Below are 144,179 nucleotides of genomic sequence, written 5' to 3'. Positions count from 1 at the left end.
TAATTTAGAGACTACATTTAATCCTCTAAGGTACATAGAGAATTTCAATCATACATTTCTTGACCAAATAGTTCTCTTGATACCTCAAATGATTAATGCAGTATACAAAACTAACTTAATTTAGAGGCAAAGATTATGCACTTGAATTTTGCTCAGCAATTATTAGTTCAATGCAATTTTCACTTAATTTAATTAGAATATTATACCATGTATATGAGATACATTAAGGAAAAGTTAGTATCTAGGAAATAATTATTAAAAAAAGAATAGTTTTACACCTTAGTATTAGCTAATCCAAAATAATGAGAACATTTACATGTACAAATTTAAAAGCATTAATCCAGAGATATTTTAAAGACTATAAAATAGCCCATCAGAATCTGTTTTTTTTTCAAATTCTGTTTTTTGACAAAAATTGAAATAAGAAATTTGATTTGATTAAAATTTTAAAAAATAATGATTTGATACTAATGAATATAGGAAACAACACAACTATTAGAACAATTAACAAGTTCTAATTGGGGCCAAGGAGAATAGAGTGTGTAGGGCTTTTGCCTTGCATTGGTCAAGCTAGATTCATCTATGGCAACCCATATGATCCCTAAACACCAAGAGTGTTTCCTTAACACTGAGCCTGGAGTGATCTCTGAGCATAGGGCAAGGAGTAAGCACAAAGAACTGCTGGCTGTGACCCCAAAGCAAAAAAAAAAAAAAAAAAAAACTAAAAAACAACACACACACACACTTGTTAATAATTTAATATATATTATATATTGCATAATATTTTACTGGTTGCGATTTTAAAAATTCAGTTGTTTTTGCACAAGACCAAAAAATGACCATGACTTTATAGATATTTTTCTACTCAGTGAATAAAAATAGCAATTTAGTGAATCATACAACGAAACAGATAAACCAAAATTTATCATGCTGAATATGTTGAGTGAAAATCAACTAGATAAAAATATGCTATACAGTTAAATTTAAATTAAGTTCTATGTCAAGAAAAATGAAGTCATGAAATTTTTATATACATGAATGAACATGGAAATTATGATGCTGAGTGAAATGAGTCTGAGGAAGAGAGATAGTCACAGAAAACCTCACTCCTCTGAGGAATTTAAGAAAAATAAAAGATAGTATGGTAATAATACCCAGAGACAATAAAGATGAGGACTGGAAGGACTGGCCCATAGTATGAAGCTTACTACGAAGATTGGTGAGTGCAGTTAGAGAAGTAACCACACCAATAACTATCATGACAATAGTAGTGAGTGAGAGAAATAGAATTCCTGTCTCAAATACAGGCAGAGGATGGAGGAAGAGGGAGATGGGCGGCATTAATGGTGGGAAGGTTGCAATGGTGAAGGGGGGGGGGCTGTACCTTTTTATGACTGAAAGTGGACTACTCTCTTTGATTCAAAGTTCCGAACTTTAAATCCTACCCAATGCTTAACCAACATGCAAATTAGATTCTCTAGTATTATACAGTAAGAGAAAAATTAATTGAAGATATAAACAAAATATGGTATTATTTTAAATGAATACAAACAAATGTATAATATATATTTGGAAGTATACTTATTTTTATTAAATTTATTTTTGATACCATAGTTTATAGACTTGTTTATAAAAGTTATTTCTGTCATTCAATATTCTAACACGAGTCCCACCACCAATGTAACATTCCCTACACCCTGATTCCATTTTGCCAAGATCCCTGAAGACTTCCTTTTGGCAAGTATGAAAAATTTACATAGTATTGCTTGCTGGTGAGAATGCCATATAGTCCAGCCTTTACGGAAAACAACAGGGAGATACCTCAAAAAACTGGAAATTGAGCTCCCATATGATCCAGCTATACCACTCCTAGGAATACACCCTAGGAACAGAAAAACACAATAAAAAATGCCTATGCACACTTATATTCATTGCAGTGCTATTTACAAAATGATTCACTAAAGACCTGATATAGGTTTTCATACTTTGAAATTATTTTTGATTTTTTAATATTTAATATTCTTGCCCTTAAAATATTTATTTGGCTTGACACTAAACATATTAAGTTCAGTGATTATTTTTACATATCAATGCTTAAAACAAGTCACTCTAAGGTTATTGAAAACATTCTTGCATACAATTATTTTATAAGACAAAGAGCAAATCCCTATTATAAAATTGAGTCAGAGATTACAGTTTTAACTTGCAACTTAAACAGATGCAAATTGGGATGGCTCCTTCTTTTCCAGATAGTGAGAGTCCAATGTTTGCTTGCTGTTTTTCTCTACCTTTATTTAACAAGCATTGTCACAGGAATTAGTATTCAGATTCATACATTCTCTGAAATATAGCACTAATCTGTATGCCGTTAACCTCTTTCATGTTGTGTAATTCTACTGAGTTGTCATTCTGATCTTTTCCTTTACCTACTCTGCAGGAAAGCGTATGTTAAAAAGAGACATGGAAAAAAACACTATTTGTAATTGTTGGGTGATCAAAGACAAAGTCTAAGCTTGCTTTCATCCAAGGGCTATCTTAGTCCAAGTATTCACCTCTGAAACCTAAATAGTGAATTGAATTAAAACAAACCAAGCAAACTGATGAGTCAATTATGAGAAGAAAGTATTCCTTTGAGAAGGTGTGATTAGCTCATGCCATTCAAAGATGTTTGTTACCTAGATAATCATTTAATTTACTTTGAGACAAAGTAAACAAGGAAATTTCCGCCACAGTTCATGAATGCCTGTGACATCAACAGCTATTATTTACATAAGTAGATACATCCTGTCAGCATTATCAAAGATTTATTGAGTGCCTGTTACCAGCCAGAAACTAAGGATATAAAATTCAAGATATAGCTCCAGCAGTTACAATTTGATTATTGTTTTTGTCTAACAGGGATACTGCCTTAAAACCAGAGTAAAGTCAAAATAACTATCCTTCTTAAAAAAAATATTTTAACATAACCGTTATGAAATTAAATTTATTCAGTTTTTTATGATTGGGTTTCAGAACTACAAAGTTTCTACTCCCTTCACCAGGATTCACTTCTCTTCACTAATGCCCTCATTTGCCTCTTGCCAGTCTGGTTCTACAAGAGACACTTTTTTAATATCTTAATTTTTGTACCGTGGTTTACATTATTGCTATTGTTAGGGTTTTATGCAACAACACTTTGCCAACTTTTTACATTCTCACCTCCTGCTGGTTCGATTGCTCTACTATAGTTGTTTCCCATTTGTACCTCAAGCTTCATTCTCCTGCCTCCTTGAGAGATTGGTTTTCTACTAAATATCCGTTCACATGTTCTTTTTTCCCATTGTGTTTGGGTATTCATTATTCTGTCCTTATGCTTTTTTATACTCCTTCTATGAGAGATCAAGATAGGTCATCTATCTCTCTGGCTAACTTCACTCAGCAAGATAGGCTTCAGATCACCCCATGTAGCAGCAAGTTGAGTGAAAAATCATCTCATACACCTAAATATAGTAGCTAAAAAAATATTTGGGAAAATATATGATGGGAAGCATTTTTTTCCCCAACTTTATACTGTACTACAAAGCAGTAGTAATTAAAACAGTACTGAAAATGGTACTGTGTTGCATGAAATAATTAACGATGGGGCTGGATGGCGGTGGATGGAGGCCTTTGTGCTTAGGCCCCAGCCACGTGGCTTCATTCCCCATCCAGCTGGCAAGTTCCAGGCCCAGGTAGTCGGCGTAATCAAGACTCACTCACACGCAGGCTTCAGGAAGAATCATCTTTATTCATGCCCTAGCCACCACAGGTGTGTGGCCTATGTCAACCTTTTAAGCATTCGCCCTGCATCTTATCTCCTGTTAGCCATCTTCCCTTTGGGCTCCATGCGGCCCAAAGATCCAAAAGCCAGGAAGCCAAGCCGGGCCAAGAGAGAAACGGCAAAAGGGGCAAAAAGGCAAAAGGGCCGAATCCCTTTCGTCCCAGGCTTATCTAACTTTTTCCCGACCCCTCCCAGGAATGGGAGGTCTTGCAGGTAGGGTCACACCTATTATCCGGTTAAGACCCCTCCCAGAAATGGGTGGGTCTTAGGGTACACCACATTTCCCCCTTTTTTAAATATTTTCATGCGCCAACGTAATAAAGTGAAAATTAATATACCAGCCCTTTTCAAAAACATATCATTTGCAAAATATACTTTACACCTGTAACCTAAAATTTTATTAATGCTTTTTTACCAAGCACTATTTCGGAACTTTCATGTTTCTATATTTTTAAACTATATTGGGGGAACTTCACTGTTCCTATATTTTTCCTATACACAAGTACTTTAGCATACATGCATAACATACATTTTAAAAACAGGCTAAGTACATTAAAATACACAGTAAAACATTTTGCAATTGAAATTATTAACTATGAAAGACAACAAAACACATTTAAATTATAAAGAAAATGACTTAAGACAAAGATGCAGGCGGTTAGAAATTAGATGTTTAAATGGGCTAAGCTGTATTACCTTCCTTATATTTTTATTTTTTAACCACTAACTAATTAAAACTTATTTCATCACCAACTATGAGTAAAATATTACTACCCACTAATTTTCTACACCTAAAACCATAGTTTAGATTAATTTGTCCCACGCTGATTTCACCACGTGGCTTTTGTAAACTTTTAAAGTTCAGATGTTGGTTTGTCCCACGTGGCTTTCTTCCGTAGTTCCAGGCTCCGCTGCCGGTTTGTGATCTGGAGCGTGGATTCCAGGTTTTTTGCTTTTCCGGGCAAAGCTGAGCCCAGCCAAGCCGATTCCAGCCGAGATCCCAGCCGAGCCGAGCTGCTTGGAGCTTGCCGCTTGGAGCTTTTTGCCGCAGGGGCTTCACCGCTGCCTTTTTTCCCCTCTGGGAGCACTTTGGATGTTCAGAGTTCCAAGTGATTTAAACTAAAAGTTCAGTTCGAAATTTCCAAAGTCGAAATCCAAATTCAAGCCAAAGGTCATTTTCAGAAAATCAGTCCACTTTAAATACAGTCTTTTTTCTCCTACGTTTCCAATTTAGACTTTTAATAAGTCTTTGAAGAGGCCCAGGTTTTTGTTTCTTGTAACAAAGTTTTAGTTTTGGGCCTGGGCCTGGGCTGGAGGTGATGCAAGCTTCCACCTCTTTTGTTTTAATTGCCCTTGTTTCCCTAGAAGGGGTCACGGCCATGTTTGAACATGGCTGCACGTGGCCCAGTGTTTTGGGCTCAGTGCACCTGAAAAGAGCCAAAATGAAACAGAAGAGCAGAAATATCACCATTTTTGCTGGTTTCTTGGGTTCAGGATTCAGGTCCCTGTTCGGGCGCCAGATGTTGCATGAAATAATTAACGATGGGGCTGGATGGCGGTGGATGGAGGCCTTTGTGCTTAGGCCCCAGCCACGTGGCTTCATTCCCCATCCAGCTGGCAAGTTCCAGGCCCAGGTAGTCGGCGTAATCAAGACTCACTCACACGCAGGCTTCAGGAAGAATCATCTTTATTCATGCCCTAGCCACCACAGGTGTGTGGCCTATGTCAACCTTTTAAGCATTCGCCCTGCATCTTATCTCCTGTTAGCCATCTTCCCTTTGGGCTCCATGCGGCCCAAAGATCCAAAAGCCAGGAAGCCAAGCCGGGCCAAGAGAGAAACGGCAAAAGGGGCAAAAAGGCAAAAGGGCCGAATCCCTTTCGTCCCAGGCTTATCTAACTTTTTCCCGACCCCTCCCAGGAATGGGAGGTCTTGCAGGTAGGGTCACACCTATTATCCGGTTAAGACCCCTCCCAGAAATGGGTGGGTCTTAGGGTACACCACAGTACTGAAATAAAGGCAGATGCTTAGATTAGTTGAATAAAGTAAAATATCCAGAAACAGATTCTCAGTTACATCATCAATTAATTTTTTTTATATTTGGGTCATACCCGGTGACTTTCAGGGATTAGTCCTGGCTCTGTGCTCAGAAAGCGCTCCCGGATCGGGAGACTATGTAGGATGTCAGAGGATCAAACCAGGGTCTGTCCTGGGTCAGCCACACGTGCAAGGCAAACACACTACCCCTGCGCCATCGCTCCAGCCCCAATGATCAATTAATTTTTAATAAAGGGACAAGAAATGTGAAATGGATCAAGGAAAGCCTCCAACAAGTGATGTTGGGAAAGTTGATCAGAAACCTGTAAGAAAACAAATTCAAACCACTTTCTAAAGTTATGCACAGAAATCAAACCAGAATAGATTAAAGATCTAAATGTCCATAAGGCACATAAAGAAAAATGTAAGAGACCTCTCTTAAAGCTAAAGGCATCTTCAAGGATAAAACACCACTGATCAAGCAAATGGAAGTAAAGTTTAACAAATGAGACTACGTTAAATTAAGAAGTGTTTGTATCTCAAAGAAAACAATGACAAGGATACAAAGATAGCCCACAGATTGGAAGAAATTATTTTCCTATCAACTACCTGATTAGTGATTAATATCAAAACTATATAAGGGACTGGTAAACTTTATATAAAAACAACAACCAACCCCATCAAAAAGTGTGGAGTAGAAATGAACAATCTTCCTCAAAGAAAAATGCCATGTCCAAAAAGCACATGAAATAATTCTCTGCCTCACTAGTTACTAGAAAGATGAAATCAAAACAACAGTGAGATTTTATCTCATACACAGAGACTGGCACATAACAAAACAAACAAACAAAATAAAAACCCAACAAGAACAATCAGTGCTGGCGTGGAGGCTAGAAGGAAGGAAATCTCATTCACTGCTGGTTTAAATGTCGACTAAACTAGCCTTTCCTTAAAAACAATATAGACTTTCCTCAAAAAACAAACAAAAAATCCAGAAACCTAGGAATAGAGCTTCTGTTTGACATAGCAATTGCACTTATGGAAATATGTCCTTAGGATCCAACAACAAATAGAAAAAATTGATATATGCACCCCTATGTTCCTTTAACACTATCCAGAGTTGCCAAAACATGGAAACTATCCTACTACCCAAGAATAGATAACTGGATAAATGAACTATGTCATATCTACACAGTGGAGTATTACTCAGTCATAACAATATTTCTCTTAATTTTTAATTTCTTGAATTTGAGTAATGGTACTCTCATAACCATGATATCCGAGCAGCTAAAATATGGAGAATTTCTACCATTTTTACTTTTTATTTTTGGGCTATTTTGCAGGAAAGGGTTTTGGCTATGACTGCTGGTTTTGTGGGAAGAAGAGACTGGAAGAGGAGGCAGAGAGAGGCCCAGTTATTACTTCTGTGCTCAGTGGATTATTCATAGTGTAGACTGAATTGAAGTTGGCTACATCTAAGACTAATGTCTTAAGTCCAGTATATCTATCTCTTTGTCACAGAGAATTTCTATCAATCTGTGGTGTTGTACCACCATGTTGTTCCAGGGTTCTCTTCATACAGAAAAGTCAATATTGGCAAAAAAATGTTTGATACTATTGACTGGCTTATCATATTTCTCTCACAACCTTTAAATTCTTCTGTAGTTTCTCTTTTTCTGAAAGGGTCCATCTTCCTCTGGGTGATGGTGTGTAGGTTTCTGTATCTGGTTGTTTTCTATATATGCATGCCAATGAGTTCAGCATTTGTATTTCAACACATATATTTCTCATGTATTTGTGCTCTTCAGGGATAAGTAATTATTTTTATTACTTCATAAAACTAATTTCCAGAGCTAATTTCCTACCTGTCTTCAGCATCTCCTCCAAGAACTGTTACTTACATAACTATATAAGGTGTATATAAGTACCACTTAACATGAGTAAATGCTATTTTTTTGTAATTGTTTAATGCTAAAAAAGATGTAGGCAGTGCCTAAATAGGGGTATAAAGTCTCTGGATACATTAGTATTAATGGTGCCCAGCTAATGGTTTATTGGGTTTCATAGTTGTCAGTCTGAAAGAGAAATGAGATGCATTGGACATTTTTTAAAACATTAAATCCCAGAGGAGAAAAACTTTCTTTGACCCAAGTATGTTTAAGGAAAGAACAAAATAATGGCCATAACTAAGGTTTTTTTTACCTTTCATTGCATTCTAATATCTATGTTATAAAATACATTTATTGGCCACTTTTAAAGGCATATTCAAAGTTGAGAGAGATACAATTTAATGTTGGATTTTATATTTATAAATTACTTATTAGGGGCCAGTGTGGTGGCGGAAGGGGTAAGGCGTTTGCCTTGTGCACGCTAGACTAAGACAGATAGTGGTTTGATTCCCCAGTGTCCAATATGGTCCCCCAAGCCAGGAGCAATTTCTGAGCACATAGCCAGGAGTAACCCCTGAGCATAACTGGGTGTGGCACAAAATACCAAAAAAGAATAAATAAATAAATTACTTTATTTAAAGACCATGTATCACATAATTGACAATTATATTACATTTGTTTCAGGTAAGTAAGAAAATAAAAAGATACAGTAAAAAAATATTACTGTTTGCTCCTAAAATAGTAGTATGTAAATTAATTGAAAATTACAAATAAATATCTCAAGAGATTACTTTAAAAATTAGCCCATGTTGTTTCCTCTAAAGAGAATTAGCTAAATTAATCACACACTAGATCAGTAAATAAATATATAGGCTATACTTAAAAATAACGTTCATTTATCTATTACTGAAATTATATCAGGATGTGTAGTTTTGCTTAAATAATGTTTGATAACTTATTTGGGAAAATAAATTTATAAAAATATAACTTTCATTCATTCCATTAATAATAGTTATTTTTAACTAAAATGAAGTTTCATATCCTTTGACTTTCTCAACAGTAAAAAAGTAGAATTTCAATTTAATAACTTTCTGTGAACTTGAGATACTTAAAAAAATAATACATAAATAGCAGGACTAAGAGCTTATATAAATGTTTTCATCGATTGATTGGATTTTATCTGTCACCTGGCACTATTCTCAGGGTGTTCTTGCTCAGGCTTTGCTACTACCAGTGTTTGGGAGACCATATGCTGAGACTGAATTGGGACCTTCTCAATGTAAAGCACAAACTCAAACCCTTTTTACCTATTTTTAATGGTATCTCTCTCTCTAAATATCTATATATAATAATTTCTTAAGCGACAGGTAAAATGATTTATGATCAGATCAGTAAATTGTGTGAAGCAGAAAATAAAGAAAAATACATGAAATAGAGGAAATATATATATGAGAAATGTGTGAAAGATAAAGGAAGATTTAGTAGTCATTTATGTACTGGTTTCTGTGACTATATTTGACAACTTTCTCCTATCCCTGCAAAAATTTAAATTCAATCATCTGAGAAGCAAAGATGAAGAAAGACGGTGGCATATAAACTAACTTGTACAAAGGGAATAGAACATAAAATCTTACATAATGGTATTCCTAAGGGAGAAAGATGAAACTCAGAAATACACTGTAGTATCATGTGGAAGGTAAGTATTGGTGAATATATGAAACATAATAAATGTATTCTGATATAATATATGTTCAAACTATTCTTTAACTGTGACTATTATAAATTATTCATGGGAATATTTCAATAAATGACATGTATTTATTTCTTCCAGAGATGATAAATGATAAAAATAATGAAATAGATGTTACAGATTTCTTAAGTAATCTTTTCCTAAAGTAATCTATTATTATACCAATCCAATATTATATTTTAATTATGAAGAGAGCACTTAACATAAAACCTATTACTCAATAGATTTCAAAGTGTGCAATATAGAGTTATCAAAAAACACAACGCCCTATTCCAGATGTCTATGTTTAGAAATTATTAACCATGCATAATCAAAATTTTATTTACATTGATTAGCAACTTTATGTTTACCCCTTCCCTTTATCTGTGGCACACACAATTTAGTTCTTTGCTTTAATGAAGTACATTATTGTAAATATATTATGAGTAGAGTATTTATCCTGTGAGTGATTAAGCATTATATTTTTCTATTAATTTGCTTTTCAAGTTAACATATTAAATATTATTTATAACATTGGTATTTGCTACAATTCATTATCCCTTGTTCTTTTCAATTGAACTTAAGTGGATTAGAGAGATATTAGTGCTTGTCTTTCATGTGCATGACCTGGGTTCTAGGCTTAAGCATGGACTGAAGACTTAAGAGCAGCTTTGGGAATAGTCGCCATTCAAAGTGCATTTGAAGTCGTGCGTCTAAATAAGAATTAATTTCTATTAAAGTTGTGTGTAGCCACATTGCTTAGTACTCTAGACACAAAAAACTATGCATATCCTAAAATGCTCCAGCCACTATCTAACTCTGAAACCTTCATTTAGCAAGGCCCACCCTCATCAGTGATGAAGTGCCTAGAAATTGGAAAACCTTCCAACTCCAACACAATGGCCAAACTTTTATTTTATTTTATCTTATTTCTACTATATTTGCTCATTTCTTATCTTCTCTTATCTTTTGTTCTCCCTTTCTTTCTCACCTAATCTATATCTAAACTATGTATCTGTACTTAAAATCCAGTTATTTCTTAAGAACTCAGACTCATTATATGAGGGTCAGGCCTCTAACAACTTAAGAATAGATCACTAATGTCTGTATATATGCAGGCATGAGCTTATAGACAGTAGACTTCTTTCTGTGTGCCAAGCCTAAATTGTAAACAATCCATGCCTAAAGTATATAGCCCTTCCGCCCCTTCAGAAATCTTTCTATCCTTTCACCCCCCAATCATGAACCAATATCCCTCCTTATGTAACTCTCTTCTCCCTCATTCTTTTTTTGTTTGTTAGTTTGTTTTGTTTTTTGTTTTTTGGGGTCACACTCTGCAGAGATCAGGGCTACTTCCTGGCTCTAAAATCAGAAATCGCTCCTGGAAGACTCGGGGGACCACAAGGGATGCTGGAATTCGAACCACCGTCCTTCTGCATGCAAGGAAATGCCTTACCTCCATGCTATCTCTCCAGCCCCTTCACCCTCATTCTTAACTCATTTGATATCAAGACTGTCTTCCTGCCCCAATAAGCCATCACCCAGCTCCCAAAGTGAAAGAACACCTCAGCCTCACATCTCATGCCCTAGCAAAAAAATACAACCACCATTCCTGCTGACTCATGCTGTGCAGCCCTCTTTCTCAATCCTCCAAATGTGGACTATTGCATGCTACCGGATTCAGCCCCGGAAGGCTCCCCAGCACAAGAACTCTCTACCTGATCCCCTTCTGCTGCAAATCATTTTATCAAACTCAACAACCAACAAGACCAAGGTGTGTGATGAAAATGTGCCCGGATTTCACCCCCCGATAAGAATATCTTTATCAAACTCAACAACCAACAAGACCAAGATGTGTGATGAAAATGTGCCTGGATTTCACCCCCCACAAGAATATCTGAAAAGACAATGGGGAAGCCTATATTTCCTTTATATGCTTAATACCTCTGTAATAATACCTCCAAGCCTGTTTATTCCCAAATGTAATGTAGTCTCTTACATCAGTGTATTTTTCTCCAATTACTTTTTTAAAATTTATTTTTATTTATTTTTTCTATTTTTTCTCTTTAACTTCACCTGTTTTGGCTCTGCTTAGAACGAAAACCAACAAGAAAAAGTCTTGCCTGGGATAAAAGCTCAGGTCAAAACCAGGTCACAAAGATTGTGTAGCCTGACGTTCTTACCCACAAATGCACCAGCAACATAACATGGCACCATTCCTTTTTGCAAAGGCATACTAAAAAGGGGGAAATCTTAAATACAGAAACAAGCTCTTATCTTCTAGGAATAAGAACCCATACATTTTATAATACAGGAACTCCTTTCAACCTGAACATGTGTCATGTGGACCCAACTTAGACTCCATGTGATCAAATCGCAAGTGTCTAATTCCAAGCCCTAGAGCCCAGGCATAGAAAGGACACAGTTCCCTGCAACAGCACCAGGAACCAAATTCCCCCTGGAAAATTCTTAATACCGTTCTAGCATCAACTTGCGCCAGTTTTGATATGACATCCTGACAATGAGGAAAAGGCAACAACTTGATCTAAGAGCAAGTTGTCCTATCTAATCACCTAACAGTAAGATGAAATCAGAAGACAAGTCATCCTTTGATCTATGCAAAAACCAAGATCACTAACTACAGAAGACTGACCTTGACAACCATGACTTGGCAGAACTTATCCTGGGACCAATATGAAAGATCCCAGCCTAGGCTTTGGCCTAGGATTTGTAAAAACAAAAACAAAAACAAAAACAAAACAAGATCTCTAATTTCAGAGGTCTGACTTTGACAACTGCGACAGAGCAGGTCTTCGGAAACATTGAAAGACTATCCTACTCTCGTCCTAGGTTTTATGCAAAAAGCAAGACCACCAATTACAGAAGACTAATTACAACAGTAATGGAACAGAACTGTTAGAACCATAAAGACGCTATGCTAGACTTCATCCTATGACTTGTGCAAATACCAAGATCTCTAGTTAGAGACTTAATTCTATCAACCAAAACTGAGCGGGAAGTTTCCTGGAACCAGAAAAAGTATTTGGAGTGTGAAAATGATCATGTAAAGAGCCTATAGTTATTCCCATGACAGTATGCTTCAAAAGGTGAGAAAGCCTGTATCTTTTAGGCCAAGGGAATTCCCTTTCTAATTTCCCCAAAATTACTGTGCCTATGCAAAACAACAACAACAACAAAAACAAAACAAAAACAAACACAAACACAGAAACCCCTCACAAAAACAAAACAAAAAAAAACAAAACAAAAAAAACCTTTCCACACCAGCCCTCCTTCCTTTTTTATTTTCTTTCTTTTTTTTTCTTTAGGTCTCATGGTTATTGTATGGTTGTGTATTTGTTACTGTGGTGTTATTTTGTAGTTGCTGGTTTTAGTCCTTTGTTTGATTTTTTTGTTTATTTGTTTTGTTTATTTTGTTATGGTTGGTTTTGTTTTATGTGGGGTTTTTGTTATGGTTTTCTTCTTTTTCCATTTTTTTCTCTTTAAATTGATGTTTATAGGCTCTAAACGGACTCCTCCTGGTTTTTATTTTTTGTTTAATTGTTTTGTTTTTCATTGTTTGTTTTTGAATTTTGGTTTTTGTTTTTCTCTCTCTCTTTTTTTTTTTTTTTTTTTTGGTTTTTGGGCCACACCCGGTGGTGCTCAGGGGTTACTCATGGCTGTCTGCTCAGAAATAGCTCCTGGCAGGCACAGGGGACCATATGGGACACCGGGATTCGAACCAACCACCTTTGGTCCTGGATCGGCTGCTTCCAAGGCAAACGCTGCTGTGCTATCTCTCCGGGCCTTGTTTTTCTCTTTTAATTTTCTTATTTTCTGTTTTTCAAACAGAACCACATAATTTGACTCATCTTGTTCTGCCTCATAAATTGAGGGGGAAAATGGATGGTACTAGAATCCAACAGTCATATGAACATTGAGTAGAAATAAAAAATGATCATGCAAGGAGTCTAGAGTTAATCCCATGACAGTATACTTCAAAGGTGGAGAAACCCTGTAACTCCTAGGCCAAGGGAATTCCCTCTACAATATCCCAGGAGTCTAGAATTAATCCCATGACAGTATACTTCAAGGGTGGAGAAACCCTGTACCTCCTAGGTCAAGGGAATTCCCTCTACAGTATCCCCAGTAGTTACTGTGCCTATGCAGGTGGATAAAGAAAAGGAGGGGGAAAAAAGCACAAATCAATCATTTTTCCACATGTTTATTTATCGATTGATCGATTTTTTTTTAATGTCTCAGTTTTGGTGTGGAGACTACGGTTGATGTCTCCAATATTATTTTATATTATTTTGTCTTGTCTTTCTCTTTCTTTTTGCACTCGAGCAAACTCGAGTTTGATTTTAGAACTGAGACTATTGTGTGGTGCCTGTCTTTATTGATGTAGTGCTCACCTGTTATTTAATTCGATATGTTTTTTCTGTATTGTTGTGGTATCTCAATTACCTTTTTCACGTCCTCTTTCAAACTGACGTTGGAAGCCTCTAGTGGGACTCTGCCCATTTTCAGTGTATTTGACTTTAGACCTTTTTTTCCTCTTATTTTGTACCCCAATCTATTGCTTTTCTTTTCTTCAAACAAAACCACATACCTCGATTTTTCTAGCTCTGCCTCTAAAATAGAGAGGGAAACAAGGGAGGGTTTCCAGGACCAAACAGATATGTGATCACTAATAGTAAGCCCATCAAAGAGGGGTCCACCTACTCTAGCAGCCTGGGGGGTCATGGAGGGGTATATGGCTTGTATAAAGGGAACTGGAATGGGGGGAGGACATAGTTGGTGATGGGTTTTCCCCTGATTCAATGTTAATATATACCTAAAATACTACAGTGAAAGATATGTAAGCCATTATGGAAAAAATTGTGTTTTTAATCAGAAACTTTCTTTGACTTACATGTATTATTATTATATCAATTATATTATCTGTTATGTTATGTCACTATATTATGTTATGTTAGTTTACCTCATTATGTTAATCAATTTTGTCTCTTGAATAAATTCTTACAATAAATTAAAAAGAATGATCAGACTTAAACACCAAACCCAAAGTCAACGACAACAGATTGATACCCAATCTTCAACAAGCTATAGACAGAGGGGGCCACTTATACTAGCAATCTGAGGGACAAAGGAAGGGTTGCTGGGAACAGAGTTAGAAGGAGAAAAACTCTGGTGATGGAATTTCAATGTCACTATGTGCCTTAAATATTACTGTGAAAGACTTTTAATTCACGTTGGTCACAGCAAAAATTATTAAAATAAATAAATTTGTGTATAGGGGTGCAGTATTGCTCCTTTGAACTTGTTCAGTATGGGGTGTATGTGTATTTATTTATTTGTATATCCTAGAAATGTTATATTTATATTTATATTTATAAATAAGACATGTATATAAGAAATATAAATCTATATTTATATTTAAGAAATTATAGAGATTCAGATCAACTGATATCATGAGGGACAGATACTACAACCTAGCCATAGTTTCCTATAGTGCTTTATGTCATTTTTTTTTTCCTTTTGACATAAACCCAGTAAAATGGGGGAAATCTTATGTAAGAGAGGAGTTCCTGTCTATTATAAGTAGAAACTCAATATATGTTTCACATGGGTTTTTAACCATGAATATTTGTCCTATTGACTTAAGCTTCAGTTGTTTTGAGATTGGCCATATACCCCCCCCAACTTTGGGTCCTATTACTGGAACCAAGGACAAGTTTTGCGTGATCCTAGCAACATCTGGCAAACCAGGACATGCTTTGACTGGCAACCCAGGGCATATTTTGTGACACCCTGGCGACAACATAGGACTTGTGAAAAACACAAGAATCTTAGTTACCGAGCCTGATCACAACAACCACCATGATAAGAACTTTTCCTGGGACCTAGAAGAAAGACTATCTAAAGGTAGACAGATTTAGACTGTCTGAAGCCTACAGTTAAAAATGTGATCAGATTGATGCTTCCTTGGAAAGGCCACTCTGCTATTAAGCTAAAAGATTTTATCTTTTAATTTCCCCAGATTTTATTTGCCTATACAAATATAAGCAATCCTTTAGGTCTTCTCTCATATTCCTACATGTTAGCAATCAGAGTAGAGGGAGATATTGAGTTAATCTTATCCTTCACCCTAAACTTGTTAATGGCATACCAGCTTCAAACTGGGCCAGAAGAACTTCTAGATAGCACTTTACCTTAACTTATTCTCCACCCTGGAGAATGGAGATGCTCCTACCTTCCCAATAAATTCCCAATAAATAAATCCTAGCAGCTCTTCCTCTCACATATATGGATGGAAAGGGCTCCAGACCCAAGTTTCATCTCTCCAACCTGGTTTGGATTATTTCCTGCTGTGACCCTTCTTTAGACCCACTCCATTTCACATGGGATTATGATGTGTAGAACAATTTATCAATATTTATTTATAAATAAACTATTTGATAACTATTTTGATAAATATTAGATACATAATTATAAATATGTATTGACATGTTCATCAATAATATATTACCGATATATTTTAGACAGTAGGAGCTTGTAATACAGAAATTCAGTCCGAGTTTTAAAGTATTGATGTAATTTCTTTTGAAGAGGGAATTAGCTATCAGTGTTCCAAATAATTATTTTCTATCCATGGTTTGAAAAATGTTTCTAAGGCATTCTTTCTGAAACATTGTGCTTTTAAAATGATATCTAATATCTTTAATATTTCAGTAGTGGTTTGCCTCAACATATATTTGCTTGAAAAGGCAAATATAAATTGTGTCATTTTGTAAATAGCTATCTTTTATTAAATATGGCCATAAAGTCCAGTTGAAAAGATTAATAAAATATGACATTGGTTATCTATTTATATTAATATTAGGACTCATGAAAATTTATAAAGAATACAATATTGTATTGATACAATGACATTCTGATCTCTACTTCATTCCAGGTAGCATATGAAATGACATAATTGGTAGAATTTGGGCATCTTAAATTATCTATATGAATAATAGATTAATGTATGAATAGTTCATTATTAAATATTTCCAAGCCAGGGGTGATTTCTGAGCATATAGCCAGAAGTAACCCCTGAGCGTCGCCGGGTGTGGCCCAACCCTCCATTTTTATTATATCTCATTACAAGTACATTTTTCTTTATGAATAATATATTTTTTCAATCTCTAGTGTTATTCACAAGACCTGGCAGCCCCGTCTGGTGATTCTAGGCCCTGAGGCCTGTAGCTCAGTGTAAAAATATAGGAAAGCAGATCTACTGAAGTCTGTTTTGGCAGGGATTGTCAGGGGATTTGCTCAGGGACTTCAATACTGGCAATACACTGCAATCATTGGGGGAAATACTCAGCAATAGCAATACTCAGGCAATGTTCAGGGGACCAGGTGTGCTGTGGATCAAACCAGGATCTACACACATGCAATGCATGTTCCCTAATCCCATACTATCACTTTGGCACAGAGAATATGAATTTACTATAAATGTTCATGCTTTAATTACATCAGAAATCCCAAGATATGTAAATATAAGCCCTGAGATGGAAAAGTGCAGTTAGTACAGTGGGTAACTGTCTCATTCATCAGTAAGCATACTCATTTATTTGAGGTCACTTTAACATTTTTCACACTTGTACAATGCTTATACACAGACAGAATCACTTTACCAACATGAATTACTGCTCTCTAAAAATCTTCACACAATTTATACCTTAAGAAAGTGGTGCAATTGAAATTCATAAAATAAACCACTGTAAAAGCATTACTAATGATTTAAAATAATGAAAAGAACTAAAAGGGTGAAAATAAAACTAAATTTTCTCCAAAAATCTCAACTGATGAAAGTGTGTATTACAGGGATAATTTATGGAGGCAATATTAATATTCTTATTTGTAACTTTTTAAAAAATGTATTTAAAGAAAATGTATCACCAAGCTGACATAGCTGATCATAATACATTTGTTTTCAGATACATAAAAGCAGTTGTTAAAATTGAGAGAAAAGTAAAAAATAAAAAGGAAGAATAGTTTCAAGAAGATAAATTAGAGAAAAATTTCAAATTATTATATCCCCAGTGAAGTCACATTAGTTTAGTAAACTCTTGTTGTTAGCTGTCCACCGTTAAATTGGTGTGTTCCTATAGGGAGGACAGCACCAAACAAAAGAAGTTCTCTAGAAATTCAAAGCACTATTACCAATATTAAGACATTTAGATGCATGTATTCAGCTGGCAGGTCTCATGGCAGAAGGAAGGTCTGGAGAAGGGTGCCCATACTCCCTCCATAAAGCTCTGGTAATAGCTCCCCAAATGGCAAACTTACTTTAGTCAGATCCATTCCCCTGAATGAATTGAAAAGGGTCAATGATGAGGCACAGTCATTGGGAAATGGTGATTGTGGGTGATGGAGGCAGCAAACATGGTTTTGGCAGGCAAAGGGTTTGGCCTGCCCTCTCCTCTCAAGATGCCAGCTTTCTGCTGCATGGGTCAGTGTACCCATGATCTTTCATGGCTTGGGTTACATTTCTTTTGAGAAAAGAGTCACGAATCTGACCTGGTTCAAACTTGGTGACTGTATTGGTGGGTGTAGTTCCATTGGTAGCTTTTGATTAAAAAGTGAAAGATGCTGGGGTCATAGGGCGTAGCACAGCGGTAGGGCGTTTGCCTTGCTTATGGCTGACCCATTACAGACTGAGGTTTGATCCGTGGCATCTCCATATGGTCTCTCAAGCTAGGAGCAATTTCTGAGCACATAGCCAGAAATAACTCCTGGGCGTCACCGGGTGTGGCCTAAAAACCAAGAAAACAAAAATCAAACAAACAAACAAAAAAAGAAACTCGCTATTATGAATAATTAAAAATTGAGAAAAGATTTAGTTTAGCTAAATTCTAAACTTTAAAGAGTATTTTGGAACTTTGAATCAAAACTACCCATGGGTATAGTTCAAATAAGCATTAATAGATTAAAAAGAGCTCTTGCTTTTCTTTAGATAAAATTTGCAAAACTATAAGTAGAAAAGAGATGTTTAGATTTAGCACTGTGATTACCTCGGGCTCAATAGGAACACACTTTTATCTATATCTGCTGTATGATAAAATAAAAATAATATTGGAGAATTGACAGTAGGGAAATAATAAACTTTACAAATATTAATGTCTTCAGATATTACTGGTGAGAAATAACTCAATATCTATATATACATTTAAAATTTTCAAGTCCTTTATAAAATGAAGAAGGAAGCAGATTTCTAACTGCATTAATCTATGAAATGCATATCCTAATTTTATATAAAATTAAATGTGCACTATCTTTAATTTGTATACATAATTATATTTATAAGGCACACATTTTCAGGCTTAGTATAGTCTTATTTGCAGTCACATATCTACATACACCAAACCTACTCAAATTATTACTGATAAATGGTTTGCAGTTTATTTTCATATTGACATTTGGATTATTTTGCTATAGAAAATTAGGAATCAGAATATATGCGGTAAGGCAATTGACTTGTACATGTTTGACCCCAGTTCAATCCTCAGCACTACCTATGATCCTCCAGTAACATCAAGAGTATATTTGATAACAATATTTGATAACTAGTATTATCATGATTCAGTTTTGTTGTCAATTAAGTCTTCAACAAAGTGGCAAAATGTCTACAGCCATTAGGGCACTTATATAGCATACATTTCACCCAGGCTCCATAACCCATATAACATGGCATTCAGAGGCATTGTTAGATTTTGCCCTGAAGGCCTACACGCACTGCGTCTAACACCCATCCTCAGGCCCTTGCATTGAACCCCTACTTGGCCAAGCAATATAGAAAATGGCTCCTGGGCTTCCGGAATATTTCTGAGGAGCTAAAAAAAGTTGCATGTGACATGAAAATATTATTGCATTTGCATGATTATAAATATATAGGACAAACCTTCAGTGTTAAGAAGTGACTAATGAGACTAATAATACAGTTTAATTACCATTGGGTTATTTACTGGTACAACTTTGAGTTTTGTCTTCTGATATAATTTTTATCATTTGTAATTTACTGCCATAATTCTATGTCTGGAATATTTTTAGATGTTATTCACTAATACAGTGGATCTTTACTTCAATTGAATATCACTTTTGTGATATCAAATGAATTACATAGAAGGCTATTGACGTATATGCTGTTCTGATCAACAATGTTTGAAATCAGAAAACATATACCTATATTTCCTTTAATTTACTATCATAATGCTTGAGTTCATGAAACTAAAGACTATGTGAATGAAGAAATAAAAAAAATCAGTGATACTACATAAACCTGGTAATTAGAAATAAGTTTTTTTACTAAAGGCTCAATTTATAATGTTTAATGTCCTAATACAATATGCTATTATTATTCAGGTAAAATATTTTATTCTACTTCATACAAAATTAAAAAGAAAACATCTATAATATTTATAAACTAGATGGAAACATAAACTAATTAATGTATTCAGAACAAGAAGTTAAAGCATAACATCTCTGAAGTTTAATATAATATTTTATTTGAAAGAACTTACTAATTTCAAATAACTCTACTGCACACAGATTTAAAATTGACATTTTTATATAGCTGTACTATCACTATGGCCCCTTATTTTAGATTTTTTATGCTGATATAATATTGCCCCATTGATGATGAAAGTAAGTTATTTGGGGAGAATTATGAAATCTCAAGAGTAGAATACTGTGTTGGATGACTATGGTTAGTTATACTAAATATTGGATCACTTCCTGATTCCATGTCATACTGCACAAATTTTATTCTACTCAGATATAGGAAAAGATAAAATCTTGCATTTTACTGCAATTTGAGTGTAACTAGAAGGTATTATAAGTGAGAAGGACAAACACATATCTTTCATATGTGTAGTGTAAAGAAATTAAACAAGGAATGGACAACAGCTAAAAAAAATTAACCCCGAGATTCTGCCTATAAAATTAAAAGTTAAAGAGTCCATTGGAGAGTGTATGGAATAGATAGTGGAGGCAGAGAGGAAAGAAAGGGGCCAGGGACAGTGATAAAGGAATCTTGAAATTTGGTTGTGGTGTAGTAATATTATATGCTAAAATATGTTATTACTGTTTATGCTACGAAACCTCAATTTAAAGAGTAATTCACATAGCCCAAATAACTTTCCCCATTTTAAATTATAATTCTTATTTTGTAAAGAAGTGACCTGTGAGGGCTTGAAATATTGAGATTAAATAAAAAGAAAAATATCTAGTTTTATTTTGTTGGATGATCTTAATTAAAATCTTTAAGCCTTTCTTAATGTTAAAAGAATCAAGTTGTGCACTAAAGATACAGAAAGTTCTAGCATTTATGTTGTATATTTAGGTGAGGACATAAGAACATTGAAGTACTAAAGTAATATCTATTTTTTTATTCACTTCAATAATCACAAGGAAATTACACATTACACAGTCCAGATGTTCATCTCTGTCTGAAAATAAAATGTCTCTAGTTTGAGATTATGAAATTATAAACTTACATAAAAAATAATCTAGCATTCTTAGATACCTCAAGTTATCAAATCATACCAAACACAAAATTTTTATTTCACATAATGGGTAAATATACTATTTCATGTAACAATAAGTATGATTCATAATCCATGTTCAACTTTCTTTTTGAAACAAGTATTTTTATCAGAAGATAACTAAACATTCCTAAAATATGTATGTTTAATATAGTTGCCAAAATATAGCTTCTATGCTTTGGATAATTGGATTCTTTTTATATTTTATATAATAATCTGTATTTCTATTCCTAAATTGAATTTTATTGGAGTGATATCTTTGAGTAGTTACAGAATTAAACCATCAATTAATCTACTCCATCAACACATCAATAAACTTTGTAAGATTGTCCCTGGTACTTTGTACGATTATGAAGAAGGTGAAAACAAAAATGTCAGAAAAAAATTTAAAGTAAATATATGTTTAATTTTTTTAAGTATGTTCATATTTCTTTGTTTTCATTTAAACATTAGTATTATGCCTCATAATTACTTATAAAGATTTTAGAATACACTATGCATGGAACTAATTATATAGATAAGGCTAAAATGAGAAATGTACTGTTATTTTCCTGATCATAACAAATAGAATGATAATTTTCCAATCACACACATTTATAATCAGCCTTATATTTCTATATGTAGATAATACTGATATTGAAATAAATAATAACGATAAGTGATGAGTAATAATCCAGAAATGTATAACTATATAATAGCAACTGGTATTTACTGTTGAATGTTTGAAAATTGGTCATTGATAATCTGTTTATTTGTAATGTCAAGAATTAGGATAATTTAACATTCAATCTCTATTGTCATACTTGGATACAGAATTTAAAAAATTGCTCAAGCAAAATCAATTTAATCATGCAATTTAATGTATAGACAGACTATCACAGATAGAATTAGTACTGACAGTGGGTAGAAAACTTTGAAAACACAATGTTTGTATTAGAACATTTAACAGCATATTTAAAATCAGAATTTAAAAGAAACCTTGATCCAGGGGCAAACTGCAGTGATTTCCAGAGAGTAATATATTTTAAATTGGCAAAAATAATTACAGTCTGTTTGGGAATGCAGAGAAAAATCTTGTTTTACTAAAAAGGTTAAGTGTAGGCATGGTAATTGTAGCTCCTATACATTTGACCTATATCTTTAATATACTTGACAAGTTTAGGAAGAAATTTAATTAATAGAACTTCCTAAGATATTTTATATTTGGAAAAGAAAAAAGACAATACTTCAACTTTTAATTACTGGTTGTCAGAAATTAGAGTCGGCAGTCAACTTGTCAAATATAAATTCTTTCATATTAACTGTTTAAAAAGCATTTTTATGTATATGTTGTGAAAAATTTTTTTTGAAAATTCATGAAATGCAATTAGAGCCTCAAAAGTTCTTCCACGTACTATTATATCTATTGAAAATACCATAAACAAGCAGATTTGCAAATCTAAGTGAAGGGTGGAAATGAATTAGTCTTAGATTCAATTAAAGTGTCCAAGTATTTACTTTGAAATACTTGAAAGATTTGAAAAGAGGAGCAACAAAGATTGAGAATCCATGGTATTAAACTAATCATCTAATAAATATCAGATAATTAAACTAATGTGAAAGACAGTGTATGATATATCTAACACTTTTTCTTATTTTCTTTTTTATGAAATTTCTATTTGTTTCAGAGTTACCTGAAGTGCTTACAATGAAATGTCTATGTTCTAAACACTAGAGAATGGATTTCAAAAAAGTCTTTAAAAAATAATAAAAAGATGGGAGGAAGAAAGCCTCAGCCAACAGTGTTAGAGGCTACTCCTAGCATTATTTCATCCAAGATTGACTACATTCAAATGCTCTGGTCCAGCTACACAATAAGCAGCCTAGAAGCTTTTAAAAATGTAAATGTATGCAAGCATACACTGAATTTGCAAAGAGTGGAAAAACTATTATATCAAATATGAATGAATTTTACCCACTGGTTCTATGTTTATACTTCTCTCTACTTTCTGTTATTCAGCTGAAAATAAGAATTTCAAACAAAGCTTGTGGGAAGTGAAAAAAGATACAGAAAATGGTTTAATAATGGTGATAAAGGTAAATTCAATAGAGTTGATATAGAAAGAATTGTTTTAGGATTATATCTGCATGCTTAAAATTACATTATAATTCAAGTTTTTAACTAGCTTAAGAATATCACCTTTTTATTTTCTAAACTGTGAAGTTTCACCTCAATAGAGTTAAAATTGAGAGGGAAGAGGATTGACTATGAATATTCTATAGTGAAGTGCACTATAATGAATTTTCTAAAAAATTATCATAACATTATATGGACAGGAGGTATGTATAAGACATATGATCTATAAAATACATACCTGGGGGTGAGGGAAGAGGACATGGGAGGTAGGACAAAAACGGACGTGTAGGGAGGACAATTTGGTGATGGGAACCCCCCCTGATTTTATGTAAATATGTACCTAAAATATTATTGTCAACAATATGTAAGCCACTATGATCAAAATAAAAAATTTAAAAAAATACATAGAAAGTAAGTAAAGCAATAAATTATCATTAATTTTTTACTTAATAAATTATATATCTGTTTTATTTTTCTGAATTTTGTAATTAATTTATAACACTGATAACTTTTGGAATAAAAAGAAAAATATTTCCTCTTTCACTTATTTAAGTTAAATAAATAAATAAGTGGTTATAAATGACCCAAAAATGATCTAAAGGGCAAAGGGCAAAATCTGCTCTTTTTTTAAATAAATCACTGGCACTCTGACATCAAAGTCCAGAATTTTCACAACCAATATTTTAGAAGAAAAATACTAGTTGTCTTGCATAACAATTTAACAAAAATAAAATAAAATATTCCTGGGAAGCTGATACCTGCCAGAAAATACAATTCAGATAAAAATTAAACAAATAAAAAATCTATTGGATTAGAGCCCAAAACATGTATTTTAGAATAGCAGCAACATAGTTTAATGGAGATTTTCCTAGTAAAATTAGAGTACATGTGTTTAGTTCTCATCTGATGTTTTTATAAATTTTCAACAATATTACAATGAACAAAATACTCTATGTATAATGAATAGTATAAACACTGGCAAAAACTCAACTGAAGAAGTTATTCTAACCTAGAAAGCACAGATTTTTTAACATTGCCTTTGTAAGGCATCCAAACTGCTCATTTAAAATGGAAATGGAAACGAATGATCATCCAAGTGTGGTTTAAAAGATGTACTGCTACCTTTTGAAAATGCTGCTACTTCTAGTCCTTGGCCAATTTGGGCAGACTTTATGGTTTGATTTGCATTTGGTGATAGGCAGGGAGTGTTATTACTGGTTAAGAGCTGAAACATTGATGTTGAGAATTTGTTACACAGATTTCATTTTTTACTGTACAAGCATTAGGAAAATATGGATAGAGATAGGCCATATTGGGGACAGTGAATTTAAAGTATAAATTGCTCTAAATTGCTCTAAATAATGAAAAGGAGAAAATATCTCTGTAAATAAAAACCAGCACGAATCAAAAAAAAAAAAAAAACCAGAAGAAAGCTTCTTAACATAAACAGATGAGGTATAATCTTCATAGCAAAGCTGCCTGGGCTACTGATTAGATGTCAGAATTGCCTTGTATATTTTTGGTATTTGGACTCAATGTTAAGTTTCAAAATTTAGCCTGAGGTAAGTGTTCCTAGAATATGTTCTATGGATTACACATGATGTGAGTATTTATACTAAACAATGAGAGAATGGGTTTTACAGTAATAACAATTGTAGAGAGAATAATGAAAGGAAAACACCATACCAGTAATTTACTATAATTTAGCCAATTCTTTTACTCCCTTATTTCCAGACTATACTTGAGAGTTTTCATGTAGAGATAAAATGGTTCATCTTTCAAAGCTATTGTAAAGTCTGTATACAATCAGAGTACATCTCTTACTGCCTCTTTCATCTGTTACTGCCTGACTTATTTTAATTATGTTTATCTGTTAAACAGAAACAATTTTGAATTAAAAGGACGAATTATCATGGGTCTGGAGAGATTGGTTGTGGTTGGAGAGATTATAGAGTTTATAGTACATGGACTGCATGTGATGAAGAGATTATAGGGCTTATAGTGTATGGATTGCATGTGATGGATCCAGGTTTGGTCCTGGGGAGCCACATTGTTCCCCACATTGTGAGGGAGTCCTGGAAAGCGTCATGGCAAAAGCTGATCAAAAGCAAGGTCAAAAGCTGTGTTGGTTAAGAATCTCCAGGGATAAACCCAGACAATTTGAACTCAATCAAGGATCACCAATTTTTTTTTAAAAAATATAATAATTGATGACTTGTATCAATGTACTTATAACATAAATCTTGAATATTTCTAATTTCTATATTTGGATTACTTTACAGAAAGGAGAATCACATGCTATTACAATCAGAAAACTCAGTGATACTATTGCTTCATCAATTTTATCTTTTTTGTTTTGTTTTGTTTTTTGGACCACACCCAGTTGATGCTCAGTGATTACTCCTGGCTAAGCACTCAGAAATCGCCCCTGGCTTAGGGGGACCATATGGGACACCGGGAGATGGAACCGCGGTCCTTCTTTGGCTAGCGCTTGCAAGGCGGACACCTTACCTCTAACTCCACCTCGCAGGCCCCTTTTTTTTTTTAGGTTTTTTTTTTTTTTTTTTTTTTCAAATCTTTTTCTTTAATGTAGGACAGGGACAACATTATAGACAAACATACCTCTTTTGGTTGCATACAGTCTACTTCTGAGTGTTTTTTTTTTTTTCAGTGATGTTCTTGACTATTGATTCTTCCTGGGGGTTTTCTTCCTGGGTCTTTATGACTCTACGTTTTTCAGTTGTTTGTTTTTGTTTTTTTTTTTTACATTTAGGGTTTTCTGATTTCTATTTTCATGCCCTCTTGATTCTTGTGGTCCGTTCACCTAGATCTTTCTTTGAGTTCTATGAACAGTTTCCATATTTCTTCTCTAAACTCCTTGTCTGAAAGTTTAAATAGGTGGCTGGCACTTTTCGGGTCATCAGAGCTGCCAGCTTCATTCTCTATGCATGGCATTGGCCTGCATTGTTTCCCCATTGTCGTGTCTTTAGTGTGCTGTTTCTGCATGTTGTGCAAGGGCTCTTTGACTAGGAGAGATATTCATGGCTGCAAAGTTGAGCGGCCAGGCTTCTCTGGCTCTACCCTTGAATACATAAATATATATGACTATATAATTGAACATTATATATAATTGTGTATTTTTATATAATGTATATTTTAATGTGTCAGTCATATTATTCATTATCTATATTCATACAAAAAGTATTATTAATACAATCAATACACAAATAAATTATTTTAATAATAATTATCATATTACTAACACAAATTTTGTGTTATCCAAACTATAATGTTATTATTAATTATAAATTAATTTGTATTATTAAAAACATTATTAATACTTTTAATCATTTCATAACGTCTTCCAAAATTAAATTTATACTATCCTCCAAAATCTTTTAGATTCATTACATATAAATTAATCTAAATTCATTGATGTATAATAAATACATATAAATGAAACGAAAATGAAATGTAGCTAAATTGTAATCTCTAAATCTTCACTCCCCACAACCTCTAATTAGTCTTATTATGATAACTTAATGCTTAATTTTATATCATTAGTCGTCATATTTGTATTGCTTAGTATATTATGCTAATTTTTATGTATAAAGAGATAATTTGAATCTATATACCAGAATGTGTGCCAAAGTGTATTAAATATTTTAGTATTTTATATCAATATTTATTTGATATATATTTAATATTTTAATATATAAAAACCAAGTAAACTTTTTTGTATAGCTCCAAGCATAAAATACATATTGAAATTTTTACAGTTAAAAGTAGTTTTACAACCGGAGGCTTCCCAGAGCACCATCATATAAACCCATCAGCTCAACTTCACAGATTCATGACTAATCTCCAAAGAGATGCAAGCCAGCAGTCAACCCACATTCAGAGACACTATCATGTAAACTCATTGGCCTTGTTTTAGAAAATCCTGAATGCTTGGAGCATATGTGACACTTACATATTCCACAATACAGACATCCCAGTAGGAGCAGGCCAAAATTAGATGGAAAAGAACATTGATGCCAACTAAGTTCAGTAAATAAAAGCAATAGCACAGAAGGTTCAACTAGTCAAAAACAGATTAAGTAAACCCTCAGACAGTGACTTAATGACCTCCTTGTGAAATTCAACGATTTTCACTATTTTTCTTTCACTGGATTACTGTTTAATAATCACACTAGTCATTTAGTCACAATCAATATAAAATAAATTATTTTTTTTCCTGCTATGGGGACAGACTTGGAGAGTAGGAAATTGGGGATAGTGGTGGTTAAGATTGGTGTTGGAACATTGAATCTGAAAACAAATATTTTATAAACAACTTTGTAAAACATGGTGTTTAAGTGAAATATTTTTTAAAGGTGGATTTACTTGGATAAAGAAAACCAGTTCATCCAGTGACTGTCATATTGCTACAGAAATAAATTTTATTATTAAAATGGACTGATGAAAAATATGAGTTCAACCTACTAAAATAATTAGTCAATAATTCCATTTTGTCTGTATATACACATCTACTTCGAAAATATGATTTTGTATGTATGAATATGTGTATATATTTAAAAGTACCATATTTTAACAATGCCAACCAAATAAATATTAATAATAAAAAAATTTTAAAGCATTTTAAAAACAGCATTAAGATAAAAAAATCAAGCTTTGATTTAGCTCTTATCTTAGAAAATAGTAGATACAGAATTATAATGCATGAGGAATTTTTGATCAGATTAATTTTGATTTTTTTGGGGGGGTCACACCCGGTGACACAAGGGTTACTCCTGGCTATGTGCTCAGAAATTGTTCCTGACCTGGGGAATAAATGGGAAGCCAGAGGATTGCTCTTGCAAAGCAAACACCCTACTGCTCACAACTGCTTCTGCCCCTGATCAGATTAATTTAAGTATAGTGTGAATTTTAGTAAATTAACTTTAAAATATTCAAGTTGCATAATACTAATATTTGTGTCTGCTATATTTTATTAGAAAATATGTACAATTAAGTCATTTTTTGTTTGTTTTTGTTTGGGGGCCACACCCAGTGATGCTTAGGGGTTACTCCTGGCTCCGGGCACAGAAATCTCTCCAAACTTGGGGGACCATATAGAACACCTAGGGATCGAACCAAAGTCTGTCCTGGGTCAGCCGCATGCAAGGCAAATGCCCTACTGCTCTGCTATCACTTCGGCCCTACAATGAAGCCATGTTAAGAATTAAATGAAATCATGTATTTTTAAAATTTTTAACACAATAAGCGAAAAAAACCCTGTTGTCCAATTAAGATTTCTCTCTTCTTCTAGTTTAGTATTAGTAGAATTCAAAACTGAGGCATGTTTGAACTACGTGAAGTGAAATGATGACACTGTGAACAGGTCAAATGCCCAAGAGTAGGGGAAGGAAAGTGTGGTAGATTAGAGCAACATTAGAATAGTGATGAATGGTCTCTGCATTTTGGGTGATGGTGATGGAGCTGAAGTGACTTCATAATCACAAAACTACAAATGTTAACATTAATATAACGATATTACCTCAGCTACAGTAAAACTAAACACACAAAAACTACAAGGAAAAACATGTTCTTACCCTTGATATACTCTAGTCTTCCTGGGAATATTTTTTTTTTATTCTACATTTGTTAGTCACTTAGTTCTCTAACTTTAAATTTTGTGTGCCATTACATAGTGTTTTCTCTTTAGACGTCTATGTCTTTTCCTCTAAGACCCAAGTCACATTGTATTATGGTCGATAACCTCATTTTGTCTGAATACTTATCTTCTTCAAAAAGTATTACTTTCAGAAAATAGCACATACACTTTAAGGACATGATTCTAAAAAAAACATGATATATGGATACAGGTAATTACACACATGCAAAAAAAAACTTTGCATTCTTAGATTTATTCAAGTCTTATAGTTTACACTTAGATTGTGAAAAAAGAACTTCCTAACCCACGCTCCTCTTTTTCTTCTGGGTTTCATAATTTTCTTGCTCAGTTAGTCCAGTGACACTTTTAATTTTCCTCATGCACATGGTTTCTATAACTTTGTCTTCTACTTCTTGATTTGGTGTAAAGCAGCTAAGAGAAATTTTAATTGGAGCTGTAACTGGGTAAGTCTATATGTGTCCTGAGATACTTATGATTATAAGTTGTGGAAAGAGGATAAAGGTAACATGTTTTCTTGTCCTACCTATAAGGTAATTATCTATAAAGTGAATGAACTTTTTTTTTCATTACTGCTGTTAAAATTCTTAATTAACCCTGATAATTTTTTATTTTCAGAATTTCCATCTCATTCTGTTTTATTAACATAGTTATGTGTGTGTGTAGTATGTGTGTGTGTGTGTGTGTGTTTAGGAGGGAGAAGTTGACTCCATATCCTAGGAAGAATGTAAAAAATACAATGAAAAAGAAACACTTTCTTATCACAGCATGGTGCAGATGTCACCAAGAACAAATTAACATGTTAGAAATTTAGTATAACAGTTATATGACATTTTTATATTTCTTAATGGCTGTCTTTAAAATAACTATATGAATTAGTAAGAAAATAACTTTGACAAGAAAATATGATTCAGTTTCATTAATTTTATATGATGACCAAAATATAGCTCTGTGATGTGTTCACATCTCTTTTAGCACACTAAAGAGTATTAATATTCAACACTACTACATATAATAGTATTATTCATCACAGGATAAAGAGATGCAATGTCATGGCCAAAGGTTGACAATTGTAATCTAACTCATAAAATTACATGTCTTTAACTAAATGGAAAAATGAAAATTTCAAAGCTCACTCAACTCTCCATGTGAACTTTTAAGCTATATTAGAGAAAAAAACACTGAGGATATATAAAGTCATTTTAAATAAATGCCTCTATATTCCCAGAAGCCCTAGCAATTAACACCTATGAACCACTGATGTCACCATATGAGAATAACAGCACAGATCCACAGGTCCTCAAAATTATGGACCAACCACTAAGCCACTTATGAGAAGTGTGACATCCCCACAATTTAAATACTTAATTCCTGGTAGGAATTATGTATGAAATTATCATAGAACCCACATAAATTGGACAAAGAAAACCAATAATAGAATACTCAACTATCAATATATAGCTTACTAGACCTTTAGGCAATGACATAATGTCCTGTTGCAAGATATAGCTTTTCACAAATTTTCGTTTAGTGAAGTTATTCTTTTTGATAATTCAATTACTGTTTAGTTACACCAAGCAATATTGAGTAAATTTTTCATATTTGCAAAGGAAAAGGTTTTGGGTATCTTGGGAAACTGGTAAATGTGTAGGCAACGTTACATTGGTGGTAGGACTGGAACATTGAATGCCAGAAATAACTATTATGAACAATTCTATGAACTATGGCATAAAATAATTTTATAAAAATGATTATGCTACCAAATATATAGTATGTTTATTTCTATTCATTTTAATTTATACTCATATTCTAATTTTTCAATTAATTATTCTCTTACTGTACAATATTAGAGAATCTAACTTGCTTCTTGGTTAAGTATTGGGCAGGATTTAAACCTTGGGAACTTGAATCAAAGAGTAGGCCACTTTTTCTCATACAGGTTAAATTAAATTCTGTATCTATCTTGCTGATAAAAAGTCACAAAAATAAAGTTGTTATATTTCCTACAAAATATGAATCAAGTAAGTGATAATGTTATTCAGCACATTCTTAAATATTAAGTGAGTATTCAATAAGCATCTGACTATCATTTGGTTTTCAACCTACCATTCTCATCTTAATAATTTCAAAAACAAATTGACTTATTTTTCTAATGCACTGGTCCCAAAATATCTCTCTATATGTACATATATATATATATATACATACATATATATTCCCCTTATAGGCATTTTAGTCATTTGTAAAACAGATTTCTTCCATGAAACAATTCTATATAATCATTATTGATTAACATAATTGGCTAAATGGTTAATTTTTTATGGATATTTCATACTTACCTCGAATTAAAGTTTTCTGCCTACTCTGAGTCCAGGGATCACTTCTGAAGTTCAGGAGATAGATGTAATTGCCAGGGATAGAACCAAAGTTGATATATGCAAAGTGAATGCCAGCTCACTGTATTGTGTCTCTGACACCAAATTTCTGAATTAAAGGCAGTGCCTGTATGGAATCAAAAATAGTGTCTTCTTAAAATAGTATACACGAATAAAATTAAGTACAAATACCTATTCAAAGTTTCTATGAATGTAGCTAATTATCTCTTCACCTCTATTTTCTTTTTCCATTATGACAATTCAATAGACATATAAAATTACCAGTTTAAAGTACATTTGTAAGTCTTTCTTAAAGTTAGACAAAGGCATTTAATTAAGTTCTTGATAATAGAAATGTAAATAGACTGGATATATATATTTTTAATAAAAGAAAGTCAATTAAACTGCTATTTTTTTCCTTTTCTTCTCTCAATTCATATAGATGTCAAGATATATTTATTTCACTTTATATTTTAATAATGTTATGAAAGTACCTTTATGCTAGTTAAAAGAATTGGGCCTCAAAGAGCTTTGCAGATTTCTACTCATTTCCTTCAAGTCTCACTAAGTCATTTCTCAAATAAACACTAGGCAGCTGAAAGATCAAAGGTTTTGTGAAGCAGAATATGAATTGTCTTAGTTGAAGTAACATTAAATCAATCAACTTTTATTTCATGTCCAAAGATAGTAAAACATGCACGAAAGAAACTGGAAAATAGTATAGCCAGTTGGGTGCTTGCTATGTAAAAGGTTGTTATGGGTTTCATTCTCAGCACCACATATATGCAAATCATCTTAATTTTTTTTATATCACAACATTTTGGGATTTTTCTAGAGCAAATGAATAATACAGAGCAAAGGTATTTCACATCTTAGACTCCATCTGATCTTGTCCACAGTAGAAAGTGACTCCATTTATAATCCAATTACTACACATAACCATGGGGTTATCTGGTTCAAATCTTTACCACATCTCATGTTCAATATATGCTTTAGATGAGTTTTCTTAGCAAGGGAATCATATACAAAACTATTAGGTGGTAATATTATTGCAGAGAAGAGGAGAAAAATAATGGCACAAATAAATAGGGAGAACCACTGTGGTTATTTTATTGACCAGAACAACACTAAATAGAACTATTTTCTAAATTATTCTAGACAGTTACCTGAGGAATTGAATATTAGAAGTGACTATTATGTGGCAAAAAGTGGTTACAGTAATTTCTGTATCTATTCCTTTTCAAACCATCTGCTTAGATTAGCTTAATGTTGTTTAATCATGAGTTGATAACAAGTACAAATGCTGTGTATCGTCTATCATATCACATTTTAGCTTTCACAAAGATAATCCAGAGGGTAAGTCAAAAGTTTAGTTGTACCCTGAGTGACAAATTGATGACTACCGGAAAGACAATTTAATAATCCTTTTCTACTGCAGATGCCTCAAGCTCTATCATTTATAATTTATCATTCAGATAATTTAACTCAAGATCATATTTAAGATTCTGGTATTTAAATTATTCACTAATATAACCATTTTCTAAATATTCAGGAAGTTAGCTTCCATTGTCTAATGCAAACATGGTCAGACTGGGCATTATTACTGAGGTTTCTGGGACTTTCCTATAGGACATATTAACAAACCTTTTAAATATTCTTTCAATATTGGGACATAATAGTCACCATCACAAATATAATTATTTACACAAATATAATATTGCATTTGATTGAAATTTGAAAGTAGCTAAAAAGGAGCTGTCTTATCACACATTCAAAATTATATGTAGAAAAGTGAGCTGACAAAGTGTAGCTGTGAACTAAATTTATTGTGGTAATAATCTTGCAACGCATACTTATAAAACATAATAGAGTAGAAAAAAATAATGTAAATATTAACTACCGGTATATATCAATAAAGCTGAAAAATATTTTAAGTAGATGATAAATATAACTTTATTATTATAGTAATAAATTAAGTACTATTTTCTTGATTTAATATCTAATTATTTAAAATACAGAATTTATAATGATATTGCCAAATGATACTCTAAATTTTGGTATCTTAATTGCCATACTTTAGTTTTCTAAAAGACACATTTTTATTTTTACATGTTTTTATTATAGAGTAATATGTCATTAGTAATACATTTGATTTTGTATATTTTTCAAATCTTTTAAACTTTAAAAATATTTTATAATTTGTACTCTCTTAAAAATAGGTACTGGTAATTATCTTTGGAAGCTTTTATTTTCAGTTCTGGCCATTGAAAAGTTTGTCAAGTTTCTTGAAGATTTTATAGCTTCTTTAGCAGTGTATCTTAAATACTTACAAAAGAAATGTCCCTTTAATATCTCCAAATTATAGGAAATTTTAGGCAATTGCTAGCAAGAATTTTGCTGGCAAGATTTCTGCCTTTAATTTTTAACAAATCTATCTCAAAAGATCAGAGTATTAATTCTGGTGATAATTGGAAAATAGTGAAGGTGTAATCACAAATTGGCTATAACCACATCAATACATTTTTCTTTATTTTCCAGTCATACACTTTCAATCCTTTCTTCCTACACTGACATATTCACAATACACATCTATCTATCTATCTATCTATCTATCTATCTATCTATCTATCTATCTATCTATCTATCTATCTATCTATCTAATCTATCCAACCATCATCTATATAAACATATCTATCCTCAATAACTATTCATATTAGGTAATTCTTATCCCTCCAAAATATATTTTATATTTGGCACTTTTTCTACATTTTATAAGTAACAAAAGGTATAAATATCTAAGAACTTCAAAAATTCCAAAATCATGCATAGTTCTTATTCAAATTTGTACAGTTGGAAGTATTCTGAACTAAAATATATTTTCATTCATATTGCTTTCTCCAACCTACTTATCAACTAAATAGAGCTTCTACTGTTGTAAATCCAGTGGTTCATCCAGCTCTAAATTACTATCCTAAGTGTCTACTTTCAATTATCTAAATAAAGAGTCATTAGAAATTACTGTCCATTTCAAAATATGATCTCATTTATTTTACAGTATGTTTTACACTGTGCTAATAAAAGTCAAAAGTCGAAAAGAAGGCAGAAGCAAAACAAAATATATCAAAGCTTATGTTAGCTATCACTGACTAATATATTGAAGACGAGGTAAAATGGAAAGAAAAGTTCTATGACTGCATCCTAGGTCAATTTTTTCATTAGGAGTAAGATTAAACCATTTATACATCAGACTTGATCACACAAGGAGAAATAACTAAACTACACATAGAGATTATTTGTCCTTGGGAATAAAGGAGGTTTTTAAATATTCCATGTTGTTTGTTTTGTTTTGTTTGGAGGCCACAGCTAGTGGTATTCAGGGTTCATTCCTGCTCTGTGCTCTAGGACCATTCCAAGTGGAGCTAAGGGGACCTTTTGCAGTGCCAGAGATCAAACCCAGGATGACCAAGAAAAGGCAAGCACCCTACCAGCTGTACCACCCCACATATTTTACATGATAACAATTACAGGAAACTCTAGATAAAAGACTAGAGAAACATGACTCCAAATTAATACATAAATATTCTCATGAGAGTTGTGACTGAAAGAAAATAAATGACATGGCATGGTTCTTAAGTGGCAGCTAAGCATAAATATATAATATAAGTTATAATATTACATATTATATTATATTATATACATAAATTCATAAAGAGATCAAGCTATCAACTTTGTCTTTAAACATATATTTAAAATATCATTTTAAACTTTTGATATATTTTCCAAAATGCATTACCAACAATAACAAATTCCTATTAGACTTCCACTTTCATCATTCCTTCCCATTTGATCACTAATTTTAAATACATTAATCACATTACATTAGCTTTCTTCTCAAAGAGTACTTATAAATGAGGACACATATAAATAAAAAATAAGTAGTAACAAGATAATGCAGGCTGCTTTTTATTGTTCATATGTGATTTTAAAAATTAATATTAGTTGATATATTAAAATGTCCTAGAATATAACTAACTTAATTTTAAGTAGAGAAACAAAAATAATTATTTCAATGAAGTATTTTATTATTAAAAGAAAATTTCAGTATAATCTGAAAATAAATTTTATTAAACTTATTCTTTTAATTAAAGTTCTCCCAAAATAAGTGTCATTTATTTCATTCTTTCCTATGAGACTACAGATAGATACTATCTATATCTTTTCTCCGATGCTCAGGTAGTAACACCAGACTGAATGGTGACACTAAAGAAATAAATTGACTTTTGAATTGATTCTCCTTTCTATTTTACATAAGTCTGTATAATGCTAAAATACTAGTTCATGCCACCATCAACAAGTTGTGCATTCTCAGTAACATTTGAAAAAATATCTAATAATCATGAGTACTGAAAGCATACCAAGACAAGTAAGTACTCTGAAACTTACTAGGTCAAGGAAAATAAAATATACATTTCCACAGTTACATGAATTTGTCACAATATAATTGTTCTTTCAAACCAACTGGTTTAAGGGAAATAGAGTAAAATTCCTTCTTGAAATTTGTTTTTTGAGACTCAAACAAGTTTCTTTTTTGAAAATTATAAATGGAAAATATTATAATTATTATTAGTTTCCTGACTAATCATTTGTTGAAGAAATGCAATTTGATTTTTAATAAACTAAACTTTAGGGAAATTTAAATTTTTAAATGGTTGATTCAGTTTACATTCCCACAAATAAGGAATGAAAATTCACAATCTTTGCTAGCACTTAGTATAGCAAGGGTTCTGAAATTACGTGAGTCCTATCAATTTTTTGGTATTTGAAACTGTGTTTCTTGAAGATATTTAATTGGCAACATAAACAGTTTTTAATTTTCTTTTTTCTTATTTCTATGTACTACGCTGCTACAAACATTTTTGTTAATAATTTTACCCGACAAATGCAAACACATCTATCAGAAATACATCTAGTTGTGGAATTGCCAGATTATTAAATTTAATAAACAATAGCTGAATATTTTGACAAAATGTTACAAAAATTTGTATGACCTACTAGGAAGTTTCAAGAATCCCATACTTTCACGAAAATATATTATATTTATATATGTTATATATTATATTATATTTATGTTCTCAATTTGTTCAAACTTCTGACAAATGTTCAATGGTTTTAACTGTGTTATTTTTACACATGCTCTTTTTTTTTACTAGAGTTAGTTTTAATATAATTAATAGGAAAATGACTATCTTACCTATTTGTAAGTAAATTGCCACTATGAATTGCCTTTTCCCTCAACAGTTTATTTTATGAAAAGATGTACTTGCTTTTAACATGTCCCTTTTAAAATGTCTTTTCAACCCTCTTTGTATTTTGCTCTTTAGATCAAATTAATTCCAGAAACTTTGTGTTTTACTGATTATATTTAAGTCTATATGCCTTTTTTTATTTGTTTTATGGTTTTGTTTTATGAGGTAGTTGTCCAAAGTGATTTTTTGAGATTGTAATCTACTTTTAGTGTGGGTCCACATCCATGTATATACCCAGTGAAAGCAGTGATTCTGTATTCAAGGATCACTTGTGTTAATGCACAAAGGTCATATGCGGAGTCCGTGATCAAATTAATGTCGACTTGTTAAAAAATAAAATTGAGGGTTTTCAAGAAGTGCTCAAAGAAACTGGGCTATTCTCAACAAAACTTGAGGAATGTTGCTGAGTGATTCAATTCTAAGGACCAGTGATTCAGATTGGGGCCAGAGAATAGAGGATGCTCAGAGGCTTCCAGAGCTACAAGCAATTAGGCTCTGGAAGGGCAGGGCAGTGTTAATGACATGTAATATAGGAGGAAGTTGAACTTAGGACCATGCATATTTTAAGCAAGCCTCCCTGATTCATGGCTCCTAGAACATCTTGATCTTATAATTTAGATATATATTGGTGAATTTCCATGAAATTAAGTATTTTCTAATTATATGCTAGTGTTGCTTTCTACTAAATAATAATCACTGTGCTTTGAATGACTCTTTGAAATTGATGTTATATATTCTATGAAATTTAATTTTTGTAAATGTCCTATGTGCACTCAACAAAGTCATCCAGTATATGTTGATTATTTATCTTTATATATCTATAATTCATCTGTATGAATATTATTGTCAAATTATCTTATAAGCTTCATAGTAGTGCTATACTAATATTTCCATCCTGTGATCATCTTAAAATTCTTAATTATTTTGAACAATAGAACTTGTTTTTTTTCTCATTTTTATATATAATTTTTATTTTAATCATAGTGGCTTATATATCTTTCATAGTAATATCTTAGGTACATATGAACTTGTATTTTAATCAGACCTTAGGCCCTAAAATTATATGCTAAATTATGTACTTAGTAATATTTGTTAATTGTGCTTTTCACTTTTTATAACACTGCTATATAAATTTTTGGGAGCTTCAGATTTCTTTAATTTTTCTCCAGTGGAGATTTGTCAGTTTCTACTGTACACAATGAGATCTTCTCACTTATTTTTCTAGGAACTGATGTCAGCTAAAACTGATTTGAATAATTTTTCTTGAAATTCTCTATTGTTTAGAGAAATAATGTCTTTCTAATCATTCTCACTCTTATAATAATCCTTTTTTGATTTTGTCTTATCGTTGGCTGGTGAGGAAGGATAACTTGCTCTTGGATCTAGTTGTTCCCATTTCCTTGTCAGGTTATCAATTTAGAACTGGCATATGTTGGCATCAGACCAGCATTATGAATGCTGTGGAGGGAATTTGGTTCCTGGAGCTGTTGTGGAGGACTCTGTCGTTTCTATGTCTGGGATCCAGGAGTCAAGGCTGGACAGTCGGTGGCTATTTCCCTGGAGTCTAGGTTGGTTCCACATGACATACATTCAGGGTAGGAGATGTCCCTGTGTTGTAAAAAAGTATAAGTTCTTATCCCTAGTAGATAAGAGCTTGTTTTTACACGTAAAATTTCCCCTATTTTTAATATGCCTTTGCAGGAAGAAGTGGTGCTACATTATATTGCTGGTGAATTTGGGGGTGGAGAGAGAAGAAAACAGACCCATGACAAAAATTAAAAATATATATGCTCAGACATATCTAAAGAAAACAAAGTTACTTAAAAGAAAAAAAAAAGATCAAATAGAAGACATAGTTAAAGAAATCAAGTGGGGCCGGAAGGGATAGCATGGAGGCAAGGCGTCTGTCCTTCCTGCAGAAGGACATGGCTCACATCCCAGCATCCCACATGGTCCCCCATGCCCACCAGGGGCAACCTCCGAGCACAGAGCTAGGAGTACCCTCTGAGCGCCGCCAGCTGTGACCCAAAAGAAGCAAAAAACAAATCAAATCAAAAAACAAAAACTAGAACAAAACAAATAAATAAAAAAGAAAAAGAAAAAGGGGAGAAAAAAAGAAAAAAAAACAAAGAAAAAGGGAGAAAGTGATACAGAAGATTACATTTGGGGAGAAACAGTATAAGAGGTAGTGTTATATAGGTCTATACTTATGATGATAGTATAGGCTTCCCCATTGTCTTTTGAGATTTCCTCGCGAGGTGTGGGCTCCAGGCCGGGAGGTCTTGGGTAGAGTTCTTGCAATGGGAGTCCTTTTGGAGCTAATCCGGTATTAAGCCACAGTCCACAATAGGGAGAGGTGATTAGGAGGGCCACACTGCATGAGTCAGTCAGGGTGTTGGTTGCATTTTCTTGCCGGGAATGAGCTGTGAGTTTGAGTGGGTGTCTCTTCACTTGGGTACTGGGTACTGGTTCGTTGGTGTAGGAGGTTGGTTTGATGCCTAATAGGTTAAGAACTGAGGGAGAAGAGTTATAACATGGTGGGGATATTGGGGATTGGATTAAAGGGTGAAGGGATAGTCAGGTTTCTGATGGGGGGAGAGGGGATAGTACATAGGAGGGGTTATATAGGGTATAGGTATGGGTTGTTTGTGGTTGAGGTTTGTCTCTTAAGGAGGATTCCTATCTCTGTGTGCTCCTGCCCCCATATAAACATATAGAAGTTAGCTTAGGTATATATTAATCTAGAGAGGTGGGGAGGGCAAGTACAAGCTTAGGTATATATTAATCTAGAGAGGTGGGGAGGGCTAAGTACAGAAAGATAGGTAGGTATAGTATTTGTAAGGAAAAGAAACTAATAGATCAACTTTTGGATATGTATAGGTTTCGTGTCTCGAGTACTAACCATTGTGTTAGTGAGGTCTATCTATATAAGTGTTTACCCTTTGCAGTATTGTCCACAGCACCCTATATATCAGCTTTTTTTCCTTTCTTATAGAGGAGGTAACCGTGTGGTTTTTATTTGACATGGATTGAATTGACGGTAATGAGGAGAAGGTGGAAGAAGAGGGAGACAAGAAGAAAGAAAAGGGAAAACAAAACAGAACAAAACCAACCAACAATTAAACAACAACAACAACAACAGCAAAAATATGAAGTAATGAGCAGAGAGGGTAAAAGAGCAAGGGCATGTTAGTTTGCTTGAACGTGTTCGATGCCCTGCAGTAAAAATCTGTAGGTCATGGTTGTTGCTTCGGTGGTCTGGCTGGTCATACACTTCAAGTCCTAAAAGAAGGCATAATCTAGACAGAAAGGGTATGTAAAAGAGTTTTATCCGGACATTTTCATGATGCAAGCTGAGTATGGTGCCTGGTGTGACTCAGCATCAAGGTACCATCGTAGGATGTTCACACTTTGTATCCAGGAACCCCTATGGGCAGAAAAATTGTCACCCTTTGATCTGTGCAAAAACCAAGATTGCTATATACAGATGACTGGTTGTTACAACCCAGACTAGACAGTACACATCCGGGACCAACAACAACAACAACAAAAAAGCTCTAACTTAGCTTTTGGTCTACAATCTGTTCAACAAACAAGGTCTCCAATTCCAGAGGTCTGACTGAGACAACCGCAAGTGAACGAGTCTTCCAGAAACATAACGAAAGACTCTATCCCAGATTCCAACCTAGGAGCAACATAATGACCAAGACCACATACTACAGATGATGAATTAAAAACGACACTGAAGAAGCAGAACTGCTAGAACCACAAAGAAAGCCTTCATACGCTCCATTCCTTGAGCTGCACAGTCACCAAGATCTCTAGATACAGAGGTCTGATTTTACCATCCAAGACAAAGCAGAAGTCTTCCACACAACACGAAAGCAGCAAGGGGAGAGTAAATGATCATGCAAGGAGTCTACAGTTAATCCCATGACAGTATACTTCAGGGATGGAGAAACCCTGTGTCTCCTAGGCCAAGGGAATTCCCTCTATAATATCCCCAATAGTTACTGTACCTATGCAGGGGGAAAAAGAAAAAAAAGGAAAAAAAAAGCACAAAATAATAATTTTTCCACATCTGTATTTATTGATTGATCGATTCTTTTTTTGATGTCCTTATTTTGGTGTAGATATTGAAATTGATGTCTCCCTTTTATTTTATATTATTTTATCTTATCTTTCTCTTTCTTTTTGTGCTCCAGCATGATTTGATTTCAGAACCGAGACTATTGTGTGGTGCTTCTTTTTATTGCTGTAGGGCTCACTGAATATTTAATTTGACATTTATTTCTGTATAGTTATGGTATTTCAATTACCTTTTTCATGTCCTCTCTAAAACTGAAGTTGATAGCCACTAAAAGGACTCTGCCCATTTTCAGCATATTTTAATTTTTTAATTTTTTTTCTTATTCTTTCCCCCATTATATTGCTTTTCTTTCCCTCAAACAAAAATCACATAACTCGATTTATCTAGCTTAGCCTCTCAAATAGAGGGAGAAACAAGGGAGGGCACCAGGACCAAACAGATGTATGATCACTGATAGTAAGCTAGCCAAAGAGGGGACCACCTACCTTAGCAGCCCGGGGGATGATGGTGGGGGATATGGTTTGCAGAAAGGGAATGGGGAAGGGGGGAGGACAAATTTGGTGGTGGGTATTCCCCTGATTCAATGTTAATATAAACCTATAATACTAATGTGAAAGATATGTAAGCCACTATGATCAAAATAAAAATTAAAAAAGGTACCATTTCAATGTCATGCAAGATTATATAAATGTTTTCTTCCTCATTTTTAATTTAATTTTATTAAAGTATTACAGTCCTTTTTTGTCTAGTACACTTTCATTTAAAAGGTACATGACTGAAATAATCCTTCATTTACTGATTTTTATAGTTTAGTGATTATATAAAACCTTTATAATTATGAATCAAAATATTCTCTATTTCTAGAAATCATAAGAAATTTGGAGGCTAGAGTAGAAAGGCAATGAATTCAGTGCATGATTGTACAGAGAAGGCTCTCTGAGCAACTCTAGGAATGACTCCTGAGCACAGAGTCAGGAGTAGTCCTGAATACCACTAGGTATGGGCAAAAAATTACATTGTAAAGGCCAGAGCGATAGCACAGTGGGTAGGGCATTTGCCTTGCATGCGGCAACTGAGGACAGACCTGGGTTGAATCCTCGGCATCCCATCTGGTCCCCTGAGCCCGCCAGGAGTGAGTACTGACTGCCAAGCCTGGAGTAACCACTAAGAGCTGCCAGGTGTGGCCCCAAATTAACTTCCACTTTACAATCTTCTTTTCAGGTTTTTCATTTATTCTTTTTGGAAATTTAGAGACAAATAGTAATACATACATTTTTTTATTTTGTTCTACCTAGTAACATTCTCTCTGAAATCAAATAACATCCTCTAAAAACAGCTCATTATGAGTTTTTCCTCATGTCTATGTCTTCCTTATGCTGTATCTTCTTCTTTATATCTATATCACCATTATGTAGAGATACAATATTTTAAAATTTTAACTTATTTTTAAATATATGTAAAGTATCCTCATCCATATGAGAATGCTCAGTGAAATAAGTGAATTTGAGAGAGAAGTATTTAGAAAAGGCATTCGTCATTAAAACTATAGAGGAACTATAAATCAGTATTTTTATCATGAAAGCAACAATTTAAATTAGTTTTGTTTGTTTAGTTTTATAAAACTTAGAACTCAAACAAAAAAGGGGGGGCTGGAATGGTAGCACAAGCCCTAAGGCAAGTTTCTGCCTTGCCCTTGCTAGCCTAGGATGGACCACAGTTCGATCCCCTGCATCCCATATGGTTCCCCAAGCCAGGAGAAATTTCTGAGCACAGAGCCAGGAGTAACCCCTGAGCGTCACCAGGTGTGGCCAAAAAACAAAACAAAACAAAACAAAACTTAGAACTGAGCACCTCTTGATTACTTGTCTGCATTAAAACATAGATCAGGATTTTATAAATATCATCATTTTAGTAATATATATTGATATATATGAAACTACTACTGACATGATCCATCAAGTATATCAAATGAAAACTATGAAAACTATGTGAACTGATAGTAGTAAAGTTTATTCATAAGCCTTCAAATTGTTGGTTCTCCCACCTTTTTCATAGAACCATGGATTACTTTATTTTACTACATATTTCCTCTTGTTTTATAAAACTAAGAGGAAAGGAATAAAGAAAGGCTGGGGGCCAGGGGCCAACTGGTTTCGAATGCATTGGCAAGGGAATAAATAAGGACAGAACTAAATATCCAAGCCAAAGTCAATGATAATAAAATCAAGGAATCTGAACTTTAACCATCTAAACTAAAAGGAGCCTGTTACACTGGCAGGCCAGGAGCAAAGGGTGATGGGATAGGATGCACTCTGGGGCCATTGGTGGAGGAAGGGTTGACATTGGTGGTGGGAAGAGCCTTGACTCATTCTATATCTAAAATTCAACTATGAAGAACTCTGTATATCACAATTGTTTCAATGAAATAAAATAATAAAAAAGCTACAAATTAAAGCCAACTCCAGTACTAAAGAAATCCCTAGGGGCTATTTGTCACCTACGGACTTTGAAATTCATATTTCTTGAAGTTAATTAAGTATATTTTCTTGTAAATTAATAAACTACTAGTATAATCTAGACTTATGAAATCAGACAAAGGCGCATTCACTTAGCGAGAAATGAACATTAATGCCAATGTTAATCCGCAGCAAATGTGTTTCAGCTAAGCACTCAGTGCTTTTTGTTAAGAGCAAGAACTAGTTTATATTCATGAATAAGTGGTGCAATGCCCTGTAGACATGATTTTCTTTTTGAGGAGTCTCTCCCATGACAAAACAGATCAAAATAACTAGCACTTCAGAAGAGCTCCAATAGTATCAGTTATAAAAAGTCAGAACAAAGAGGAAAATAACATCTCTTTATCCTTGATTAGGTTAGCAAACAAGAGCTTCCTCTCAATAAGGTATGAAGTTTATAAATTGACTTAGATTGCTTAGGAATAGGCTATTTCATATTTCATCAGGAATTTTATCATGTATTCTGTGGTTTATCTTTTTAACAAAATTGAAAGGTTGCTCCACCATTAAAAGCTTTGTGATAGCAGTTTACTTTACCAACATAGTCTTTATGTTTTTTAGCAGGCAAAGAAAACATGTATCAAGGAAAATACTGATAGAAATTTCTGTTATTTTTGAGTCTCACCCAATGGAGCTCAGGAGTTACTCCTCTCTGTGCTCAGAAATCACTCCTGGCAGGCTCAGGTGACCATATGAGATTTAGGGGACTTGGACCTAGATTAAATGTATGCAAGGCAAACACCCTACCCACTTTGCTATGGGCTTCAGGCTCCATGATAGTACTTTTTTCTCTTTAAATATTTTATCACAACAAAATATATATCCTTTAAATAAACATACATTTGGGACACACAAGTAATATTATTTTTATTAATTAAATATTTAGCAATGATCGGACTTTTTCTCTGGTTTTTATATATCTTAAAATATCCCCACATTTATAAAACTAACAAGAAAATCCTCAACATAAGAAAATTCTAATTATGGGACTAGTGGGCGAACTGTTTGGAAATAGATCATTTATAGGCTTTAGAAAAATGTTGTAGCAGATCTTGTAGTTTTTAATCTATTTTTCTATTTCTATACTCCAATTATTCTCTTTAAAGTGTGCCTTTTTGCATAATTGCATTGTAGAATATGAAAACTAATAATGTTAAGCTTCATATTAAAGCTAAATTCTTTAGCTAAAGTTCTCCTGAGAAAATTTTATTACTACATATAGGATGTACCTTTGTACAAACTTAAAAACTACCCATTTCTTTAAAACAAACTCGTGCTAAAGTTCAATTAAAACTAAGTGGATCCTTCTATAATATTTTCACAGGATAAAAAACCATTTCTGAGTGGTGAGGAGCTAAGTCAGTGTTTTTTATGGCCCATTCAGAGGAAAAAGTTGAGACCTAGTCCAGAAGAATACCCAAAGGCTCCTAGCTAGATTTTATCAAGAATGCAATCTTCATTTAAAATATAGAATGTTATATGACAAACTCAAAAATAATGAAGAAAATAAATTCATATAAACTATGAAGGATTCTATTTGTTCAGCTGTCATCATCATGTATATTATTAGTTTTGAGTAGTTTCACAAAAGCACAGTATAAAATCTTGCAAAATTAAGAAAGGTCAAGGAACATCTAATGTAAATATATGTAAAAAATAATTTTTATTTCTTGGATAATACCTAATGATGCTCAGAATCTACTGCTGGCTCTGACACTCTTGGAGTGGTTCAGGGGACTATATAGGACACCTAGAGATCAAAATTGCGTGACTGCTTCAAAGCAAGAGCCCTGTCCTATCCACTCTAATATAAATGTGCTTAGTATTCCAAAGAAAAGTATATATTCATATTAGCCAATACTATTTCTATAAAATATTAATATATGGAAAATATATTTTTAAAATAATTTTTCCATCATATTTACTTATACAATTTTACTCAAATGATATTTTTGCTCTATAGGAATACAGATTTGTAATTTAAATATGTTTAAGTTACTATTTAATGCATTCCTGAGAGACATAGAATTACTAACGTTTATTTAAATTGCCATACATTATGGTACTCCCAAGAAGTATAACATTTTTAAAAATTGACAAATCATGCCATTAGAGAATATGTATCTTTCAATAACTGAAATATAACATATAAAATTAAGAATAACAACTTTGGGGGCTAGAGCGGTGATGCTAGAGGGTAAGGTGTCTGCCTAGCACACGACTGACCTAGTACTGACTGAGGTTCGATCCCCCAGCGTCCCATATGGTCCCCGAAGCCAGGAGTGATTTCTGAGTGGCATAGCCAGGAGTAACCCCTGAGTGTCACTGGGTGTGGTCCCCCCCCCAAAATATTAATTTTCTTTTTTCATATTTTTTGTTTTCGTTTTTGGGTCACACTTGACAGTGCTCAGGGGTACTCCTGGTTCTACTCTCAGAAATCGCTCTTGCAGACTAGGGAGACCATATGGGATTCGAACTATGGTCCTTCTGCATGGCAGGGCAAACACCCTATCTCTATACTATCTCTCTGGCCCCTTAACTTTTATTTTTATCTATCTTTTCCAAAAGATAATTCTACAGGTAAAGATGGTCTAACCATCTTTATGTCTAACCATAAAAGTTAGATTCCCACTTCAACCTAAATTAACCTGTAGGACAAATAAAGTCAGAGTTAAATGGACTTATTTTCCCTATTGCTTATAAATAAGAAATATTATATCATATATATTTGCTATGACTTTCTTGGTAAATTACTTCAACATAGAAAGATAAGAATTGTAGCAAACTGAATAAAAATTATAGAGGTTTTCCTGGACAATTACATAATTTTAAAAATTAGTGTTATAAACTAAGTATTCAAATACATAAAATAAAGAAGGCTACCTAAAGTCACCCAATTATTTATTTAAAATATTACAAAGATATTAATGCAAACATATAGTCTGATAATAAGCCTATAATGATGATTGACTTGCTATTTAATAAATATACTGTCATTTTTGTTAGGTCACTTGTAATAATTTTTGTCCATTTGTTGACGAAAAACTAGGATTCAAATAAAAAGAACTAGGATACAGATATGCTCCATTCATTTTTTTATACATAAATTACATTTTATTAAAGATCACATATTGTATATTTGATTAGTTTTCAGCTAAGTGGGAGGGACATCTTTAAAAAATGAAAAAATAGTACAGCAACAATAGTATAGAATTTTTGAAAATTACTTAATGAGGTCATTAAGTAATGATTAAGATTTACTAACTCTTGTTGCTAGTCGATTTTTCTGATTTCTTTAGTTTCTGAACATGAGGTAGTTTTAAATACATGTTGGCATCTAATCTGGTCTGTTCCTATTGGAATGACAACATTAAAAAATAATTAGGGTTGTGCAGGGATTACAAAAACACTGTGGCTGATACTGTGGATTTGGATGATACTCTGGATGGGGAGTGGGACATGGCTTCAATCCTTTGGAAAGGGTGAGAAGATGGGAGGAGGGTGCTTGAGCTAACTTAAAAAGAAAAACGAAAAGCCTGTGTGATCTCAATTCAGATACCAGCATTATCTGGAGTTTTGGGTCAGTTTGGTGTCTCTGCAGGGAGTCATAGTTGAGTGGTGAGGCTGGGCCATTGAAGAAATGAATGGACTCAGCTGCCATCTCTTCAGCAAGGTAGGAACTTATCTCTCCCTCTTGAAACTACAAGCTTTCTGCTGGTTTTCACAGCTTGATTTATATCTTCTTAGAGGAACAGAGTGAGTCTAGAGAGCAACAATGGATATATGTCAACAGCATTAAGCTAAAATTGACTGAAGTTAATAGCCAGAGATAATTTATCTTATTCTTTTTTTACCCCTACTTTGGTTTAATATGGCCAAAAATGAGAATTTCCCCATGTAAAATGTATTTGAACAATTGTAAATGCAGTGTCCAGTTAAAATCACAATTTTATATTTTTTTTCTTCTTTTTTTTTCTTGCCACACTTGGCTATGCTCAAGGCTTACTCCTGATACTACACTCAGAAATCACTCCTGGGGCCGGAGCCAACAGTGTAAGCCGAAGGGCATTTGCCTTGCACGTGGCCTGACCTAGGACAGGAAAGTGGTTCGAATCCCCGACTTCTCATATGGTCCCCCCCAGCCGAGGAGCGATTTCTGAGCACATAGCCAGGACTGAAAACCCTGAGCGTCATGTTTGTGACCCAAAAATAAAAATAAATAAAAAAATCACTCCTATCAGGCTTCAGACCATATGGAGGATGCTAGGGATCGGAAGCGAACACCCAGTTTGCATATAAGGGAAATGCCCTACTGGCTTTGCTCTGTACCCAAAAATAACTTTTTTTTTTTTTTTTAGTTTTTGGGCCACACCCGGCAGTGGCTCAGGGTTACTCCTGGCTGTCTGCTCAGAAATAGCTCCTGGGCAGGCACGGGGGGGAACCACATGGGACACCGGGATTCAAACCAACCACCTTTGGTCCTGGATCGGCTGCTTTCAAGGCAAACACCGCTGTGCTATATCTCCGGGCCCAAAAATCACAATTTTTTTAAAGATAATAGTCACTCAGTTTAAATTCAGCCAGCATTGCTTTATGGCACAAAGACCTTGAAGAAATCTTCTGAGTTCTGAAATAGGTTCTTCCTTCAATAAATATGTGCTACACAGACTTAGCAGTGCTGGTACTGGACCAGGGAGATCACTCAAATGGGTAGAACAAGGCTGAGAGTTTAGTTTCTGTCACTATGTATAGTGACTCAAACTACATGTAGACTTTATGGCTGCAGGCACCACTGCCTATCATCTTCCAATATCACCAGGCCATTCTATCACGTCATTTAAGCACTGAGCAATCAGGTAGGCATGCCAGACCAAAGTTATTATTCCTTTTTAAAATATCTAATAGCGTCAATAGTTCATATACTTTTTATTATATTTGGTGTCATAGGAAGAAAGCCTGAGTAATGAAGTAGCTTACACACATGCACACAGACACCAGTTCAAAATTCTGGAAAACTTAAATGAATACAATTTGAATGACTATACATTTTTAATATCACACTAAGTTTCTTAAAGGCAAGAAATCAGTTCCCCTAATCTACAAATCTCTGTAATTTGAGATTACTATGAATTAGAAATTTGCATAATGTTATTGGGATATGTTTTTAGGGGTAATACAAAAAGTGTAAAAGTAAGAATAAACAGGGAACTTGCCATATTTGGGAGGTATTGGGTATTGGAGGCATGATGGGCATAGCCAACAGTGCTCAGAGTTAACTCCTGGGTCTCAGAGAGAGTATAATAGATGGCCATTATCCAACCCGGGTCAGTTTCCCCACCATACTTTCTATCTATCTCTGTGGCCCCTAGGCAGAGGAAGAATTTGAATTACGATGCTATTGTAGCAAACACATAAATTGATTCCATTGGAACTATGGAAACTAAAATGACCGTTCAAATTTAGAACAAATTATCTATAAAATAATTAAGATTCTGACATGCAAAAAAAAGGCCATCATTGGTTTTTCTCAAATATATAGTTGTAGAATAAAAAGTAACCTTAGGGGAGATAACATAAATTTGGGAGAGACATTTATATTGAGAAATATTCTGGGTAAAAGAATCTCTGTTGTATATCAACGTGTCTAACACCTGGAATTTTATTATTTGGCCTTTCGAAGATTTGGGGGACACATGGCATGTCACTGTCATCTAGGAAAGTCTTGATATCTATAAAAGGTGCTTGAGTGTAGGTAAATGTTGAGGTGAATATAGGAAGATATTTGGCCATAATATCAGATTACTGGTCTTATTTTTTTAGATAAAATAAAACTAAATAGTTTTATTTATGATTTTTTTTGTTTTTGGGGTCACACCTGGTGATGCTCAGGGTTCTGGTCATGTGTTTATAAATTGCTTCTGGCTTGGGGAACCCACCTGGGATACTGGGATTGAACCCAGGTCTGTCCTAGGTCAGCCACTTGCAAAGAAACTGGCCCTACCCGCTGTGCCATCGCTCTGGCTCCTAAAAATAGTATTTTTGAAAGTATTTAATCATTCTATTTTTTTTATTCTGAATCTATTTTTATATTATCATATACAGTTTTTCTTCAGTATAGAAGAATACTGAGTGAGTCCTAAAAATTTTAATACTATTTTGATCTACATACTTATTTTTTTCTTATCTATAAAAAAGGATTCAAATAATGACATACACAGTCACTGCTAAGTCATAAGGGTAGACATTTTAATATTAAGTATTAACACAGACGTAGAATAATTATAGGCCACTTTTTAAAAATATATGACAATATATCATTTGGCTTAATAAATCAAACTTTTTACCCAAATTTTTTGAAAGTTTTTTTTTTATATTTTAATAATTTTTATTTTGACCAAAATGGATTACAAATCATTCACAGTAGTATTTTAGGTACGTAGTGGCATTGAATCAAGGGACATTACCCACTTCCAATGGTTGTCCTCCCTCTACCCCCTGTTCCCAGCAAGCATCCCATATCACTCCTGCTTTGCCCCCTGGGCTGCTAGTATAAAGTGGTTTCTTCTTTTTTACCCCAAACCAAATTTTAGCCAACACTTCTAATATTCATAGCATGCTAAAATTGATTTTACAAAAGGAGTCTAGAGACAAGAAATCACTGGCATCATAGAAAGAGAAAGTACAGTTACCCAATAGTTTTGTGCTCTCTAAAGTGATGAAAGACTAAGAATTATACTCTCTTAACTACAAGTGTGTCCATTGTTTAAAAAATGAATATACTTGAAAGTTATTTAGGGCCAACTGAACAAGTAGAAACATATGGTTTTTTAGTATTTACTACTATGAATTTTGGCAGAAATCATGTTTTACAATATGTAAACTAGGAAACAAATGCTATCATTACCCTTATTTTTAAATGAAGAAAGTAAAAGTAAAAGAATTTAAGTCTTCTATAAATGATTTCATAGGACACGAATCCAGAATACAACTTTTGTGTCTCATATTCTGACTATAAGCTATAAAAATAAACTCTATTCTACAATAGTACTTTTTTCTTATTTCCTATTTCATAGTGCCAAAAAAGAATTGAGGAATATACTTGAATTGGTTTAATAGTAATAACTTATTTTGTAACTTTATGAGTTCTTAAATGACAGGAAAATAGCATATTAAACCAAGGCCAGCCAAATAAACTATTTGGATATATAACTTGTATTCCCATTTCCCTTCTTAACTTTTTACTTTCCATTTTTGTAATAAACATTTTAGATCATTTCTAAATTTTGAATTAAAACTACATTGCCTGCACAAATGTCACATTTAAATAGACTTCTATTTATAGCTATTTCTTGACAGCTAATTGGACTTAAAGGGTCTAAAGGATATTTTGCATGTGATGTTTTTTTAAGGTATTACCATTCTAATTGAAGTTAACAGTTTTTGGAAATATCAAAGGAAGCTACACTCATGAAATTGGCAGACAAGGTTAATTTCTCAATGTTTGAGAAAACTGTTGGCTTCAAATTAAAGTGATAAATTTATTATCTTTAAAAAATTTTGAAGTTAGTAGGATATTTGATGGCTTCAAATTTAAAGATAATAAATTTCTCACTTCAAATGATTTACTACTATGCTCCTGAGGTTCTTTTTGTATACATCATTAAGAAGTTGCAGTTGAAAGTGAAAGTTTGCAAGAGAAAATAAGAATATTCATGTTTATTGGAACTGATTTAATCATACAGAGGAATATCAAAATGACATTCGAACACTTTATTGACTTTGACTCTACTACCCATGTCAATATGGTTCAAAGATTTAGAAAAAAAATTTGAAATTGATATATCAATTAGGAAAATACTTGATATTTTATTTTGTGCCTTTGTTTGATTTTTTTGGTTTTTTGCTTATTTGTGGGCCATGCCTTGAGGAACTCTGGGTTACTCCTGGCTCTGCACCCTCAAGCTGGCTGGGATGCTGACAATAAAACTCAGGTTGATTGTGTGAATGGCAATCCATATTTGATTTTTGTTGTTTTCTGGCCACACCCGGCAGCACTCAGGGGGTTAGTTACTCCTGGCACTTTGCTCAGATATTGTCCCTGGCAGGCTAAGGGAACTATATGGGATGATGGAGATATAACTTGGGTTGATCAAGGTTCAGCTGCATGCAAGCCAAACGCCCTACAGCTATGCTATCATTCCAGCCTCATATTTGATATTTTAGATGGGAAAATATTTTAACTATTATTTTCTCAGTACATATTTTAAATATCAATAAAAGGAATTTCATAATTAATTTCTCTATTTTATGTAGTTATGTACTTTATTACCATATAGAACAGAGGTTTATAAACTGTATATTTGAATTATCAAAGTTGGCCTTACTTTTAGCAATTAATCTGGACTAGCTCTATCACCATGATATAAATTATGAAGATAAGTGTTACCTATTTTACTAAATTTGTCAGTTATATTTGTCTTCTTTTTTCCTTGTGTTGTTCACAGTCAGGCATTTAAATATATGTCATTTACATACTGCATGTATTTAAATATTTGGCACTTAGATACTATAAGCATTCAACTATATCATTTTAATTTGTTCGGTTATATTAATCTAATGAAGTATTTTTCTTTTCAACTTCATGGAAACTTATTCCATTGATTTTCAGAATCATAATCATATTTTATTCTTAAACTATCCTTCACCAGGTCTGTCTCTTACCTTATGTTACTTTTCTCAGGAGTAAAGCATCCCTTTTCAAGACACACAATGCAACCAGAATGTATTATTTATGTTCACAAGATGACCTGGGCTTTCAGTCATCATAAACCTTTTCAATCTTTGGAATATTAATCTTAGAGTTGACTTTTACTATTAAAATAGCTACCTAGCCTGGCTTTGAATATGCACCTTTGCACTTTCACGACCCTGTGAAGGAGAAATACATCAAAGAAGGACGCTCTTAGTGACATTCTGTCTCAGTGCATCATCAGTACAATGGGACTTTAATAATATATTGTCAGAATGTCACATAGCAGTGAGCACCGGGGCGAGAAGTCGCTTTAATTCAATTATTAGTGCTATGTATCATCATAGCGTCACCAGCCAGTAGTCAAGAATGCAAACCTATATAAGGGAGACTAATAACACTGCTATTTCATTGGAAGAACTTCTTGACTGCAAGGTGAATAAAGATTTTTAAAATGGTTAAGAAACTGCTAACACACTAAAACGTGATTTCATAGGTTATGAATAAGAGACTGCTAAAAAATAAATGTTATTCAATATTATGGAAACATTGAATGACGTCAAATATAAAATTGAAATGCCATCCTAAAATTTACTTTAGAATTTTAACAGTTTAAAACATTCTAAACATGAATTGTAGCTAACTTTCTCTTGAGTACTGTTCACTGTAGATCATAAACATTTAAAAATTATTTGAATAGTGTTTAGATGCATATGAATGCACTAAGAGATGTCCGCTTTTCTTTAAGGCTTATTTGTATTTTTAAATGTATATACATATTTGTAGAGCGTTATCTAACAGATTCATACGTAAATAAGTATAGCATTTTAATGAAGGATTGAAGAGCTAGGTTAGTGAAATAGAGGGCACTTGCCCTTTCATGAGGAAAACCCAAGTTTGACACTCAGTACCCCATTGGGTATAGGAGAGACTTTTTAAAATATGTCACGATATTTTTAATAATAAGGTGATGGCAGAGGTATTAGTAAGTCTATCAGGAACATTAGAGAGTAAGTAGAAGTTAGGAAAAATATATTTCACACTTTCAGATACCACATGTTCATGAACTAGAGAGATAAAATAAGACCAAAGATGTGGTCGCCTGAGCATAGTGAGAAGTGATTTCTTTAGCACAAAGCCAGAAGTAAATCCTGAGCAGCATTGGATGTTGTCTCCAACCAAAACAAAAGAAAACAGACATGTTTCAGTTGTTGTTCTGAGAACAGCCCCAGCCTAATTTGAACTGAATTTGCAATCTTGCGAATGAAATGAAGTTCAAACTTAAATTAAAGTTAAACTTTAATACAGAAAACAACATTTCTAGAAATTAAGCACCTTTCTAGCTTTAATGTTTAAAAATAGATTAGTTGAAACACTGTACCTCAAAATGGCCAATCTGTTAAGTTTTGTATGGTTTTCTCAGCCGAGGGTGACAAATACAAGCCAATATTTACCTTTAATTTCTGCATTAAATTTTTTTTTTAGAGATGATGGCAACAATCCATACTACAATTCTAACATAAAAGAATGAAAGGTGACATATATAATCAAAAATATGTATGACTTCTATTACAGATGGGATTGTTTTTTTTTTTTTTAAAAACTAGTCATTTATTTTTTGGCTGAAAGTGATTTGAATGGGATTTCTAGGTCCTCAGACCCAGTCTTGAATTTAGAATTTTAATCAATATGTCCCCAACTCTTTCAGAAGTTTCGCAGTGGCCTTCACTTTTCCAAAATAATACAGAGTGATCTTTAGTAACTTTCATTTCTCTTTATTAAGATGTAAAAAATATCATAAATTAATAATATTGATAACAGTATTGAGAATTCATCTCAGGACTAAGACCAGTGCCTAAATAAGATTCTGAGCCACTTTAGCTTCTGCAGTCTGACAGCAATCTGGATACCTACCCTATCTTCCTGCATCAGCCATTTTTCTGTCTTGAGTACAGTTTCCTTCTATTGTAGAGGCAAAACTTTGATCTACTAAAAAGCTTCAGCTCTCTCAGGAGATTAGATAGAATGTCAGTCAGAATGTAGCACTTGCCAGAAAACTCTTTTCTCTTGTAACACATAAAAATGATTATAAATAAGGTTCAGTATATCCTCTCGCTGAGAATTCTCTATTTTTAGAGTCATGTCTTGTCACTTCCTATTTGCAGCCACGGTCATATGTAGTCAATCAAAGCTACATATGTAAGTAATCATTTAATTGAGTGTTCTGCGGAAGTGGCCAAATCAGTTTGACTAATGACTTATTGGTGAGTACCAATCATCTCACCTCCGCTAGGATGATCTCATGATAGCAATCATGTCTGCTTATATTTTGTACTTATATAATCATGAAATCTACATAATTGGAATTTCTGCTATCATTTAGTTTTTAAAACATTGCATTTTGACATCATAAAATTTTAAATGTCTGATTCTTTTTCTGCGTTAAATTATTTATACTCCAAACTTTTAAGTCCTTGGCCATTCTATTACCCTTTAACGCTAAAATGCTTGTAGAAAATAAGACGTTTAACAAAATGGTTTTAATTTTGACTCAATTCTTCTATTTAGATTCTTAAATGTTAACAAAAAACTATTCTAATTTTTATTCTTCAGTTATCTATTAAAAATTCATTTGGGGGACAGAAAGATGGTAGAAGATAAGCCACTTTATTTTACATGATGGACACTGTTCAGTCTTCAGCTCTACCAGAAGTGATCCCTAAATAGAGTGCTCAGAGAAAGCCCTGGGCATCACTATGTGTAGACCAAAACTAAAAAAGAAACGTTTAAGCAAAAAGTTTCTTAACTTTTTATAGTTTATATTTTAATAAGTAGAGGCGCAGTGATAGTAAAGTGATTTTTAAAAATTCAGTGCTATTATTGTGACATAATGAAATAAAAAAAATAACAATGGGAGAGGAAAGTTCCCTGACACCACCAAAAAAAACCCAAAACACTGGGATATGGTAATGAGCATGTATAGAGCCAGTGGTTGTTCCCATGACAGTATGCTTCAGTGGAGAAACCCTGAATCTCTTAGGCCACAGGAATTTCCTTCCTTCCCCAATACTTACTGTGCCTATGCAAAAAAAAAAAAAAAAAAAAAGTGGGAGGAACACCAAACCCTGCTACTCCAGCATTCCTTTTTCTTGTTTTATTTTGTTTGTTTTTGATATTATTTTCCTTCTCTTTTTTCTTCCACTTTTTTCTTTCTTTTTCATTCTTGTGGATACTATTTGGTGATTTTTTTTGGTAGTTGATACCAAATTTTTCTTCTCTTTTCCTTAACCTTTTTATCTCCAACAGAATCGCATAACTTGAATCATTCAGCCTCATAAATTGAGGGGGAAATTGATAATACCAGGACCAGTCATATGAACATGTAGTGCGAATAAAAAGTGACCAGACTGGAACACCAAACCCAAAGTCAATGACAGAATGGATACCCAATCTACAACAAGCTGTAAAGTGGAAACCAGTTACACTAGTATTCTGGGGGGTAAAGGAGGGAGATATGGGAGACATGCTGGGAACAGGAGTGGAGGGAGGACAGCATTGGTGGTGGGAATGCCCTTCATTCATTGTTACTATGTACCGTAAATAATTCTGTGTAATGCGCTTCAGTCACAATAAAAATTAAAATAAAAAATTACAAAGTGCTTAAAAGATCAAAGCATCAAAAACAGATCAAAACAGCAGGACTGAATATTGTAAATATTGATGTATATCAACATATAAACCTCAAATTGCAAATAAAATATGTAAAACATAAAAACAACAATGGGGCACTGTTTAAAAATTGAATGCAGATGCATAATATGCATAATCTTCATACACATAGTGTAGCTCTATTGATCTAAACTAGTATAATAATCTAAATGCATTGTTTGTACTATGTTTGTAATATTGTTTAAAATTCTCAAAACCAAAAAATTTGAACTCAGTGAAGTTATAAAGGAGGGCAATGTCTTGTACATAAGGAACAGTTGAATTATTACCATTTCTAGTCCTAAAGAGATAAATAGAAGGGTCTTTTAAAAAATCACAAAGTAAACTAGTGTGAATTTACCTAAATTACCCATTTAGTAAAAAATTCCCCTGGCAGGCTGGGGAACCATATGAGAGCCCAGTGATCTTATATTAAGCCTGCCAGGGGTGATTTCTGGTGTAGAGTTAGGGGTAACCCCTGAGCACCACTGGGTGTGGCCCAACAACCAATTAAGCAATTAATACATAAAAATGAATAAGATCACTTATTTTAAAAACACAACTACACACAGGTAACTTCACAGAATGAAAGTAGAATTATAAATGTCCTGAGTTTATTTTCATCTATCATTCTCACTTCCTAGCATAAGTCTCACAAGCCAATCAAAACCCAAAGGATATAAGAAACCTACCGGGTCCCCAAGAGGCCAAGGTCGAGGAAAATGAATTTAGTTAGCAGAACAAATGGAAGGACTTTATAAAATAATGTGGCTGACCAAAGAATTGGGTTAGGGCAAATGATGCCAGGGGAAGGTTAGAGAGACTGTGAGGAAAGGTATTTAAGAATCAATGCAGAAGAATATAATTTGCCAAGCTACTAAATTAAGGGAGAGAGGAGGTTGGTATGTTGAAAAAATATAAAGAAACTGGAATAACTAGAACAAAGTCAGCAATCAAAGAACAAATCAGATGAGAACAAATATAAGAAGAGACAGGATATTCTAGAGTTGTGCCAGGATATAACTGTACATCCTGCTATATAACTTGGAAAACTGCTGTAGTGTACAAGATAAATCAGATGTGGTTAACTCAGTCTTCTTCTAATGTAGATTTCAAATGATAGCTTATAGTGACTTGGGCTTTTCCATTGACAAGGAGATAGAGAAGAATGGACAAGTATGTGTTACACTTTAAAATTAAAAGAATAGGTTTGTTCATTGGATGAGACATGGGAGATGAAAGAAAGATTTTGTTTTTGCGTTAGGATATTATGTGGTTAATAATTTATGGATTGCAAAAGATTAGAGGAAAATAGATTGATCTAAAAACAGGATAGAAATTCTTCTTGGAATTCTGGAGAGATAGTAAAGGGTAAAGTCAGTTACCTCACTCATGCATGGCCAGCCCTGTTTCAAATTCCTAGAACCAAATATCCCCTAGTATTTAAGTACTCCCTGGGATTAGAGCCAGGGTTAAAACCTGAGCACAGATGGATGTGACTGTTGTGTTAAATAAATAACGATGGGGCTGGATGGCGATGGATGGAGGCCTTTGTGCTTAGGCCCCAGCCATGTGACCAAAAATAAAATAAATTAAATTAAATAAATAAAGCAAAAATTGTTTTCAGGAAGTATAAAATGGCTAAGCAATACCAAGGTGGACTCCAGTTATTAAGTGTCTATGTTTAATTCAGAATAGATATCACAGCTAAAAAAAATATTTAGAAATGAAATAAGAAATTTGGACTTCAGATATCAATAAATTTACCTATGGAAATTATGCACAATGAAAAAAGAGATCTCTGGGCTTACCTTAGATGTTATAAAAAAAGGTTTTTTAAAGAGAAATATTAAAAAATCAAATATTATCAGAGACATTTCATATAGCCTCCCATTTAATACCTAAAAAGTTCTCTGACTTCTTCATCATTCAGTTCCTAATAGGTATTAAAATGCATTATTATATGTGTCTAATTAATTCGTTTAATTAATTATGTTAATAAATGTGGATATATAATTTTGCATTCATCTATAACTGGAAAAAATATCAAATCAATTTATCCTTTGGCATAAATGATAGTATATTTTTTAGTAAAAAAGTTTAACCATAAAGATAAACATGCTCACAACTCAATGCTATTTGTAAGACTTTACATGCCACTATAGTTTACAAATGTATTCCTGAATATGTTAATGAAAATGTTTGATTTATAGTATGTGGCTGCTTACATTACCAAGGAGAAACTTTGAAGTTAAAGTGTATACCTTTTGCTTCACTGGGGTACAATAATAGTGAATGAGTATAATTTTATAGAAATTTAAAGTACATCAAGAAACATTTTCTTGATGAAATAAATTTTTTAAATTTGGGAAAGATTTTTTAAGCAGAGTCATAATTTGTGACAGTATGTCTGTATTAGAAATATAGATATATTTATATACAATAAAATATAGATCTCTGCAATTGAAAGCATATTTTATAGTCAAAGCCTAATATATTAGTGATAAAAGATGGTAACAAAAAATTAATTCATTAAATGAATTCTATTATTTCTAGACTAATGACTGTCCTTGATCTGAATTAACATATTTGTTTCATTTTTGTGTCCTCAACTTCTTTTGCTGAGATGAATGCAAGATTCTTTATCTTTATTCTCTAAGAATTTCATACCTTGTTTATCCTTGTACCTTGTACCTTGTACCTATACCTATGTCAACCCTTCACAATCATTTACTAAAGGAACAACTTAAAGGACTGTTTTACAAAATGAAGTGTTCATTTGAGAGGCTATTAGAAGAAACTGGAGTGTAAATGTTTCTAATACTTAATTTAAATGTCTAAATTCTATTTTAAAATTTATAAACAAGTAATCTTTAAAGTTTTCTTAGAAATGTTCTAGGTCACTCCAAACTGAGGTCCCTGTACTCTAAATACATAATCTCTGAATTGCTTAAACTCTCCTGGGATTATTCATAGTCTTTTTTAAGATATGAATTTCCTTTCCTTTTTGTCTTGAATTTTTCAAGACAATAATGACATTACACTTAAAAATCATATCCTCCCTTATTAGATAGCTAATTTTATTTTTTCATGTAAAAAACTATTGGCCATGTAGTTTAGAAAAAGTGCTTAATATTAAGAAAACTAAAAATTATGCCTTCAAATTTTGAGTACAATAGAGGTGAGTATAAGAAGCAACCCTTCATCAAAATTAAAAAAATAAATGTGATGTACAAGCTAATAAGAACTCTTCCAACCATCTATACAAAAATGCACATACTTTTCTTTCATCAGTATAAAAGAGTGAGACAGCTAAGTACCTTTTTCCTTGCTTTCAACGTCCTTTTCTCCAAATTGAAATGATCACTGCTCTAAACATAAGTGTGTGTATGTCATATATATAACTGTAGCTTCATTAACCATAGATTGAAAGGAAAAGTTATGTCTATCATTCTCTCTCTTCCTCTTTCTCTCTCCCTCTTTCCCTCTCCCTCTCCCTCTCTCCCTCCCCTTCTCCCGCTCCCCCTTCTCCCTCTCTCCCTCTCTCTCCCCCTCCCCTCTCCCCCTTCTCCCTCTCCCCCTCTCCCTCTCCCCCTCTTCCTCTCTCCCTCTCCCTCTCTCCCTTTCTCTCCCTCTCTCCCTCTCTCTCTCCCTCTCTCTCCCTCTCTGTCCCTCTCTCTCCCTCCCTCTCCTCTCTCTTTCCCCCTCTCTTCTTCTCTCTTTCCCTCTCTCTCTCCCTCTCCCTCTCTCTCCCTCTCTCTCCCTCTCCCTCTCTCTCCCTCTCCCTTCCTCCCTCTCTCTGCCCCTCTCTCTCCCTCTCTTTCCCTCTCTCTCCCTCCCTTTCCCTCTCGCTCCCTCTCTTTCCCTCTCTCTCCCTCCCTTTCCCTCTCGCTCCCTCTCTCCCTCTCTGTCCCTCCCTCTCCCTCCCTTTCCCTCTCTCTCCCTCTCTCTCCCTTTCCCTCTCTCTCTTCCTCTTTCTCCCTTCCTCTCTCTCTCCCTCTCTCTCTCCCTCTCTCTCCCTCTCTGTCCCTCTCTCTCACTCTTTCTCCCTCTCTCCATCTCTCTTCCTCTCTCTCCCTCTCCCCCTCCCTCTCTCTCCCTTTCCCTCCCTCCCTCCCTCTCCCCACTCTCTTCCCTCTCTCTCCCTCTCTCTCCCTCTCTCCCTCTCTCTCCCTCTCTCTCTCCCTCTCTCTCTCCCTCTCTCTCTCCCTCTCCCTCTCCCTCTCCCTCTCCCTCTTTCTCCCTCTCTCTCCCGCTCTCTCTCTCTCTCTTTTGCCACACCTGGTGACATTCAGGGGTTACTCCTGGCTATGTGCTCAGAAATCGCTCCTGGCTTGGGGGACCATATGGGACTCTGGGGATCGAACAGAGGTCCATCCTTGGTCAACCCTGTGCAAGTCAAATGTCCTACCACTGTGCTATCATTCCAGCCCCAAATTCTAACTCTTTAAATTTACTTAATTGCCTCCTTAACTTTTAACAAATGGAGTCTACAGAAATTCAGACTTCTGAGAATAGTATACACTAATAAAACCAAGTCTGACTTTGTCAAATTTAATATAATTATATTTTTCATAGAGACATCATCTAAATATAATAGAAATAAGACCATTTGAAAATAATAATTCAAAACTGTCTTGATTTGCAGCCAAGAAAAAACTTCTCAAGGGTCACTTTGGTATTATGTATCTGCCTGAAATTAAAAAGATTCCAGTAGAGTACTCTCAGCACTCTATAAATACATTCCATTGGGGCATATAATTTCCATTTTAACATAGGTTTTCTTTAGTTAAAATGATCATTTAGGGGCTGGATAGATATCATGAAGATAGGGCATTTGCCTTGCATGCAGAAAGTCAGTGGTTCGAATCCCGGCATCTCATATGGTCCCCTGAGCCTGCCAGGAGCGATTTCTGAGCATAGAGCCAGGAGTAATCCCTGAGCGCTGCCAGGTGTGACCCCAAAACCAAAAACCAAAAAAAAAAAGAGCAGTTATATTTAGTCAACACTGCTTAGGTAGTTAACTTGTTAGTAACAGAACACTAGATTTTATTATAAAGAATTTCTATGTTTTACTGTTAAGTAAATCAATATATTGGAGATATGTTATGTTGAGATTAAAGAAATAATCAATGACTATTCAGAACAAGTTCAAAGGAAGAGTTTGATCATCACAATAAAAATTGTTTTATCTGTGGGAGGAAGTAGATATATACATTCATGCATAATACACACAATGTCACTGAACATTAACTTTATAATTATGACTAAAATGCAAAACATAAGTGCTGTTATGTACTCTGGGGCTTAGAAAATGCAGATAACAAAGAAAATTAAATAATTTTAACAAATACGCAAACATGCAGTGAGAAATATACCCTCCAGTTATTATAGCAACCTGAAGATTAGAAGGAATTTTGGAAAATTTTTCAGCAAAGGATCCTAATCCTTATTTTTTGACAGGATGACTTTACTGTAATTTGGGATAATGTTTAAATAAAAGAATTCTCAGTCAGGGAGCAACAAAAACTAAGAAATAAAGAAAGCCATCCTTATTGAGATCAAATAATTTTGGAGAGGTGAATAGTTACTCATTAGATTTCAAAAAAAAACATTGGCTCAGAAACCCTGTAATATCAGGATAGGGTTATGTAAGTAACTATTTACAAAAAAATTTATTTGAAAAAATATCATGATAATATACTCAAGAAACCTAAAATTACAAACTTTTTATATCCAAGTGCTCAAATAAAAATTCACCTAGAAGGAAGTGAAAAAACAGTGCAAAAATATATGTAATTAAACATTTTAAACTACAGCTAAATCAATGATAATTTTACAAATCTTTGGGGTCGAGTTACAAATAATCAACTTTTTTAAGATTACGCAAAACACGTCAAAACTAGTATGCTAGTTTACCACTGCTTTATAAAAAAAACATATAATTTGGGAGTGCAGCTATACTCTATTGTATATATTTAATAAGTTAACTCACCAAAGTTCTTGTGCCCTTATACTACCAAAATGACCATTTGGGCTGGAGCAATAGTACAGCGGATAGCATGGAGCCAACCCAGATTCTATGCCTGATACCTTCAGAATCACCAAGAATAATTCCTGAGCATAGAGTCAGAAGTAAGCATTGAGCACCTCTTGGTGTGTCCCCAAAACAAACAAACAAACAAAGAATGACCCTTCCCAACTTTTCTGATCCCTATTCCTCAATCTTATCCCTATTCCTCAAGTCACTAAAATACACAGGTATCCTTTAAATCCTAACATACTCTTCAAAGATTTTGAGTTATTTACATTTGTTTTGGCAATAAATTTGCTATGTTTATTTCAATTCTGATTAAAATCATCTTGTAATTGTTTTCGACTCCCTGACTTAAACTCCTTTAGTAAAATACCCTCACTTTCTATGTTGCCCCAAAATTCATGATTTCATATTTTTAAAGAGTTGAGTCAAAATTTTGTATCTGTATACTACACAATTATGATATTCAGTCATTTAGTCATGGGAGAATTAGGGCATTAATTTTTCTTGTTTTGTTCATTTGTATATTCGTTTTGGGGTCACACCTAGCATCACTCATGGGTTTGTTACTCCTGGCTCTGTGCTCAGAAATCGCTGCTGGCAGACAAAGGGGACCATACAGGATGATGGGATTTGAACCACTGTCCATCCTGTATTGGCTGCATTCAAGGCAAATGCCCTACCACTGTGCTATCTCCCCAGCCTCTTGTTTTGTATATTGTTAATAATATTAACAAAAGAATATTTACTCAATACATATGTATTCTTAAATGATTCTAAAATTGTGACAATTTTATTTGTTTATAAAAGAGATATTGAAAGCATATCACTGCCACGGCACACATAAACTTTTAGGGCAACTCAGCCCTCCAGATGTATCCTCAGATTTTTTCCTGGTGGGGAGTACTGAAATAACCCCCAAGGGGTTCCTCAAAAGGCCCGCTATGGATGCCTTTTTCCCCTGCGTGGATGGTTGAGGAATTTCTGAAGAAATGTTTGGCATTACATTTTCAGTCATTATTTGGCTATCTCTCCTTTGTAAATCTCAGGCATAATTGTGGCCTCTATCAAATAATTTGGCTCAGAAATTCCAGCACCAAAGATTACTATGAGAACACCTTTTCTGGATAATACCCAGCCTTAAAAGCAAAAACAATGCTTTTTCTACTTTTTTTAAGTATGTTCTTGTAGCTGTAGTCTCTGGGTATCAAGGGTGAATGCAAATCCTGGCTATGACTCTTCTTTAGAAATAGGGACACACATTTTAGGGGATTTGGCTTCTTCTTTTACTTAACCTCTAAAACAAGAGAGCCCAGCTCAGTGAAGTCCAAGTTCCTAGATATTTCCTACTTCCTCCTAATCCTGATTTTGCATTTGAAGTAAGCTTGCAAAGAGCTGCCTTAAATTGTAAATTTCTCCTTTGTAACTTAGAATTTTTACAGTCACACCCATATCTTAGATATTGTCACTGTTGTACTTTGCTTTGTAATTATAATTATTCTTCTCTACAGCTATGGCTAGTTTTACTCCTATTAATTCCCCTGTTCAAAAAATTAAACTTGTAGCACTTCTGCCAGAAGATGTGTTGACCCCACATACTCTGTGTGTGGTTTCATTATTTCATATTTTATACTCAGATGCTCGTGCTCCCGCTTTTCTCTCATGAAGGATTGCTCCCCACTAGAGATGCTGAGACACAAGATGGCTGCAGCATAACACAATGGACCATATGGTTTCTTTGAGTTCAAGAGAAGTCATTCCTGAGCACACTCCAGAATAAACCTTGAGCTTCTCAGGATCTGGCTTTAAAAAAGTTCCAGGGGGCCAGAGAGGTAGTGCAATGGGTAGAGGTAGCACAGTGGGTAGAGCATTGCCTTCCAAGTGGCCAACTTAAGTTTGATATCCTGCATCCCATATGCCCTCCTCCCAAGCCTGCTAGGAGTAATTTCTGAGCACAGATCAGAAGTAAACCTGAGCACTGCCATGTGTGACCCAACACCACCCAATATAAAAATAAAGCATGCTACTTAAATCTCATTTAAATATTCCCATTATTATTCAGTAGTAAAACTGCTGTTAAAAATTTCCAAAGCTGAAATGTGCACAGAAAATACTAAATGTCTCTTAATTCATGTGAACAACTTTTTGGATGCACCCAAATAAACCCCCAAATTATCTGCCAAGCTATAGAAAATAATACATAAAATCTAACATAACACAAAGAATTAGTAAAAACTGAGTTAAATATTTTACTGAGGTGAAAAATACACAGTCTGTATAAAATTGGTAAACTGTTTATACAGTATAGTTTTACTTTTCAGAATCAGGACAACTACTACAGTAACTAATGGTAGGGATGATCATGAGTTAGGAACAATCTTTAAAGAATGGTATGGGATAAATATTAAGGTATAACACATGAAGTATACAGGTAGTCCTAAACACTAGCAATTTATATTTTCTGTAAACATCCAACTCTTTTTAAAGTCTTCCTATTAAATTATGTCAACATAACAACTAAATACTACTATAATTTAATCAAATAAAAAGAATTGAGTTGGAGGTCTTTTCAAATGTCTAAGCATTTAGAGAGTTTCTAGTCAATTGAATAATGTAATCATATACTTTTCCACGATCTCTAGAAAATTGACTACCATGTTACTTTAATGAGAAATGACTCACCAGAAATAAGATTTTTTATTAAAGTATACATATTTTATAAGTAAAGTAATACTGAAAAAATTCTTATTATGTATAGAATTTAGCAGTTGTGTCAGTGGTTTCTGAGAAAAGGATTATCAAAATCTTGGGATCCAATACTATTTAGCTTTAACAAAGTCTTTCAATTTTCTTTGAATCTTATTAAACATAAATTGAGGAACATCAAAGCTGAGATAAAAGTCTGGGAGACGTTTGTGATTTAATAAAAGCTGTAAATATATTTGTAGTGGAATGTGAATGAACTCAAATTTTGGATGGTTTTGCTATAATGAATTAGATAATTATTTCTATTTTAGAAATATTTGTGTATGTTGCACATTGCCTAGTACATTTATGTTATTTCTGAAATATGTAAACCTATACATTTTGCAAATGTTTCATAGACAGAAGAAATGAAAAGCTATCAAACTTTCTACCAGCAAAATGATGCTATACTTGCAACAGAATAGAAAATCAGTTTCTCTATAATTGCATTATAAATGACATACTGATATTGAGTACTCTTTGATGAGAATGTCTGCTCTATATTTTAAAATTTATCTTTAATAGAAAATTCAGAATTTGAAAATCTGAGACCTTTCAGCTTTTAAATTGATTAACTATTCTCAAGTGAAGTTAACCTTGCTTTTTTAATAAGTCTTGTCTAAAATATCCTGGCATACTTATTAGAAGATATTTTGTGCTCTAGATTGACAACCACAAAACATGTTACCCATTATAAATGAAATTCTCCAATGCCATTAGTACCATGAGCATCAGGGTTCAGATTACATCACCTGCAACATTTCCTGCCCAAGTAGCTGCAGACCTGAGGCACTACCTACAGACCTTGCCCCTTGTATCACCAACAAAACCAGGTAGCAGGAGAACTGTAGAAGTTAGTTCTCTGCCAGTCTTTGACAGCTAACAGATTCCACCCCCTATTTTACGTCACTTTAGTTCCAAGCAAGTTCTCTATCACTGAGCAGTATGCATTCCCCACATCACAGTTTACATTGGGGCTATATAGGTCACACAAAAATTAATTGTAGTAACACCTACTGTGTTAACAATGACTAAAACTACACCCTAAGTATTGATATCACATGCTGAAGGTAGACCACAAGAAGTTTTCTTCAAACCGTATCTTGGGGAGAGAGCCCAAAGATATTGAGGAGTAAAAAAAGCCCTTATATCATGAACATGTCCTACCTATAGGACATAGACCAACAGGAACAGTGAAAAAAAACAATAAATCTAGCAAAACAGCTTAGCTCAAATCTCTAATTCTATCCACTTCTCTCTCTTTTGTATGTCTAATTAATCATTCACTTATCTGTATATTAGTTAATCTAAGGAAGGATGGAATGTATTTTATAAAGATTTATTTCCTCCACAGAATAAGTTATAGATAAAATCTATAAGGGTGGTTTATATCACATGAAATCGTCACTTTCAACAGTACAATATCACCTGTAGTGAGACTTTCTAAAATAAAAAAAATTGGTAATTTTTTCTAAACAAGCCATATTCATTTATTATGTCTCCTCCAGAGGTGATTTAACTCTAAGTATGTAAGACTTATTTTTCATAATCAAAGTTTCATAATCACATTTCTGAATGGCAAGTAAGAGAATGATTTGTTAAGATTATATCTAAGTGAAAAAATATTTAATAGCTTTTGCTATATTACTAGAGGCAGGCATATAATAAATGATAAACAATTATTCTTAAAATGGTAGCCTGGGTGATATCACAGAGGTACGGCATTTGCCTTGCATGCTGCTGACCCAAGATGAACCCATGTTCAATCCCTGGCATCCCATATGGTCCCCCAACCCTGCCAGGAGTGATTTCTGAGCTAAAAATCAGGAGTAACTCCTGAGCACTGCCAAGTGTGGCCCAAAACAAAAACAGCAACAACAATAAAAAGTTACATTTAGGGTAAGAAATATTAGTTTTACAAGTCATATACCTTGCATGTTAAGCAAGAAACTTGCTTTATTTTTTCACAAATCTTGGACCTTTCTTTCGTACTCAGTTGATTTTATTTTCCAAATTTTACTTCCTATTCTATTTGACCTGCAGTTTCTATTCTCCGAGCATCTATCTTTTTTGTTCTGACTTAACAATGAAAGAATAGCAATAACTTCTCTAGAGAAAAATTTAGAAGGGAGAATGAACACTAAAAATGACCATCAGCAATTAAAAATGAGAAATAACCCAGTGGTAGAGCAAATCACAAATTTTAATTTTGTATTGAGCAGAATAAGAACCTATTAACAGATTGCTATCCTAAAACATTTTACAGGTACTATTCCAAAAGAGTCACTTTGATATTCCATTACAATTTACACACAGAAATCATTTTAAGTACCTTTGCATTACTAAAAACTGTTCATAACTCTAATTCTAACTACAAAAAATGTGACATTTAAAAGTTTTAGAAAATCACTACCTATTATCTTTTAAGATAATTGGGCTACAGGAGATAGTGAAGTAAGAACATATAACAATTATCTCAGGTCAGTCCAACATTAATCCTATAATGGTCTTTTTATACTAGCAGATGGAGATCCAATAATAAGTAGGACATAACCTCTACATTAAAGAAAATAGGACCTATTGGTGGAGACTTAAATATGAACAATTACCTGTAACAGAAGTCAGGCTATATGAAAATGTAAGACTGGAGCAATTATCAGATGCTCAAAGAGTCAAATCATAATTAGGGAAGTGACATGAGTTCAATTCCAATAGATAATTAGCATTTATGCAGCTAGAAAATCTGTAAGTTCAAAAGAAGTAACATTATGTAAAATTAACTTAATGGTTGTGAGCTATTTGTTGCTGGAGATATAAAATCTGATGAAAATGGTAGGCAGGGTATGTGATATTCAAATTAACTTCACTCCAGATCTCTCGAAGCCAATTCAAACTAACGACTTAGCCTCCTTTAACGAAATGATGGCTTTATATATATATATGTTTTCATTTCATTTTGATTTGGGATTCCCAAAAGAAAAAATATCAGGAAAAGTATAATTTGTCCACATATAATTGTTGTCATTCAAAATTAAAAACTATTTTACCACATATAAGTAAAGGCTTTGATGATTAGTTAGTAATAAAAAGGCCCTCAAATGTAGGGGAGGAATTTGTTGAGAAGGAACAAAAAACTCTTTTCCTAAAATTAAGAAGAGGGATACTGAATCTTATACTAATTTAGTTACATAAGTCAGAGATAAAATTACTGATATATTGATAATATGTATAGATATATGAATTTACAAAAAATGAACATTTACCATTTATCTTTCTATCTTTCTATCTACCATTCCTCTTTTATCTTTCTATCATCTATCTGTATGTGTGTCTATCAGTCTAGCTATCATCTGTCTGTCTGTCTATCTGTTTGTCTATCTCCTCTAAGCTAAGAAATGGTTGGTATCCTGGGACCAGAATGATAGTACAGCAAACAGGATGTTGGCTTGAAACAAATCCACCCTGGGTTTGATCTTGGTATCTCAATTGGTTTCTTGAGCATCACTAGGAGTGATTTTTGAGTACAGAGCCAGGAGTAACTCTTGAGCATTGCATTATGTGAGCCATTTTACCAACAAAGGAAAAAAATATATCCTCAAGGAAAGAGGAGGAGATTCACATTATACAAAGAAGATAATTCATGTATTCATGGGTGAAGTCCAGGTGCTTTGTTAGTACATTTTTTTTTTGCTATAAAGACAATTACTAAAGATTATTTCTGGTAATACAATACTTTTGTATGTAATAATTGTATACAATAATTGTATTTCTGGTAATACAATTAGTACTGGTAATGCAATATGGTAATCATGCATTACCATAATACATGCATCCAGAATATAAACCGATTTTCCTTATTATTGGTCATTAAGAAAGTGAAAATGTTTCTATGAACCTAAAAGATCTTAGTTTATCTCCACTCAACATAATAAACAACAGAAATTGGCATATACAGAAGAGATCTGTGTTAAACATTGTGGGACATTTTGTGTTAATGGTTAGTATCTTGTTTTTTAATTTGGATATATTGTAGATCCCCATAGAGTGTCTTATTTGAACATTACCTGTTAACATGATAAAGATTTTGGAATTTTCTCTTGAATTCAAATATTTATCTATCCTCCATTTTGGAATATTTCTTTTTTGTTTGTTTGTTTTTTGGGTCACACCCAGAAGCACACAGGGATTTCTTCTGGCCCTATGCTCAGAAATCTCTCCCAGCAGGCTGGGGGACCATATGGGATGCTGGGATTCGAACCACCGTCCTTTTGCATACAAGGCAAATGTCTTACCTCTGTGCTATTTCTCCGGCCCCTTAAGATAAATTCTAATGTGGATTAAAGTGTAATATTCTTAGGAGTACCCTCTAAAATATTAACTATCGAGCTGCATTTTAGTATTAAAATATGCAACTTCCTTTTTACATATATTGCTTCTCTGCTTTCTGTTCAGTTTTAATGTTTCTTCAATTTTTCAACTTAATTGACTACATTGTTCTTATAAGTTAAGAAAATGGGAAAGGTCTGAGTTTCTTATATCAGTAGGTTTAATTCAGTGGTCAATTTAAAACCACTTGTAACCTGACATTGGCTTTACAGAGTTCTTTGGAATTTTATTCATAGCTTAATGAGATTTTTATTTAAAGACAAATCTTCAACTTGCTACCTAGAAAATGTATTCTGTGTAACCAAAGCAGTTTTGTTAGTTACTACCAAAGCTATTACTGTTTATATAACAGAATAAATCCAGCTCACCTTAAATAGAATATCTAAACCTTACTTCTGAAAGGAAACAACAAGATATTAAAATACAAAGTGTAGCATTTTACAAAATTGTTCTTCTGAGTGCCTATGTGAAAAATAACCTCTATGGTACTGTCTAAAATAAATTAAACTGGATACGAGGCTCTTTATCAAAAGAATACAAATAAATACATGTAAGTGAAAATAAAACTCAAACTGATGAAAACTATACAAATACTTTTGTCAAGATATAACAGAGCTAGTTGGGAGTATGTAGGAATTTATTTCCTTAACAGAAAGAAATTTTGTGCTTTGATTAGCATGTATATAAAGTTCATTGTAAATAAAATACATTTTACTCATGTATATTTTCTCTTCTCTATTGACAATTATAAAGTTTACATTGTATATTTTTGAGGGAAATTAATATTTTATGTGCTGGAAAGAATATTATAATCAATAGACATATTTCCGTCTGTGACCTTCAAAATGAGAAGAAATAACATCAAATTTTTCTGTTTAAAGCAGGGGTGTCAAACTCGAGGTCCGCTGGCCATTTGCAGACCTCCATACAACATTTTATGGGCCATAGCCAGCCTTCAAATATCACAGTATTCGTGATTATTCGCTTACCAAATTATTGCAATAAAAATCGAATTAGTAAGAAAAAATTGCATTAAACATTTGCATACCCTAAGCAGTTCCGTTCAGGGTATGCAAATGTTGAACGTGAGTTTTTGCGATTTTTTTCTTACTAATGTGATTTTTTATTGCGAATATTTGGTAAGTGAATAATCATGAATACTTTGCACCTAGCACAGATGTCATTTCCGCTGCCCCAGCCCACTGTCCCTTGCATTATTGGAGGCCTAAGGGAGAGAAGGGAGAGAAGTTTATTACAGAATTAGATTTTGTAATACCTTCATGATGACTTCATCAAAGCCTGCAGTGAAGAGAAAGATTGATGACGAGCACAGACAATTTCAGGAAAAGTGGGAGATGCAGTATTTCTTTGTTGAGCACAGGGGCATCCCCACATGTCTTATTTGCTCAGAGAAAGTTGCAGTGCACAAGGAATACAACTTTATTTTTATTTATTTATTTATTTTTTTTTTTTGGTTTTTGGGCCACACCCGGTAACGCTCAGGGGTTACTCCTGGCTATGCGCCCAGAAGTTGCTCCTGGCTTGGGGGACCATATGGGACACCAGGGGATCGAACCGCGGTCCGTCCAAGGCTAGCGCAGGGAAGCCAGGCACCCTACCTTTAGCGCCACCGCCCGGCCCCAGGAATACAACTTTAAACACCATTATTCAACTAAACATGCTGAGGAATGTGCAAAATATCAAGGAAATGAGAAAGCCAAGCACATTTCCAGTCTTCAAGCATGTCTAATGAGGCAACAAGATTTCTTCAAGAAAGCAACCAAAGAGAATGCTGCATCAGTTGAAGCTAGTTACAGGGTTAGTGAGATGATTGCTAAGGCAGGGAAACCATTCACATAAGGAGAGTTTGTTGAAAAATGCGTGTTATAGGCTGCAAGTATTATTTGTCCAGAAAAGAAAGGTCAGTTTAGCAAAATCAGCCTTTCTGCTAACACTGTAGCAGAGAGCATTTCTGGTATGTCAAGTGACATTTATCATCAACTGTGTGAGAAAGCCAAATGTTTTGATGTATACTCAGTTACTCTTGACAAGGGCACAGATATAACAGACATTGTGCAGCTCACAATTTATGTCCATGGTGTTGATTGCAATTTTGAATTGACAGAGGAGCTGCTCACAATAATTCCAATGCATGGCCAGACCACTGCTAATGAGATATTTTAGCATCTGTATGATGCCACTGAGAATGCAGGTTTGCCATGGAAGAGGTTTGTTGGAATAATAACCGAATGAGTGCCATAGATGACAGGGAGGAAAAATGGACTGGTGGCACTTGTTCAAAAAAACTTGAGAGGAGGGTGTAGAGAAGGCCATTGCTCTTCACTGCATTATCCATCCGCAGGCCCTTTGCAGTAAATGCCTGCCATGTGACAATGTGATGTCTGTTGTTGTGAAATGCATCAACCAAATCAGATCCAGGGGCTTAAAGCGCAGGAGGTTCCGTACTTTTTTTTTAGAAGAAATGGAGTCAGAATATGGAGATGTGCTCTATTTCACAAAGGTATGTTGGCTCAGCAGGGGAAATGTCCTAAAAAGAGTTTTTGAGTTGAGGGAAGAAGTGAAAGCCTTCATGGAGAAGGATGGGAATGTTGTTCTGAGTTGAGTGATCACAAATGGCTCATGGACTTAGCTTTTCTTGTTGACATCACACATAAGCTGAATGTACTAAACAAGATGTTACAAGGCCCAAGGCAGCTGATCAGTGCCACCTATGACAATGTGAGAGCATTCTCCACAAAACTTGTGTTATGGAAATCCCAGCTCTCTCTTTGCCATTTCCCAGCATGCAAGGAACTTGTGGATGCAGGCATACTATTCAGTGGTGAGAAATATGTTGATGCTATTTTTAAGCTAGAAAAGGAATTTGATCACATATTTGCAGACTTCACAAAGCACAGAGCCACTTTCCAAATTTTTGTGGACCCCTTTTCCTTTGATGTGCAAGATGCCCCTCCTGTGCTTCAAATGGAGCTCATTGACCTGCAATGCAACTCTAATCTCAAAGCCAAGTTCAGGGAGACTAGTGGAAAAGCAGACATGCATGGGCAATTTTGGAGAAAATTGCCCTCCAACTTCCCTGACCTTTCCCGAATGTTCAAGCGCACCATGTGCCTTTTTGGGAGCACATATTTGTGTGAAAAGTTATTCTCCACATTGAACTTCAATAAGTCAAAGTACAGGTCTAGACTTAATGATGATCATCTTCAAGCCATAGTGAGGGTCTCATCTGCTTCCTCTCTAAAGCCAAATGTGGTTCAGATTTGTGAGAAGCACTGTCAAGTCTCTGGCACAAGGAATAGGCAAAAGGTGCCTTGTTCAGAAGAACTGTTCATGATCTTCACTAAATACTCTATTTATGTTCAGAAGAAATAATTAAAACTGTTAATAATGACGTTTGAGGACTTTTTTTTTTTTTGTGAAATCTCTTATGCGGCCCTGCCTCGCCCCGACTTTGCCTTCTGCGGCCCCCGGTAAATTGAGTTTGAGACATCCACTCAAACCCACACCTTGTCCACGGCAGGAAAAGACAACCAACACCCCTACTGACTCATGCTGTGTGGCTCTCCCTACCAACTTATCCTAACGTGGGCTGTTGCTGGATACTGGACTTAGCCCTAAAAGGACTCCCAATTCAAGAACTTTACACAAGACCCCCCCCCTCAAATCTTTTACCAATCTCAGGAAAGACAGGGTATGCGATGAAAAGGGACCTGGGAACCCACACCTCAAAAGAAAATCTCAAAAGGCAATGGGGAAACCTATACTTCCATAATAAGTATAAGATCTGTATAATACTACCTCTTTATTTTTTATTTCATTTTACTTAAAAGCATTTTTTACTATACATATGGGAGCAAACATATATTTATTTCTTTCTCTTTTATGTTTTTTGGGTGTGTGACTTTTTTCTCGGGTCTTTTCACCCCCAAATGCACCGGCAATATAATGAAGCACCATTTCTTCCTGCAAAGGCACATTAAAAATGAGGAAATCCCACATATATAAACAAGCTCTTATCTACTAGGGAGAAGAACTCATACTTATTTACAATACAGGAGAATCTCCCACCTTGAAAATATGTCATGTGGATCCATCTTAGTCGCCAGAAGATTATATACCGACCATCCAGACTTGAATCCTGAACCCCAGACATAGAAACGACACAGTTCTTCACAACAGCTACAGGAACCAAAGCCCACCTGGGACATCCTGAATACTACTCGATCTCCACCATGTGCAAGTTCTAATATGATATCCTGACAACGAGGAAATTGGAAACAAATGGACATAAGAACAGGTTATCCTACCTTACCAACTAATGATAAAACAAAATCGGAAGACTTACCACACTATGGGCTGTGCAAAAGCCAAGAACGTGATCTACAGATGACCGGCTGATAGAACCATGACCGGGCAGTATGTATTCTGGGACCAACAAGAAAGCCCTAGTCTAGGGTTTGGTCTACGTCCTGCATAACAATCATGACCTCCAATTCCAGAGTCCTGACTGAGGCAATTGCAACTGAACGGGTCTTCTGGAAACATAACAAAAGACGATATCCCAGACTCCATCCGAGTTTCAGTGCAAGGGCCAAGACCACTAACCACAGAAGACAGATTAAAATGACATCGAGGAAACAGAACTTCTAAAATCACAAAGAAAGTCTTCATCATAAGTTCCACTCCTTGACCTGTGCACAGACTGAGACCCCTAGATTAGAGGTCTGTCTTTATCATCCAGATTGGAGCAGAAGTCTTCCATAAGGCACAAAATCATCAAGGGGAGAGTAAATGAACGTGAAAGGAGTCTATAGATAATCCCATGACAATATATATTCCAAGGGTAGAGAAACCCTGTATCTCTTAGGCCAACGGGATTCCCGTTACGAATGACCCCAATATTTACTGTGCCTATGTAGGGCGGGGGGGGGAAGAGACCAAAAAAACCACTAAATAATCCTTTTTTAATTTTTTTTATCATTTTTTATCTAGTTTTTGTCAATTTCTTTGTTTTGGGGTAGATATTGAAGTAGTTGTCCATTTTTTAATTACATATTTACTTTTTCTTTCTTCTTTTCTCTTCTTCCTCTTTGTGCCTTGTCATATTTCCTATCTCAAGACCATGGCAACTATGTGATGCATATTTTTAGTGCTGCAGTGCTCACTGGATATCTTATTTGATTCCTCTTTTTGAACTGTTGTGGTGTCTCACCTTCTTCTTTTCCCCATTATACCTCAAACCAAGGATGAGAGCCTCTAGAATGATTCTGCTCATAGTTGGCGTAGTCGATTTTTACCCCATTATATTACCTTTCTCTTCCTCAAACAAAACCACATAACTTGAACTTTCTAGTCCCGCCTCCCAATTGGAGGGGGCAGTAATGGAGTCACCAAGACCAAACAGTTATAAGACCACTAAGTAATAAACTAAACACAGAAGGGACCACGCATTCTAGCAGCCCCCTGGTGGGGGAGAGTGGAGGATATGGGAGGCAGGATGGGAGCGGTTGTGGGAGGACAATTCCGTGGTGGGAATCCCACTGATTCAATGTAAATATGTACCTGGAATATTACTGTGAACGATATGTAAGCCACTATAACTAAAATAAAAATTATATTAAAAAAGATATTAAAGGCTGAGAGGTTTAAATAAAGGGGACTGGAACTCATGTGCTAGATCCAAATGTGAGGCTTAGCAATTCATGCTTTGTTCCACCAAATATCTCTGTGGCTGACCCTCAGAGCCTGTTATCACCAGGTCTGATTCCTAAGTCTGTAGTGCAATCCTTGGTAATGTTTGGAGTGGCTGTTGGAGGCCTTTAAAGAAAAATTATGCTAAAAAATTGTCACATGGGGTGGATCAATGATTAGGACACTTGTATTGAACTCTGTTGATTCAGATTGGTTCCTTGGCAGCACTTACAGCCCAACTACCCCAGGAATCATCCCTGAGCACGTAATCAGGAGTAAGCTATGAGTATCACAGGTCCAAAATCTAAAGTTTGGCATATGTACCTTAATAACACTTTAAATGTAAATTTAAAATGAACTAAGAAAGTTTCTATTAATACACTAAAGTATGCATGATTGTTGTGTATGTAAATATTTTAGGGGATTACTATGTTACTCACCCTAACCTGATTGGTGATTGTGCCCTACCCTAGGGTGTGACCTGGCATTCTGCCCCCACCCTAGGGTAGTACCTGATTCTGCTTCCACCATTGGTTGGTATCTGATCCCACCATTGGGTGGTACCTGATTCTGGGGGATAAAAACAAGGGTCTGTGGAAGGTGAGGGGCTTTATTGCTGGAACTGAGGCTGAGTCTTTGGACTTCAGTCTTGTCCACCGAATAAAGCTAATATTTCCACAAGCCTGACTGTCTGCGAGCTGTTTACCCACCGTTTCACCTCAGAACCATCGGCTAGACAGGGTGGCAGACGTGTGCTCCGAGCTGGAAGAGAAAGGCCTCATCCTCCATCCCTCTATCAGTCAACCTCTTCAGGGATTGACTTGCAACACATGATAAGGTATTTAGTTTACTTGTCTAATCTGAAATAAATACATTATTGACTTAGGTAAACTTTATTAGGTTTAAAATAAAACATTCTTTTGTTTAAATGCTATTTCTTTGGAGATATGCTGTCCATAGTAAAAAGAAAAGTTTAATTTTTAAAATACTTGAAATTTAACTTTTGTGGCTATAACTAAAAGCATGGAAGGGAATTCTCAACAATACAGTATTGTTTCAACTTTTAAATGAGAATAGTGAAAAAGGCATAGGTATGTGAATGTCAGAAAAGACAGGCTTGGAAATCTCCAGAGAAGTTATCACAGGAAATAGAAATGGAATCAAAGATATTGGTCCCTCAGAAATAGAAAGCCAAAATTTAGAATTATTTGCAACCACATTAAATGTTTTAATAAATATGCATGTCCACTTGAAAATAAAATCTGTGCAAGCTGAACAACTGGCAAATGTAATACTTGAATGGATCAAAGAGTATCATACTGAATGAAATTAGCTGGAAGGAGAGAGACAGAGAATGATCTCTCTCGTATGTGGGCAATAGAGAACCAACAAAAGTCCGAAATCAACAGAAGCAGAGAAGTGGTTTTCAAGAGGAAGTAAATCACTGTAGGGGGATTGGGCAAAAAAAAAAAAAAAAAACAAAGTCACAGGAAGAAAGGACAGTGGGACTTGGAGAAAAGCTGACACAGTGGAGCCTGTGATATTGGAAAGTTTAATGAATGAAACTGTGTCATTCTCAATAAAGCAAATCACAATTCCTAAAATAACATTTAAAATCAAGAATAAAAGATATAAATGATATCACTCTTTCCCTTGGTCTATATTGCAAAACCTTGATATTACTTCTTTGAGTTATAGATATAATATTGCTGTGTTTTGGAGCCAGAATGATAATACAGATGATGGGATGATTGCCTTTTCTACATTTTTGTTTATTGATGATTGACTAATTTTGTTTTGGGACCACACCAAGAAATACTTAGGGCTTACTCCTGCCTCTGCACTCAGGGATCACTCTTGGTGGTACTTGAAAACCTTATGTGTTTGCCACATGCAAGGCAAATTCTTTGGACAGGAGCCAGAGCACCACTCCTTACACATTCTCCAGCCTATGGTTTTTTAAATGCATTTGCATTTGAACTACCAGATATTGTTTCAATAGTTTATTTAATTAAAGACTTGGTTTACAAAGTTATTGATAGTTGAGTTTTGGACATAATTTTTAAAATATTCATTGTCTTGTTTGTTCATATAATTTTTTTTTATTCACATGCACATGTAATTTACTTGGAATTGAATGGAAACATCTCTTTCATGAGGCTCAATTCTGTGTTAATGCGATGGAGTTTGGTGGGAGAACTTGAAAGAACATGATTGGAAGGTTAGAGCAATGTTTCTCAATGGGGGTCAATGGCACCCATGTATTCATCCAGAACAAATAATAAGGCTCTGTTCTGAACTCAGGGATCACTTCTGGAGGTGTTTGGTGGGAGGATCCTTTAGGGATATCAGGGATCAAATCCAAGTTTGCCACAAGATGTCCAGAGACTTCAGAAAGGAAACAAGGTGGTAAGGGGGAGGCACTATCTTGCAAATAGAAAGAGAAACTGATTTAGATCTTCCTTTAAAATATTAGATGAATTATTTAACATAATAAGTAGTTTGTTTTTTAATAATATCTGTATTCACTGTTAGTTTTATGAGTTTAGAATAAATAAACCTTAATATTTTATAGAATTTCTGTAATTATATATTTAAATGGTTATGTAGTATTATAGGTCAATGCCAAATCAATCTCTATCCACTCAGTAGTTTATTCAGACAGTTCTGTTACATGATCCAGGATAAATTGTCAGTATTGAGAGATATTTTACATGATGATCTTTTAAAAAGATTTCTCCAACTACTCTACAATAAATTATTGCTCCTTAAATTTTCAGCAAATTTTTCTTCCAATGCTATTGATTTAATATACATATTCCCTCCCACATTTTTAACTTTGCAATGTAAAATAAATGATTTTTAAAAGTGTTATTAATTATAATGGGTCACTCATGTCAAATTTATATAATTGCTGCTTTAATTGTACTGAACTGTAATCTAATGAGTTCTAATACAGTTAATGCGACTTGCTTACTTAAAATTTAATTAATGTTGAGATTTAATATATTGAGAAGCTTTGCAGTGAATTTTCAGTCAGCAATAAATACTTATTTCTATTCTGCTTAAGCAAATGATACAAAAATTATATGTTTACATGTCATGGCTACTTCTTTCATTGCTAATTAGTTTTATCCTTAATAACTAGTGTCAAATTGAATATTGTAATATTGAATACCATAAGCAAAATTTGGCAAAATAATACAGTAACATTGAAGATTCATGCCAAATTATGGTCGTAGGCCTAAGGCAGTCTCCTTCTGTGCTTACATTCCACCTATCTTTGCTGTCACTTTTCTTAGATGATTAGCAGCCAATATTTATTTAGAATCAAGATTTAGAATCTAAGGGGCCTGAGTAGAATCACAGTGGTAGAGCATTTGCCTTGGATTGAATGTGACTGACCCAGGATGGGCTCAGGTTTGATCCCTGGCATCCCATATATTCATCTGAGCCAGGAGTTATATCTGAGTGCAGAGCCAGGAGTGATCCTGAGAGCCACTGGTGTGTGACCCAAAAAACACAAAAAGCAATAAACAAAAGATTTAGAATCAAGAATCAATAAGAATTATTAAACTTGGGGCCAGAATGGTGGTGCAAGCGGTGTCTGCCTTGACCATGCTAGCCTAGGACGGACGGACCGTGGTTTGATCCCCCAGCATCCCCTATGATCCCTCAAGCCACTACTACATTATCTAGATTACTATAGTTTCAAGTTTGAAGTTGAAGAAAATCACAACACTTCATATTGACTTTTACACCTCAAAATATCCATTTTTTTGAGGAATATTGACTAAAATCTTTAATAGTGAGTGAAAGAGGGATATCACCTTGGTCTTAGGTAGAGTGATAATATTGCATCCCTAAAAATTATAAGCATTTACTCACCTGCAAATCATTTTTACATCAATAATATATAAATAAATGTATACACATATAAAGTAAATATCTAGAAAGAGAATTGAAGGAAAGTGGTAAGAAACCTGGGAACCCTGATGGAAAGAAGATTAAACTGTTGGTGGGATTGGTTCTGAAACATGGATGTTCAATATTCAACTAAAAATCACTTAGTAATTCATAGTGTTTTACTAAATATATAGATAGCAATATATTTACAAATTACCTAGATAGGTAATATTTAAGATTGTCCTCCAGTTTTTAAAATAATGTGGAGGTTTTGGTCAATATAAAAACAAATCTATTAAAATTTAAATAACAAATTTAATCTTAATTTTTAAATCTTAATCTTAACATTCAATCTTTAATATTTAATAGTAACAATGCTTTAATAAATTTTAAATGAAAAATTATTATAAACAATTTTATTATTAAAATAAAAAATAATAAATAAAATTTAAAAGCCACTTAATATATATAATAATTCTGTTGAAATAGCTTTCAGTAAATTTTAAATTTGGGGACTGAGCGATAGCACAGAGGTAAGTCATTTGCAGGACTGATTCCAGTTTGATTCCCGGCATCCCATATGGTCACTGAGCCTGCCAGGAATGACTTTTGAGTGCAGGAGTAAGCCCTGGTCAATACCAGGTGTGACCCCAAAACCAAAAACTAAACTTAAAATAAATAAATTTTAAATTTGATGACATACAATACCAGATTGTTCTCCTACAAGCTACTTCAAGGTGTTACGTATATATTAATAATTTTAATTATATATTAAATATTGTGGGTCGAGTTTAAATGATAAAATATGATCATAGGATGTACTAGTTTTCATAAAAATTATAATATTTTGGTTATTTTATTTTATTGATTTGGTTGATAGACTGATTTGATTCTCTGGAGAAAATTGTTCCACCAACAATATATGTTGAAAAGACTTATTTCCTTCATTAAAATGCTTTAAAATCGACCAAAATCTCTTGGACATACCTAGATACATTTCTGACTTCTCTATTTCATTCCATTGATCCACCATTTTATAGTTTATTCCTATGCCAATATCATATAGTCTTGAGTTCTACAATGTTAAATGTTTTTCCTAAAGGTCCAGATAAGATTTTCTCAATAGATTCCAGAATAGATTTCATAGTAGCATGGGAAAATAAGTGAAACTGACAATCAACAAAAATTGAGAATTCCCTTACTGGGTTACTGGTCTTCAAAGTGAAAGTGAAAGGCACAGAGATGTTCTTTTCTTGTCAGTTTTTACACTTTCCCTGATTTAAAGAGTTATTGCTCTCATTTATCTTTATAAAAGCAGTTATGATGGTATTATCATCCAGGTATAGTTTATTATTAGTAAACATGTGTACCATGTTAGAAAAACTCATATTTTTATTTTCAAAGCAAAAGACAGGCAATTCCTTATGTGAAATGTTCCCTTTCCAATCTTGATTTCTCAGGAATCTTTTGTTTGTTTGTTTGTTTTTGGGTCACATCCAGCAGCGCTCAGGGGTTACTTCTGGCTCTAAGCTCAGAAATCGCCCCTGGCAGGCACAAGGGACCATATGGGATGCCAGGATTCAAAAAACCATCCTTCTGCATGAAAGGCAAACACCTTACCTCTATGCTATCTCTCCGACCCCAATTTCTCAGGAATCTTAAGACAAATTATATTCCCAATCTGTCCCATTTGTTCAAATATACAGTCACACAATTTTTTCATGATTGCTATTACGTTTTTTCTCCTATACTTATCTAGATCTAGTATCAATTTATACATTCTAGTCTCACAATGCAAATGAGATGGGGAAAATTTGTCCCCCTGATACCCAATTCAGTCAACACAAAGATTAACTCCCAATGGTATTATCCAGTTACTTTTGCATTTTTATCAGACTATAAGTAGTATGTTATCTGCCAGAAATGGTTGGGAGCATCAACCGATTCCTGTTGATTTCATATAGGCCTTTCTCTTTTTATGCCAATGCTATGGCCAGAATGACCCTTATAAATCTTATTCTGATTGCACTATGTACTTCAGTGCTAAGCAATACTAACCAAACTTTGAGAAAATATTGGTTTATAACTTACAATATCTGAAAATTATCTGGCACATTTGAATAATTATGAGGTTGTAACTAGAAGAAGAGAGATTTTTTTGTCTTGATTTTATATGGGATTGAAGTAGCTGAGGATATTCATTTGGGGGATTTATTGTTAGAAGAGTCCATCCCATGCTGCCATAGATCAGAAATTCTAAGTGTTAAAAAGAGACCCAGAAATTAAAAAAGAAAAGATAAAAAGGAAACTTCAAGATGTTCCCAATTGGGCAGTTATCTAAGTCAACTATGATTTGTAAAACAAAGCTTTCTTAGATGGGGGAATAGCCAAGCTATTAACTTAGTATTGTGGCTGTCAATGTTTTATTCAAGATTGCCTCCTTTGAAGTAGATGTCTTGGCATCAATGCTTAAATCAGACATGGGTATTATTAAGAGAAAAGCCAACTATTAGGGTTTATACTGTAATAACAAATCTTAAAATTGGGTGGTAAGAGTTTCATTCCTTTTTCTGCTTTAGAGGGGAAATAGTCAATCTAATCCATTCACTATACTGGTATAATGGTACCAGGAAATTTTTAGAAATTTATTCTTCTTTCAAGAACTATGCTGAAAAAGTGAGAAAAAATAGTACCATAGAGTAATGAATTCTTTAGTATTGCCAATTTCTCAATAATGGAGATTTTCATAAATAGATTATAAGTTAACTATATATACACTTATTAAAGAAAATAATTATGAAAACATGTTAAAATAGTCATATACAAAGTAGTTATGATTTAATCATTTATTATTTAGAAATGATTTTATACAAGATTTTGTCCAGTTGACATTATTAAAATGTGCCTTTTAATAGGAATTAATATGTATATAATTTTACAACAATTGTATATGTGCTATGATTAATTTAATTTACAATTATATACACAATATCTAATGATATATACTATAAGAACAATGAACTTGAGGAGTGTGATGGAATTCTTGTGTCAAACTATAAGCAGATTATTTCAATATTCACTTACAAACAATTAATTTTAAATTGTTATATATTTAGTACTCAAAACCTTAAGATAAAGGAATTGAAACAAATTACTTTCAGTTCAAAGTATTAAAAGATTAAAAACATGGTTATTTTTATCAATTTATTAAAAAATAAAAAATTTCTTTATTTACAATTTATTTCTATTTTTAGTAATAAAATAAAGATTATCAGCACCTCCAATTCGTCATGAAGTTTTTAAATTTATCCTACTACATTAAGCGATATATATTCTTTTATATCCTTGGAAAAATACAACTAGAATTTTAATACAAATTGCATTAAATTTTTATAATGTTTTGTAGAAGGGTGATTCTTTTTTTTAACAATATTAAGTATCCCAAACCATTAGCATAGTATATAGTTTTATTCAACCTGTTTTCTATATCTTTCAATAGTGTCATGCTTATATTTAACAAACATTCACAATAATTTTCTTCCATAGCTGTTGCTTTATCATTGATAGAAATTTACAAGTTGGTCATCAAAAAAACTGTCAATTAAATATGTTAAGCTAGAAGGTAGGTAAAGTGATGGTGGAATGAGAATTTTATTCTTCATTCTAAAAAATTATAGTATTTATAATTACTTTCTTACATTTGTGATTACATTTTTCAATAGTACATGTTGGGCATTGTAGAGATATAAAATTATGTTCAGTTAACCTACTAACATGACATTCTTTTTTTTTTTATTTTTGGTTTTTGGGTCACATCGAGCAGTGTTCAGGGCTTACTCATGACTCTATGCTCAGAAATTGTCCCTGGCAGGCACAGGGGACCACATAGGATGCCAGGATTTGAAAAACCATCCTTCTGCATGAAAAGCAAATGCCTTACCTCCATGCTATCTCTCTGGCCCCCCAACATAATCATGCTTTAATTGTAAACAAATTTTTACTCTTTCTAGTCTCGCTTATGTCCTACATGAGAGTATTTCCCCATCATAAGAGCACATTCTAATGAACTTTCATTATAAAAATCTACATAAGACTTTAATTTCCAGGTAAATAATATAATCTGTTACTAATTTGTACCAACAGTATTCAGTGGAAGGAGAAGAAAAGATGGAATTCTGATTTTGAATGGGAACACATATTTGGAAAATAATAGTAATTTTCAGCACAGATAACAAAGTAGTTGCTAGAGTTTTATCTGGAGGGCAAGTCAATTATGCAAATGAGGGATTTTAGTGAATGATGAAAAGAATAAGAAGGTGCTCAGGGTTTACTCCTCAGGATCAAACTCAGATTGGCTGTGTGGATGGCCAGCAAGCACCCTACCTACTGTACAATCTCTCAATCATACCCCCAATATACCTCCAGCATATCCCGACTATCTTCAAGGATCATAACAGAGCAAATATAATTTCATAATAAATTTTAACTTTTGCTGAGAGAAGCTAGTCAGATTATAAAAGGTTTAGAAACAGAAAGAATAGAAGAGTATGATTTTTCAGTTAACTCACTAATAGTTATATGATGATTGAGGTTTACTATATAGTATTTAAAATATAGAAATATTTTTCTCTAGTTTGATGTTGATGAGTCATTGTTATTTGCTGCTCTTGCCAGAGTATAAATTCTGGAGCCAGAGAGGTGGCGCTAGAAGCAAGGTGTCTGCCTTGCAAGCGCTAGCCAAGGAAGGACAGCTGTTTGATCCCCAGGTGCCTCATATGGTCCCCCCAAGCCAGGGGCAATTTCTGAGCACTTAGCCAGGAGTATCCCCTGAGCATCAAATGGGTGTGGCCCAAAAACAAACAAAAAACAGAATATAAAATCTCTGAAAATAGAAAGACAATATTTTCTTTATCTTTATTATTTTAAATTTTCAACATGTAATAGGCCCAGCAATAATATGCTACACATTATATTATACTATACAACCAGCTGGTATACATTAAGTGGAATTTTAGGTACTTTATAAGTTTCTTTTTTTCCAATTTTATATTTGGAGAGATTCCAGGTAGTGTCATGGACCTAGAAATGAGGTGCTGCTTAGTGGGGGCATACTCTGGGAATCCAGCAGTGTACCCAATAATATTCAGGATGCTGTGCGGTATATAGAGTTTGAACTCAGGTCCAATGCACACATGACAGACATGAGTCTCTAATGATGAGCTATCAATCTGTTCACCGATAAAGATTTTAAAATAAGACAACAACAACAAAAATGCTGAAATTATGCAGGGATTTTCTTTGGAGATTTAGATATGTAAAGGATTTCCTTAAAACTCACATGTATTTCATCTGCTCGCTAACTTGCTAGATAGTTAACATTTATAACTGCAGTAGAGAAAAGTCCTTTTGCAGAAAGTGGACAAGAAACTTGTATAACTGGGATTCATTGCCCTATTGAACAGGGAGAAGATAATATACATTTGCTCTGAGCATTCACTGGGTCAGGGACTATGCTGTTAAATTTGATCCCACCATCAATGTTGATAAATTTGCACCCACCATTAATTATCTATAAAGCTAATAAAAGAACAGAAGGAAGGTGACCTGAGACCTATAGCTTGAGGTTTGTGACTTGATATTGTTGCTTGGGATATCTGACACGAATGTAGAGTGATTGTCACATATAGAAAGAATGGAATTATGTAAAAAATGTGTGGCAGAATACACTTATCTAAATATGTATATATATTACTTAGTAATATATGCTAATACAGATCTCATATTTGCTTAAGTGTGCCTCAGAAACATTGTTGACTTCTCTTATATGGAACATCAAACTAAAATATTTTTATAAAGCTATGTGTTTTTTTAATAATGATATATGTTTTTCTCATGAATTTTAATATGTTGATAAAGCATGTCACCAGAAAATACTGAAAATTAGATGTTATGACAGTTTTTCAACATTACATTTCTTGAATCAGACCCAAAAATCTGACTTTAATATCTGAAATTATATGAAGCCTCATTTCATTCAATAATATGGCAATACAATTAGGCAAATATAACTTACCCTATTTAAAAACTGTTGTTATTATAATATCAACACTGTGAAGGGGTCTTGATGCTGTGGACTTACTCCTACCTCTGTTCCCAGGAATAATGCCTCGTTATGCTCATGGGATCACATAAAGAATCAGAGGTTTAAATGAGGTTGGCAGCATGCAAGGTATATTAATCTCTCTTCCATCTACATAGCCTCTAGCAATATGTTAGAAGCACTGTACACATTGTAAATTCAAAATTGACATCTTTGGTCTGCAAACCTAGATTTAAGAAAATAAATAATTTGCACAACATTTTTAGCATTAGTTACAAATAAATAAAATATTCCTATTTTGTGGTCAAATATTCTGCTTTCTGTTCAAAGGACAAATATACAAATTTTTTTCTAAATACATATAAACAATAGAATCATTGGTATATGCAATACATTTTGTGCTTCTTGAGAAATTATATTTTAATTTAAATACTCAACAGTAGAAATAAGTAAGCCAAATTGTCTATAATTAAAATTCAAAATACAAGGGGTCAGAACGATTGTGCAGTGGTAGGGCATTTGCCTTGCACACGGCTGACCCAGGACGGACCACGTTTCCATTTGCTGGCGTCCCATATGGTCCTACAAGCCAGGAGCAATTTCTGAGCACATAGCCAGGAGTAACTCCTGAGCATCACCTGGTGTGACCCAAAAAACAAAAGAATTAAAATACCATTTAAGGGTCTAGGGAGATTGTGTATGGGTGGAATGTATGTTTTGTGTGTATGTGGCAAACCTATTTTTAACTGTCAGCACACATATGTTCCCAAAATTTTTGTAGGGCTGATCTCTGAGCAGAGAAGCCGAATTCCCTGGGGGTCCCAAAACAAAATAGAAATATTTAGGGGCAGCAAAGTACTTAAATTTCTAATGAATATTACAGTTCTATTCTCAAAATAAAGCTATAATTCCAATTACTTAAAAGATGCTTCTAAGGTTATACCAAGTTATCACATGAGTTGGTCCAAAGATCACATTAATTAATTTCCTCAAAAAAGAAAAAAATAATCAAATCTTGAAACATCTTGAGCTTGGCTTTCCAACTTTCAGGACTGTGAAATAACATTTTGCTGTTAAGCCACCAGTCCATGGTATTTTCTTACAGCAACCCAAGCAAACAAATGTCTGGCTACAGCAAAAATTACCTTTCAGAACAGGTAGAAAATAACTGACTTTTTTCAGAGAAACATATCCATGATCTGGCTATACTTCTCTGCTATAACAGAACTTTGCAAATTTGCCAACCGTCTAGCAGTCCACTTGTCCCTGAGGCATTCTTGTCTAAAATTACTGATCAAAGAGTTATTTATGTCCATTTTATTCAGAATATCCTTTCATATAGGCTCCTAGCAGTTGATCACAAAAGTTAAGCTTGGCTTTTGGTTGACCTTTATGTCACACAATTGCATTCATGTCTCTCTCTATTTTTTTTTCTGTTCCCTTATAACTCTGACCAGACTCTCTGCACATTGCTGACCTCTCTTTCATGGTTCTTCCTATCTGCATTATTTGGTCATTATCCAAGACTTTGGTCACACTCATTAGGTTTTATCACCAGCACATGAAAGGGATCGTTAAAGGTCTAAGAGACTCTGAAGCAGAGCATGATTTCCTCCATACATAATTATACTATTGAATACTGGCAGGTATCCAAATAGAAATCAATATTTTTGCCTGCAGATATCACAGAATTAAAGACTCATGTTTCACATTACTATAGAATATGTTCTTACAGAATGTTAAGTGATTAAAAAAAGAAGAAAATTATGTCAAAGCCACCGTTTGGGTATGAAGATTGACCAATAATAAGTGTTATTCTCAGATCTTCAAGAATAATTTTATTCCAAAGTAATCGAGCAATGGGAAGTTACTTTACCTTTCACTCTATAATTTCTCCTTTATCCTGCAGGAGGGAAAGACATGACATTGGTATTGTGTGCAATTTATATATTTTAAAATTCTTGATGTTTTTGAGTGATATGTAGTCTGTTTAATAAAATATACTTGGCCATTACATTCTACAGGAAAAGAAAAAGAAGTAGGTGCAACAGGCTATTTGAAAGATATAAAGGCCTGCCTCCCAAACATGCCAGACACATTTGAGTTACTAATGTGCAGTCAATTTTTTTTATAAAGTGCTAACTTTCTGTACTAAGGTGCCTTTTATGCTCTAAAACTGCGGCAATATTTCTGAGATCAGTATATAACTAAAGAAGAATATTAAAAGTGCTTGAGCTCCCCCTAATGATCGTCAAATCCAAACAGAATCATCTAATTTATTTTTTACAAACTTTGGCAGGTGGTGTTACATCAAATAATCAATATTATTTTTCTCTGCTCAAGATATTCTGATTCCTTGTGTCTCAGTTGTAAGTGACACATCATGATATTTCTAAAACTGACTTTATCATGTTGCCACCTGCCCAAATCTGATGTCCTCTTAATATGCCTTTAGTCTGTGGATTGTGTCTGTGTTCTGCTACCATAGCCAACAGCTTATAGTTTTTGTTGGTAGTGTCTGTATATTCTTAAAATATGTTTTGACTTCATCATAAATAGTGATTCTTTTTCTAAATAGAAATCTTGAGAGCATAATTAATGCTAGTAATTGCAATTTGCTCATTTCTTTTATTCTTCTTTTGTTTTTCTGTCTCCTCTTTGCAAGATTTTCATGTTTATGCATTTATCTTCTCTTCAGGCCTCACTATTTTAGCTCTCAACTAAAATTTTCAATATCTTCATTTTGAATATGCAAAAATATTTTATGTTACCAATCCTGTTGTGATCAAAACTGTTATCCTGATAACTTCTGAAGAAAAAGAATCGAGAGCAGAGATAGCTACGCACCATTAAAACTATGAGAAATAGCCTTCATTCATATCTTCAGTTTTTTTCAGAAACATTATATCTCTTCTTGCTGGTGAAACAATGCTGCTCACTTGATTGTCACTGGCATTTTAAGAAAATTTTAAGCCTATTCGTTTAGACAGACATGAGACTATATATGCTCTCACTTAATAATGATACATAGCATTTTTCTAATTACTTTCTAGTTACTTCTACTTAATTTCCTGCATTATCTTCTTGTTAAAATTCAGGGAATGGTTTAACCATACTTTCTGTTCATTTCTATGTCATGTAATAGAATCTCACTGGAGTGAGATTAATTCATCTTTATATTTTGACATTCAGAAAACAATGCTACTGTAATTTCAATTTTCTAAGTAAGAATTAAAGATACAAAACTTACAACAATCATGTTTTTAAGTTCAAAGCTCATTTATCTCAATACATATTAATTTATGATATATATTTCAATGAAGTAACAAAGGGGCCACTTTGGATCACACCTAAGGATCGTTGCAGGACAAGAGATACTTGGTCTTTCTCAGAAAGTAGCTTTATTAAGTGTGTTGACACAGGTTTGAGTAATATCAATCTCTATAATCTTTCATTTACCCCTGGCAAGTATTTTTAGAAGTGTAAAGCATAACTAGACTAAATATTAATTATACTAGATGTTCATTCCTTTCCTTGGTGGTTGGCCTGGTCCTTGCCTGGGAGACTCCTTAGAGACCTGCTTCCTTTCACCTCTCACCAATTCGTCTCACACAGTTACATTCCAGCTCTGTGAATTCCTGCCATAGTAAGTCTCAGAACTTATTCCTTGTGATGTGTTCAGGGGCCATTACTAGTTCTCAGGGGACCACATGCAGTGGGGGCAAAGATGCTGGAAGGAAATAAGAGGGGGTTAGAAGCAGGGTCAGATGCATAACATCTGACAGGCATCTTAACTTTTGTACAACCTCTATTTACCTTTTTTTACCCTCCCAATATTTAAGATATGCTAAAGCTATGGGCAGCTATAAAACAATCAAGATAGCTTGTGTGTAGAGCATAATGTACCTTCATCAGGAACCAGGTATTCGGAAGGCACAGTTGCTCAACAGTAATGATTTATATCTTTGCTTGTGAGATTTGGTTTGCTTTCTCTCACATAATATGTTTTTATCATAACTTTTGGTAGAACCATCAAGATCATCTTAAGATTTTATATTTAGAAGACATATTTAATTGAGTTAAAATATAACAATCCAAGTAATTATATACATCATTTTTTTAATTAATTGCTTTATCTAAACACCGTGGTTACAAGGTTTTTTTAATAATACAGTTGGCTATTTCTTTTTTCACAGTTCCAAAGTAGTTAATGATTGAGTTGCCATCAGGCAATGTACAACACTCATCAACAGTGCACATTCCCCAACAGTAATTCCCCATTTCCCTATGACCCCCTCCTTCTGTCTGCTTCTGAGCATTATCTTTCTTTCTTTCTCTCTCTATCCCTCTCTCTCTTTCTCGCTCTGCCCTCTCTCTCTTCCATTTTTCCCTTTTTGATCTGTGATTTGCAATATTATTGCTGATAGGGTACAGTGTATATCACCTTATCTCCTTCCAGAACCCACTTCTTGACCAGAATGATTATTTCCAACTATCATTATAAAAGTACTCTCTTCTCTGCCCTAACTGAAGTCCCTCTTTATTTTGGAGAAGCTTCCTACCATGAAAATGTGCTCTTGACTTAGTCTCTTCTATCTCTGGATACTATTACCATAGTATCTTTTTTTTTAATATCCCACAAATGAATGTGATTCTTCTATGTCTATCCCTCTCCCTCCAACTCAATTCACTCAGCATATTCAGATCATGTATATCCAGTATACATGACCAATTCATGTATAACCAAATGTCAAGATGTCATGACATTACTTTTTCATTGTGTAGATGAACCGTATTTCATTATCCACTCATCTGTTCTCAGATATTTGAGTTGTTTCTAGATTCTGGCCATTATAAATAGTGCTGTGATGATTGTAGGAATGCAGAGAGTTTTTCTGCGTTAGGTAGGGGGCTCCTAAAGTATATTCCTAGAAGTGGTATTGCTGGAGCATATGGAAGCTTCATTCCAGATTTGTTTTTCTTTTGTGGAAAATCCATATGGTTTTCCAGAAAGGCTAGATTCAAGATGGCATTCCAACTAGCAGTGAATGAGAGTTTCTTTCTCCCCAAATTCACACCAGTACTGGTTATTCTTGTATGTGTGTGTGTATGTGTGTGTGTGTGTTTGTGTGTGTGTGATGTATGCCAATCTCTGTAGCACAAGATAATGATAACTGTCACGCTTTTTGATTTGCATCTCTCTGATTATCAGTGATGTGGAGTATTTTTATGTGAATTTTGGTCACCTTTATTTCTTCTTTCAAAAAATGTTCATTCCTCTCCCCATTTTTAAATAGGATTAGATTTTGTTTTCTTGTTACACTCTACCAGTACTAAGGAGATATTATTAAGCTCAATTATGATGTTGGTATTTTTCTTCAGTCAACAAAATTTTTATTTCAAATTAGATTTGTTTCATTCTTCCCCAGAGGAAACCACAAAAATTATTTTTGTGGTTCTATTCTTTATGTCTTAAAGTACACATAAATTTAAGTAATAGTAAACAGAAAATGAAAGTTGGTATATTTAAAAAATAATTAGCAATCATATACTGACATATACCCCCTAAGCACAATACATACACATAAAGCGTGCACAATACTATAAATATGTTATGTATTTTTTATTCTTTTCTATATATATTCGTGTGATAAGTGATGCTAGAGAAATCATGTAGAACTCAAAAATAAGACCAAAATTTTAGTATTTATGAAAAAAACCTCTGGAGTTAAAAAAAAAAAAAACTCTGGATTTCAGGAGCATTGGTGGTGGGAATGTTGCACTGGTAAAGAGGGGTGTTCTATTCATGACTAAAACCCAACTACAATCATGCTTGTAATTATGATGCTTAAATAAAGATTTTATTTAAAAATAAAAGCTCTGGATTAAATATAAAAATTGTTCAGAAAAATAGATTAAGATAAGCTTTAAATAATTAAAATAATCATAAATATTATATATCTTATATATATATATATTATATATACTTAGGATAACTTTAACACTGACTATATTATGCTCCCTTTGCACCAATGAATGTTCTTTTAATTTTGTGATTGGTAGACTAAGAAAAACAAACACAAAAAAGACTTTACTTACAGAAATGATCTCTAAGTACTGGATTAAGAAATTGAGTTGGTTGAAGGGAGAAAAAACTAATATGCAAGTGAATAAAATAATGTTTTAAATATGAGTGCTTAAGATTTTTCTTTAGTTGCTTTTCACTCCATCCAATTTCCTTCTTTTTCTCTAAAACCCTTTTACACTATTTCATCCTACATACATAATCTGTCTCCTTATTGTTTTTTCCATCTTGTTTATCTTTCTCTTTATGCTGTGTCTTCTGAATCCTTTCTATCTTTTCCTTATCCTCATTTCCACTACTCCACTCTTTTATATATATATATATATATATATATATATATATATACACTGTATATATTTTCTGAATTAGATGAAGTATTTTATATGCTGATGTATACATTTTTCATGGTCCCTGTCCTCTGGTTTATTTCAATCCATATAATTCTCTTAAAAAAGATTCACATATAAGAAAATTTCATGACTTCATGTTTTTTTCCATTATGTAGATTTACCAGAGCTTTATCCACTTACCTCTTATTTTTGGATGTTGGCTATAGTGAACAGTGCACTGATGAAAATAGGAGTATAGATGTTTTGTTCTCACATTTTAGAGCTCTTTTTACCAAAAGCAGAATTGTTGGGTCCTAAAGAAGTTTGAGGATTGTCCATGTATTTTTTTCCCAATAGTGCTGGATCCGTCAACATTACCAACAGCTGTGAATGAGGGTTCCTTTTTTCTGGTATTTGTGCCAATTCTGGTTGTTGTCATATAGGTGAGTGCCAGTCTCTTGGGTGTTAAATGGTATCATACTTTTTATTTGCATTTTCCTGATAATTAAAAATACTCCCTTATTTTTTTTTTATGTTTCTGCTTTGTTTTGTTTTACTACCTTTTTTTCTTTTTTCCTTTTCTTCTTCTAAATGGATATTTTTAACACCTAAACAGACTCCTCCTAGTTTTTGTCTTTTTTGTTTGCTTTTTTTCTCTTCTTCTCCCAATGGTACCAAAACCAGACAGTCAAATGTTCATTTGGTGGAAATAAAAACTGATCAGACATGAATACCAAATCCAAAGTCAAGAACAACAGAATTGATACCCAATCTACAACAAGCGGTACAAGGGGGAACAGTGGCACTAGCATTAGGGGGTAAAAGAGGGAGATGTAGGATGCATGCTGGCAAGAGGGGTGGAGGGAGGACAACACTGGTGGTGGGAATGCCCCCTCACTCATTGTCACTTTGTGCCTCAAATATTACTGTGAGAAAATTATAATTCACTTCGACCACAATAAAAATTAAAAAAAAAGTCTTTATTTGCTTTTTGCCTATTTGATTTTTTTTTCTTTGTGAAAGTTTTTGTTCATCTTCTTCTCCCCAGTTTTGATGGAGTTGGATTTTTATTCTTGCAAAATTCTACCAGTGCATTATGTATTTAGAGTAACCCTTTATTAGATGAGTGGTGAGCACATACTTGCTTCTAATCAAAACACAATGATGATTAGCAGGACATTCAAAAAAGTGGTAACTAACCATAGTAGTAATTAAAAATATGATATGTATTTTTATACCCTTTGTAAAAAACTTGAGTGAATTTTTTGTTTTGTTTGTTTTTTGCTTTTTGAGCCACACCTGGTGACACACAGAGGTTACTCCTAGCTATACACTCAGAAATCGCTCCTGGCTTGGGGGACCTTATGGGATGCCAGGGAATCTAATAGCAATCTTTCTTAGGTTAGTGCGTGGAAGGCAGATGCCCTATCACTTGGAGTGTTTTTAAAAAACTGGACTAATGGTGGGTGAAAACTAGGCTATTTTTATGACAAATTGACATTTAGATTTATGCTTAAAATAAACTAAATTGGTAACAATTTCATTAATTCAAACAAATAATTATCTTGAAAGGTTCAAAACCTAAAAGACGAGAGAGTTGACTAAAAACTGAAACTGTATTTCCAATGTAAATGGGAGAATTAAATTAATGGATTTTAATTTCCTAAACTTAAAAAGAAAGAGAAATGTGGCTTCGTAGACAATTCTTTAAGGTGAAAAATTTTTGTAATAGTTTTCTAACTCTGAAATGATCCAAAAATTTGAAAATTTCAGTGTACTGAACATCTTAAAAGTTCTAAGCATCTTGGTCATTTTAAATAAATTGTTAACTGCACAGAAAATAATCATTTATAAGTAATTTAAATGGTGATGTTAGTTGGATATCAATGATATTCACAGATGTTTAATTGAATAGAGTTCTAATATAATCACTTTTCACATAATAATCAGGAACAAAAGATTATATTTCAGGTTATTCTCTGTAATATCTCCCTAACAATTATTTTCATTATATATCTTTAGTTTGTTTTTGTTTGTTTGTTTGTTTGGGCCACAATCCTTTGACACTCAGGAGTTACTAAACACTCAGAAATTGCCCCTGGCTTGGGGGGACCATATGGGACGCTGGGGAATCGAACCAACGTCCTTCCTTTGTTAGGGCTTGCAAGGCAGACACCTTGCCTCTAGCGCCACCTCTCCAGCCCCCATTATATATCTTAAACAGAATGATTGTGTGTTCTTTTGGTTAATTTTAAGTCTCTGTAAATATTCCTGGTATGTTTAAACTTAGGTTATAAATTTTAGTATTTATAGAATTAATATCCTATACAATAGCTATAAAAGTAGTCTATAAGAGAAAAGTTCAATAGAATAAAAACTTTAGGAAAAGTCTCAGATATGATAGCCCCACATCACAAAGTAATGAGCAAAAATAGTAATAATTCAAAGGAAGGATACAGAAACACAGAATCTTTTTTATTTTTTATATTATAAATTTTTATTTTGACCATATTGATTACATATCTTTCACAGTAATATTTTATGTACATATTAACATTGTATCAGGGGAATTCCCATCACCAAATATGTCTTCCCTCTACCCCCGTTCCCAACTTGCATCCCAATCTTTTGAGATAAAAGTTTCAGGAACCCGTAAGATGCAACAGAAATTGAGATGGTTCCCTTGCAAGTGGCTTGTCCATGTTTCATCCCTAACACTACATATTGTCCCCAGCACCACTAGAAGTGATGTAAACACTGCCAGATATAGTGTCCAATACATAAGCTCCCAATACTTAATTTTATATATATATATATCTAATTTTTAATTATTTCATGTTCTAGAAGATGGAAATATTACCAACTATCATATAATATATATAAAAATGTCCATAAAAAATTGTCCCAAAGCTGAATGACTATTTTATGCTGTTCACAGCTTTGTTGAAAAAGGTTTGACTGAGCTATTTGTCCCTGATCTTATTGCTATAATTTGCAGCGATGGTAATAGATAATTCAGTTTACAAAGAGATTTATTAGATATATATTTTGTTCTTTAATGGGAATACTGGAAGTCTAAATTCAAAGAAAACAGATCCCAGAATGTCTCGGAATGATTTCTCCTAGAGAAAAGAATTGATGTTTCACTTGGTAACTTATAAACCCAAACATTAGTATTTTAACTAAAAAGAGACAGCTGTTCTTCTTAAAAAAAATAGAAATGTGATTATTCAATCTATATTCAATCTTGTCCATGATTAAAAAATATTAGATTATAAAGACCCCATTTTATCCTGGAGAACTGTCAACCAATTTGTCAATTTATTCAATTTGTCAATTTATTCAACAATACTTCATATTGCTTCATTCTCTACTTCAATAAATCTTCTAAAATATATTTGTATAAAAGTACTTTTAGATTAGAATTTAATATATTAATGCATCAAATATAAGCAGCATGGTCCATCAGTATAATGACAAAGTAAAATTTGTGTAAGTAAATACAGATAAATGGCATTTTTTCATTTTCTGAACGACTATTTTATATTTTCATTTAGGAGATACTTAGATTACTTGTCTATTGGACAGGGAAAACTGTAAAACCTCCATTACAACACTTAGGTTTTGAAAAAATTATAAAATTACTATTGCATTACTGAAAACAATCTGTCCATTCCCGTATCCCAAGAAAAATCACTAATATTTAATAATTGTCATAATATCTATCTTTCTATTTTGATGTCTTCTTATTACTCTTATGCTATATAAAAATGCATTTATATAGAGGGAAAAAGATATCTGGAATTAATGGGAGAGAGCAAGACATCTGTAAGTTGGTAGCTCAAATGATAAAATAAAGAAATCTATTTTGGGGGACCCACACTCCAGCACTCAGGGGTTACTCCTTGCTCTGCACTCAGAAATCATTCCTGGCAGGCTTGAAGGCCCATGTGGGGTGCCAGGGATAGAACTCAGAATGACTGCAAGCAAAGCAAACACCCTACCTATTGTGCTATCATTCCAGCCCAACAAATCTAAATTTAAGAAATTTATGAGAGAATATTTAATAGGCACTTGATAAACATTCAAGTTATCTCAAAAACATAGAATAATATATATAAATTTTAAACACAAAGGTCTAGAAAGAATAAATACTAAGTTACAATATTTGCAAAGTATGTCAGACATAATTTTAGTTTTACTTGATTTAAAAATCTATCATGAGAGAAATTTAAATTATGCTATCAAGAAGATTTTTAAATAGTTTTAAAATTATTACTAAATTTTAATTATACTATTAGAAATGATTTATCTTAGTCTGACTAGCATTATTTTTATTGTTGAACTCAGAATGAAAAATTAGTCTGTCTGTCTGGGACATAACTTTTCTTGTAAAGAGATAGAAAATTGATTCTAACCTTACACTTAAAATTTTTATAGGAAATGACAAAATATATCCAATCAAACTTTATATTCAAAACTCATCACATTTTATGTACTTACAAGACTATAGGTAACTACAGTTCAAGTCATGCAAGTGCATGTCAGTAGTTAATATCGTAACCACCACATTTTCCATTGCACATTATTTTCTTTGATTGATCTCCCCTCATTTTTCTGTTTTATTACTCTATTCAGGGGTCCTCAAACTTTTTAAACAGGGGGCCAGTTCACTGTTCTTCAGAATGTTGGAGGGCCAGATTATAGTAAAAACAAAAATTATGAACAAATTTCTATGCACACTGCATATATCTTATTTAGAAGTGAAGAAACAAAATGGGAATAAATACAATATGTGGCCCACGGGCCATAGTTTAAGGACCATTGCTCTATATGTATTAATTGTAAAAGATACATAAATTATTTGCATTAACTGAGAGCAAGTTCAGAATCAGCAGCTAGAGGATATAATAAACATGTATCTTCTAATGCCAAGGTCAGTTGTGTTTGATAAATAACAAATTTCATCTATGATATGCACATTTTACTACTGTATTTAGTAGAAAAAAGCACAATTGCTGAGATTGTCCTGGAGATTCAAATTTGAATAGTTTATATAATGTAAGCAATCTTGTAGTTCTAAATATGTCATGTTTAATATTTTCTAAAGTCTAAAGAATTGTCAACATGGTTATAGAAATACATTTGATTATTTGAGATGATTTCTGTTATTATTTTGACAAAATAGGAAATTACGTTCCTTGTGTTGTTAACTGTGCTTTTCGTTATTATAAGACAAAAATTAGTTGCTCAAACTTGTTTTATATATTGTAAGTGTACTATCAGTTCAGTGTTTCTCATATCACCTTCTTCTTTTCAGATTTACATATATATAACAGAACAATGCAGGATTGGATATGTCAGCTGAAAGAAACAGCCCATGGCTTCCTACAATCCATAGTTATCTAAAGAAAATTGTTTCTGATATGTACCAAATTTTTCTTATAGAAAGCTCTGCATGATAATTGTAAAAGTAACAGGCAGTTGAATTCAGATATCTCTTGCTAATCTGAGTTCATAGTCAATAAAGTATTCATATCTATATTCTTGAAACATTCAACCACAAGAATATCCATATCCAGAATCCAGGCATGTACAGATGAAAATATGTGTTAAACTAAATTTCACATATCTTAGAACCCCATTTATTGGAATTTACTTTGCTTATCATAAAATTAATAGCATTGGCCATTTCATAGTCATTCAACAGACAAATGAATTTTATGTATTATCAGACAGAGATAAACTTGGATAGTCAAACATAAAATATAAATGTCATTTAAGTGCAAAGTAAAATATGCTTTTAATTTGACAATTTCTATTTTAGTGTTAAATCTACATAGTGGTTACTTACATTGTTCTTCATATAAATTACATAAGCATGTGCCATCCTTTAATTATGTAATTTGGTTGTATTACTTTTCTCTATATATAATCTGTTACATGAACACCTTTACATAGAAACTTTGTTATGTTTTTATGAAGTAAGACATATCTTGGACTCACCACTGACCCTCATTCTACAGCCATGTTGCACCGCATCTCAGGACTGTATGTGTGCAAAGAGAGGGGCCCTCTGGTTTTTCCCATCAATCTTCTTTTATATAAGATATATATGTATATTTTATATATTTCCAGGCATATTGGGCCTACCACTTCCTTCTCCTAGAAAACATACAGCTGAAAACTCAATTGAAAAAAATCAATACAGTAGTTTAGATAATCTTGCTGGTTTAGGAAAATAATCTCTAAAGCAGATTTACCTCTAGTCACTTTTTATACAGTAAGTTCAATAGACCATTTTTTAAACACCCTGAAACTCTAGCATTACTATTACCAAATGCAAAAAACAATGGGGAAACTAAGAATGATAGTTGGATATATGGAGAGAAATCTTGGGCAATTTCCAAGCCTACCAAAATGCCTGAGTCTTATAAAGACCTAAAATCAACACTTAAGGTTTTTAACAACCAGCTATAGCAATCTAAATTTAAAGTGTGCCTGTTATGCTGGCAGTCCAGGGGGATGCATGTATAGGACGCATGCTGGAACTTTGGTGGAAGGAGGTTGACACTGGTTGTGAGATTGGTCCTGATTCATTATATGTCTGAAATTCAACTATGAAGTGCATTGTAAATCATAGTGGTTTCAAAAAATAAAATTTAAAAAGACATCTTAAGATAAGTCATGAGTACCAATATTTTCAGATTTTTTGGTGAAAAAATGCACAATTTATTATATATATGTTGCTATATAGCTTTCTAAAATGTAGAAATAAATATATGTTTGAGTATTTTTCATTGTTTATTCTATTTAAACCATTGTAATTTTCTTTCTTTTCATTTTCTTTTTTTTATTAATTTTTTATTTAAACAACTTTATTACATATATGTGGTGGTATTCATTGGCTAAATGATGTGCAAGGCCGGGCCGTGCTCCTCTGGCTCTACCCTTTCTGGGCTTGTAAACTCACCTCCAGGGAAGGCTCCAGGGAAGGTGAACCGTCCTCAGATGAGCTACACACAGGATGAAATCAGGTCAAAAATGGAGCACAGCACAGAAGACAGGCAGATAGGGGTGCTGGCATCTGAGTTCCAGCAGAGTTCAGCAGCTTCCCCTTTCTGGGTGTGTAAGCTCACCTCCAGGGAAGGAGAGCCATCCGCAGATGAGCCACACAGAGGATGAAATCAGGCCGAAAATGGAGCACAGCACAGAAGACAGGCAGATAGGGGTGCTGGCATCTGAGTTCCAGCAGAGTTCCACCATTGTAATTTTCAACATTATTTATAACTGAACTTTATAATTACAATGTTTTAGGACCGATTCTACCACTAGTATCAACCTCACTCCACCAATAATCCCAGAATCTATTCCATGCCACTGCTTCCCACCATAGTCTGCTAGAAAAACAGGCCCATTTTAAATTATGTTTGTTAAACTTTGGGTCTCATTATTTCCTTGTTGTCTCTTGGATGTTTAATCTGTCTCTTATTAATGTCATCAATACATGTAACACAATATTTTAATATATTTTATAATATTTATTTAAAACAGCCATAGTCTTTCAAATGACTTATAATCTAATAGGAGAAATATACAACAGTGTGTATTTATAGGACAATATTTTTTCTGCTTTTAATTTATATTTATTTAGTTGGGAATTTGCATGTGTTTTCCCTTTTTTTCTCTTTGAAATGTGTATATTTTATGAATCAGAAAATAAATGATGTTAGTAAGACCATATTTATGTAATACTTTTACATTCCCCCCAAACATACAGTTGATTTGTATTTTTCAGTTCTTTTAAATAAAGAATACTTAAAAATATCCCTCTGGGTCCAGAGTGATAACACAGCAGGTAGGGCATTTGCCTTGATTGCGGCCTACCCAGGTTTGACGTTGGTTATCTCATCTGGTTTTCTGAGCATGCCAGAAATAATCCCTGAGCGCCATTCAGTGTGGCCATTAAAATAATTAATTAAATATTTTAGTATTTAACTCTGTAGTGTCTGGCTTAGTTAAACATCAAATTTCTGAAAGTCTGTTCTCTAGTTTATTTGGGAATAGAATTGAGCTTGGTGGTACTTGAAAATATCTTAAATTATCCAGTTCCTAATTTATTAAAAATAATCAAGGATAAATCCCTGAGTTATGGTCAAGTATGACCAATAATTCGCATGAACAAGAGTTCATTTACAAGAGTAGATTTTGTTTCCTTGCAACTAAATATTTAGAATTAAATAACTCAACTTATGTTGATAGCTCTAAATAATACTTTGCAATTTTCAAACCATGAGCTTATCTTTGAATAACTAAAAGGAACTACATTTTAAAAACCTGGATATTTTTACTAAGCAGCACAAAAATGTGTCCCATATGAACCCCCAAGTCCAGATTAACCCCTGAGATCAACAGGTGTGGCCCCAAAACAAACAAAACAAAACAAAAAATGAGTATATTTTTCAGAATAAAGCACACTGTATAAATACACATATACTCAAAATTAGACATATGACTAAGACTTAAGACAGGACAATATTTTTCTTTTGGGGGGTGAGAGGATTAAACCTAGTGGCTTACTCCTGCCTGTACATTCAGGGATCAATCCTGACAGGGCTAAGGGGACCAAATGGAGTTCTGTGTTAGGTCAGTTTCATTTATTGCCTTTCTTCCTCCAGATAATATTTTTTATCTTACAATATTATTTATAAGGATTTACATAGCTTTACGTATGTTTTCTGACAAGACAACATTAAGTGAGAGTAGATAAGGCACCTGCCTTGCATTTGGCTGACCCAGATTTTTTCTCTTGCATTCAAGAGTGATGTCTAAATGTTGATCCAGGATAACCCAAGCATCACTGGATGTGACCCAATATTAAACAAACAAAAATAAAACGGAAAAAATATAGAAATGGCAAAAGGGGGTGGAGAGTACAAGATTTAAAAGTAAATGTAGGAGATTTTATACATCTAGCAAGACCCCAGTTTGAATCCCCACTCTACATACTGTCAAATAAATACAACCACTCCTGAGGGCAGAGTCAGCCAGAGTTTCTGAGCATGGTAAGTATGCCCCAAACTAGTTTTCTTCCAAGATATACCTCATTGTTTTGTGTTATAAAAACAAAATTAGAAAACTCTTAAAGGGCAAATAAATAATCCCTAAAAATAAAAAACTTGAATATATTTTAATTTTTGTTTTGTCTATGTTAATTGCAATACATAATTAAATTTAATTTCAAAGCTTTTGTCTTCATTTTAATGTCTTCAAAGGGTTATGGGGGCTGATCCTGGCAATTGCAAGTGATTAATCAATACAAGAACCCAAGGATGCACGACATTGTACCAGGAATCATCTCTTAAGGGCTGGATGCTTCAAGAGCCACTTCAGGGCCCCTCATCTCTTCCATTATATGATCAGATCAGTAGTCATAAAGAACACTTTTGAAGAGATTTAATATTTATTAATTATTTTTAAAACCCAATGGATTAATAAGAGAAGACACCATAACATGGTAAAAGAGGTATTTGACATTTTCACTGTAAAAATTAGACTAAAAAATGGAAACTGAAATTTTCTCTTTAAAAGAGGTTTCCAAATTTTGTCTATCACTATCCAGAAAATATCCAACTAAATCCTAGGAAAGTACTTTAAACAGATAAAGAGATGCATAAAAAAACTTAGATAAATATATAAACAAACAGCACCCCACCAATTACACCAAAGGCTGCCTACTGAAGACTGCTACCTAATCCCAGGATCATTCTAGCCCACCCTGATGGTTGTGGCATTTCATCTGATAAACATGTTTATACACTTTCACACTCTATTTACTTTTTAATAGGCACAACAATGAGACAACAAAAAGATAATTCTTGTATGACATGAAAGTAAGGACTTGCCTTACAAATAATTGACCCATGTTCAATATCCAGTACCCTATAGGGTCCCCTGAGCCTTCCAGAATGGAGCCCTGAGTAGAGTACACGGACAGGTAAACACCAAGTATTGAATGTTGCCTAAAAGAAAATAAAAACAAAACAAATAAAACCTAAACAAAGTGAAAGAAGAGACAACATCCAATCTTTTAAAAAAAATCATAGAGACTATGGAACTGAAGTTAGATAAGGGGAAAGGGTAGTTGGTTGAAAGGATAAAGATGGAAGAGATCTTCTGGCCTTTTGGTTGAATTTACATTGGGATAACATTCTAGACACACAATTCATAAGAATTACTTTTAAGTCAACTTTCCTCAATCTTTTAAAATCAAATTTACTTCAGTGTTTTTTAAAGTTAAAAAAAATAAAACTCACAAAATCAAACAATGAAATGTTTTAAAGTTGTCATGCTTAAAGTTATAGTAGCTAAAATATATAGTGTTAGCTTTTTGGAAGAAAAATATGATAAGCATGTAGGGTAAGAAAGAAAATCCCACATTCACACAGAATGAAACCTGTTACCTTAAAACCAGTCAGCCCTGGACAAACTATAGATAAAAAACATCCAACTTATTCCATGAGTGATTTAATATAAATATAATTATTTATAGCATTATCTACTAAACTATTTGGGGAAATGGTTGTTAATTTAGGCAGTATTCCAAAGTGAATTAGCCAGTACGTGAAGCATTAAGAACATGAATATGATAACAATTTTATGAGGCAAAAATTCCTTTTAAATTCTTCCTTAATTAAATAAATATGGACAGAACACGTATTATGTTTGAGACATTGAGATATGCAATGGAGAATAAGAAGGAAAAAAATATGTTGTCACTGTTCCTGATTTCATGTATTCTTTAAAAGTATAGGTTTGTGATGATGGAAAGGCATTTTATACTGAAATAAATATGTAGTATATTCATATTTACATGAAGTTAAATAGTGCAACATTTTTTTCAGAGAAATTAAAACTTTTTGAAAATGTGCAACAATCATTATAGATAGTATTATTGGAGATAGCCTGAATTTTTCAGTGTTTTCTAATTTTGTCTCTTTTGAATATATTTAGACTACTTTGATAAGCCACTCCTACCTACAACTACAATTGTCTGTCTCTAGTTGCCTGTAATGTTCCAGTGTATTAGGATTAGTTCAACAATCCTTTAAATATGTTATTGAATTATTTTTAGTATTCTCTGAGGTTTAGTTATGAGTAATTGATAGAATATGGACAATAAAGAGCAAATATATATTTGTTGAGTTTTTCATTTCAATGTGTTTGCTAATAAATCAAAAGATAGAAAAATAATTTTGAAAAAGAAATATGCTTCATAAATACAGTAAATATTGTTAGAATAATAATAACTAATATCACAGTGACATGAAATACAGTAATAATTGAATGACTTATAATTTTGGCTTAATAAAAAGCTATGCTAAAAAAGATTCCAAATAATAAAAATTCATCCTACTCTATTCTCTGTGAAATACAAGTTTTGAGAAAAATTGGTTTGATTTTTTCCATGCAGGTTGTCAGAAAACATTAGTACTCTAACCAGTTTTTTTTTCAAGTAAAATATGAATAGAACATAATTGTCAAATAAAATAATCTTCAGGTTAAATACAACTAAAGACTCCATCGTTCCTTCAAAAGAGAATATATCATCACATTTTAGAAATTATTGAAACATGACCAGTTTTCTAAGGGAATTGAATGAGAAATCAAATATTAAATCTTCATATATAAGTATTTAGCTATGCCTATTTTATATTTGTTATACATTATATATAATAAATAAATATTACATATGCTACCTAGTATACAATGTATACTGACAATATTTTCTTTTAAAAACATGGGCCAGTGAAGAAGCTATTTTAAAAAATGTTTAATTCAGGAGCTCTCCCATAAAAAACTATGTGTAAAATTTTTATTGACATAATTGTTCAAGTGGCATCCAAACCACATCCTCCATGATAGAAATAAATGACAAATCATCAGAGTCTCATCTGTGGGCACAGCCATATCTGGCCCATACTTTTTATTTTACCCTGTTGCAAGAACGTTATTTGATTTGTTATTCAACAATATTCAGCTTTCCTCTAAAGTGTCCCTTTTATATAATAAGCTGAGTGTGTATTTTTAGCTTAATTATTATTTTCTTAGCTTGTTGGGGGGCATATGAGCTATAGTTAGGGCTTAGTCAGTTTCAGAGGACGATGTGATATGGACCTCCAACCATAGCCCGTTGAATCCTGGCCTGGTCTTTCAAAAATTTAACTCAGATCATGCCAGTAGAAACTACTTTTACATGACTTCTTATAGAAAATGTAAAAAAAATTAGTTTCTAATACGGAAAAAAACAAATTTTTAAAAACTATCTCATATTAGTTTTTGAAAATTCTTTTGCAATAAATCTGTTTCTTAGAATGTATTTCTTTATTCTTTATCATTCCCTCTCCATTTTCTCCTATCAACACTGTAATCTTCTTGTTCCTTAAATATAGGTACATTTTTTTTGGGGGGTGGGGAGACCACATCTGGTGAGACTCAGTCAATATTCTTGGTGGAGCTCAAGGCACATATGTGGCAGGAGGAATCAAAACTGGGTTTTCTGCATACAAGGTAAATGCCTTGCCCTCTGTACTATTTCTGTAGCCCTAACAAAACCATTTCTTACACTTCTATCCATTGTGTTTTATACAATAAACTTTGTTTTTCTATACAACATTCTGTGCGTATAGCATCTACTTGGGGAATCTTTACTAAATTATTTTATAATATATTATAAATTCCTCTAAATAAAAATTATTTTGACAATAAACTCATATAAATATTTTACCAGTTTCTACTAACTATAAGGGACATTCAAACTTATTAGAGAATGATGTACAACTCACAAATTCAAATTCATTACATGGCATTTTTCTCAATTTCCACTTACAGAATTTATCTCACACCAGACTCTCTGCTATTTCCCAATTAGCTTAGCATCTATATGCATTTCTGTTTCTATTTCATGTTATTTGCTACATCATTCCACTATCCAATTCAAACGAAAATTATAGTCTAATATATATATATATATACATATATATATATTGTGACTAACAGAGATAGTTATTAGTAAATTTATAAGCCATGTAACATTTAAAAAGATAAAATTTGAATCTAAATATTCAAGAATTACTCTTTAATTGTATAGTTAGGTACAATTGAGTATATATTTTAGATGTTCTACCCAAATAGTGATGCATCACATCAAGTCTACTCATTGAATTTTTTGTTGTTGTTGTTGTTTTATGGGATTGAATCCATGGCATCAGCATATAAGGTTTTTCTCTATTGTTAACTTATATTCCTGTCCCTAAATTTCAGGTCTTTTGATTAAAGGCACAGAATTTCCAAGAGATGCTTATTTTTATTTTGTAAGCATATAAACCTATCTTTATGAAACAGAAAACTTGAAACCAAAATAGCTGTGATTTTCAAATTGGAAGGGGCTAATGGGGTGTAAAGTATTAGCAATGCAGCTTACTCTGAATCCAATCTCCAGCACCACAAACAGTTGTTTATAAATAAATAATTTTTAAGAATAATCTCTAACCACAGAACCAGGAATAAACTCAGTGTGACCCTAACCCTCCACTTGCCAAAATAGGTGAATAAATAGTAAAAATGAAAAGAAAAGGGAGATAAAGAAAAGAAAAAGAAAGATAAGAGGGAAAGAAGAAAGGATGAAGAAAAAAGAAAGAATGAATGAATGAAAGAGAGCAAGAAAGAAAAAGAAGGAAGGAAAGGAAGGAAGGAAGGAAGGAAGGAAGGAAGGAAGGAAGGAAGGAAGGAAGGAAGGAAGGAAGGAAGAAGGAAGGAGGAAGGAAGGAAGGAAGGAAGGAAGGAAGGAAGGAAGGAAGGAAGGAGGATGGAAGGAGGAGGAAGGAAGGAAGGAAGGAAGGAAGGAAGGGAAGGAAGGGAAGAAGAAAGAAAGAAAGAAAGAAAGAAAGAAAGAAAAAGAAAGAAAGAAGAAAGAAAGAAAGAAGAAAGAAAGAAAAAGAAAGAAAGAAAGAAGAAAGAAAGAAAAAAAGATGAAAGAAAGAAAGAAGAAAAAGAAGGAAGGAAGGAGGAAGGAAGGAAGGAAGGAAGGAAGGAAGGAAGAAAGAAAGAAAGAAAGAAAGAAAGAAAGAAAGAAAGAAAGAAAGAAAGAAAGAAGAAAGAAAGAAGAAAAGAAAGAAGAAAGAAAGAAAAGAAAGAAAGAAGAAAAGAAAGAAAGAAAGAAAGAAAGAAGAAAGAAGAAGAAAGAAAGAGAAAGAAGAAAGAAAGAAGAAAGAAAGAAAGAGAAAGAAAGAAAGAAGAAAGAAGAAGGAAGAGAAAGAAAGAAAGAAAGAAAGAAAGAAAGAAAGAAAGAAAGAAAGAAAGAAAGAAAGAAAGAAAAAAGGAAGAAAGAAAAATTAGAAAGGAAGAAAGAAAAGAAAGAAAAAGAAGAAAAAAGAAAAAGATAAAGAAAGAAAGAAAGATGAAGAAGATAAAGAAAAAAGAAAGAAAGAAGGAAGGGGAGAGAGGAAGGAAGGAAGAGAAAGAAGAAAGAAAGAAAGAAAGAAAGAAAGAAGAAAGAAGAAAGAAAGAAAGAAAGAAAGAAAGAAAGAAAGAAAGAAAGAAAGAAGAAAGAGAAGAAGAAAGAAAGAAAGAAAGAAAGAAAGAAAGAAAGAAGAAAGAAAGAAAGAAAGAAGGAAGGAAGGAGGAAGGAAGGAAGGAAGGAAGGAAGGAAGGAAGGAGGAAGAAAGAAAGAAGAAAGAAAGAAAGAAAGAAAGAAGAAAGAAAGAAGAAGAAAGAAAGAAGAGAAAGAAAAGAAAGAAGAGAAAGAAAGAAAGAAAGAAGGAAGGAAGGAAGGAAGGAAGGAAGGAAGGAAGGAAGGAAGGAAGGAAGGAAGGAAGGAAAGGAAGGAAGGAAGGAAGGAAGAAAGGAAGAAGAAAGAAGAAAGAAAGAAAGAAAGAAAGAAAGAAAGAAAGAAAGAAAGAAGGAAAGAAAGAAAGAAAGAAAGAAAGAAAGAAAGAAGACAAAGATCAAGTTAAAAGACTAAAGTCTGGGTAAGTAGGAGCAACCAATGGGGATGGGTGGAGGGATCTAGGTGCTAAGGTGTTTAGGCCTAACCAGGATTAAGCCAGGCAAGTTTAGCCCTTTATTATTCCTCTGGCTTCATTTATTTTTATGCTTTTCTAGTTTTTTTTTTTTTAGTGTAAAAGTAATGTTTACATCTTATTTTATTTCTCTTACTTTTTAAGGAAGGGGTGGCATTGGCCACACCAAACTATCATGTTAAGGTCTTTAATGCAAAAAATACCCTGTTCAGGAACTCCAAAACCAGAGAGATGCAATATTCTAGGTCAAATGCAAGGATATGCTCTCTGAGTGGAGTGTGGCTGGACACCCTGCGATGACAAGCTCCACCTCCGGGACAAAGGCCCTATGAAGAATATCCAAAGATCATCAACTGCTCCAAACTCCAGAATGGAGAAATGGCAACACCTCCCTTCTTGGGATAATACTTTCACTCTTGAGTACAAATCTAACCTCTTTCCTTCCATTGTTCTTTTATTTCCCCAATAAACTTGTTTTGCTTCACAATAAATACACAAATAAAATAAGATGATGACATTTTATTTGTTTTATTTTTGACTTTGGGGATCACATTATGTAGTGATAAAGATTTACTCCTAGCTCTGAATTCCGGGATCACTCCTGGTAGGCTCCAGGAATCCTATATGAATTGCCAAGGATTGATCTTGGGTCAACCACATGCAAGATAAGTACTTGCTCATTGTACTATCACTTCAGTCCTTGACAAACAAATTTCACCCTATCGGGATCAACTTAAGCTTTGTGTCTTATATTCTACAATGCTAAAGTAAGCCAAATAAGACTGGTGAGGTCTTGTCTATCTCTGTTGCTCTCAGAACACAATTTCAATTACATTGTTGTGCTGGTCATGTCATAAACAAGAGGACATTGTCAACAATGGTGTATGCAATCTGCAAACCTTTGTGTATAAATAATCTCTAAATTAAACATTCACAGTAAAAATCAAATATCAAGTGCCTGTCAATTTTCTGGAGGGTTGGAGAACTTTCTTATCAGTGTTCTTGTTTGTTATGCATTATTCAAATCCTAGTAAAGTTATTTAAATTCCCTTTCCCCATGTATTGATAGAGAATAATAATAAAGTACTTATTGGTTTCATAATGAAAATTAAAACACTTAAAATGAGTGTGTGGTTTGAAATTTGAACACAACACATTATCTTATGCTTTAGCATTACTATACCAACTTATGTAGACTAAAATATCCCCCATAAGAAAACATAACTTAGTCAACTTTTTAGTCAAGTAAATTGCTGCAAGATATGGAGACTTGCAAACACTTACAAAACTGCTAAAATCAGACTCTTTTTCAACATATAAGTGCTATACATATTTACATATTCACACACATATTTATATACTATGAAGTTTATTCAAAAAATACCTACTGAGCTCTCGTCCAAGTATATTACTGCATTTTAAGAAAAATGATCAAGAAAATTATTGGGTTTTTTTGGTTTTGGGGTCACCTCCAATGATGCTCAGGGTTTACTCCTGGGCTATGTGCTCAGAAATCGCTCATGGCTTGGGGGACCATGGGACACCAGGGGATCAAACCGTGGTCTGCCCTGGGTCAGCCATGTCCAAGGCAAACACCCTACCACTTTGGCTCCTCAAAATTAATGTCTTATAATGCATTTCAGTTGTTTCCTACTTTTCATAATTAATGGAGCCTTCATGGTTTGAAATTCTGAATATATGTCAAAATAATGGAAATCTCATATAATACAATAGATTGGATTTTAATCTAAATAAAATGCCACTTTTATTAGCAAGTTTACTAATAATTTAAAATATCACTGTCTTACGTATCCCAATTTTAGAGATGTATCGACAAAATTACTTATTTTAAAAGATATAGCACAATAAATTTATAATATGCTTATGATTATATAAGCAAGCTAACTTACTAATACTTAATATAACTATATTTTTGTATATATAATAAATTACTTTCAGTAAATTTTAAATTTGCAGTAAAATGTTAGCAAATGAAGTTATGTAAATTAGAACCTGAGAAGTTATTACACTCATAACTTTGCACATTTTGAAAAACTTCCATCTCCCCAAAACTAGTACAATGTTTTAGACGTCACATACAATAAACATTGTCTTTCCAGTTCCATTGTGCGAAACTTTTGCCATTGCAAAGATAGTGTTTTATTTTTTTGTTGTTATTTTGGGGCGGGCCACACCTGTTTGATGCTCAGCGCTCAGAAATTGCCCCTGGGTTGGGGGTACCATATGGAACGCAGGGGGATCGAACCACGGTCCTTCCTTGGCTAGAGCTTGCAAGGCAGACACCTTACCTCTAGCGCCACCTCACTGGCCCCAAGATAGGGTTTTCTTTTGATGACTTGTTATATCATTATATATATATTAAATATTTAATTTAGAAAAATAATAACAGAATTTACAATTCTTTAATTATAGAAAATAAAATATAATATATAAGACTTTCTTTTAAAAATATTATTGACTCTTAAGCTAGGACCTTGTTGAAGCTAAAACTTCTCAAGAATTTTCGAATAGAATTTTTAAAACCTTAAATTAAAAGTGATTCATTCCAAGATTTATTTTACAAACTGACTGGGATAGAAATAAATTCTATATAGTCCTAACTCCTCTCTTGCATTTGCTAATGAAAAGTATCCCATGTAGCATCCCTTCGCCTCTCTTCTTTTCCTAGCACGTCTTTGCTAGTGTCTAGCTAGATAATATGCCTCCAAGGATTATTTAGACCATTCTCAAGATACTCAACTATCATTACAATGGTGGTGAGTGAGAAAAATAGAATGCCTGTCTTGAAGAAGGCTGAGAGTAGGGGAGAAGCGAAATGGGGGACACTGGTGGCAGGAGAGTTGCAATTGGTGAAGGAGGGGTGTATTTTTTCCTGACAAACCCAACTACAAATATGTTTATAACCTTGGTGCTTAAATAAAGCTATTAAAAGCTAAAATATTAAAAAAATTAAATCTTAATTTAATTAAGATATTCAGGCAGCTTCAGCCCTACACCTATTAGTTAGTGCTCAGGGAATCAGGTGTCGATTCAGTCAGTGCAGGTAGAGAACAGGTCAATTGTGTGCAAGGCATTCGTCCAAAGCCACAAACTATCTCTCAAGCCCCTTTCCTCCTTAAAAAAAGAGGCCGAAGTCATTGTATACCAAGGTAGGGCATTTGCTTATATACAGCTGACATGGGTTTAACCTCAGCACCCCATATGGTCCCTTAAAACCCCTGCTAGGAATGATCTGAGCCCTAAGCACTGCTGTATGTGGCCACTTACCCATCCCTAAAAAGAGTAGAACAGAAAGTGTTCAAAAACTGTACATCCCGGCAAATATTATTAGAAGAGTTTTTTTTTTCTTTCCTCTTTCACCTCATAGCAATTTAATTGTTAGAGCAAAACCTCTCAATAAATAGAATTCTCACTTCAGATCGCAGTTCCTTTGGAACTATTATTTGCTTAGAGGAAATATTTTTTTTTTTCCTGTAGGCTTTTCTTTGAAACAATGTCAAATTTAATGAAAAGTTGTAAGGACAAAAAAAATTTTTTTTCTTCATAGAAATCTGCTGCTTCATTCCTCCTGAGAACTCAGTGTTTATTTCCTGCAACACAGACCTTTGTCGTAAGTCCAAAGGTATCATCAAAATTAAGAAAAAAATATTGATAGTTATTACTATCTATAAACTCGGTCTCTAAATATGTATTTTTCTTTTAATAGAAAATTACTTGGTTTAAAAAGTACATTTAGAGCACCAGAAAAAAATTGCTCAACAAAGCTAGATTGCCCACTTTATATGTGGAAGGCCAGTTTCAGTTTCTGGCATCATAAAGTTTGCCAAGTACCTCTGGGAATTCTACCTTCTATCAGAACTGACATTAGCCCTTAACAACATATTTGACAATAGGGTTGCCCTGAAACAAAACAAAAAGTATATTTAAATTATGAAATAATGTTTTTGTAATATAATTATAGAGTACATGTGCTAAAAATAAAAAAAATTAGAAGTTTATTTATTTAGAGTATAAAAAGTTTTTGGAATATAGTTATAATGTACATGTGAAGTATATGTTTAGTGGAAGATAAATTAACAACTCAACATTGACAGTCATAAATGTTGGGAGAATACATATTAGATATTTAAAAAACCAACTCAGCGAGCCCAACTTATGAGTCATAGTTAGAATCTTTCTAGTAAGATAACAGACCTCCTTTGGTAAAATATTATAGATATGGTAAAGAAATAACTAACTCTAATAGGCAAACAAACATAACCTTGGAAAATAAAATGGAATCCAATTCTTTTGCAATCATATCTATTTAGTAATTGTGTCCAATATTTTTATGCATAATGAAAATACAGAAATGAGATAACAAGAAAAAAGATCTAGTTGATTCTTCTGACTATATAAAAAATAAATTTGTTGGGCTGGAGCGAGGGCGCAGCGGTAAGGTGTTTGACTTGCACACAGCTGACCCAGGACGGACCTGGGTTCCATCCGGCGTCCCATATGGTCCCCTGAGCCAGGAGCTATTTCTGAGCAGGTAGCCAGGAGTAACCCCTTAGCGTCACCGGGTGTGCCCCCCCCCCCAATTTTTTTGTCCCATTGGAGTTGAAGCAATAGCACAGTGGTAAGGCATTTGCCTTGCATGTGGCCAACATAGGTCAGACCCCAGTTTGAATCCTGGCATCCCATAAGTCCCCTGAGCCTGCTAGGAGCGACTTCTGAGTGCAGAGCCAGGAGTAATCTTTGAGAGCCTCTGGTTGTGGCCCCAAGACGAAAAATAAATAAATAAATACATAAATTTGCTACTGTATAATGTAGAATATGGAAACACAGGTGCCATTTATAACAAAACTTACACTAGACAGTACAGGGACAGATTTCTTAGATCTATATGTATATTATTTATCTATTTATCATTTATCTTAAGGGGGTTACTCCTACCCAGCAGTATAAGTCTGCTGGTTCAGTGGGGGGGCTCACACCAGAATAGAGACTATCCATGTTGGACAGATACATATAATGGCAGGGACCGTACTTAGAGTCTTAAATATGACTTTGTGTTATATTCTAGCCCTCTTTTTAAAATAAAAGTAAAATTTTATTTAAAATAAAAATAAAAAATAAAACAAACAACCCACTTGTGCAAAACTTTCATGTTATATTAAACAATAATATTCAATATCCTTTTGAATAAAAATATTACCAATTTACTTTTTCCTGAAAGACCTATATTAGTGCATATGAAAAATAACTTTGTTTCCCTGTCATTGTTGGATGTATGGAATTCTTCAACATCCCAGGCACATGTTTTTACTCTTCTAGAGTGAGTCAGACAGACACTAATTTTCAGAATTCCCCTAGTGCAAGGAGCAAAGATCAAGCAAATTTGGAGGATTTCTCTTTGAGAAATATTTGGTAGTTTTAGTATTAGAAAGTATAATCCTCAAATCTTTCATTTGAGGGTATTTTGGTCAGGAAAACATGGGAGAAATTTCTACAAAGATAATATTTTTAGAATACATAAGATTTTTACAACTGTTAGAGGCTATTTTCTAATTGAGATACATTAAATTTCTTTTTAGTACAAAATATGTTCAATAAATGGGAAAAAGTCATTCTTGATATAACAGGAAAAAATGTTGGAAGGACACATAAAACAACCTTGAGTGGTGCATGGATGAACTCTGACTGCTTTCATTTATTCATAATACGATAAACATGAATATTCATCTAATCAAAATTATGATACATTATTTCAAGAGGATGAGAGATCAAATGTGTGCACGTGTTTTATAGAGGCCGGAAAATGAATGAAAGCTAAATTCTCATCTTCCACAGAAAGTAGATAAAGCCTATTAATAAAATTCAAGAAATAGCAATATAAGCATGCTATTTAGAAATATGAAGAGATCTTAAAGGAATCAGCTAAATGATTGAAAGTGGTTGCATCTGTGTAACAGGAAATGGGCTAGGAGAGGGCACAGGAACTGACATTTTAACTACATAGATATATGTTAGATTCAAACAAGCAAATTTTAAAAAATACTATATATACTTAAATAAAATTCACATTCTAAGTGGAGACTGAGAATAGAAAAAGAGTTCATTTATTATCATATGTGAGGGAAAGCTTTTGAGGCTACTGAAACTATTAGAAAGTATAATATTTACTGCTGAGATAGGATTTAATTCAATGGTGTAAATCTGACCATAAAGGAATAAAATTTGATGCAGGAATTTAGGATTAGATACATAATAAGCTATTTATAAGCCATTGAAAAGAATAAACTACATTACAAAATGTCAGAGAAAATTTTCTGTTTCCCTTTCTTAATGAAGATTACAAAGGACAAGATCATATCTCACAATGGTGTTCTGGACATTTCTATTACAACTCTAACATTCATTGTAAAACTAACCTTAAAGAAACATTCATCACTAGGATTTTCACAAGGTTGTGATGAACTGAACAGAATTTATTTACTATTGTCATGGAAAATGGTTTCGCACTTTAAGTAATATTTAAGATAATTTCTATTTATTATATAATTTTACTATGTAATATATAAATATGTACACTTATATTACTGTTTTGTATATCATTTAAATGATAAATGTATCATTTTTTTTAATTTTCTTTTTTTTTTTTTTTTGGTTTTTGGGCCACACCCAGTAACGCTCAGGGGTTACTCCTGGCTATGTGCTCAGAAGTTGCTCCTGGCTTGGGGGACCATATGGGACACCGGGGGATCGAACCGCGGTTGTTCCAAGGTTAGCGCAGGCAAGGCAGGCACCTTACCTTTAGCGCCACCGCCCGGCCCCAAATGTATCATTATTAAATAATCCAAAATCAACATCTGATCAAAGGAGTGTAACAATAGAAATCAAATGCATAGTTCTTAATATTATCTCAACTAATTGGCCTTAGAAATGTGAGTCAAATCCAGTTAACTACTAATTTGTATTTTTAAATGTATAGATATTAAAATGAGTTCTTAGATGGACAGATTACCCAAGCACCAGTATGATGAACTTGGTGATGCCTTGTACCTTGTGAGAACAAAAACCAGATGCTGATATTCAGTCACCAAAATTATCTAACTGTCCTGTTTGTTTAAGTGTCTCACTGACTGCTGATTGAGAGACACCTACCACATCTGTCCCCTCTTTCAAAAAACATCTTCTGCCATATATGTAACACCACATGCTCAAATTTGTTCTGTCCTGGGCTGGAAAGACAGTATAGGGTTATGGTGACATGCAGGCAACTGTACCCAATTTGGTCAATTAACTCAAATGTCTTACCAATACAAAAGCCATGAGTACCTCTGAGTGTGGTCAAAATAACAAAACAGAACAAAATTAAATGTGTCAATTCCAGTCAAATCCCTAAGGTAGGGGCCAGAGAGATAGCACAGTGTTAGGGTATTAGCCTTGCATGCAGCCGACCCTGGACAAAAGGTAGTTCGAATTCCAGCATCTCATATGGTTCCCCGAGCCTGATAGGTACAATTTCTGAGCTCAAAGTCAGGAGTAACCCCTGGGTGCTGCCGGGTGTGACCCCCCCCCAAAAAAAAACTAAGTTAAAGAAACATCATAAAATGGATGACATATTTGACCATTGTAGCCATAATTGGTTGTAGCTTTCAGATTTTATCAATAAGATGTGTCAACAAATATACTAAAAATATATTCATGTCAGAAATTAAAAAGTCAAGATAACAAAATAATAAAAATCTACTCAAATATCTAGAATAGAGCACAATGAGGTTACCCAGGTCATTCTCTCCTCATCTCACTGGCTTGGGAAAAAGCACATGCCCAAATGGGAATCCTAATTTTCCTTAATATCAACTCCTATAATCAACAAAGCCAGGGCTTTGTTTTATGGCTCTGATTCGCAGAGTATGAATCCAGCTAATCAGTAGTTTATCTGTCTATGGATTTAACTGTGTGAGAGAGAATGGGCAACCTTCTCTGCTGATATGTGCAGGATATTCTCAGAGGCCTGCCGCGATTATGTTGGCTATAGGAAGGGCATTGGAGAGATGTTGCAACACCCGGATTTTATTTTATTCGGTATAATTCTTTGCTTGTGCTTGTCAATCAAGGACTGAAAATACCCCTGGATTGAATGGTTCCTTACCTTACCTGTTGTCCACCCTAGGAAGTAGCCTTTCTCTTCCCAGTAAAGACAAGGGGTCCCAGGGAAAAGCTGTTTGTGTTTTCAGTCTTCCACCTTGAGCTATTCTGCCTGCTGGTCTTAGTGCTAGGAAAAGAAAGCTTGTGGAATTATCCTGGACCTGTACCATCCCCTTCAACTTTGTGTAGATTATTTCCTGTATCAGCGTTTGCTGTCAGACCTGCATACCCATTTCCCAGTCCCTCCAGATTGGGTAATGAGGCTTTCACTTTAGAAAGTATGTACTATGTACTTTCCAATTTCATAATAGTATGGAACAGAGAGAATCTTGAAAATACTGAATTGGGTGTATCAGAGAGATAGCATAGGTCTTAAGGCACATACCTTGAATGTGATCAACACAGTTCAATTTTCAACACTACATATAGGGTCTCCTGAGCACTGCTAGGACTAATCCCAAATTCTGAATGGCTTGGCCTAAAAACAATACAAAAAGTTCTGAGTTGCAAACTGAGGAGCCCTGGTTTTTTCTCACAGAAAAAAAAACAAATTAATAAACAATCTGATAAATCTCATCTGCAGCATGATCTTTAGACCATGATATTGGAAATTTGGGTCAGTTTATCTCAAAATGCATATACTGTAAAGCAAGTGAAAGGAGGGCCACATATTTAATGCTCTACCCATTCTCATAGAAACATCAGCCTACTGGTTATTAAAATAGATGCTAAGTTGTGTTCTAATATTTCTGTTGATTTGTTGTTTCTTTTACACTTTTTATACTAAAACCATTTTTTCCCAAACCAATTATGACTGGAATTTAATACAGCATATAATGCATCGCTATGTTAAAACAGAACTATGGTCAAAATCATGTGTCTGAAATCTAGAAATAATCACATAAAATATATGCAGAAATTAATATCAGAAGAGGTATTTTAAGATATATGTGTTAAATATTATCATAGAATATAAAAATATTCCTAATTATATATGGGAAGTCAAAATATTTTATTGAAAAATAAAATACACACATGCAATTTAACTTAAGCTTAAGTCATATGTTGATATAATTTGAAGTATATGTACTGAAATCTCTGTATATATACATACCTTTGATATATTCCTAGTTACATCCTGTCAACAATACTTAATGATAGTTTACAAGCATTTTCATGTAACAACATTAAGTCATAGAGACAGTAAGACATGTAAATTTGTATTTATAATTTAATTTGCATCCTTAATGCAGTACTACAACTAGATAATAGTGATAAAATGAGCAATATCTTTTGAAATATATATATTAGATAGCAAGAGTATTTAGCCATCTCCATTGGTCTACACCTCTAATTTAAGGTGTGATAAGAGTTTTATTCCACTAGTCAATTTCCTTTACTTTTCTGTCACCCTTATGTAATGATTACCTTAGGATGCTAAACATTATTAAAATGAACATTAAAGTATGAAAACAAGGTACAAAAACACTATGTATTTACTTATACCACAAAGAATTAAGGATAATGCAGGATAAATGCAAATTACAGAGCAATAAAATTGATAAGAAATGTAGAAAATACACAACAAATAAATTCCATCGCTTTGCACAATCTGAAACTTGGGCAATTAAGCAAGTTTCTGTTATTGGTTTTTGTTTTTTGGGTTTTTTAAGCCTATCTAGAATTCATGGCAGGGAGATGGTGGAATATTTCAAAGCATTTTCAGACCAAATATAATTGTGTACAACTTCTGGTAGATATATTTTAAAAACCCACTTAGCTTCTAAGACATTATGTAAAAAAAGGAAAGCATTTCAAAAGTTTAGAAGCTAGTAGACACAATTTTATTCCAGAAGAACTTCTGAAAAACAGCAGCAGCCATTCAGCTGCCGGAGTTGTTTCTTCCCTTTCAAGCGAAAAGAGCAAGAAAAAAAATTGAAGAGTACAAGAAAATAGAGACAGCTTCTACTGAGTTCAATTCTTCACAATTCTCACAGTGAGTTCTCACAATCAGTGAGAGTTAGTGGCTAGAGATGAAATATGTATCCTTCATAGATCAGAAACAAATCTTGACTTCATTCTGAGACTGCAATGCATCAAAAAGTTATTAGTATTCTAGGCATCAAAGATTATCTTGTACTCTGTGGATTTCTTTCTCAAAGAGTAAAGTAATCTAGGTCTTATAGAGTTGGACATTTCTGCCTGATTAAAATGATTAAATTATTAATCATTAACAAACTACTATTGAACAATACTTAATTTAGAAAGTTTTGTACTTTAGGTACTATGCTATGTGCGCTTCACAAAGATAATTTTATTAAATATTACTACCTTCATTTAATTTTCTATATGAAGAAACCAAGAATAAGAGATGATATATGAGATGTCTAAAGTAATGTGGATAGTAAGCAATGGAACTGATTTGAGATGAATTCTGAGTTTAAACATTTTTATCTTGACCACTGAATGAACAAGCATTTTCAAAATCATAGACAAGGATTATTATTCTAAGGATACTTCCTGAGTTCTGATGATTTCAGAAATATTTTTTCAGATGTAATTTTCAAAGTAATATATAATTCTTCTTGAATATTTATAAATATGACATACATAAATTTACATATAGCATATATAAATTAATTTACATAACTTATAAGGACTAATGCATGAACCTTTATAGCCATTAATATTTCACATTGACAAAAATTTTAAAAATCAATGCTAATTCTGCCTGAATTGTATCAAAATAAAATTATAAGTTAAAATATATTTAGAATAAAAGTTTTGGGTAAAATTTGATTTGGTTTTCATGGGGTTACACTCAGTTTCTTAGGAGCTCTCCCAATTTGGGCTACTTATTGGGTTACTCCCAATACACTTTCAACTGTGTAAAGGGTGGTTTGGATATTCATGTAAGTCAGGTGTTCCTATTATTCTTGTATTGACTCTGGCCCTGAACAGAATTTTGTATGTATTATTTAATGGGTAAGATTATGAATATTTACCTGGTATAATGTTTACTGACCATTTTTATTAGGTCACAGTGGCTGCTGACATGTTCATGACTCATTTTTCTTTAAAAATACACAGTGAAAAACAATATATACACAGTGAAAAAAAGTAGCTTAATGAAATAGTTCACTAAAACAGTTTTCGTACTAAGAATTCAAAAAACTCACGTACTGCTCTTGAATTTGTTTGAAAGTGAAAGTTCAAAAAAGAGACTAGGGCCCGGAGAGATAGCACAGCGGTGTTTGCCTTGCAAGCAGCTGATCCAGGACCAAAGGTGGTTGGTTCGAATCCTGGTGTCCCATATGGTTCCCCGTGCCTGCCAGGAGCTATTTCTGAGCAGACAGCCAGGAGTAACCCCTGAGCACCACCGGGTGTGGCCAAAAACCAAAAAAAAAAAAAAAAAAAAAAAAAAGAGACTAGATGATGAGATGTTAATTTCTAGATCCAATGGCAATTTACAGTTTTAAAGGATAAAAACTAATGCCTGAAACCACAAAGAGCATTACCATTGTGTCTAGGAGGGTAAATTCAAGTAATATAGAATTCAACTTCAATTAGGAAGTATGATACAGAACAGCATGAAAGACAGACCACTCCACTCCTCTACTTATAGACCATCATAAATTATATTGTCCCACGATGGTACCTTAAGGTAATAACAATTTTAGAACATGGGTGGGAGGCGGGTGTGGCATAGAAGAGAAAAAGAGATTCTATCAATAATCTATTGGGTCTCATTCAAGCTTTACTTTAGCCACATCTCTGTCCAGAAACACAATATTTGGTTGTTGTTTTTTTAAACAACTTTATTACATACATGATTGTGTTTGGGTTTTAATCATGTAAAGAATGCCACTCATCACCAGTGCAACATTCCCACCACCAATGTCCTAAATCTCCCTCCTCCCCACTCAACCCCCGTCTGTACTCTACACAGGCTTTCTATTTCCCTCTTACATTCTCATTATTAGGATAGTTCAAAACGTAGTTATTTCTCTAACTAAACTCATTCCTGTTTGTGGTGAGCTTCATGAGGTGAGCTGTAACTTCCAGGTCTTTTCTCTCTTGTGTCTGAAAGTTATTATTGCAAGAATGTCTTTCATTTTTCTTAAAACCCATAGATGAGTGAGACCATTCTGCATTTTTTTCTCTCTCTCTGACTTATTTCACTCAGCATAATAGATTCCATGTACATCCATGTATAGGAAAATTTCATGACTTCATCAAACATTTCTTGTAAGTGTGCACAGAAATGAGGCTACAATATCCATCCACCCTGAGATGTGACTGCAGTCAAAAAAATGAAGAGTGGGAGAAAAGATGAGGAAGACCCTGTGAAGGCTGTGTAGATTGAGAACTGTTCAACTCAACATTTCTCTTTCATTAAAAAAAGAATACAGCATAGGAGATTTATAATCATGAATCGAATCTAAGCACCAAATTATTATATTAGAAAGCACACTTGTGAATGTAGTTGGTTTAAATATACATTTAAAGTAGCTTATATGTTTGATGAATAGCCATTAAATATTTAAGATTATGGTATGTAGGTTTCCATTAGAAAACTTGCTTCAAAACTATATGAATGCATCTAGCCATAGTTCTCTAAGATTCTATCTTCACATTCAGTTAAATTGAGCTTAGTATATTCACTAGTGATATGTTCATTTTTCTCTATAATTTTTCACACATTTAATACACACTATTCCATCTATCCTATAATTATAACATTTATATTTTTTAATAATTATTATGATGTTTTTTCAATCTCTTAAGTACTGTTCAGGAGGAGTATAAACAGTTTTAAACTCTCTAACCAGAAATAATCTGCTAAATTGGTTGACTTGTGCTTGCAGGCAATATATGTATGGGGCTTTTGGTTTGAAAATGCTTCCAGGGCTATTACTGATGGTACTTCAGGAGTTTTGTTTTTAAAAATACGGAAGATGGGGCTAGGGAATAGTACAATAGACTGGGCACTTGCCTATATTAGGTAGGACTTTGAAGGAGCAATTCCGAAGTGCAGAGCCAGGAGTAAACCCTTAGCATTTCAGCATTGACCTATATTTTTTTCACACAGTTAATATATTACATAAATTTATAGGGAGAATGTATATAGATATAAATCATAAATTTTCAAGAATTATTCTCATTATCTTCTTTACTATAAAGATATAGCTTGATCTCTTTTTAGCAGTTTTTTTAAAAAAAATTTAGTTGAAATGCCACAATATACAGTTACAAATTTGTTCATTGGGTTTAAGTCACACAATATTCCAATTTGGTCTTTTATGAGATCAGTCTTTGAACTCTATAATGTTTAGCTTTTTCAGGTTTAGAATATATTCATAACATTATCAGAGAAAAATATATTTGCAAGAAATATTCAGTTCTTCTGATTTTTGCCAATTCTTTTTTTTCTTTATTTAAATCACACCAAATATTACATAAGAACTATAAAGTATATCAGTAATTAGTCTAGTGAAAGAACAGTGTTAGAATTGGTATAATTCGCATAAAAACCGGCTAAGCTTTGCAAAAGCCGGCTCCCTGTGTGTGACACCAGGCGGGGAAAATCCGCGAAAGTACACTGGCCCAGTGGGGCTCAACTGTGAAAGACTGTGAGTGTGACCTGTCTATGTCTGTCTACTGTCCTCTTGCGTGAAACTCTTGCGAGTGGGGCAAGGAGAGGCTCCAGAAACCTCGCTCGCCCAGACGCCATTTTCAGGGAGGGACTTCAGAGCATAAAAACCGGCTAAGCTTTGCAAAAGCCGGCTCCCTGTGTGTGACACCAGGCAGGGAAAATCCGCGAAAGTACACCGGCCCAGTGGGGCTCAACTGTGAAAGACTGTGAGTGTGACCTGTCTATGTCTGTCTACTGTCCTCTTGCGTGAAACTCTTGCGAGTGGGGCAAAAAGAGCCTCCAGAGGAGCACGGCCGCTCCGCTTCGCTACGCGGCCGTGCACTCTTTCTAAGGAAAGAACTCCATTGCAACAAGAAGGAAAAATCACACTAAGAACGGCGCTATATCACAGAAGCAAACATTTCTCTCTGGACTGTCTTCTCTGTTGCATGCTCGGGCCTAAGATTTGACCCAGTGTGAGGCTTCATCCACGGAGGACTCCCCTCCCTTAGAGGCAAGTCAGCTCATCCAGAAAGGGAGGAGCCAGAGGAGTGTGCTGCCTACATCATATAGACAATGAATACCACCACAACACGTAGAAAAACCCACAATACAAGTGTGACAATGGGGAAACAACGCAGGCCAGCATCAGACATAGAGAATGAAGATGACAATTCTGAGGACCAGATAATGACTGAACAACTAATCAACCTCTCAGATAAGGACTTTAGACTAGCAATATGGAAGATGCTCAACAGACTCCAAGAAACCATGGATCGAGTTGAACAGAACACTAATAAGAACCAAGAAAATATGAAGGCAGAAATCACAAAATTCCAAACTGAAATAACATGTCAACTAACAGGACTGAAAAAGTCAGTAAACAAAGTGAATGACAAAATGGATAAGCTCTGGGACAGGGTATCAGAAGCTGAGAATAGACTTGGTGCTGTGGAAGATGAGATACATAACAATTCCATACAGCAGGAGAGATTGGACAAAAAACTTAAAGCAAATGAGCAGACAATGGAAAAATTAGTCAAAGAATGGGAACAGACGAAAATAGAAGTCTATGATAAGATCAACAGAAACAACTTAAGAATCATTGGAGTCCCAGAGACCCAGGAAGAAAATTTCCAGGAAGAATCAATGGTCAAGAACATCATTAAAGAGAAACTTCCAGAGCTAAAGAATATATGTGATCAAATCCTGCATGCCCGAAGAGTACCAACCAAAAGAGACCCCAGAAAAACCACCCCAAGACACATCCTAGTCACAATGACAAATCCCACAGATAGAGACAGAATTCTGAAAACAGCAAGATCAAAAGGGGAAATCATGTTCAAGCAAGCTTCCCTGAGATTTACAGCAGACCTGTCACCAGAAACACTCAATGCCAGAAAGCAATGGTGGGATATTGTGACAAGACTGAATGAAATGAATGCTTCACCCAGAATACTATACCCAGCAAAACTCACTTTCCGGTTTGATGGAAGAATACATGGTTTCACAGACAAAAAACAGCTCAGAAACTTCACAGACACAAAACCAGTCTTAAGAGAAAAACTGAAAGACCTAATCTAAGACAAGACTACCCAAAAGACACACCAAATTTTGAAATAAAGATGGCGTTAAATCCCAGGACAATTCTTTTTCTCAACGTCAATGGACTAAATGCACCAGTTAAGAGACACAGAGTGGCTAAATGGATCAAAAAACTCAATCCAACCTTCTGCTGCCTACAAGAAACGCACCTGAATAGTCAGAACAAACATAGACTCAAAATAAAAGGCTGGAGAAAAATTATCCAAGCAAACAACACCCATAAAAAAGCTGGAGTGGCCATACTAATATCAGATAATGCAAACTTTATACTCAGGAAGGTTGTAAGGGACAAAGACGGACATTTTATATTAATCAAGGGGTACGTAGAGCAGGAAGAATTCACTCTCCTAAACATATATGCACCAAATGAGGGGCCAGCAAAATATTTAATACAACTGTTGACAAATCTGAAAAATAATATCAACAACAAAACAATAATTGTGGGGGACCTTAACACGGCTTTGTCAACACTGGACAGGTCAACCAGACTGAAACCCAACAAGAATATACTAGACCTGAGGAGAGAAATGGAAGAAAGAGGCCTAGTGGATATATATAGGACACTCCATCCCCAGAAACCTGGATACACATTCTTCTCCAATGTACATGGGACATTCTCCAGGATAGACTACATGCTGGCACATAAAATATACCTCCATAAGATCAAGAGGATAGAAATTTTGCAGACTACCTTCGCTGACCACAAGGCTCTGAAATTATTTGTGAACTCCAAAGGGACTCAGAAGAAACACTTTAACACCTGGAAGTTAAACAGCCTCATGCTCAATAACCAGTGGGTCCGAGATGAAATCAAGGAGGAAATAAAAAGGTTCCTGGAAACAAATGACAATCAAGACACAAACTCTCAGAACTTATGGGACACAGCAAAAGCAGTACTGAGAGGAAAATTTATAGCTTTGCAAGCACTCATCAGGAAGAAAGAAGGAGCTTACCTGAGTAGCTTAATGACACAGCTAATAGAACTAGAAAATGCTCAACAAAGGGACCCAAGAATAGGAAGACAGAAGGAAATAACAAAGCTGAGAGCAGAAATCAACGAAGTGGAAACCCAAAAAACAATCCGAAAGATCAACGAAAGCAGAAGTTGGTTCTTTGAAAAAATAAACAAGATTGATAGACCACTGGCAAACCTAACAAAGAAAGAGAGAGAGAGAAACTTGATAACTCGTATCAGGAATGAAAAAGGAGAGATCACTACTGATATGACAGAGATTCAAAGGGTAATCAGAAACTACTTTGAAAAACTCTACGCCACTAAAAATGAGAACCTGGAAGAAATGGATAAATTCTTGGACTCTTATAATCTTCCACGGTTGAAGGAAGAGGATGTAGCATATCTAAACACCCCCATCACCATTGATGAAATTAAAACAGTAATCAAATGTCTGCCGAAAAACAAAAGCCCAGGTCCAGATGGATTCACTAATGAATTCTATCAAACTTTCCAAGAGGAACTACTGCCAATCTTGGCAAGACTCTTTCATGAAATTGAACAAACAGAAACACTTCCAAATAGCTTTTATGAAGCCAACATCACCTTGATACCTAAACCAGACATAGATGCTACCAAAAAAGAAAATTACAGACCAATATCACTGATGAATGCAGATGCAAAGATCCTCAACAAAATCCTGGCAAATAGGATTCAATGCCTCGTTAAGAACATCATCCAGTACGATCAAGTAGGTTTCATCCCAGGAATGCAAGGCTGGTTTAACATCCGTAAATCTATCAACATAATACACAACATCAATAACAAGAAAAATAAAAACCACATGATCATATCAATAGATGCAGAGAAAGCATTTGATAAGGTCCAACACCCATTCTTGATCAAAACTCTCAGCAAGATGGGAATGGAGGGAACCTTTCTCAATATAGTGAAGGCCATCTACCACAAGCCAGTGGCAAATATTATCCTCAATGGAGAAAAACTGAAAGCCTTCCCTCTAAATTCTGGCACAAGACAAGGCTGTCCTCTCTCACCACTCCTATTCAACATAGCACTGGAAGTACTCGCTATAGCGATTAGGCAAGAAAAGGATATCAAGGGAATCCAGATAGGAAAGGAAGAAGTCAAGCTCTCACTGTTTGCAGATGACATGATACTCTACTTAGAAAACCCTAAAGACTCTATCAAAAAGCTTCTAGAAACAATAGACTCATATAGCAAGGTGGCAGGCTACAAAATTAACACACAAAAATCAATGGCCTTTCTATACACCAACAGTAATAAAGAAGAAATGGACATTAAGAAAACAACCCCATTCACAATAGTACCACACAAACTCAAATATCTTGGAATCAACTTGACTAAATATGTGAAGGACCTATACAAAGAAAACTATAAAACTCTGCTCCAAGAAATAAGAGAGGACACACGGAAATGGAAACACATACCCTGCTCATGGATTGGCAGGATTAACATCATCAAAATGTCAATACTCCCCAAGGCATTATACAGATTTAATGCCATCCCTCTAAAGATACCCATGACATTCTTCAAAGAAGTGGATCAGACACTTTTGAAATTCATTTGGAACAATAAACACCCTCGAATAGCTAAAGCAATCATTGGGAAAAAGAATATGGGAGGAATTACTTTTCCCAACTTTAAACTGTACTACAAAGCAACAGTTATCAAAACAGCATGGTATTGGAATAAGGATAGGTCCTCAGATCAGTGGAATAGGCTTGAATACTCAGAAAATGTTCCCCAGAGATACAACCATCTAATTTTTGATAAAGGAGCAGGAAATCCTAAATGGAGCAGGGAAAGCCTCTTCAACAAGTGGTGTTGGCACAATTGGATAGCCACTTGCAAAAAATTAAACTTAGACCCCCAGCTAACATCATGTACAAAGGTAAAATCCAAATGGATTAAAGACCTCGATATCAGCCCCAAAACCATAAGATATATAGAACAGCACATAGGCAAAACACTACAGGACATTACAGGCATCTTCAAGGAGGAAACTGCACTCTCCAAGCAAGTGAAAGCAGAGATTAACAGATGGGAATATATTAAGCTGAGAAGCTTCTGCACCTCAAAGGAAATAGTGCCCAGGATACAAGAGCCACCCACTGAGTGGGAGAAACTATTCACCCAATACCCATCAGATAAGGGGCTAATCTCCAAAATATACAAGGCACTGACAGAACTTTACAAGAAAAAAACATCTAACCCCATCAAAAAATGGGGAGAAGAAATGAACAGACACTTTGACAAAGAAGAAATACGCATGGCCAAAAGACACATGAAAAAATGTTCCACATCACTAATCATCAGGGAGATGCAAATCAAAACAACGATGAGATACCACCTCACACCCCAGAGAATGGCACACATCACAAAGAATGAGAATAAACAGTGTTGGCGGGGATGTGGAGAGAAAGGAACTCTTATCCACTGCTGGTGGGAATGCTGTCTAGTTCAACCTTTATGGAAAGCGATATGGAGATTCCTCCAAAAACTGGAAATCGAGCTCCCATACGATCCAGCTATACCACTCCTAGGAATATACCCTAGGAACACAAAAATACAATACAAAAACCCCTTCCTTACACCTATATTCATTGCAGCTCTATTTACCATAGCAAGACTCTGGAAACAACCAAGATGCCCTTCAACAGATGAATGGCTAAAGAAACTGTGGTACATATACACAATGGAATATTATGCAGCTGTCAGGAGAGATGAAGTCATGAAATTTTCCTATACATGGATGTACATGGAATCTATTATGCTGAGTGAAATAAGTCAGAGAGAGAGAGAAAAACGCAGAATGGTCTCACTCATCTATGGGTTTTAAGAAAAATGAAAGACACCCTTGTAATAATAATTTTCAGACACAAAAGAGAAAAGAGCTGGAAGTTCCAGCTCACCTCAGGAAGCTCACCACAAAGAGTGATGAGTTTAGTTAGAGAAATAACTACATTTTGAACTGTCCTAATATTGAGAATGTATGAGGGAAATGTAGAGCCTGTTTAGGGTACAGGCGGGGGTTGGGTGGGGAGGAGGGTGATTTGGGACTTGGGTGATGGGAATGTTGCACTGGTGATGGGTGGTGTTCCTTTTATGACTGAAACCCAAACACAATCATGTATGTAATCAAGGTGTTTAAATAAAAAAAAAATTAAAAAAAAAAAAAAAAAAAAAAAAAGAATAAAGAATATTCTGAAAAAAAAAAAAAAAAAAAAAAAAAAAAAAAAAAAAAACCCGAAAGACTCTATCAAAAAGCTTCTAGAAACAATAGACTCATATAGCAAGGTGGCAGGCTACAAAATTAACACACAAAAATCAATGGCCTTTCTATATACCAATAGTAATAAGGATGAAATGGACATTAAGAAAACAACCCCATTCACAATAGTGCCACACAAACTCAAGTATCTTGGAATCAACTTGACTAAATATGTGAAGGACCTATACAAAGAAAACTATAAAACTCTGCTCCAAGAAATAAGAGAGGACACACGGAAATGGAAACGCATACCCTGCTCATGGATTGGCAGGATTAACATCATCAAAATGTCAATACTCCCCAAGGCATTATACAGATTTAATGCCATCCCTCTAAAGATACCCATGACATTCTTCAAAGAAGTGGATCAGACACTTTTGAAATTCATTTGGAACAATAAACACCCTCGAATAGCTAAAGCAATCATTGGGAAAAAGAATATGGGAGGAATTACTTTCCCCAACTTTAAACTGTACTACAAAGCAACAGTTATCAAAACAGCATGGTATTGGAATAAGGATAGGTCCTCAGATCAGTGGAATAGGCTTGAATACTCAGAAAATGTTCCCCAGAGATACAACCACCTAATTTTTGATAAAGGAGCAGGAAATCCTAAATGGAGCAGGGAAAGCCTCTTCAACAAGTGGTGTTGGCACAATTGGATAGCCACTTGCAAAAAATTAAACTTAGACCCCCAGCTAACATCATGTACAAAGGTAAAATCCAAATGGATTAAAGACCTCGATATCAGCCCCAAAACCATAAGATATATAGAACAGCACATAGGCAAAACACTCCAGGACATTACAGGCATCTTCAAGGAGGAAACTGCACTCTCCAAGCAAGTGAAAGCAGAGATTAACAGATGGGAATATATTAAGCTGAGAAGCTTCTGCACCTCAAAGGAAATAGTGCCCAGGATACAAGAGCCACCCACTGAGTGGGAGAAACTATTCACCCAATACCCATCAGATAAGGGGCTAATCTCCAAAATATACAAGGCACTGACAGAACTTTACAAAAAAAAAACATCTAACCCCATCAAAAAATGGGGAGAAGAAATGAACAGACACTTTGACAAAGAAGAAATACACATGGCCAAAAGACACATGAAAAAATGTTCCACATCACTAATCATCAGGGAGATGCAAATCAAAACAACGATGAGATATCACCTCACACCCCAGAGAATGGCACACATCACAAAGAATGAGAATAAACAGTGTTGGCGGGGATGTGGAGAGAAAGGAACTCTTATCCACTGCTGGTGGGAATGCTGTCTAGTTCAACCTTTATGGAAAGCGATATGGAGATTCCTCCAAAAACTGGAAATCGAGCTCCCATACGATCCAGCTATACCACTCCTAGGAATATACCCTAGGAACACAAAAATACAATACAAAAACCCCTTCCTTACACCTATATTCATTGCAGCTCTATTTACCATAGCAAGACTCTGGAAACAACCAAGATGCCCTTCAACAGACGAATGGCTAAAGAAACTGTGGTACATATACACAATGGAATATTATGCAGCTGTCAGGAGAGATGAAGTCATGAAATTTTCCTATACATGGATGTACATGGAATCTATTATGCTGAGTGAAATAAGTCAGAGAGAGAGAGAAAAACGCAGAATGGTCTCACTCATCTATGGGTTTTAAGAAAAATGAAAGACACCCTTGTAATAATAATTTTCAGACACAAAAGAGAAAAGAGCTGGAAGTTCCAGCTCACCTCAGGAAGCTCACCACAAAGAGTCATGAGTTTAGTTAGGGAAATAACTACATTTTGAACTGTCCTAATAATGAGAATGTATGAGGAAAATGGAGAGCCTGTCTAGAGTACAGGCGGGGGTCGGGTGGGGCGAAGGGAGACTTGGGACATTGGTGATGGGAATGTTGCACTGGTGATGGGTGGTGTTCTTTACATGACTGAAACCCAAACACAATCATGTATGTAATTAAGGTGTTTAAAAAAAAAAGAAAAAAAAAAGAATTGGTATGTGGTGTACCCCAAGACCCACCCATATCTGGGAGGAGTTTTGGGAACCGGATAATAGGTGTAACTACCTGCAAGACCTCCCATTTCTGGGAGGGGTCTGGAAAAGGATAGATAAACCTCTGAGCCAGGGGATTCGGCCCTTTTGCCGTTTCTCTTTTGGCCCGGCTTGGTTTCCTGGCTTTTGGATCTTTGGGCCGCATGGAGCCCAAAGGGAAGATGGCTAACAGGAGATAAGATGCAGGGCTAGCAAAATATAGCTGAATGCTTAAAAGGTTGACATAGGCCACACACCTGTGGTGGCTAGGGCATGAATAAAGATGATTCTTCCTGAAGCCTGCGTGTGAGTGAGTGATTTCACCTGGGCCTGGAACTCGCCGGCTGCATGGAGGTTGCAGAGCTATGTGGGCTGGATGGCATCATCCACCATCCAGCCCCATCGTTAATTATTTAATTCAACATCTGGCGCTCCGAACTTTGACCTGAATCCTGGACCCAAGAAACCAGCAACAATGGTAATATTTCTGCTTTTCAGTTTAATTTTGGCTCTTGTCGGGTGCACTGAGCCCACAACCCTGGGCCACGTGCAACAATTTTCAAAGATGGCCAACACCCCACCTGGGGGTTCAAAGGCCATTAAAACAAGAGAGGTGAAAGCTTGCATCACCTCCAGCCCAGGCCCAAAACTAAAACTTTGTTACAATAAACAAAAACCTGGGCCTCTTCAAAGACTTATTAAAAGTCTAAATTGGAAACGGAGGAGAAAAAAGACTGTATTGAAAATGGACTGATTTTCTGAGAATGACCTTTGGCTTGAATTTGAATTTCAACTTTGGAAATTTCGGACTAAACTTTTAGTTTAAATCACTTGGAACTCTGAACATCCAAAGTGCTCCCGGAGGGAAAAATAAGGCAGCGGTGAAGCCCCTCCAGCATCAGAAAAGTGGCCGAAAACTTGCTTGCAAAGTGCGCCCAAAGAAAAAAAAAAAAAAAAGCTGCGAAAAGCTCCAAGCGGCTGGGCTCGGCTCGGCTGAAATCTCGGCTGGGATCGGCTTGGCTGGGCTCAGCTTTGCCCGGAAAAGCGAAAAACCTGGAATCCACGCTCCAGATCACAAACCGGCAGCGGAGCCTGGAACTACGGAAGAAAGCCACGTGGTGAGATCAGCGTGGGACAAACCAGCATCTAAAATCTAAAAATTTACAAAAGCCACATGGTGAAATCAACATGGTGAGATCAGCGTGGGACAAATTAATCATTTAAACTGTGATTTTAGGTGTAAAAACTAAGCAAATAGTCATATATTTCACTCATAGTTGGTAATGGGATAAGTTTTAGCTAGTTAGTGGTTAAAAAATAAAAATAAAGGAAGGTAAAACAGCTTAGCCCAACTAAAACATCTTATTTCTAACCACCTGCATCTTTGTCTTAGTCATTTTCTTTATAATTTAAATGTGTTTTGTTGTCTTTCAAAGTTAATATTTGTTATTGCAAAATGTTTTACTGTGTATTTTAATGTACTTAGCCTGTTTTTAAAATGTATGTTATGCATGTATGCTGAAGTACTTGTGTATAGAAAAAATATAGGAACAGTAAAGTTCCCCCAATATAGTTTAAAAATATAGAAACATAAAAGTTCCAAAATAGTGCTTGGTAAAAAAGCATTAATAGAATTTTAGGTTACAGGTGTAAAGTATATTTTGCAAATAATATGTTTTTGAAAAGGGCTGGTATATTAATTTTCACTTTATTACATTGGCGCATGAAAATATTTAAAAAAGGGGGAAATGTGGTGTACCCCAAGACCCACCCATATCTGGGAGGAGTTTTGGGAACCGGATAATAGGTGTAACTACCTGCAAGACCTCCCATTTCTGGGAGGGGTCTGGAAAAGGATAGATAAACCTCTGAGCCAGGGGATTCGGCCCTTTTGCCGTTTCTCTTTTGGCCCGGCTTGGTTTCCTGGCTTTTGGATCTTTGGGCCGCATGGAGCCCAAAGGGAAGATGGCTAACAGGAGATAAGATGCAGAGCCATGTGGGCTGGATGGCATCCTCCACCATCCAGCCCCATCGTTATTTATTTAACACAACATCGGTATAATTCTAGGTACAAATAATATTACAATATATGTTTTCATTATATTGGGGGAAATGTCGTGGATTTTCAGAATTGTGACATCAAGAAAGAAAACGGCTTTAAAAAAGCTTTATATTAATATGAATGCATGTTGATGTCATTGATAAAATGAGCAAGATTTTTATTTTATAAAATTAATAGCAAAGAAGTAATATGAAAGGTGTGTGTTAATCTCCTGAAATCCAGAGATTAATCTTAAAAAACAAATCCAAAATGTGACAGCATAATGCTTTTTCACTGATTTTAAGAACAAGAAATCTTTCAATATTATGACAAAAGTTCTCAGTGAATAATAGCAGAGGAAATACCTGAAAATTAAAATTGGTGGCATTAAGAATGCTTAAGTGATCACAAATTGGAGAGGAATGGGAGTTCTTGTCAAAATACGCTTGTAAAGGAAGATATTGGCTCCAGCATGCATCAGAAAAGCGAAGAGTAATATAATAGATCATAGGTAGTTCAGGAAATTAAAACAGCAGAGGGAGATAGCAATGTTTAAAATAGAAAGGTAGAACTTGAGATTTTAAATATAGTCATAAAGGAAGGGAAATTCTTGAGTCCATGTTATGGAGAACAAGAAGTAGTAAAAGATAACCCCCCAAAAATATAGCTTAATAAAATATTAGAATTTTCCTTTATTACATAGAAGTTACCTAAGAATTCTGAATTTCATGGATTTGGTGACTAACTGACAAAATAATTGCATATGTAGTTTTTTCCTATTGAACAGTTGAAGTAGATAATACTGATCATTTAAACAGAAATAGTGTATGCAAATAAGTGTTTGTTCATGTTAACTTTCGGATCTATATAAGATATCATATACAGAGAAATAGATAATGAGATTCAAAGCTGTAATTTCTCAATATTAGTGGAAATGTTATTAGCTACCTGTAACCACAATCATGCTCTGAATATTTTAAAAACTTAGTTGCCTTACATATTTTAAATAGTCCATGTGTTTGTGAGGCTCAATTGATGAATATTAAGTCAATCAATTTAGTTTTACGTGGTTTACTGTCGGACATTATCTGTCTTGCCAAATCTATGATGATCTCTTTTTGACAAAGTAGACTAACTTAGCTCTGTTCTATTGTAATCTACTCTAACTACCAGAATTGATTTTTTTTTTATGTGTTTCAATATGTTTCATAGTGTTTGTTCAGGATGGCAGTTCAAACCTATTGGAGGGCAAGAGAATATGCAAATGTGTTTGCTTACTCTCCTTATGACATACCTGAGGACATACAGTTGCTCAAATTAAGATATATTGCTGGATTTAATATCAGAGTAGAAGCCACAGAAATGTTATATGGCAATTGATATGGGTAAAATAAAACAATAAATTTGGCACTGTTAGAAGCAATTCATCAATATTTAAACTTTCAAAATAATGACTAATAAGTTAAGTTTACAAAATATATTAATATATTCATGTTACATTTCAGTTTTGTCTGGGGGCCATACTAAGGTTCTTAGGACTTATTCCTGTCTCTGCACTCAGGAATCATTTATGATGGGGCCTAGAGGATCATATGAGATGCTGGGTTGGCTATATGTGAATTCTACATTGCAGTACAAACTCTGCAACCCCAATTTTTTGATTATACGAGATTTGTTTTTGGGATTTGGAAATTATGTCCAGCATTGCCTCAGGGCTTACACCTAGATTTATGCTCAGGAATTACTAATATTTACTTTTATATGTTAATTTCTTTCTAAAAGTTAATAAGGACTGATTAAAATTTAGTGTGTATTATATAGAGATTTTTGATAATGTTTACACACTACCTTTTAGTATGAGTTTACACATATTTTGTATACTTGCTTTATATTTTGACTAATAAAATGAACATTTAAAGTGAAGCAAAGAAAGCATCTTCAAAATAGAGTGCTATAAAACTAATAGTGACATGCAAAACACAAAAATATAATTTGATCTATAATTTATTTAATTCAAAGTTAATTAAAAATCTTGACAGTAGACCAGAATCTATAAGATACATTGGGGAAAAAATACAGATCCCTCCAAGATATGAACCTCACAGAATGCCACCACTGTGGGAATCCAAAGGCAAAAATAACAAAAATTTAAATAAAATAATGGAACTATAAACTAAACTAAAACAGCTTTTATATGGCAAGTGAAACGCAGATTAAAATTAAAATAAATCCTACTGAATAAAAAATATATTTGTATGCTATATACATTGGTTTTTACAACTGAATAGCATTTAGATGTAAAAAGTGCTAAAAGTAAACCTAACAAAAATTGAAAGATAGTGATATATATAATTCATTTAATTAAATAACAAAGGAAAATAACTTATTCTGATACACTTACACATGGGAATTTAGTAGCTAAATTTTATTCTACTACACATGTATGACCTCTGTTAACAATCTCTATTTTGGAAATAAAAATAAAATAATAAAACAAAACTAATGTAGAAATGTGGTTTCTACTTTCTTTTCATTTGTTTTTAACTCTATTTTTTCAAAATAAATGGACATTTTCAAATTAGTCTATGTTCAAATGGTAATGCATTTTTGAAAATATAATAATACCACCCAAATCATTGTCCATCCAAGGACACAAAATCATTAAATTATATTCTTTTGCACATTGCTGCTATACAATTTACCATCAGAACTTAGAAAATGTGCTGATGATGCACAAAGGAAAATGAAAACCATTTTTGGTGAGAGAGATATAAATTAGCTCTTTGCAATGGGCAGGCACAGTCCCTAAGCAACAGCCTTGAATTTATAAAGAACCAAATGCTTGCAACAAGGATGTATATAAATTCCAGAGAAGTGGTTATATTCTCTAAATATATTTTCTAGCATGGTTATAGTTTTTTATATTTTGTTGATCGCACATTCCTCTATCTATTGACAATTTGTTTATTTTAAAACGAGATAAAGGAATATGTGGATTTGTAGGTTACCAGTGTGACTACAACAGAAACACATACCTGGTTTGCAGAAGATAAGTTAGCTATTATTTTAATCTTCAGTGTTATGCACTTTTTTCAATAAAACTAAAATACTACATGTTCTAAAATCACTAAAAATTAAAAGTAGTCTATAACAAATAAGGTAAAAATAAAAAAATTTTATGAAATGCATTTGTTAAGCAATCATTAAGTAAGATAATATAGTTAGTAGCAATTCGTGTAAGATACTCAAAAGAGAAAATTAAGTTTCTTAAAAACTAATTCTAGTATAGAAAGATAAAAGGAAAACCAGAGAATAAGAAATCAAGTTAAAACAATGTAAATAAGAATTCTCATGTGCTTTTCAGTGACTGAAATTAAAAATTAGTAATCATTTACTAATTATTTCAAGGAAAGACCCTCAGCTATTTGTTTAGACACTTTGATATGCCAGAGTCCAAAAGGACTGAAGTATGATTTTCAGTCATTCATGCCCACAACCATAAGTATGCAATTATGTCTATTTTTAATAATTCACACTTCCATTATCTGAGTGCTTGTAAAGTAGAAAAGTGACTATCTTGTTTCTTTTAAATGTTATTACAATATTGTCAATATTATTATATACCTGCAATATTATTAACCCAAGTCTACCTCCAGAATGCAAAGATATCCTCACTATTCCAAAGCTTTCCATTCTTTTTTTTTTTTTTTTTGGTTTTTGGGCCACACCCGTTTGACACTCAGGGGTTACTCCTGGCTATGTGCTCAGAAATCGCCCCTGGCTTGGGTGGACCATATGGGACGCCGGGGGATCGAACCGCGGTCCTTCCTTGGCTAGCGCTTGCAAGGCAGACACCTTACCTCCAGCGCCACCTACCCGGCCCCCCATTCTTAATCCATCTCTTTAGTATCCTTGAAAACAATTCCATAATTATCCCAGGAACTGTTTCTATTGGGATCATAAATTCCATGTTAAATTTATTTTACTTCATAGTGAAGGCTTTGCTTTTATTTTTCCCCCTTACTATCTCATTGTCATTTTGTTTTATTTTGTCAACAGAGTTACACTAGTTGTAATACTAATGCTTAAGGTATATAGCTATTACACCAATACTACAAAAGTTCCAGAGACCCACCACAATGTTAGTATGTGAATTTAATCCATTTCATTATCCACCCACAACCCCCTTTTTCTCTTTACTTAAAAACCTTCATTTTGTAGTCAAATTTCAAGAAACTGTCTGTTGTCATTGTTTTCTAAAGGCCAGGACTCTTGCATACTTGGTTATAGAGCACACATACTTTTAGTTTTGGTGCTTTTGAGGGCTTGCACACTAAACTATGTTGCTTGTATCCTTATTTGTAATGCTTGAGTACACTTGGATTGCCACCTGTTATGTATAGGTCAGACACTCATTGCAAGGAATACCACCAACCACTAAGAATACATTTAGGGATGTGGAGAAGGTATTCGGAATTAAACTCACTCTCGGCTTCAAACTGGCAAGCAGAATTTCTACTGCTTAACTTTTCCCAAAACCTTTATTATTTTTTACAAGATCTACGTGTTCTATTTAAATTTTGATTTTACTGCCTTATAGATAACACCTTAATAAATAATCACTATTCTAAAATGTTCTATGTGATTTAACATCATGTCCATACAGTGAAAATTTTTCACACAAAAGCATCATGCAAAATAGTATGAGAATAAATATATAGAATCGAATAGGTAGTTCAAATATTATGCTTTGAATGATCATGGCCCTAAATTCAATCTAGCACTGTCTGGCATCTCACCACCTGGCATTTTACCACAAATAGCCAAAGCTATCATAGAAAAAAAATAGGCTCTATTTCTACTTTCATATTATAATATAAAGCCATAGTAAACAAAACAATGTGATAGTGGAATAACAAATATCTCTCAGACCAATTCAATAGACTTGAGAGTAGACAGTTATCTAAGTATATGGACAGATAATCTTTTATAAAGGAGAAAAATTATGAATGAGATAAATAAACTGGGCTGAAGATATAGTACATTTGGTAGGAAACTAACCTTGCATGTGGAACCAGTTTTCAATTCCTGGTATCCCATATAGTCCTCTGTGCCCTGAAAGTAGTTATCCTTGAGCACAGTCAGGACACTGAGAATTACTGGGTGTGCCTCAAAAAATCATTCAGATTCCTTTCTAATATTATGAACAAAAGTAAAATCAAAATGAGTTAAAGACCTCAACATAAGACCTGAATGCATAACTTATACTTAAGAAAAAAGGTAAAACATTTCATGACATTGAAGCTAAAGGTTTGATTCAAAGCTATTGACTGAGAGATGAAAGCAAAGATAAATGAGACTATGTCAAACTAAACAAAGAAGGTTCTGAACCACAAGGTAAATAACAATAAAATTTAAAAGATTTCCCACTGACTGAGAGAAAATATTTGCCCACAACACATCTGATAAAGCGTTGCTAGTCTAAATATACACAGCACTGGTAGAGCTTTACAGGGAAAAAACTTCCAATCCTATCAAAAAATTGGCGAAGAAATAAACAAAAGGTTCATTAAGGAACACAATCATATGGGCTGTAGGTATATTCAAAAGTGCTTTATATCCATTCTTTTCAGGGTAGTAAAAATCAAAACAATGAGACAATGCTTGAATAGAGAGACCGGCATACATTACAAAGATTAAAAATTATGTGCAGATCCAGTGTCTCATGGCTGGAGGGGAATGTTAACTGGCCCAACCTTTTCAAAAAACAATATTGAAAACTCAAAAAATATAGGAACTAGACTTCTATATAACTGAGCAGTTCTGCTTCATGACTTCTACCCAAAGGACAAAAAGTTATACAGAAAAGATATTTATTCTCCTATATAATGTACTTGTGTACTGATGATTTTTGGCTTGGGCATCATATCCATCTGTGTTCAATGTTTGTTCCTGACTCTGCTCAAGGATCATTCCTCTTGGGCTCAGAAGATTATATGTGGAGCTGGGAATCAAAAAAGGTAAGGCATGTGCAATGCCACGAATAGTGGGCACAGGAATGTTCATAATATGATATCCATGTTTTCCATAAAATCAATTCCAGCTTGTGGGATGCTGCTTTGATTTCTACTGTGTTCAGACCATAACTTCTATGCAAGGTGACTCTGTTATAGTAATATCTTGTATTATTATTAAGAAGAAGAAAAAAATCTAAAGCAAGTTACACAAACAATAATGATATATCATTTTGTGTCCTGAAATATTTTCTGAAAGTGCAATTTCTTTTTTAAGAGTAGAATTCAACTGCAATCTCCAAAAAAATTACACTTATTTAACTTATGCCTGTCAAGGGAATATAGGAAAGATTTGCCCTGTGAATAAATAGAAGAGTGTTTATCATTATGGTTTACTTGTATTCACCCATACAGGAGGAAGCATACTCCAAAGAAGATGAAGAGTTTTGCTAGTTATGCATCACTGTATTTTGTGATTGGACACCATCAATGACAAAACATTTTTAGCAGGCTAAAAATTCAATATGTGAAGATGCATTTATCAGAATGGCAGTTGCTTTTGAAAATTAGACAATTAAATTGAATCATGGGTAGATATTAGAAAATAAATCTACACTCATGTTACAGACTGAACTTAAAACAAACATTAGACATCCCAGCTATCTTTTCCCTTGCCCATAATAAATATAGTTCTTAAAGATACACCATTTTCAAAATGAAATTAGTCTAAAGTTACTTTGCAAGTCAATTTCTTTATAAAATCTTGGGTGTCCATATCATGATTCATTAAAATTTTAAAAATTAATTTGGAAATATGGCTATACATTGTGTGATGAAAAATATTAGCTTGAATCAGTATGGTAAAGTGTGTGCTAATTTGGATATATAGAAAAGTATAAATACATATTATAATTCATCTATAGTCTATTAATTTTTCATTCTATTTATTAATACTTTCTAGGATTATTTATGTTTTAGTACAATTAAATGTCATGTTTAAGCTCTTCAAAAATGATTTTATGTTGCATTTAATAATTTTATAACTGTTTGATTCTTATAGTATTTTGATTTTGTTATTTTCAAATGTTTATATTTTATTTTGCCACTGTTTAGTTACAGTACTGCAAATAATTTAGGTTAAAAATATTTGACAAAACACATAACATAGAAGCAGCTGCTTTAATATTTGTATTTCACCAATCAACCTTAGTATCTCTCCTTGTCTTCCACCAACACTTTTCAAAACTTTTAGAAAACTAATTCCATATTAATGTTAGTATTTTTGTTAGTGTTAATCTTTATAGTTTTGTTCTAATTTATTATATTTGTTTATACACATAATTATTTTTAAGAGTTTAAAATTACTTCAAGTTTATTATGTTTCTTACAAGTTTTACTATTATTTTTATCTAAATTAATTTTCACAATACTATCATAAAACTTCAGTTATATTGTGTTTGATTGTATTTCAAAATTGGGTTTCCTAGATTTGGGGTTTGAGACACAATTTTTCTAGATTTTTTTCAGTTTTTTTCAAGAGCTTAGTCTCCAAACTGGTCTTGGTGCTGATGGTTCTTAAATTCAAGAGTGGAAGACAGGCATCATGATACATTGAGTAATATGGAGCTATATGGAGCTATTTACTCAGAAAATTCCCTTTCTGATTTTAGTGCTCTGGTGTTATAATCTTAAAGTTCAAAGAATTTATGTTTGAACTTATACATTATCAGTTAGTCTGAATAGCAAAAGGAGTATGTGAGGGCATAAGGAATGCAATATACTCTTCCTGTATCTTGTCCCATATTCAAAGTAAACACAAAGAAAAATGAAGGATAAGGAAACTAACTCAGTTCCTCTCAGTGATTTTTTGTGAATTTAAAAAGCAAAAATAGAATATGCATATTATAAAAATGTGATTTTTGTTCATTTGTTTTGCTTTTGGGTAACTCAGGAGTTACTCCTGGTTCTGAACCCAGGATTCATTCCCGACAGTGACTGGGGAACCTCTGGCTTGCCTTTGACCATATTGGGTAAGTTGTGTGCAAGGCAAATGCCCTACCCTCTGTACTACCACTCAAACCCAAATGATATATATTAAGGTCATTAAATATAACAATTTATTTAGTATTATAAAGTGTTTTCACTTTCAGTAAATAATATATGCACATAGTACTATAAATGATTATTCAATATTTGTATTTCAAATTGTCATTGCATGTTATAAAGTGAATTTTTGAATGACTTTATATTTTAAGTTAAGACATAAAATATACTTTTAAAGTTGAAAGAGAATACAGATGAAAGGAAATGTTTACATGTTAATATATTTAATGGTACTTCTTTCTTGTATTCTCAGCTAAAAGTTCAAGTTTTACTTCATACTAGAGTCTACATGCTAGGTCATAGAGTCTCTCCTAGATATTGCATAAAGGAAAAAACTCAGTATTTCAGTCAATGAACACTTGAGCCCAAACTGTTGCTTTGAAGATGCTGCTATTTCAAGCTGTGAGCCTGAATCCTACTTCAGAAGGTGTAACTGTTCAGGTTTTCTGTATATAATGAAGCATTTCTATCTCTGATTCAGTAGTTGTCTCTCTCATTTGTGAGAGAGACCTTAAAAAAACTAAAGATTTTTGCTTGCACTTTCAAGATACCTCATACTTGAAATATTTGTCCTCCCTCATACAAATACAAAAAAAAAACAAACACTATCTTTAGTTTTCTAGATCTGTTATGTGTCAGGCCCTACCACTATACTATTGCTCTGGGCCCCAGTTGTATACTGATAATTGTTTTAATGAACCTCAATAAAGAATTTCATAACTAATATTAACATGTTTTATTTTTCTGTATAAATGGACCAATTTCTTTTTTATTGTTTTTGGGCCACACTGGGTGACAGCCAGGGGTTACTCCTGGCTCTGTGCTAAGAAATCGCTCCTGGCTTTGGGGACCATATGGGATGCTGGGAGATGGAACCACAGTCTGTCCTAGGTCAGCTGCGTGCAAGGCAAATACCATACACTGCTGCACCACCATTCCGGCCCCCATAACCCCCCCCTTTTTATCAATTTGTATCTGTAAAGAAAGTAGGATTAATTTGGTGGGGTGGCACCAAATTATAATGAGTTTGATGAGGAATCTGAACTACCCCAGGCTGTTTCAGCTTGGTCCAAATATATAGAACAGTATTTAAATATAGTGACTGTACTGCCTTGACCTTAATATTTTTAATTTTGCCTATCAGAAGAGTTGTTTATGGTGATAAAAATTTAATGATACCATGCAAATGAGTTTGTTATCCAAATAAAAAATACTACCCATTATGGGTCTGGAGTGATGGAATAGCAACTAGGGACTTGTCTGGCGTGGATCTAATCTGGGTTAGAATGCCAGCATTTCATAGAGTGATGAGTGCAGTTGGAGAGATGACTACACTGAAAACTATCATAACAATGTGAATGAATGAGGGAAGTAGAAAGCCTGTCTCGAGTACAGGTGTGGGGGTGGGTGGGGAGGAGGGAGATCTGGGAAATTGGTGGTGGGAATGTTGCACTGGTGAAGGGGGGTGTTCTTTACATGACTGTAATCATACAACTATAATCATGTTTGTAAACACGGTGTTTAAATAAAGATAATTATTTAAAAAAAGGGGGGGAGATGACTAGGTCACTCTTGGCCCCAGAGTATAGGGTGGAAAAGAAAAGAATCAAGTAGATGGAGGAGGAGAGGATATATATGGGAAGCATTAGAGGTCAGAGGTCAAGAGGATACAGGTATATATGTAATGTTAAGGAATGATAGAACTAAACTCCAAAACCATGGAGTCAACAACACTAAAATCATGAAACCCAAAATTTAATAACCAAGATGCCTGGTTAAAAAAGAGCCCTGTCAACATGGTGGGTTGGGGGGAGGGACCTGTAAAAATTGGTAGAGAGAAATTGACACTGTTGATAGGATAAGTATTATAACATTGTATGTCTACCTATAAATACCTTTTTTAATTACAGTGCTTTTAATAAAATAAAATAGTATAAAGAAAAGAATGCCAGCATTTCAAGTAGTACACCCAAAACCTTCAGAAGTGGCTCCTGAATGTAGAGCCAGGAGTAAGTTCCAAAGACTGGCTAATGTGTCCCCCAAACAAAAACAACAAAATAAAACAGAACCATTGCATATTATTCTATCAAGAAAGATGCATACTGCAACCTAGCTGGAAAAATGGAAGCATATGTGGAACATAGGGTGAAAAATAGTAGCTTTACAGAAGTGGGGGAAGGAAACCGTGAAAGCAGTTTTGAGGACAGTTCAATCAGTACTGAATCTCCCCTAGGATATACCCTTTATATACAACCCACGTCACTTAACATACAGGGAAGTGAACTTTTTAATGAGGTCGGACATGGTCAGAAAGGCAGTGCCTCAGAGACACACTTAAGCAGGCCAAATAGACCTGTTAGGCCACCTTGTACCCAGAGGACTGCATGTGAAGGATGTTTCCGGCCACACAGTCTTCTTGGCAGCCATCAGTTTCTGATTAAATATATTTTCTATGAGTTATGACAAACATACTTGCTGGACCTAAGCACACCAAAGGAACATGAATTGAAGAGCTCTTCTTTCAGAAAAGCTAATAATATTTCATAAGCTTAAATCAAATTAGACTAATTTAAATGTGATCATTAATGTCATCATTTAAATTTAAAACAGTGATTTTAGGTGGAACTTACTTATATCTTTCTTGTCACTATTTGTAACTAAAGTTCTAATATCATAAAAGTTCTTAAAATTATTTTATAGAGAACAAAACAGTATAGGTCTGTTCATGCATATGTGCTTTTATAATAAGTTTATATATTAATGTAGGAAATGCATTCATTAGTTGGGATAGCATTTAATAAACTAGAAATCCAATTTACTTTTTCAGGAAAGGCCAAATTCTTTAAACAGAAATGCCTAAAATAAAGAAATTATAGTGATGGTCTTGATATTTAGGATGCGAATATAATTACTACCATTTGTTTCCTTTTGTACAAATCATAGAAAAATATGGTCTACATTAATCTATCCAATTTTGGAAGTATCTAATCAGTCTTAGCTAACAAATAAATCCATAAATGATACAAACACAAATCTGGTTTTCCTACACTTTAAATCCCACTTTTGGGCAAATCTATTTATAAATAATGAAAAACAAATTCATCAATTTAATTCCCACTTAGCCATATTCAAACATCTGAAGAAAATCTCTCGAATTGCTACGGAACAAAAAGTTTCTTGTATGATCTAACAGTTTTAAATTCAGGATTTTTCCTTTAAGCTCTAATGTCAATTAAAACCAATGGTCAGAGAAGTAAACAGCCTAATTTCCAAATGTGAATGCAACTTTACTGTGGATATATATAAAGAACACGATTAATCATATTCAAACTATTTTAAAATGTAAAGAAGGAGGCTGCAGCAATAGCACAGTGGTAGGGTGTTTGCCTTGCACATGGTCGACCAGGGATAACATGGGTTCGATTCCCAGCATCCCATTTTCCCCCCAAGCCTGCCAGGAGCAATTTCTGAGTGCAGAGTCAGGAGTAGCTCCTGAACTCCTTCGGGTGTGCCCCCCAAAACCAAAAATGAATAAATAAATATAAACCAAATAATAAATATAAATATAAACCAATATATAAACCTATATATAAATTTAAACCAAAAATAAATATAATGAAAATGTAAAGAAGTATATTCTCAGAAAATATTTTCTGGAGCTGGAACTGTGGTGCAGAGCAGTAAGGCATCTGCCTTTTCAGCGCTAGTCTAGGATGGACTACGGTTCGATCCCCAGCGTTCCATATGGTTCCCAAGCCAGGAGAGATTTCTGAACACATATCCAGGAGTAACCCCTGAGTGTCACCAGGTGTGGCCCAAATATCAAACAAACAAACAAAACCAATATTGTTTTCTAAAGTCCAGAAAAGTACTGGTTTGTTTAAGACAAACTGTTAAATTTGTCTTGGCATATATCTTCCTTTTTTTAAGTAATTCAATTTTGGAGAAAAATATATCTACATATTCTTACTAGTACTACTAAAGATCAGATAAATATAAATATAAGCTATGAAAAACTTCAAGCTTTGTCCTTTTAGGGTAGTAAATAGAAAATCACAATAAGATATTATATAATAAGTATAGTAATGTCATGTTAATTTAAAAAATGCACAGTATTTATATGTGAAAAGACAAAAATTAATTTAATTAGAGATTATAACATTAACAAAATGTTAAGCTTGAATGATAGCATGAGGACAAAGTTCAAAAGATTAATTGGACATTTTAGTTGCATACTGTTTCATTTATATAATATACCTGAAACTATTAAGTACCAATTACTTATTTTATATTTTATATTGATATATTTTATATTGATATATTTCATATATTTTAGTTTATATATAGTTGCTGGTATATGAAGGCCTTATTATTCAATAAAGATGCTGTATTTATGGCTTAGTCTGCTCAAAGAGCATTTGTCACATATATGAGTATTTCATATTCTGTAAAGCACTGAATATGAATAGAGATTGACTAATAATTTTGGGGATTTTGCTCTATTCAGTAATGTAATTTACACTGAGTGATTTATACAACTTTCTAAGATTATACTAATCTAAACTTATTGACAATATTATTTAACTTTAACAAATTAAAGATTAATGGCATAAAAGATTTACATAAAATTGTATCAAAATATATTTGTATTTATCTGTATCTGTAAAATAATATATTTTATTTTTAAATAGTTAATGGATATCGAAAGGATAAGAAGCAAATTTTCTCCATAGCTGAGGAAAATACACAATGTTACAGCCATTTTGGCAAGTAAATTGGAGTTTTCTCACAAAGCTAAGCATATTCTTATACAATCCAGCAATTGCACTCTTTAGCATTTAACCAATGAGTTGAAAATATATCCAAACAAAAACCTTCATATGAATATTTATAGTGGATATTCATAATTATTCAAACTGAGAAGCAAACAAAATACTCAACAAGCGGGACAGAATGTGGAATATTATTCAGTGTTAAAAGGAAAGGAATAATTAGAAAATAGAGATGTCAAAAACAAAAACATTATCTATTGAAATAAATTAACATGAAAAAAGATATATATTACATGAAACCACTATGTGAGATTCTGGAAAAGGCAAAATTATAGAAACAGTAAAAAAAAATTTACCAATGGCAAGTTGGAAGACGAGTCTAATATAGGGGCAACATAGATTATTGTGGTCACGATATTATTTTTCAATTCTATAATGGATGTACACACAATTCAAATTTTATGCAAATCCATAGAATAAAACACCAAGACTAAATTCTAATGCAATTTATGAGATTTGGGTAACTGTGATACACCAAAATAAATTGACTGATTAAAATAAATGTATTTCTCTGGCCAAGGACATTGAGAACAGGGGATAGCATGCATACTACTTGACTATGCATATATGACAAATTTCAATATTTTTGCAATTTTGTTGAGAACCTAGAACTACCTAAAAATATAATTATAGTAATAATTTAAATTGACAAACTAAAATATTTTTCTCAAAATAGATATATAAGAATAATATGAAATATTCAATATCACTCCATCAGATATTTGTGCATAAAAACACAATAAAATATTATTTATAAACAGTACAATAGATACATAAAGATTTATTGTCTTTTATAATCTTAAAGTGCTAATAAGAAAGCAAAATGTTTTAGTCACTGAAAAATTGTGACTACTCAAAAAGCCGTTTTTATAATTATCATATGAATAAGCAATTATCTCTTCATATATATACAAGATATAAAATATACATCCACACAAAAAATTCTTACATGTGTGTTTTAACAGCATTATTCATAATAGTCAAAATAAAACTAATAGTGTAAGCAAATGCTAATCAAATGATGAATGTAGAATATTCATCATTCCACATATTAATAAATGATACGATATAAATCAATCTGAAAATATGCTAAAAGGAAGATACAAGTCATAAAAGAATACATGTGACTACACTTATATGCAGTCTATATCTATAAAGCAAATCAACACAGGTAGAAAGCTCCTAGGATAGGTTAATTAGAAGAGTCTATATGCAGATGGTTATTGACCCTGTGAAGAGAGTGTAAAATGGTAAAATGTATACTGTAAGTATGCTATCTGTATGATAGAAGATTATAGCTCAATAAAGTTATTTACTATTTGGGGTCAGAGTCATAGTCCAGTAGATATGGTATTCGGATTGCATGCAGCAGACCCAGGTTCAAAATCTGTCACTCCATATGGTCCTCTAGTCTGCCAGGATTGAGTCCTGAGTGAAGAATCAGAAATTACTTTGTGCACATCCAGATGGGGCCCCAAATCAAAAACTTTTTAAATTGTAATATTAATTGTAAAATAAAATAATAAAAACTA

This window comes from Suncus etruscus, chromosome 17, assembly GCF_024139225.1.
Source record: "Suncus etruscus isolate mSunEtr1 chromosome 17, mSunEtr1.pri.cur, whole genome shotgun sequence".
Taxonomy (NCBI): Eukaryota; Metazoa; Chordata; class Mammalia; order Eulipotyphla; family Soricidae; genus Suncus; species Suncus etruscus.
The sequence above is the reverse complement of the archived record's forward strand: the minus strand, read 5'-3'. Positions refer to the sequence as shown.